The sequence below is a fragment of the Gallinula chloropus genome (genome assembly GCF_964237585.1).
Source record: "Gallinula chloropus genome assembly, chromosome: 5".
Lineage (NCBI taxonomy): Eukaryota > Metazoa > Chordata > Aves > Gruiformes > Rallidae > Gallinula > Gallinula chloropus.
The window spans coordinates 55,657,601-55,800,996 of NC_140090.1; the positions used below are offsets into that span (position 1 = coordinate 55,657,601).

General features: G+C 41.4%; 1 protein-coding gene across 1 annotated transcript; it reads left to right on the forward strand.

The window, feature by feature from the left end:
* The first annotated feature begins 16,936 nt into the window (after positions 1-16,936).
* On the forward strand, positions 16,937-121,689 carry ZCCHC24 (zinc finger CCHC-type containing 24). The gene is made up of 4 exons (XM_084264971.1): positions 16,937-17,470; positions 33,637-33,837; positions 111,842-112,006; positions 121,453-121,689. The coding sequence occupies exons 1-4, from the start codon at positions 17,231-17,233 to the stop codon at positions 121,564-121,566; spliced, it is 720 nt and encodes a 239-aa protein (XP_084121097.1). The 5' UTR covers positions 16,937-17,230; the 3' UTR covers positions 121,567-121,689.
* Positions 121,690-143,396: the final 21,707 nt, after the last annotated feature.

Here is a 143,396-nt window from a genome sequence, read left to right on the forward strand (position 1 = left end):
AGGGACTACAGTAATGGACACAGGAGATGGATCTACATAGAGGTGACTGGATTATCCAGCCAGGCCTTGTGCCAAGCTTGGCAAAACAGAGAACAAGGGATAATGTCTTGGTAAATAGGCCAGACTGTCTAACTAATAAAAAAATGGGCAAAGGAGGGTAAAGAAAGAAGCAAAGGGATTTTCCTGAGGCCATAGAGCAGTTTAGTGGCTGAACAAGCAATAGGAATACAGCTCTTTCCAAGTCCTGTCTATTGCCCTAACCACAAGATGTGCTGCTGCATACCAGCAATTATTCTTCAAGATCAAGACTTTACTGTGTGTTGATTCACTATTTAGAAGCTGAAAACAGACAAACAGTTCAGAAGTGTAATAAGAAATCAATGGATCACTGTTAATTTCCTTCCCAGTATCCATTGTTCGTTATGAGATGCTTCAACACAGCATTTATGGGAGCTCTCTAAGCAACAATGCAACCCTTCTTAATCCAAGCAGTAACATACTTTTCAAAGTTTAACTTCCAAGATGATACTTCAGCAGCTAAAAAGGTTTTAGATTTCTTATTTTATCAAGTTCTTTAGGGTGAAAAAGAAAGGATTGGCAGGAGCAGGAGTGGAAACAAATTCCCCAAAGAAGGTGAGAAGTTTGAACACTGAATATGAAGTGGAAAAGTGGCCAAAACAGGAGTTATGAAAACTCATATAGAGTGAAAAATAGAGAATATTCCTACAAGATCTCATATTTCTTTACAGGCAGTAATACATGTAGAGTTGCAACAATCTTCTGAGGTAGGTAAAGATAGTTCTTTCCCTGCAGATTAGTTATCCAAGGTGCAAATAAGACAAGATTTTCAAAGCCTGACTTTTGCTGCAAAACTAACAGCATAAGGTCAAATATTTTCTGGTGTTGATAGGAAACTCATTCAAAGTAACAGGCTTTACTGACACCAAAGCTTTAAACTTCCTGCAGTGCAGCAAAGGGGTTTATTTTTAAAATGCAGCAGTATAGGATCAGTGTAAATCATTTATCAGAGGCCCATTGTATGTACATAGTATTGACACCAGCGTTCAGTTCTCCACATCATGTAACTACTGATTTATACTCACCATCGTTTTGCTTACAAACATATGTAAATCTCTATTTCCACAGCAAACTAAGAATCAAGAAAGAAATTTCTTCTTTCTTAGAGAAAGAACACATCAGCAAGTCATAATACAATATTAGAAGAGGATCACACTGCATTAACATTGAGTGCATTACATATTTGTATCCAAATAGATGCCATATTTTTAACAAAATTATTTAAATGTAGATATTAGTTAACTATTTGCTACTGTAGCCAAGGTTCAGAATTGGTATTTTAAGAAAAGGAAAGGGCCAGAACTCCAAAACACAAGTGCACATGAAGTCATTTGGTACAGTCATATGGCTGTACAGATGCTGTGTAACATTGATAGAATTACATGGTTTTCTCTTCACACTGGAGAAGTGTGGTTCTATAAGAATAAGACTAAGGTTTGTGGCTTACTGATTGGAAAAATAATGCTGTGTTACTGTCTGTATAAGCTGCATTGTGGCCAATTTTTGGCCAAAGGATAAGTATATATGGTTTACTATTCTATCAACACATAGCCTCTATTGACATGTACAGTCAAGAGGCTAAACTAAACTTAAGAGCTCATCCTAGGAGCTGTGCAATTTAGCAAGGTTTCAAATCCGTAGCTGAAATATCAGGCTTTTGTAGCACAGAGGAGATGTAACCAGTCACTGTTTTCAAGATAGTAGAACAAGACATGAAAAAAAGCCCACAAGAAACAACCACATTATGCACAGTCATCTGAATAACAAATTCCATTACATACCCTAGAGATCCTAAGGTTAACAGCAAGTCCAAGCAGTTTTAGACAAATTCTGCAAGACAATCTATCTTGAGCTAAGTCTCAAAAAATAGATATTGGATCTGACAGTCAAAGTATACTACTATGAAATAAAATTGTCCATCTGTCCATATTATTTTTCTGTTAAGAATTAGAAACTGATTTTTTTTTTCCTGATCATATTTGTACATCACTTTTCCACAGAATCTGACTAAATATAAGTTACGGAAAATAAGAAAAAAATTTCTACAGCCCATTGCACTTCGATTATATTCTGTGGGGAGTAAAAAACTGGGAAGGAATAAGTGTGTCAGCTGCTGACCGGTCACCAAAAGCCTTCTAGGAAACTGACCAGGTAGAACAAGCAGCAGAATCTGCTGGTCTTCAGTAACCAGTCATCAGACCAAAAAAACTGGGAGGCATTATTCCAATAGACACTTTTTAAGCCTGAAAACAAAAAAAAAATTTGCAATTGTTAATTGTAATAATTGCTGCTGAATAAAGTCTGAGTGATTCTCATTTTACCCTTAAGCCAGGTTTAGCCATAAGTAGGCAGCAGTAAAATTCAGGTATTTCAAAATATACCACTTCAAAGCAGAGGAAAAGATGATTTCCTTTCTCTAAAAAAATTACTTTAAAAAGCCAGCAAACTATCCTAACATTGTACATTACAATTTAGCAGCTGTTTTAAATTTTTCATTTGTAAATTGTTTTGTGAAACAAATGCTGGCATCATATACTTTTGGGTTTTATATTTTTAGAATAACTGACATGGGTTTTATCTAACGGTGACTAAAACATTTCTATTCTCTCCACCCCTAGTCTTCTTGCTCAATGTTCCCTATAAGATTTTATTGATTTTTGTTGTCTACTTGGAGAAATTTTGTCAGAGTATATGGCTTCAGTAAATCCAAAGAGTTATAGCATACAATACTTGAAAAATACTAGTTAACTGTAGTCTATAAGAAGTCGCTCCTTTAAAATAATCATAAACAGTTGAGTGGAAAACTAGTGAAAAGTTATTAATGACAACATGGCCTGACATTGAGATAAAAAGCATCAGCTGCTCAAAGCAGTGTGGTTTCTTTAGAGAAAATCTGTTCCCTCCCTCAACAATTTGACTATGCTAATGAGTTAACAATAGAGTTTATGCACTTTTTCACAGGGCTTTGTGGAAAGTTGTCTCACAAACATTAATAGGGAAATAAATAGCTGTGAGAATACACAGATGTAACCAGAGACATACATTCCTATTCCTGCTAGGGGAGAAATAACATAAAATGAAAGTCTTCCACAAATGAAGAAAAATTAATACTGTAAGAACCAAATATCTTTTTATGAATTATATTGTTAATACATTTAATAAAGATTGGAAAGCAGCACTGGAGAGTCAGGAAATGAAGATGTTCTGAAGGAAAGGATTTTCAAAGTAAAACTGGGTCACTTACTCCAATCCTAATTTTGTTCTTTTGTCATAGGGGTTTTTTTATTAATTTTTCAAAAAGCATTTGCCAAGTCTTTCCTACAAATGATTTTTAAACTGTGGATCACAGGGAAGCAGTATATCGTGTACAGCTGGTTTTGTTGACAATGAGAATCATGGGGTGTTTCTCTGAGCACGTAAATGTATGAGTTTTGACGTAGTTATGCAGACTACTGACAAAAAGTGTGTGTCAGTTCCATTCTCTCCCTCCCAAGGCTTCTCAGCAGAAACTATGTGCAAGCAATGACTCACATCCAGCTGACAGAAAACCAGCAGACATCCTGCACGGCCAGTGCAGGCAGACAGGTTCATACTGCAGGAGTGCCTCACACAATCAGGCCTCCACCAGCTACGCCACCAAAAGTCTCCTACAGCAATGAAGATGCTGACAACAACATAGCAAGCAGCAGTTAAATGGAGAAGAAAAAAAAAGCAAATACAAAAAATAAACAACGTTGATTTAGCGAAACAGCATGTAAACAATCACTTACTAAATTTTGGGTTTAATTTTGGTTTCTACAAAACAAAACACAACATCATTTAATGGGACCAATGCCTCTGAACTTGTGAGCCAGGTTATTGGGTCACATCCAGCCTGAAATTGGTGGGAATGACATGTTATGTTCTCTGAGTTACCCATTACCTTTCAGAGAAGGAAATTTCAAGACAAAGTGCCTGAAACAATTTCCCATGCTTGGATATAGAGGGTTATCAGAACACCAGTGAGTTTACTGAAAGTAAGGAAAATAAGCAGAGGTTAGCAGAGACCCCTCAGGACTGGAGCCAGACACTGCTGTACCTTCTTCAGCCACACTGAAGTATGCTGGTTGTGGAGGCAATAAACCTAATACCTTTTGTAACTTAAACATTCACATTTTTCAGACTCCTGGTTTGAGACAAAAGCTGGCAGGTTTTCTCTGCTCTAAAACTGTAACAAGCTTTTCAACTACACAGCACTTTCTGCCTGGGATTTCAAAGTTGCTATTGTTCTGAAAAAAAATAAAAATTGCAAACACAAATCTGGAAATACTTATACCGGATCTGCCAGGGTAAATAAATACACAAAGCAACTCTCATCTAATAGTAAAAGAACAAGGGGAATCAAGAGGAAAAGTACATTCTGTGTCATCTTGTATTGAAATACACTATAATACTAAAAACGCTATTATGCAAAAAGACAGAGCTCAGGGTTATTAAAGAAATTATTGTAAAATATAATTTCTTAATTAAAATGTTAATGGGCATCAAGTGTGAAGTCAAAATCAAGTAACTCTGCTTTATATGCCAGTAAGGACTGTTAAGTCTTCAATTTTTATACAGGTATATTTGAAAAAGTAAATCTTTAGTATTTTTAACAACCAAAGCTATGCACTGTGGTTTGTAGAGCAGACACTGGAATCCTTCCAGGAGATGGAAGCACTCCAGGTAGAGCCAGGATGCTAGGAGCAATTATGGCAGACCCAGAGCCTTCCTCTTGTTAGAAGAAAGGGTGGCTTATTAGTTCTGGGAATCTGTTGTGACCAGCCAGCGGAAAAAAGGGAGCTGGAGATATTCCAGGTAAGATGTAGCAGAAATGGTTTGCCAACAAAGAACTTGCCACAAGCTAGGGGGTTTTTTTTTGTTGGTTTTTGTTTTGTTTTCATTCTAAACAATATCCTCCAGAAATACCAATACCCCAGTTCAGCCTGTACCTACATTGCTCTGTGAGCAGAAGTTGGACAGCAACAGGAGAACTTTCAGTTATAAAAATGTTTAAAGTGCAAAGCTTGTAATAAATTACGAGCTTACGCTTGAAACTTCAGGGCCTGGGCAGACACTTAAAAGCCACAAACACACACATGGCAAGAGAAACCTGGATTACTGCAGAGATCCACAGCCACCGCTGGAAGTTTGGGTTTCCATTGCCTTCACGTGGTGATAAGTTTAGCTTGAAGGCCTGGGAGCGTTAGGTGACATTGTGCAGTGAGGTGACTAACAGACCTGGCCGGGAGTCCCAGGAAGAACAGGAAAAGCATTATTGTTGTTTTCCACAAGAATTCCGCAGGCAGTGAGTGGGTTTAAAGTATTATGCCTCTCCCAGCCTGAGCGCCCAGGTGCCAAAAGGCAGCCACATTCTTTACAGTCACTGCTTTGCAGTGGGGTTGTTCTCACTCCTAACAGCAGTGCAGTTTTACAGCACTGTCTGAGCAGCGCAAGAAGGAAGGAGTAAGTGAAATGAAGGCTTTTACAGTTCCCCAGTAGTGTCTGTCACTCAAAACACAGCCACTCTTAATCCCAGTTCCAATAAACAGTAGAAACCATTCCCCTGAAATTCATGCTGCAAAGCAGAGTAAAGGGAAGGGTTCAGACAACCGCCTTGCTCCCGAGCCCCAGGGGGATGCCAGCAGCTTTAGCAGCCAAGTCAGCTCATTAGAGAAAGGCAGAAAGGAGCTCAAAGGTAAACAAGGCGATGAAGTAAAGGAGAAATACTCTTCATGTGTCCAGAGTTTAGTTAGCCCTTTAAAGAGGACAAAATTCAGTGGGATAAAAAAATTTCAGAAGTGGGCTACCTGGCTAGGATTTTTTTAAAAAGTGAATATTATTCTTGTTTCAGAGGAAAATGCAGGATAGGACTTTGTATCCCAAATGCAGGACATTTTTTCCAGACAGGGGATGCATTTCCAGAGTACCCACTGTTAAAGCACATGCATCAAGTTCCTGCTATGTGGGTTGGAGTAAGAAATTCAAGGTGACAGCTTTGGCTGGCTCTGCCTGCTGTCGATTCACATTTATCTGCAGTCAAATACTTTAGTTGGTTCAAGTTCATATACCTACAGAGTTGGCTTTAATAACACCTATCAAATGGATGCACTCACCCTTATTTAATATCAACAAAGTACTTATTAATTCTAGAACACCATTCAGCTGAGGGTCATTAATGAAAAACATTATTTTCAGAGCCTAAGGAGAATGACATATGGACATTGTCTTCTTCCACTGCTGGCTGACACTTGGCACACACCACTGATAAAATCTTGATTTGATGGCTGTTTGTATGTATCCTGTGTCAAATAATACATAGTTTTGATTCCATTCCGAGCAAACAAGGGATCATCAGAACTACACTGGACCACTATTCATGGCATTGATCCTTCTGGAAGCCTCACAGAAAGGATAAATAGGCTACACAATGGAAGAAACATAAAAGTACAAGTGAAGACAAACTATTCAGGCTATCACAGCATGTAAATGTTTTGCAATTACTGAAATGCCAATATGGCAAGCATTTGTATAATGTTCTGTGCCCTTCAAAAACACAGGAGGGACATCTTACCATTTGGAAAAGTTTGCTAACAACACTGCTCAGTTGAGTGCCTTCTTTCATACCTCTACAGAGGTATGAATAGCATGAAAAGCTATGTAACTGGAAGGAAAAACACCCAAACTCAGAACACACAAGTGGGAGAACTGCTATAAAACACTCTAAATGAATGGGGGGGGGGAAAGGCAGGAATTTGCTTTGAGTCCCAGGAGCAGCATAGAAGAAATAGAAGTTCATCTTGAGAGAGAAAGGAGGAGAACCAAGTTCATGCTTTGCTCTCCAGTAGCCCCACCTTGAGAACATCTATATTGACATTTTAGTCCAGACCAGGAACGTGCTCCTGTCGTAAATCTTGTGGCTGTTCTGCCTCACCCTGGTTTTATTCACATCTCAGAGCACACATAGTGCACTTTCAACACAAATCTGTGCTAAAATATGCTCTGACTGCTGAAGGGACATTTGGTCTAGATAGCAAGCCTAGATCTTACCCTAAGGAGTTAAAACCTGAAATGAGTGTGTATGCCAGGTCCACTGATTCGCCTTAAAAAAAAAAAACCACAAAGAAAATAAAATAGAAAATAAGTTACTGCTACAAGGCCACGGTACTCACTGATGCAGATATACCTCTGTATGCCAACCACCGGTTGGGTTGGATTGTTCTTCCCCAAATAGGATTTGAAAACAACAAACACCCAAACTGTTATAGGCCAAGAAAATGAACAAATGGTTTACTGATAAGGAAAAACTTGGTAAGGGAAAATGGATGATTAGAGAAATGGGTTTGAAAGAATGAGGCTTTTCCCCCAATCTCTGGGAATTACAACAAGCCAAAAATATAAGTTTAGGACACCTAGGCAGGATATATGACTCCTTCAATTGCTACTGAGATATAACTGAATGGTTTTCAAACTTTCAATGGAATATGCAGGTACCATGGAGCCATAATAGTCTGATTAAAAATTCATTATAGATTCCAAGCAAACTAAGCTACAACTATGGGTAACTCAGTGGAATTTATTAGTCCTTCCAGACTGGCTTCCATTATGATCAAAAGCAATTATTCATGTTAAAAGTGTGACTGTCAGTTTAAAAGTGTCCCAATGTAATCCAAGCCCCCTGCCAACATGCAGTCTTCAAGCTATCCAGAAACCAGATCTTTAGAGGGTTTAGCATGAATTATTTGTTGGCTTTCTAGAGCCATTCTTTGTGAAGAAATTATAATCGCATAACGATGATGGTGGAGAGAACAAGAGAATCTTTTTGGTACAGAAACAGTACACTGTTTTAAAATAGAGAATCAAACCAAATCTGAACCCAGTTCAAACTGTCCTACTACAACTGAAAATGAATTATTATTTTGGAAGTGCTTCAGCAAATTGCACCTCCAGTTGACACAGTTGACCACAACTCAAAGCCAAACCACAACAGTTTACTGCGGATATTAGTTGTCACTGTCAGTTCTTCTCAAAAGACTTGTAAAAGAATTGTAATTTTGACAGTATTTGCAGCACAGACATATTTGCAGTTCATCAAGGGGAAGATCTTAAAGGCTATTATTTCTAATATATTGTTATAATCTTTACTACATATAGGCAAGTTTAAGCCAAGTGAAACTTTTATTGTAGTGCTCGGTTTGCCAAGGGATGCCTGATATTTTTCCACTGAGACACAAAACACACAATACAGATAAGTAGGGTTTGGGGTTTTTTTCTAGCTGCACAAATCCTCTTATCTCACCTCAAAACATCTGTTAAGATAGGAAAAGAGATGCGGGACACCGACGTCTTCAGTCAAGTCACTCATGACATGGAAAGAATCTGACTGAAAAGCATGATCCCTTCTTATGCTGTGCCTCAGTGTGGATGTGGCCATTTGTCACCCCCACTTGGCTATATTTTGATATAACCAGTCAAAATACACATGCTTACACCAGAGAGAAACTGATTAGCATGCGTAGCATGACACCAGCAATGAAGCAGAACATAACTGGTTTTCTGAAGAACCTACAGTTGCTCCAGACCGCTCTGGTTCTCAAAAACAAGGGACAACACCTGTACCCCTACTTTACAGGCCAGTAAAAGCAGAATTTGCATCTGACTCTCTGCAAGTAATCTATGCTTGGAAGTGCCTTAAAACAGCATACAGCAAGCCACTGCTAATATTTTAAGCTTTTTTTTAAATTATTTTTGATTTCAATTCTCCTTTTCTCTGAACCCGAGAAAGGGGAGATGAACACAGACCATTTAACAGCAGTTGAACTCCCACTCACCAGCATGTCCTTCATTGAAGATACATTAACAACTATGCAAAAAAAAGCTACAGGTGCAGAGAGAAGGTTCAATAACTTCAGATGTACTGGAAGTGGTAGTAAACAAACTGCATATTCCACACATGTAAAATAAACAAATAAATAAATAAATGCTAACTTTTTTGCTTTGTGGAAAATCTAGCTGTTTGATGGGACCCAGAGACTCGAATTGCTGGATTTTAATTTAGGTTTTTCTGTGCAAATATTGTCAATGAAGATGGAATATTTTGTATGAGAATTTTCACCCATTCAAAAAATAGTTCCATTTTCTCAAGCACTGTTGTATTTCTGCCTGGAATTGATAAATTTCCCTGTAGCATGTGTGTATTAAAATCTTTGTTCAGGGATGTGAAAAATATTTTTGGTGAAGGCAATACCTAGCTGTGCCATTAGGAAGTCAGAATTTGGCAATGTCAGGAACATGCAGTATCTCTGACATCACATCACTGGTATGGCATTTGTGCTGATGAGCTGAAGCCACTTCCTGAGAGATGTTCCACCTGAAGGCATAAAAGGGCAGCCAGTGTACAGGGAAGTGACCACAGAAATATTTCAACTGTTATTTTCTATACTTATCCTTTATATTTTCCCAGTGTGAAAAGGTGCAAGACCTTTTGCTATAGTTAGTAGGGTGAGTCTTAGGGACTTCCACCCATTTCTTGATGTGCTTACTTACATAGCAATTAAATTTTGAAGTACTTTTAAGGAGTAACTCCGATGGTGTTAGGACTGACAGTTTTTCATGCAGAGGTTTTCAGCAACAGGGGTATTGTAGCAGAAACAGCAAGGTGGACACATCACCAGGAGAATGTATTGCTGCAGCTATGCAGTCATGTACATGCTCTGTAGCTGGCCTACAGCTTGGTCTGAGACTGGTGAATGAAAACAAGGTACAGACAATATTAAAAGTGTGGAGATAAACCCCATGCCTTTTTCACTAGGTCGTCAGAAATTATATCATCTATTCATTGGCTCTTCACATTTCCCAGCAAATATGACATTCCATAAGGTAGAAACACTGGAAAGTTAATTTTGGAGCAATTACACCTTTGCAAACTTCCTGAGCTTTCATTTTTACTTTTCATTCAACAAGTTATTAGTGTTAATGATACCTTTGGCTAATCCTATCCTAACAGGACCAGGTGGTACATGTTAACACCTTTAAATTAACAGCTATTTTAAGACAGAGACACTAGTAGGCTTGTTCAGCTCTTTATATGAGAAGAAGCTACATACCTCACTAAATGGGTAAGGGTCAGCTCACTACTTGTGGGCTGGTACCAGGCTTAACTTAGGAGGTTCATTGTAAGGGTCTGCAGTAGCCTCTACACCAACATGGAGAGAAAAAAAATAAAGTTTCAGGTTAGCAGGCAAAAATACCCAACTTCCTCAAGATATCATTCTGGCTCAAAATACGTCAGTTTGACACCAAAGAGTGGGGTATATTTTCCCCTAAAGCATGAGTACCTATACCATTCCAGTTCATTTAGTTACTGTGCTCTCCACTATAACTTCAATTTTCTTATTTAGGGATGCATTGAACATTGAAACAGCAAAGAAAACATGTTTTGCTAGAAGCTCACATTTTGCCTTTGGTTGATTTAAACAGGGCTAACATGAATGTGAATTTGATCAGGGACAAGCAGTTCTAGATGGAGAGCTCTGTTTTTACACAGGTTTTGGAATAGCACTTTCTCCCTCTTGAATCTTTTCTTGGTAAGTGATCTGTCTGTAGCACGCAGATATTGAACTATAGTAGTTTTAATAACAAGACATATATGTAAGAAAGAATGATGTTTTGCAATTGTACTAATTGAGGTGAAAAAAGAGTCTGGAATTAGAAGGAAAAGGACAGATTTTCATGTCATCAGTGGTGTTAACTTATGTAATAACACCATGACTTTCCTCTGCAGTTGATAAGTGTACATATACGGCAAATTGTTTTACTAGAATAGCTTAGTCCCTATTAATGCCTACATCGATATCATTGCTCTCTTAAAACCATACACCAGAAGTGATACAGGAAATCTCATCCAAAACCTATACATCACAAGCCTGTTATCAAAGCTGATGACTTTCAGGCCTTTGATGGGCTGACTCTAGGTGACAGCTTCTTCCTGTCCAGAGCAGTAAATTGATCAGTACTTACTTGTCCCCCCATTGCCTCCATCAGCCAACTCAAAACCAGATGATACCCAAGACAAGTTCTAGATGATCCTGGAGACTTTCACAGGCTGTTGAGGTGTGCTGACTGAGACAAGAATTGTGAGACAGAGGTCCAAGGTTTGGGACACAAAAATAAAATTATCTGGTCTTCAGGCATCTGCAGTTGATTCCTTTCCTTCTCTCCTTGGAGGGTTTCCAATTCTGATATAAATAATGTATCAACTCACTTAACTAGGAAACAAACTTTCCTTCAACAGTTAGTGTTTATTAAGCGAAATGCTTGCTCTAGAATCAACTTGGCCACCCAGAATGGAGAAGATGCATATATACTCACAAACAGATGAAATACCCATTCTGCTATCTAGCCTAATAGAAAGCAGGGTTAAAACAGAAAAAGCCAACTCACAGGTCATCCTGGGTACGTAAAGAAGGCATTAAGAAGAAATCAGTGAGAGTGTAGTGTTGAAGCAGGAGGTAGCAGTATTCTCTGACAGCTGTGGTGCAAGTAGATGCCCAAAGTGTGAATAAAATACTGCTTCCAGACCTGAGCTGACTTAGGAACAATCGGTATTTCCACAAAAAGCAGTCAAACCCCCCCTTAATCAAAAGCTAATTCTAGATACAATCCCAGTTACAATCTGACTGCAGCCACTCTGTTCATAGATCCCCACAACTTCCCTCATCCTCTTCATCTCCTATATATAAACCACTACAGCCTGTGCCATCCAGTAATCACTTATTTGTCTTTATCTCTGTTGTTTGCTTCTGGCCTCCACAATTGCTTTAACTCTTATTTTCTCAGAGCCTTGTTTTATTTCAGCAAGCAAACTCGGAGCATTTATAGTTATTGGAAGAAGCAATCTGATGCAGGTCCCAGAAAGCTTGCTGTACCATGGATTTAATGAGAGATGCAGATAGGCAGAGATACTATACACTATACAGGTACACATAGAAAGGCAGAAATTAAATTCTCCACACAATAAGAAAAAAGTCATCCTTACCCTCCTCAAGCAGTTGTTGGAGTATTTTTATTGCATGCTTTAACACCAAGGTCAATAAGGGTCTCCATAGCCAGCACCAATCTTCAGTTGGTAGGCAGCTGAAATGTACTGTAGACATTTCAGAAATGCCCTCTGTAAAGTGTCTCCTGCACCCTAAGGCAGGTTTAGAGGGATTCCCAGCCTCTAATCCCAGCCCTCCCCACTCACATGACATTCCTCCAGTTGGCAACACCAGCATCAACAGCGGTTTCACTGCAGACACTTCCAGGTAAGACAGACAGGCTGCCCCAGCACCTGCTTCTTCTCTACCTTACTGCTGCTGCCCTGTTCCTCTCTCTGCCTTCTTCCTTCAGCTCCCTTCCTTGGAGACCTGGGAAATGCAAGAAAAGAGAGCTAGGATGGGCTAACAAAGGGGTGAGATGCCTCAGATACTGTTTCAGACAGGGATGCTGAACTTCTAGATCAGAAATAGAGACTAGGAGTTGCTGCCTTTTAAAACCAAAATAACAAAGCACTTCAGAAGCCTGTGCTGCACCTGCAGTCTGTGGGAGGCTTTGCAACACAATGCAAAAACCAAACCAGTATTTCCCATGCAGGTGCTTGTATCCACAACACCTATCATGCAATTACTGAGCGATACACAACCTCTTAGCATACAAGAAGGGAGGAAACCCCACGACCAGAATCTATAAACCGACCAGGCCCAAAATCTTCTCCAAGAGAATGTGTTATACCAACTACCCACTTGGTGGTTTGAGACAGCCTTGCAGGAGTTGTGCTTCACACAGTACCCACAGCAAGTCGTTACTGCACATGGTACGGAGTTACAACAATTCTATATATGAATGAGGTATAAATGCATATTCTTTCATTTCCAGAACTTTCTATGTCAAAGCTATAGGTGGAAGAAAACAGGAATTTTGACTTGTGTACTCAAGCACTAGGCTGCAGCTCAGCCTTTAGATCCGTGCAAAAACACGCGGTGTAGCGTAGCCAAGCACATGTGTTCCCTACACTCGCTTTCACAGCCTTCGGTGTATGTGACGTTTCATTGCTGGCAGCAGAGCTGCTGTACCTACACAGCAAGCACAAGTGGCTGTAACGTCCATAACTCAGAAATGCCACATGCAGATGTGCTTTTACAGTTTACAACTCTGCCGAAATGCCTTCTCGTAACTTGAAGAGTGCTTACACACTGTTTCCACCACACAGCTAAATTATTCCATAATAAGATAAGAATCTCTGCTGTAGCATATGAAAAACATTTGCTGGGAATATTCCAGCTACAAAGCAGCTGAGTGGACTGTTGCTTTATGTATATCCTGATTACAGAAACCGGAGACTGCAGTGGTGGATTCAAGTTGCCTCTTTTCTCTAGTCTTATTGGCAGTTTTGGGTAGTCATTCTATTTTTCTTTTGGTCCCCCATCTAAAAGCAATTCTGACTGAGACACCTGTAAAAGCAGGAGAATCCAGAATATTTCTATTAGGGCACACTCATTTTTAAAATACAGAGTACCATCAAAAAAAAGTAAAAATCACATATGCAGCTTAAAGGCTGACATCATCTAAAGGTATGAACACTGGAAGCAGAAGCATAACTACATTACTTTATGAAACAACAAGTCCTGGCCAGAAGTAGAAAATTATGTTCCATACTCTTGCAAAGATGCTTTGGGATAAGAACAGACACAAGAGGTCTGGCTCACTAAGGGGGCAGGTATAAGGTCATTTGGAATGAATTACATCATCACCCCCTGCTTAGGACTGAAGATCCTGGATCCTATCTCTGTGTTTGCCTTTGACCATTTCAGTGCTTCTGTCACTTAAGTAATTCAGATTATTTAAAGTTTCATGTTACAGGTCCAGCATGAATATATATATGAATATTTATCCCGGAGGATAAATAAATAATTGTTTCAGCACCATAAAGCTGATGCTTAATCTATGTAGTTGATGTCACTTACACTCCACCTCAACATGATCGACAGGAACTGTATGTATGTCCTGAAGACATCTCACAACCATTGGATTTTTTCATTAGACAATTTTGTCTCAAATATTTTTGAGGACAACAGATGCAACTGACAACTTTTTTCCTGCTACTGCCATGTATCTGCTAAATGGATCATTAGTACCAATACTCTCACTAATCTATGACTTCTAGAGGTGAAGAAAGAGGGGATTTACAATTAAAAAATCATTATCTTGAACATAACTGGACTGCAGCAAATACAGTAGCAGCATTTGGCTGTGCTAAGAGCAGTATTAAGTCTGGAAAGGGATGGGAACTGACTAGAAACTGTTTTCCAGAAGAAACTGCAGCAGACCACCAGGGTGACAACTGAATCTTAAACTGTGGGTGCTCTTCAGTTAAGCTATTCATAGCAGAGACATTTGCAACCTTTCCCTTTCTTGATATGCTAAATAAAGCACCTATTCAATTTGCCCTTCCTCTGGGTGGTTCCTAGAAACCACCCGGGCCACTGTCAAGGGGAAGTTACAGCCAAAACCCTTCAGCCTTCAAATGGGTCGGGTGGAACATATGGTATCCCTCAGATCACAGGGGTTTGCTGCACCTCTGAATGTGGCTGCTGCAATAAATGCACTGGACCTCTGCTTTCCCTCCTCCCCCCCCCCCCCCCCCCCCCCCTCAATGCATACCCACTAAAGCAATTAAGGGCTAAATTCAGTTTGGAAAAAAAAAGTACCAAAATATAGCAAAACCCCTTAATCCAAAACATCGTATCACCTCCACCACTCTGTATTTTGACCTCTATTACTACAAGAACCTTGTTACTTTTTCTTTCCTGGTTGTTCAGAAGAAGATGCTTCACAGTACCTTACTAAACAGAGCAGACAGTGGAGCTGTTAAAACGACAGGCATTTTGTTTTAATTTATCAAGTATAAAAGAGGGAAACGATAGGAACAGAAATGGTCTTTAAGGAAGGAATCAGCATGCCTACAAAAAGCTCCACAACAACAAACCAAGCAGCTTCAGCCTAGTTCCCCCTCCTAGACTTTCCAATGTATCCTGACTTTATTAACACCATCTGCCAGAAAGACAAGTTCCTCGCATGTCTTCTGTATTTCTTGTTCTTTATCCTTTTACCAGCAAATCATGAAAATCCTCCTCCACATTTTTTTAAGTCACTAAGCCTCATTCACCTCTTTGCCTCTTTAAAACACTATGTAACTGCTTGAGTTTGAGAAGCAACTTGATTTAATTCCTCTGTTCTTATGATCCATACTGTGGACAGTTACAGAGTTAGAAAGACCCTTTGCTCTGGCATGGTTTGCTCCTTCTCACTCTGGGACACACACATTCTCCAAAGGGCTTGTGAACCAAGACAGCTTACAAATGAGCAAACTGCGTTCATGCTGTAAGGACTTTGTCATTTAAAAGAAATAAATAATAGCGCCGCTAAAGGAGTTCAGTTTGGTTCAGCTGTTCCAAAACTTCACCTCACCTTTCGGCTCTGGAAAGTCTTCACCTTCACTTAAATTCTTGCAAGCAGAAAGCTGTGCTGCCCTAACTACCTGCTCTCCAAAGTTAAACGCATCCATCTTTGGTGTTTGCAGCTGACAACTTAATAGCATCTTCTACTGTGCGTACACTGACCTGAAGTCTCTACTGCTTGTAACCATGCCTTTTCAGAACAGCGATTTTTCTTTTGTCTCAGCAGAGATGCATGGCTCATTACAGCAAACCTAGGTGCCAACTTTGATGTTACAAAGGTCAGATTTTTCTTCTGTTTTCTAAGTAAGGAAGGCATTTTTTTTTCCCAAGACCATACTGGGAAGACACATTAATTTTTGGCCTCTTGTCACTCAGGAAGTAGCACAAGGAGCTTTGGTCGAATTTTTAAATCACCTCCTGGGAGCTCCTTTGGTTGTAGAAAGAAAACTCCTAGTTTGATTGCTAAAGTATTTGTACCAAAGGGACAAATAGCTGCCCTGCTCCACTCAGCTCATCGCAGGGAAGGCAGCAGGGAAGTTTATGAACTGTAATTACCAGCTTATCCACTCAGGCTCTTTCCTAAAAAGAGACTCATTCATCATCCTCTTTTGTGCTACCGACTCCTTAAAAGGCCTACTCAGCTTTAACTCTAGCGTGTCCCACCACAGCCGGGCTCTCTCCATGAGCCTGCGCCCGGGCTACCTAGATGGATTTCAAAGGGAACATCGCGCCGCTTCCCTGCCTTATTTGGGAAGCCCTTGCTGCGAGGCTTGGCACAACTGCAGTGGCCGAGCAAGCCTTCGTAAGCCTGGAGCTCTGGCAGAGACGTAACGAGAAGGAGCCTCGGCTTGCGAGGAGCTCCGAGCCCCAGCGAGAAACAGAATCGAGAGTGAAAAAGGAGGGCGGGCTGACGAGATACCTAGCGAAACTTGCAGAGTTAAAAACAACCTCGAGACGGCCCGGCGAGCAGCCCTCGGAAGGGCTTTGCGCGTCCTCGGCGTAAAAATCTTCAGGAAGGAGGAAAAGGAAGGCCGGGAGGGACACGGCGCAACCAGGCGGGCAAGCCGCCAGCGACCCGGGGGACACCCCCGGCCGGCGGCCCGGGGACCTCCGCACACAGACACACAGCCACGGACACAAACACATAGGCACGGACACACAGAGACACGCAGCCGGGCGGGGGGCGGAGCGGCGCCGGGACGCCCGTGCATCCAGCAGCGCGGCCACCGCCCGCCCCCCGCACCCCCGCGGCGGGCGGGAGGCCTATGGGGGCGCGGCGCCGCTGCCGGAGCGCCGGCAGCCCCTCCCCGCCGCTGCCTGCGGGAGTGGGAATAAAGACAGATAGCGGGGCAGGCACCGGCCGGGCGGGAGAGCGCAGAAAGTTTCCTGCGGAGCCCGCGGGCGGCGGCAGCGATGCCCGTGCTGCGCGGAGCGCTGGGCGGGCGCCGCCGGCCTTAGGGGGGAGCGAGAGCGGCGCGGGGCCCGGCAACGAGCCCCCGTCCCGTCCTGTCCTCTCCTCCGGGCGGCGAGGAGGAAACATCCCGGGCAGGGACGGGAAAGCGGCGCCGGCCGGAGCGCGGGGAGGGGTGCGGCACCGCGGGGATAGCCGCCGCCGCCGGCAGAGCCCGGGGGGAAAAATGAGCTTGTTGTCAGCCATCGACACCAGCGCCGCGTCCGTCTACCAGCCCGCCCAGCTGCTCAACTGGGTCTATCTCTCGCTGCAAGACACGCACCAGGCCAGCGCCTTCGACGCCTTCAGACCCGAGCCCTCCTCGTCCCAGCACCCCGACCTCGGCTACACCAAGAGCACCCCGGAGCTGGGCTCCTCGCTCAGCTCCAGCTATCTCAACAGCTTCTTCCAGCTCCAGCGGAGCGAGGTGAGTCCGCGCCGCCGCCCGGCGCGTAGCCCCCGGCCCGCTGCCCCCGGCTCCCCTTATCCCCAGGCTACAACCGCCATGATGCCTCGGCAGCCTCCTCGCCACAAGCCAGGACCAAGCCTGCCGGCGGGACGGGGAAGCCCCGCTCCTCGCCTCGCACGCCGGCGGGGCCGGCGAGGCTCGGCCGGCCGCGCGGGCTCCTTCCCCGAACCCCTTCCCGCCCCGAACTTTAATGCCCCGCCGCAGCGCGCTACCTCGCTGCCCCCCGCCGCCCGCCCCGGCCCCTCGGCGCTGGAGGCGCCCGTCCCGCTAACGGGCCGGCGGCTGAGCCGGGGCGAGGCGCCGCCGCAGGGGCGGCATTGGCGAAGCCGCCCGCCGCCGCCTCCTCCCGCCGCCCGCGAGCGGCGGTGGGCGCCCGTGTTGACAGTGTGGTAAATGGTTACACCGATTTCCCGTGCGCGGCCGGGACGGTGCCAGGGGTACGGGGGGGAGGGCGGTGTGACACGACGCAGAAAGTGTGCTACAACCGTAACTGCACTCCAGAGCCCACCTCCCCGCTTTTCTTTTTTAAGCGATACCAGAGAAGCTTGGTGTGAAGAGTATCTGTAGTTTAGGAGAGATCAGAGGCCAGCGTTATTAAAGAGGAAGAGATATAAACAGGAACGTGACAAAAACAAAGTGGAAAAAAAAAAAAGCTTTGCGCACATTTCATAACACAAGCTCAAGACTAAATGAAGCCCAAGGGAAGGAAGCTGAAAAACCGGGGTATGCAAAGACAATTCACTGTGGAACTCCCTGTCGCAGGAAGTTGTTGAGGTCAAGCACTTCTGCATTGGAGGGACTTTACATGCGTGGAGATACTGCAAGGTGGCACCTCACACACCACAGCCCCTCCAGAAAAGATCCAACAGTGTCATTACTCCCGGTTGCCCAGATCAAGCCACAGTCATTCCAGTCGCTCTATTTGAGGGTTAGACAGACCAGGCATCCGACCTTCTAGCAGTGCCCATGAATAACGTTTCAGAGTCCTTCCAGTTTCATTTCAGTTAAAGCATAAGTTTTAAAACTACTCTCAGTCAAAACAAACACTTCTGTCAAAGGTATGGAGCTGTTAATTAAAACCAAATCGAATTCCCTAATGGTTACGGTGTGATATCTGTTAACAGCACAACATACCCAGTTTAAAAACACCCAGACTTAACAAGCACATTGATACTGTGAAAAGACTAACAGGCAGGGTTATTTGAGCTTCCAGCTACCTACCTATTAATGACAAACTGTAGATTTTGCTCCTTTCTGCCTGGCTTACAAGCTTGATGCCCAGGTAGTGAAAAGACTCCAGGGGTTTGGCCTACATGGACTCTCTCCAGACTGGGACTCCATTCAGGTCTGTGTTTGTTCAAGTCAGGATACATTCTGCTCACAGCGGGTCCTTTTTCTTCTTGGGAGAAAAAGGAAGAAATAAGTAAATGGAGACTGCATCCAGGAAGCCTTTGAAACAGTCTCTGAGAAACAGTTTTCCTTTCCTTAAAGTTTCCCCTGATTTTATTTTCTGCTCCTGTTAAACTATTTGCGAGTAGAGGCTAACCCTTTTGTCACATACTCTCCCTTTCCACTTCTCTCATATTTCTTTCATTTTTTCCCCCAAAACAACCCTTTTCTCTTTTCTTCTGGAAAACCATTCTCCCAGTATGACCGAGCTTCCCCAGGCTCCTGCTTCAGCCTCAGCTTTGAGCTGTCAGCCCTGTTGCACCGTTCCCTTGGCCTCGCTGGTTTTGATCCCAGCAATCACCATAGCTGCATTTCTGTATGGATTCCTGTCATCCATGAGCTGTATGGATGCAACTTCATTTTGCTCTTTTTAACCTCATTACAGTTTCCTGAAGCACATGAATGACAATGTCTGAGAACACCAGCTCTGTAGAAAAACTAGAGCATTCACCATTCAGAAAATGAGACATTTAATACTATGCAGATACTTTAATAGTTTCTGAAGATCAAACATGCTAGTTCATTCCAGTTAATTTTCCAGCCTGTGACAATAATAGCATTGACTCTGTGGCCGATAGTGACACTTCTAGGGTTCCAATCTTTACCTGAAGTATGCGTTAGCACCTGGTAAGCTGAAAGGAGGGAAAGGGGCACAGCCATCTCATACGGCATGGGAATGAACCCGGCCTTCTGGATACACCCCAATGAAAGCAGGGAACCTTTCAATTCCCCAGACTAACGCTGCCTGCTTACACAGAAGCTTTCATTCAAGGGTTTAGAAGGTGTCAGAGATAATGTTGCTTAAAAAAAGTTCTGTCAATATGTTAGATGCTCCATTCTTTCCAGAAACTGCAAACTAGACTGTGTTTTTGGCAGGAGTCACCCAAGAGTTTCCTACAATGTCATGCTCTTAATTCTTGAGATTCTAACATCTGTTTGTTTGCAGATGCCATTGGGTATACACTACGTATTTTAACTGTGTAAAATTATTTTGGAGAGCATTGGTACTGTATGCTGCTTTTGCATCAAGTGGGCTTATGCTATCTTTGGAACAACACATAACTTTCCACAGTTAAACTGTTGACTGTTTTCTACACAGTGCTTGCTTTGGTTGGCATTTTTTTCCCCTCCCAGTTTTATCCTGGGTTGGCTTAGTCTGAAGCAGAGCTGTGACAATGATTGACACATAGCTGTACACAATATTTGGAAAGTGACCTAATGGGCCAAAATAGCAACAGATTGAGAAACGATAGGATCATAGGGTGCAAAATAGCCGCGCGCCCTGTATGTCGCCTTGCAATTGAAAATTTCTGGAGGAGAACGCTCAGAATAAGAGACAGCACTTGTGAAGAGTTGCTATTATACAGGGCTTGCAAGTCTGCATGGCAGTGCCTGTGTATGTGACTTGCATGCTGACCAAAGGAACGGGACAGAAAAAAAATAAAAGTGCCAGCACCCACAGAGTAGTCTTGCACTTCACCAAGATTTCTGTCCTCCAGACTTTTTCCACTACAATGGGCGCCTTCTAAATAAACATGATGAACACAGCTGTTTGGTGCATAAAAGCCCATTGTACCAAGAAAAAAAAAGCAATAATAAAGGTTTAAACAGTAAAGCGACAATGAGTGTTTTGTTCCATATGCAAGACTCATTTTGCAAAACAGACCTGCTTTAAATAAAACTTTACTGCAGCGTTTATTGTCCTAGATATGAAACGAAAGCATGTTAGAACATTAAGATGTATTAAATTGGCTATTGAACTGAGCTCCACCCTCATTAGAACACCATCCATCAGAGCCAAGTATTTGAGGTTTTGTTGTGGGGCTGGTAACGTGGGATTTAATGCATTTGAGACACAGCCAGGTAACTGTGGCTTTGTGTCATTGAGTGACATAACTGAGAAACCTAGAATAAGGATGTAAGGGAGTTGTATGGTATTTTTCTATACTCACAGTAGGCATCTTGCCAGATCACTGCTGACTTCAGTGAAGAAGCATAGGCAACTAGTAACTAGGAATTACCACGTTATAATCATCAAACTTGTTTCTTTGAAAGTAGAGTGCTAATTCCAGCACAAGCCAATGTTTACACATGAGAAGGAGCCTGTGTCCTAATGAATTCTTTGCCCATGTGCAATGCTCTGCATGTCTTTCCAAGAGGGGAATTCCTTCCAGAAACTTCTACGGCAGCCACTTTCTGGACTTAAAAGAGATCTTATTTAAGGACAGCTAACTGCATATACCCGATGAGAAAATAATTACTTTTAAAAAAATGGTTCATGTTTCTGACTTACACATCCAATCCTTATTGTCAAGAGATGAACTAACTGGGCATGAGAGAACATGAGCTAGTTGAGCTTCCTACAGTAAGATGTAGATCAGTCACTCGGAAAGGAAAATTTGTGGAATTAAAAAAAACCAAAAGGTTAGAGAACATACTGTGGGAAATAACATTCAACCCCCTGTGAAACAGATGCAGGTCTGCAGCACTGGGATAGATACTGCTTATCAGACAGCTTCCCAAAGAAGAAAAAATGGTATAACAATGGCATTTGTATGTGAACAACACCCCATGAAACACTGTAAGGAAGAAGAATGTTGGCATGTCTACAGAAAATACATTTTTATATCAGACAAACTTGCTTTCAGTCTGTCTCTTGTAGAATTAGAAGAATACAGATTAGTCTGATACCTGATGAAGAAAGATCTGTGATTCAGACTAGATGAAGTAACTTGGAGGATGATTGTAAGATTAAAAATAAAATGTTTCACTATTCTCCTAGTATCAGAAGAACATAGCGTTTGCCATACAAGATCAGGCCATTGCACCCACTAACTTCTCATATCTCTAAGAGCAGCCATGATTAAAAAGACTTAAAGGAGAGACCAACACACCTTGTAAGAGGCTGTTCACAATCAGTATGGTCTTATTATGTCCTCTTATTTAAGTGTAGTTATTAACAGAGTGATGCAGTGCAGAGGTTGCCTGCAGAAAGTATATGAAACTATCCTTTAATAATAGTGATTATTATTTAATTGATTTCCTCATCTTCATTATCCTCACTATTCTTCACCTAAGAACTCACATTTCAACACCCTTATACTGCAAATTTTACTGAAAAGGCAATAGCTCCCCAGTTCCTGTGATGGAGGAACTTGTGCTCTCTGCCTCAGAGCAATTGTACATTACAGGTATTTTGTGGCTACTGAAGGTGTAGAGTCAACTGCTTGCAAACTGTTTTTTAGAAGTCAAATGTCAATTCTTGCACTGGTCCTTGTAAGAGATTACAGGGAGCTGGCACTCTGTCAGTCAGGAGGCAACAGGCATTTGGGGATCTCAGCAGCATCAGCCTCCTCCATCCTCCCACACAGCCTGCTCTAGAGCCCTTTTGATATTGCCTCAGCACATCAAGGACAGCTTTCACAGCCTGCTCTCTATTCTGGACTCAGAGTCTCAGATCCTATTACAGGTAGTTGAGCTAACTACTAATCTAGTTTTAATTCCAGTTGCATGTGTGCTTTCAAATGCAAAAAATCAGTTTTTTAAGTCTAGAAACTTTCTTTTTTTGCTCCCTGTTCTTATTTCTGCAGCAGGGGCCACTTGCTCTGCTGCTTCTGTCTTTGGAAAACACGCTCTTTTGCCAGGGAAGGAAAAAACAAACCACACCAAACCATACATCTATGTATGATAGGAAGTAAGAGTCTGAAAATAATACCTTTTTTTGCAAGAAGTAGGAGATTCAAATTATCATACAAATGTCAATCTTCTATTTGTATCCCTAGGTATGCCTTTAGACTTCTCTACTCCTCAGGATTAAAAAATAAATAAATAAAACTTAAGACCACTGTGCTGCATATGGTAGATACCTTTCTTGTCCTTCACATTGAGGCTAAATTACATAATAGCAAGTTGATTGGAGAAGGGAATGCACAAGAGCCAAATTTGGTTCTCTTAAGCAAGTACTTTTACTTACCTGAATAAGAATAGGAGAAAGCTCCCAGAAATAAGAACTGAAGATGTGTTGAAGTTACTCCAACAGCTAGAGCCTCTTTTGTTGCTTCCTTACCTCCCCACACCTGAAGTAAATGCTGCTGCAGCTTTGCAGTGCACCAGCACTACCTCTAGCTTTAACTAGTTCAAACACGATTTACAGATGGGCTTTAGTTCAAAGCAGCAAAAGTATTGTCCACCATAGTCTTCTGTAGCTAATTAGTATCACATCAAAGGCTTGACCCATGTTTGGAAAGTTGGCAAGAGCCAAAATATTAATTGCTGAACTTAAATCAAGTCTTCCAGAAGAGAGATACGGACTTTCTGCTTTACTGTTGATTTCTTTTTGATAGGTTAAAAAAAAAAAAAGAGAAAAAAAGCTAGTAATAGAAGATAAACCAATTATAACTATTCTTCCTGATCAGTTGAAAATTACTGCCAACTCTTTTAGATCACTTGTGAATTTGTATTTATGCAAGCTCCTCATTGCTAGGAGCACTGGCATTCACTTTCCATCCCACAAATACATCAGTGTCTTGAAAAACTTTCCAGGCAATACATTGAAAAAGACAACCCACCCAACCCGTAATTGGAGGCAATAGCATGTATAATTCTTGTCACCATTCTATTCTATACACACAACTTTCAGTTACAGTCATTTTATGCATTTACAGTGTCTTCCATCCCAAGGCACCCAAACAAAGGGGTGATGTAACTGTGTGTTGGGTAATGATTTTTCATCCCTTCGTCTTTTACTCTGCAGACACAGACTCAGTTATTCAGAATAGAAGAGTAAGACCCTTCTCCACTGAACTACACAAATGATAATACAATCAAGTCTGACTTGAACCAATATATTAATTTACAAAATGTCTGGGATGAACGTACAGCCAAAAAGTCGACCAAACTGCTTTTATCCAAGAACCAATCCCCCTCTCCTTTTTTTCCCCCCTCCCAGCTCCCTTCTGTTGTGGTCTGCTTGGGGGATTTTGTGGAGTTGTATGACATAGATAGCAAACAACATTTATCAGTAGTCCTGTTTAAAAGCAAGCAATCAGAAGCAAAGATCACATTTTTCACAGTCACTAGGTGAGAAATAATATGGGGAAAACATCTAGTTCAGAGTTTAAGTGCGCCATAGAAGGACTGACACCTGATTTAAGCAATGTTTCAGTCCAAGTCCAGAGAATCTTCTCCATGCTATTTTAAGCAGCACAAAAAAAAGGGAGACAATGCAGTTGCAGAAAGGTGCAGGCACAGGTGTTACAAAGCTAAACCATACAATAATAATAATATGTATTTGCATAGAAACAAAAGCAAATGTGTTCTGTTATATAAACTAGATACATACAAATACTACATAAAATGTAAGACTGGGTATCACCTTAAAGTTTCTGAATGGTTTTGTGAAATGTAACAGTTAATATTTGTACCTCTCCTCAGTTTCTTTTTCCCAGGAACCCTGCCAGCAGCCTGATGCCCATTTTGCCACTCTCCTGAATTGCCCTCCTTCCTCTTTTAAAAGCCACAATGAAATGATTAAATGGGAAGAATACAAGTCTTTCTTCATGGCAGTTTACTTAGGTTCTGTCTGGGTTCCAGAGAAGTTATAATGGATCAAAGGAACCAATTAAGTTTTTCAAAGCTATTCAGATCTTACAGTAATGCTGACATAATTCAGATGGACAGCATTTCATAAGTGTCACAACTTAGGTCACTTCTTTTTTCCTGTGGGTCAGTTTTTAATTCTCAAATACGTTACAAACAATCTGTGATCTACTAAAAGTAGAACCTAAAATTATAGACAGATTCACTTGAGGAAAGCAGAATAAATGCAGGGTTATGAGGCCTGGGCTTTGTCCCGGTCCCTCACTGGCGGTCAGGCCAGCACAGCTGTTGGGAGTTTTGGTGATTTTAAAAGATTTAACATATCACAAGCCTGGCCCACTCCTCTCTCTTGTTTGTTTTGGTGTAAGTAGATATTAAACATGTCCAATACTTTGACTAGGAGGAATTTTAAGGAGCCTCTTCTAGTCCCTTTTCTTAGCTATTTCAACTGCTGCTGATAGGAGAGCAGCTATGTGGTCTTTCAGACCTGTATCTTTGGAAATACATTTTGTGTTTCTACAGATTTAGTTTGAAGATAAGCAAATGTCCTCATGGTCCAGTACTCTTGCTCTCATATCCGAAGTATAAATACATTCCTGCTGTATTAAACGACCACCCACACCTACTCCCTGCACATGGCAGGATTTGGTGTCGCTTTTGAATGAACTCAAGTGCGGCACCATAGAAGTATCACAGGAATCTGGAAATCTATTTTTACATCAGATCCAGCTAACTGTCAACCAAGCAAACATTTGAAAGGGATCATCTTGCTCCCCTAGGTTCCTCTTGCCAATCTAGAGATTCCAGGTTTCTAAATTTGGTAGCAATTGTAAGGGAGTTGGAGCCTACATTTCATCACACTAAGCCAGCCTGCTAAGCAACTATCTGGCTGTAGTCATTTGGGTTGTGGATACCTGTAGTTGAACGGAAAGCAAAGGAACAATTCTACAGACACTGCATCCTGAAAATGAGGGATTAGCACAGAGCTCTTAAGAGGATCTGAGCATCAGTGGTCCTTGAAATACAGAAGCATTCTTATAACCATCTTTCTCCATCATACCTTGTAACTGAAATTAATAGAGCAATGGATTCATTCCTCTAATGGACTCAACGTGGGGAAAAAAAATCCTTATGTCTCTTGGAAACCAGATTACTCCATTGTTATTTTATAATTTATCTGAGGCAGATTGCGAAGTTTTAAATTTAGTTGCTCAGATCACAGTTCAAGCTGTGGTGTATCACAACTGAGTAAGAGAGTGGCTTTAAACGTAGATAAAACAATCCAAAACCTGGAGTCACAAAATGAAATTCCAGCCTGTCATTTAGTACATGGAAATAATTTATTTTCCTCACTATATGCAATTTAATAAAAGTTTTTGTCTTCCCATGAGTGCAGGAACTGAGGCCCTAAGCGCATTGCGAGGGGCCCGTTCTGGGCAGATGATGTATTGTTTCTACCTCTGACAGTGACCTTAGCTTTGCCTCTTTTAAACTTTGGCAGCCATCGCAGAGGTTTCTGTGCCAAGAAGGCATTACTGAATGTAAATGATATAAACAACACTGTCTCAGACTTAAAGTTCTATTTAACCCGAAATGGACATTTTTTGGCAAAACCTTTCATCGTGCAAGAGCCACATAGGAGGTAAATGCTTTCCTAAGTGCGTCTTGAACAGGCACCTATCTATTTCCGGGTGTTATTTTTCTTATGTTCGGAGTGTCAAAAGACCCACCAAATGAGAGGAAACCTGACTCTTGTTTTTCAAACTGCAGGTCAGATTGAAACAAGATTTCCTGCAGGAAACAGAGAAGTTAACAGAAAGCGCAAGGGTCAAAACATGTCCATCCGTTTCTCCCCTCCTTTATGCTATACAACCTTCATCATAACCCCCTCCTCATCTGAGAACCCTGTTTTGACAAAATTGGCTTGTTTCTCAACAACACGAGGAGGCAGTGGGATGGAGGTATCTGGCAGAGGCCCTCCCTGCAGGCCCTCTCTTAGAAAGGTCAGGGAGGTTGGCGGTCTGCAGCCGGGGGGAGACTCAGCTGCAGGCAGCGGGGGACAGGCCGAGGAATGAAAGCTCCTGTGGGGATGTGTTAAAGTAATTTACAACGTGAATAGTCTCCCTTGTCCCTAATATAGTGCTCATGTGTTAGAGCTTCTCTTTAACATAAGTGGGCAGTTGTTTAGTGTTCAGCGGATGAAAAGGATCCCTGCAGAGCTCAAGGCAAGATTTAGAAAGTTCCTCCAAGACTGCACACCTCTGACCAGAGGAAACCTCTATCCTCTTCTTTACCTTCTTTTCATATCTACCATTAAAGGCTTTTTATGAGACCTTTATATGTTGTGCAAAACAAGCATCCCCCCCACTGACGTCCACAGTAAACCTTTCCCCGAGACTGAAATGAGGAGCATCACACTACTGGCAGATAGCTAAGACGTCTACCTGAGCTTCAGTATTCCTGATGACTGGCTGAGAAATTACTTAACCGTCAAGTGTTGTGTTACTTCTATACCACTGTATAGTAGCAGTGGTGGGAAGCAGCATTTTTTAAGATCTAAAGATCTATGAAACAGTTTGAAAGCTTAAGATCAAAACGTTAAAGGTCAGCAGATTTAAAACAAGGTGAGGTGGTGGCATGCATTGCTTTTCAACCCTGCCGTGAATTGAAGGTACACTAGTCATGCACAGAGGAGGACCCACTTGCTGTTCTGCAGAGTCTCACCAGTGATGAGCAATTATGGCCTAAGAAACCACAGCCACCCAAGCCATCAGGTCTGGAATAACTATATTCGATAGATCTACCCACTGGATTAAAGATTCATTGCTCTACTATTGAATTACTTCACAGATACTGACAAGTCATACCACATTCATAGCTGTCTCCTGCAGATGCTGGTTCTGCAAGAGAAAAGTCCTCGTGCCATCAACCTGAAAATATTTGAAAGTAGGGTTTAGTATTAGCAATTCAATGTCAGCATGTATTTATCTAAAACCCCCTACAGAAGAGGGATGAATTAAGGTATACAAACTAGCCAGGAATCTATTAATTAAGGTTTACTTGGCTAATCTACATTTATTTGCATTTTCAGATGAGGGACTTGTGCAATTCACATTTAACTAAAGTCAACCTAAAGACCATGTTTTTTGACAGCTAACAAACATTGACTTCAGAAGGAAACAGAAGTCCAAGTCTTTTTTTTCTTCCTCCAGACAAACATTTTCTTCACTGAGTGATGAGCTTTGCTTGCAGTTGTCCAGGGATAAAATGGTACTGGGTAAACTCTCAAACTATTCTCTGTAAAAGTATCTATAATTTATCAGCGAAGCTAAAGCAGACATAGGCCATACAGGAGCAGTTTTTGAGGCTTTCCTGTTCAGCCCTGGTAATTAAACTTCTCCATTTCTTCTGGCTCAAATTAATACAAGTTCATTTATGACAGTATTTTCATTTAATCCCTCTGTTTTCAGAAGGCTTTGGGTTTGGCCAGAAATATTAATTCTGCATTAGATATTTTCTTTGGGGACAAAATCTGGGAACTATTTTTACTAGTTATGAAGAGCTGAAGCACAGAAGGGTTACAGATTTGAAAAGTTCTTCGCACATGGCTATCTTCAGATGCAACTACTGTGCTGTCACACATGTCCCCATAGATAAATCCCATGTCTGAAGTAAGCCTTGGGGCACTAGCAGAGAAGACAGATATAGGCCCTCAGGTTAAGTTTTGTATATTAACACGTACAAGCCTCAATTACTGTTTGGATAGCTTCAGATTTCCCCTTCCTCTGACATGAAAATAGCAACTGAGGGATAGCAGTGACTTGTCTATCCTACTGTTTTACTTAGGACACAGCATGGGATCAGTTCTTATCTTCAAGAAAATCCAAGCTGATAAACAACCTCAGCACCTTTTGACATTTCAGTGCAGGACTAATAATTAGCATGGCTAGTCTGGTTACCATCATACCCACTTCAGAGACTGAAGAATGTTTATAATTTATAGTATATGAAAACCTTACTTTTTCCACACTGATAATAGGCAACACAACCCCTTTTTCTAACAAACTTCAAACAGCCATGGCGCCTGCTGACTTAAACTCAACTCTGGAAGTTAAGTCTGCTTTATTTTTGTTTGCTTTATTAGGTTGGCAACATACTAAAGCAAAAATAAGCTATCAAAAATTCTTTGCTCATTGCTTTTCAATTACAGACTATTTCATGTAGTGGAAGAATCAATGACTGGACTATATTATAAGAATATTGAAATGCCACATGACCTCACTTCAGTATGTGTAATTAAAACAAACATGGAGATAACCACTAGGAGAGATCAATTTCTTAACCATTTATTTTCTCTGTTTTAACTAGTGATATATTGTGTGCAGGTACCAGTGTAGTTGTCAGGAAAGGACTTGTTCAAAGGTGCAGGTAAAGCTGTTTTAAAAATATAATTCTAAACAAAAATCAAACCAAACAACCCCAAGAGCTCCAAACAAATGTACTGACCAAGCACAGCCCATCAACCACTTCAACCAACACAGTTCATGCTAATGGCAGGTAACTGGTCGATTTGTACCCCTTGATCACTGCCTGAAGGGCTCAGCAGTTATAGACAGAGTTTAAGGAAGAAACTGAATTTTCCAGATATGCCTCTATGTTTCCAGCTTTGCTTAACTCCTTCCCATTAGTCCTAAATCCAAAGTGCCATTTCCACATTCCGCTCTCACTCATTGATAATAGCGCTTCTGGGAAATAGGTAATCTCATCACCTCTGGACAGAAGTCAGTGTGGTCACAGTTGAGATGGTATCATGCAATCCGTGCTTTCTACTCCCACTTAAAAAGAAAATAGCGGCACAGCTAAAGCAATAGCCACACCAACAGGGAATTCGGAAAGTACAACTTACCACCTTTTTGCTCCAATGTTTTATCGTGTAGTTCTAACAATACTATTGCCTATTTTCAACATGATACCATCACTAAAAAAGAAGCTGAAGAAATAAATTGTTTCAGTATTTCCTTGCCCAGCTCTTGGCACATCAATCCCAAAAGCTGTCTCCGAAAGGCAGGGACCAGCCAAGGGAATCAAGAGCGTATGCCAGATCATTCACGTAACTAGGAATTTCTTAGAGGTGATTTAGATGCTGGAACTTTTGAGTCACTCACGTATGTTACCCAACTGGAAATTAGACTAACACAGCTATAGAAGACAATAGCTACCTCTTTCACACTGTAACCTTACAGATTACACGTCCTTTAACTGGAAACACTTAGCAAACAAAGGACAAAGGAAACCTTACTTCCCAACACCACCAACAGATTGTGGTTTAAAGATCTACTGAGCAGAGAGGTTACCTTAGGAAAGTACACCATCAAATTTTCAGTTTAGTTCACATTCACCTAAGTCAACAAGTTCCATAGGAAGAAAACAAAAACAAACTGACATTATCAGCTCAAACTTCCCACCAAAGTAGTTTCAGTTTTACCACCAGCTCTCCCATTCTCCCAGTACAGCAAGATAAGGAAATCCTGAATTCACTGCAGCTGGCCTGATGAGCCTAGTAATTAGGACATGCAGTGTGGTCTTTCAGCTCCTTGAGAGCACTAACCCTTTCACTGCCAAAATATTTTCTAGCCTGACATAGTTTGAAATGAGAATCCTCTCTATTTTCCTTTCTGTTGTCATCTGTATGAGACCATCAGCATTCTCCCTGTCACTCTGCTCATCCCCTGGACTTCCCTTCTGAGTGTGAAACTAATTCAAAGGTTTCCTTCAAAACCCTTTTTAAAACTCCCATTTGCAGCAGTGCAGTTACTAAGGGCTGAATTGCTAATTTGATCAGTTAAGTGCTCCAGACAAAAAACCCCACCCCTGTTCTATGTATCTCAGCAATATTCATTCACCCCTTATGTTCTGCAAAGACAAAGTGGACTAAATCACCATTTGATTCCATCATATTCATTACAAGTTCCTGAGCTTTCGCTATTTGATTCCAGAGACCTGGATGAACTTTCCCATCATCACCCTTATTATATAACTTGGCTTTTTGGAAATGGCTTTTTTCCTCATCTCCTTCTGAGGAACTGGAGATTTCCACAGCTAGCGACAGGATGTAGCACAGTTTGCACTGGTGCTCTTTATAGCATCTTTCAAGTGCCAGATTGATGTGTTTTTCATATTGACTCAGAATTAAGACTGTTTTCCAGGTCAGATTGGCAGGAACTGTTGAAGCAGTTTGCCTGACTCTATACCAAGAGGGACAGGCTGCATCTTGGTATAATCTAGGAATTTTCCTTTATGAATCTGATGTTCTTTGAAGTACTAGTGATGTCAGTAATGTCATCTTCTCCTCTACATGTCATCTTCTGGGATGTTATATGTGTGTCTTTTCCATTTTTAACACTGGGCCTCAAGATGATTATAGGGCAGCATTTCATGGTGGTGTATGTAGACTGGATGTTTTGGCATGTCTAGCTTTGGCATGTATCACACAAACACTCTGTCAGATGAACCAGGTGGTCACTTTCAGAACCATGGATCATGCTTCAGCCACAGAGCTATTGGTGGCTGCTAGGGTTATGATTTAGTGTTAGTACAGCCTATAGTCTGATGGGATCCTGGCCTTTGACGAGGCTTCTGCCTGTCATGGTTCAAACAAAAGTTTGAGGAAGGTTTGCTGACAGAGTGGCAAAACCATGGTCATTGCAACACTTACGTTTCTGTATTGACCTGAAAAAGGGTTGGTGAAGAAGTGAATTGTGCAATATCCAGTCACAGTGCCAAATTGCTCCCTTATAACGGGGGTAATAGCTCAGTGTAAAGCATATGGAGGAAATAAAATAGTCACCACTGTGAGCTGTATGTCCAATTCAAAGCCCACCAAAGGCAGCAGATATGTATGTTTTGTTTGGTCACTGGGCTGGCCCTAGTAGCAGAATAGCAGCTTCCTGATGGGCAGGAGTTATATATTATACAACCCCAGGGGATGTTCCAGATTTTGACAGTGGTAAAGAATCTGGGAATTCACACATTCTGTATGTTCATACACCCACCCTTCTATAAAAAATAGATAATAGGGAATTTGCAAAGTTACCAATGGGTGTAATGCATGTGAAGTACTTTAAAAATTTCTTGGCAAGAGGGGCTCTTAAAAAAGAAAAAATTTGCATTATTCCAAGAGTATGTAAGAGAAAGTGGCTCCTAGGGAAACAAAAACTTCTTGAAGACCCTTAATTAATACTATTTTGGCATTCATAACACTTCCCTTTCCTTTTAACAATTTGATGCCAAGAATTTCTCATTCCCACAGTGTCCAATAAATCCTAGAAAATAAATTCCAGTGACCACTGGAGGTATCTTTTGTTGCTTGATGACTAAAACAGCTAAAACCTTTTTGTTAGGATTTGAAATATCTTTTCTTTTTAAAATCTATGGGTTTAACCCCTAAAAAAAACAGTGGCCAATTCTCCTCTCAGCAGCCATAACATCTTGCACCAGCACACAACTATGAGAAGTCCTCCATGAGATCTGACTCTACTCTGGGGCCCTCTGAATTGATCCTGCTGCCCTGCACCAGATTCAGCTTTGTAAGAGTGGTCAGTGGAGCTCAGTGCATTGTGTTTGATTATAGCAAGGGTGGGTGAAGCAGATTATCTGTACGGTGGCCACATAAGATGAGTTTTTATTTATGGAATACACTGCCTGCAGTGGGGTAGGATTCAGTGGTAGTTGGGACTCATCCAGGTAATTGTGCCTAGAGCTTCAGTGGTAGTTGGGACTCATCCAGGTAATTGTGCCTAGAGCGTCTATATGATTCTTTTGGTATGTGACTGTTACCCAGAAAACACTCATTGTGCAGACTTCCTAAACGTTTCAGATCTGAAATAAATGTCAATCCATTTCAGATTTATCTCACAGACTCTCTAAATAAATTTTAATGCATGTCTTCAATATGTATGTAACATATATGATATATGTAATCACACGACTTACACAGAGACTCCACTGAAATTTTTGGGTTTAATAGTACTGAAAAACAAGGTCTCCACAGAGGCCAAGACTGGACCTCTTGTTACCTCGCTTTCCTGTAAGCCAGCAGTAATTTTCTGATGCCAGGAAAATGACATGACCTTTGCATTATTGTGAGGTCTGTCAGACCATATATGGAAACGCCCTGTGAAATGTGTCCCATCATTTCAAGGTGGAGGAACCTGTCAATAATTGGTACTGTTTCTTTAGTGATTCATTACCACATTTGGGTTGGGTTTTTTTTTTTTTTTTTTTGAGTTATTATTTACTTTTAAGACTCCTCCTACTGCACAGTTTCTTTTGAGCCTTAACATACTAAAGTGAGTTAATCCTCGCTACCTCCAGTAGGGAGATTAGCTATTTAGGTGATTATGGGTTTCCTGGTGTTCTAAATCTACTGAATAGCAAATTAGGAGCTCCTGATCTTGATTTGCAGATTGAGTGAAGATCCTATTGAGGTGAAGTACAAACACTAGGTATTTAATGTTTATCAGGAAATGTTTAAATCACAGCAGGTTTCCCCTTAGAAAATCCAAGGCAGAATGTTTCTTGTTACTGTTTGAACATGGGGCTCTATGCTGACTGTCTCATTAACCAGATGGGAAATTAAAAATTACTTTACATTTTACTGGGAGTTTCTTTCCCTGACTTCAGTATTGTGTAAGTAGTTTTGGACACAAACACAATCCCTTCTGTGAGTTGTTCTTTCAGCATTTTGCCTACTTACTGTAACTGTACCATGCATGTAGTATGATTAAACACAAAAAACAATTGTTGGTTAGTGGAAAAGTTGAACTGAGTGAACCGTGGCAAGCTCAGTAGTTTCCTCAGCAGTGGGATGACCAGCTCCACTGCATTGCCTTCATGAAACCTCTTTATTAGTGGCTGTGTATTTCTCTCATCAAATATCCAGCCATGTTCTTAATTAAAAAAACAAAATAAAAAAGCCCCACATTCTTTTCTCCTGTCTTTACCCTACTCAGATCAGCCTCAGAACAACCCTTAATTCAGTACTATATTTCATGGGACATTATTCTTTTCTTTGGCAGGCTCTGAGCAGCAGTCTGTACAAGAGTGCATCACCTTATGGCTCTCTCAATAACATTGTGGATGGGCTAAGCTCCCTCACAGAGCATTTCTCTGACCTATCCCTTTCTTCAGAAGCCAGAAAACCCAGCAAGAGGCCACCTCCTAACTACCTGTGCCACCTCTGCTTTAACAAGGGACACTACATCAAAGACTGCCCACAGGTAAGGAATATATAACATTATGGAAAAATCTTCATCAGAATTTTCACCATTCCTTGATTTAATAACACAGAATTTGACTGAAACAGATCTTTAGTGTAGCACTGAAGAAATACCTTGACCAAGTGCCAAGATAGCCATGTGTTCTTTTAATCTATTCTTTATCAGAATGCTGATGGAAAAAATATGCTATTTCATTTGCCTAATAAGAATTACAAAAGATATTCATCTGGGCACATAAGCAGATTTTGGAAATGTTAAAAATGTCTACTATACAGCCACAGAGGTTACATAAAATACGTTTTCAAGCAGCACACTATAGTCAGTTTGGCAATGAAACTTAATAAAAATATAACAAATTATATATGCGAAAGGAGAAGAAATCATTACGCTGGATGAGGACTTTGAATCAGCATTGCAGTAAAACAAGCTCCAAGCATATCTGGTGCAAAATGTCTTCCGTCTCATAGAAGAGTTTTGCTGTACTTGGCCAGTGTAGTGCACTTGGACTCCCAGAAGTTTTTTGTAGCAGCAAAACCTGGCAATATTTATTTCCTTAGAAAAGAGATATAAACCAGTGTACACTAAAAACCACTCACCAATCTGCAGTTTTCTTTTCTGAGGCTCTAAGCCACAGTGCACGAGGTTTCTCCATCCTCTCAAGTTTCACCTGGATACAGGCGTGTTGCTGGCTTAAACTTTCACAACTCCAACAGTATTCTATTGTAGAGTCTCAAGGAAATTAAAGTGCTGCCAATACCCTAGAAATACAAATGTGGACATTACTGGCATCCGCTTCACTGTGTCTTTAACCTCCTACCCTCTTAATGTGTGATTTTCAGCAGAATTAATCTACATAGAATTAACTACAGTTAATTCACAGTTGAGTATGTCAGACATTATATACAAGCCAAAACAGAGGCAGAAAAGCATCTGCCAGCTGAGCAGGGTCAGCATGAAATCAAGCCTAATGTCAAAAGAGCTTTAGCCGAGTGTATTCCTCCTGCTGTTATGCATAAACTAAACTGTTTTCTTCATGAACTTTAGCTGCATATCTTTTATTAAATCTAACAAAAACTGTGGGATTGAAGTATGTGTGCAGTCTTGGGTGGTGCACTTAAAGTATTTTTACATAATACTATTCCAATATACTTTGAGTAAGACAGTTTTCCTTAGGAAAAAAAAATATTAATTTTTCCTTGCTAGGTGATCAAAAATACTCCTGCATGGTATATTGTATGTTTCTGTGTTTAGTGTACTTAGTTTAGCATGTTATAGCAAAATACAGGGATAGGACCACGCAATAGCATACCTTAATTAACAAGGGGATTAGAACTATGACTACTAAATATGTGGCAGAGAGAAACAGAGTGAACTGTGGGAGATGGCTGTGCCATGCTGCCTAAGAAACCACATGGATACAACGGGTACCTTGACAATTGGTATGTGCAAGCTGCAGCTCATACAGACAGTCCCAAGTGAATGTGTCACAGTGGGAACAGAAATGCATTGTTTATTTCATAGGTATTTTGCAAGTTTAAGGCATTGGAGATTAAAGAACAGTTGATGAAAATTGATGACATACCCTCAGAAATTCAGGAGATGCAAAAAAAAGTAACGTTCCAGCAGAAAGGTTAATTTACTTAAATTACACATCCTATATAATTTTTTTAAGATTTCACTACTAATTTCTTTGTGAACCAGGAAAAAGACTTCCTACAGAATATATATTCTGTGGCTGGCTTATAAACTAGTAAGAAATGAGTGAAGGAACACAGGACTGGGAGCCATCTGCCTGCTCACTGCACGCAGTCTTCTACAGTTACAGGCCGCCATATCATACAGCCTCTTTCATGAACTCATCAAGTTCTGAAACTGGGAAATATTTCAGTGTTTTGCCCTCACTACTGCTGCTGTGGGAAACTGCTCCAGAACCTCAGTCTCCTAATCAGAAATCTTCCAGTTTCAAGGAGAAGTGTAACTCATAGCCACTTGATAGTCATTTGTTCTCCTGCCAACATTGTCCTCCACTGAAATAGCTCTTCTCCCTCCCTGGTGCTTATCTCAGGATGTATTAATAGACTGCAATCATATTCTCTCTCTGCATTCGCTCTGTAGGATGAACCAAGCTAGGTTTTCTCCATCTCCTCACAAAAAAATAGACTCTCTGTTACCCAAGTGTTCTTACGGCTGTCCTCTGTGCTTTTCCATCTCCTTTCATGTGCATGGCTATATGTATATGTATGGCATCCCAGAACAGATTTTTTGAGTTATCAGTGCCTTTTGCTGTGTCTGCACCTGTCTGTTTCTATAGATCCAAGTTTATATCACTTAAGGAACAGGTAATAGGAAATTAGTTCTGCTTTACTGGAGATATCTAACACAAGAAAGTGTTTTGTGGTCTAGTCAGCTAGCACTTTCTTGAAAAAAATAGATTTAACCATTCACAGAAACTTAAGCATGTCCCTTATTTTATCTAAATTTGAGGACTGATCTACAGCGGGTGGCCCTGTATGCAGGAGTTGTGCTCAGAACATTGACAATATTGGGCCTAAGAAGGGAGCACCAAGGGCAGGGTCAGGCCTTTGTTAGCAGGGCCCCGCTGGCTCTCACGGCTTTTGACGGTATTTGATATCTTACGTTGAACATTATACACACTACTTAGTAGCTTGGGTTTTGATGCTTAGCTTTTCTAGTGCTGTCAAAAATGAAAGTTCTTTTGCAAATCCTGCCAAAAAAGGGCTGTAGCTATGCATTTTTAAAGTACTTAAAGTTAGATAGATAAAAGAGGTAAACTAATGTGATTTGGACAAAATGTGTATCAGTAAATCATATATTATTTTTCATTTTCTTTTTCTGTAACTGCCTAATAAGAAACAGATTCTGAAATGGGGTGTTTATGGAGTTTTTCCTGTATAACAAAGAAATTGTGTAACAGCTTCAAGGCTTTATATCCTCCCTTAATTCTGCTTGTAATAAACACTGTAAAACTTGTGTGCTTTTTCTGCTGTTATGAAAGTTGCTGGCATACCATACTGATGAAAATACACGTATTGGTGCAGATTTATATCTTAAGTGATGATGATACTGTAAGGAGATTAAATAATGGTAAACAAAATGGCCAGCTTTAGCACTTGAGTAGCTCAGGTATGTGCAGAGTGTCCAATAACATGTCCAAAATTATCTGTTTGGAAATTGAATAGCAAACATATTATTTTAGCATGTAGTTTGTATGATCTGTAGTAATAGAAAGTGTGTTTTCTGTTTTAGAAACTACCAGAAATGAGAGCCATGTTATGACTGCAATTAATCATTTCCAGTTTGCTACATTTGCAGAAACTGTTTGTTGCAATTATTATGTCTATAAAAAACACAGCACTTTTTATTTTTAGTGCCATCTTTATAGCATACCTGCTTTTTCTCTGAACTAATTTTTTTGCATTTCAGTGGCTTAGATAACATCTTACTCCTCTGATTCTTTTACATAGAGAACTCTCATTAAGTTGAATGAATTGAAAAAAGTCTGGTGAATAAAGGATAAAAGCAGTGCTCTTAAACTTAACATAGTGGTGCTCTTAAATTATCATTGACAATATACAAGATATTACTCTTTAAATAGCAAGGAAGGTGAGGTATGAGAGTACTTTTCTATTGCATTTACTAGTGGTTAGTTGCATGATATATAAATATATATGTATATAGATTTGTCAAAACTTTCTGTACTCCAAAGTACTGTGCCAGTGTACATATTGCATAGGCATGATAACCATGGATATTCTTTCCCTTGCCAGGACAAATAATGATGAACTCTGGGCCAGTAAGAGTTAACATATATGATTCTTTATGACATTTATTTATCTAGCAGATGTAGAAACTCAAAGACCACCTTAAGAAAAATAAATACACCCCTTATCAATGTAGTCTAGATTTTTAAATCCTACAAAATATAAACAATGGGATCATTTGTACTGTGCATGGCCTGTACAAAAGGAATCTTGCTCCTTTATGGTATAGGGATACTATTGACATTACCACCCTTACATGATGTCATCACCCTAAAACTCAGACCTATCCTATAGGTTTAATATGCAGAAAGTACAGGATAATGGGGTATGGTGTTAGTCACAGCATCTGTGGACTCTTGTGAATAAAACATTCACTTCAAGTTCTTAGACATTGCTGAGTGATTGAGACCTTGCCATAGTTCAAAATCTTCGAGAAGGAAACATGTGGGACAGATCCTCAACCTCATTTATTGTGTACCATTCCTCTTGTTAATTTGGGCAGTAGTGGATTAACAGCAAAGCAGCAACAAAGTGTGTACTTTTAGAAGTCCAAGCTCAGAGCTCCAGCAAAGTATCTCTGTATCTAAACTGCTCTACCTTGTGTTTCTGCCAAACACTACTTCCATCTACTGCTGCTTCTGTCCTAACTTCATTCGAGCGCTGTCAAATCCTCCTGTGGAAATCCGTGCAGCCCTAGTCATTCAAAAAAAATACATGGCTCCAACCATGTTTTTCAGAATGCTGAACAAGGAGACTGCTCTGATCCCTGTGCCAGTGCCAAAATCTTTGAAAAAAGTTTTTCTGACAATTCCTGTAAATTTCTGCAGAGTCAAGGAACTCACACATTATGGAGACTTTGGAGGGGAGTGGGGAAGGGGATGGGGATGGGGGAAGGAGTAACATCACCATTCTTCAGTCAAAGCCCTGGTGTACTGTAGCTATTTAGTCTGGTCCTGGGCGATACAGAACTGTTACATACTGAATTTCCCCATTTTATGCTATAGTCCTAGTGGAAAACACATGCATTTGCTCATAGAAGTACAGCCATGCTAACACAGATGTATACGTGATGGGAAGCAATATCAGACTCATTTTGCACTGTATTTTTAAATCTGTGAATGAAACGTATGGCATGATCCACATTAATGAGGCCATCAGTGGGAGTCTTTCCCTTGCCAACAGTGATCTTTGAAGCAGATCCTGGAAAACTAAAGTACCTTGAGAACGCATATTCAGGTCAATGGGAGCAGTAGGCAATTACTGTGGCTGCTTAAGTTTGCATAGATTTGCTTTTGTGGTTTCATACAGGATGTGGAAGAAATCAGTGTCAAGCTGAGTTTAGTCCTTTCTTCTTAGGCCATGGCTTGGTGCGCCAGATCATGCTGCCCTGAAGCTGTCCCTCCCTGTGGTCAGATACAGTGGATCTTTGGCAGGAGAGTTGGCTCAGCAGGCAGCTATTTGGCTTCAAGATTGCAGTGATTCTCATGCCTGAAGCATTAATCTGATTTGTCTTGTGCTTTATGGTTGTGCAAGGATCTCAAGTGCCTGCAAAATACAGGGAGTCCACAGCTGTGCTCCCTCCAGGTACCAAAGGCTGACTAAGATGGTAATGATGAACAAACTGCTATCTTTACACAGACAGATTTTTACCTTTCTGGGTTTTGGCTTAGAGATCTTAATTTTAAAAACCCAAACAAACCCCAAAAAGGCAAATCAAACCTCTTGAAATTTATTTTTCTTTTAAAGTGGAAGATGATGCTTCAGAGAGCTCTAGAATGAAAGGAGATCATAGACTTTGAAAAAACCTTAAAATCCACTCTGAAAACAATAATTTTTAGACAGCTGCTCCATTTTACAGTAGTCTTTTGGATATTGGGCAATGGCTTTTAAATAAACATGCCTTTTCTCCACTGAATGGAGTGAAATTTCAGTATTCTTCTCAGTTATAGGTTGAGGGGACAAGCTTTCCAGTCTCTCAGGAATCTGAAAGCCTTTATGACTCAATTTTGTGGGTTCCACCATAGTTTTTGATTGAAGTATACTTGCTGGCATTTGTTACATGGTGCTGTACAGGAAAAAGCTACTATATGTTTTCGAATTGCATGTGGCACTCCAGAAAACAAATCTATATATAACTAGCCCCTCCATTCTCTATCTTTGAAATACATTTTGATACATTAACCTGTTCTGTTTACTTAAATATATGTCTATAAAAATTGTAATTCTTATGTATTCATTCTGTAAACAACTACACACCTTATTAAACTTCCACCTTACAACATACTGGAACAATTTGAACCTCTCAAAATTCATGTTTACATGCAACATACTACTGTAATTTATTCATATTTTTCCACTTGGAATGTGCATAAAATTATTTTAGATGATTTGGACTTGGCTACAATTTTTTTTAATTACTTTTTACCACATGCAGCCACTTTGACAACTCCATGATATCAAATATACTACAAAATTTATTGCAGGGTTGTGGTTTTTTCTTAACTCATATTCTCAAACTTAGCCCTGCCAAGTTTTTTCAGAGTTTCTGAGTTTAGCTGGATATATCTGCTCAGATAATTGCCACTTTTATTAGGAAGACTTGCAGAAACTTTTGTAACAAAGGTATGGTGAGCTGCAATTTGTCACATCTATTTAACCTCTGGAAACGTAAGCTGTTTAAGAGTCTGAAATATCTGAAAATAGTCATTGCCCTCTGTTTTGGAAATTCTGAATAAGCTGTGCATGTCATGGCTTTAAACCATTTATTGAAGAGGCAAGTAACTCAGCTGTGTGTGAGTAGAAGGGATCCAAACAGCCTTACTTTGACAGAATGTTCCCAAAGTACTAGTTTTTAAAACTGTGGCTATAACATGTGGCATTTATGTCCAGTTGTTTGATAAACTGAGTGCTTGGAAAGATAGTACTGAACCCTATCAAGCCAGGATAAGAGCAGTTAGATAGTGAAAAGAAACCCCAGAAATATCTAGTGACCTGTGTCGGTGCCCCTTTCCTGTCTAGGACACTACTCACTATTGCATTCCCAAAAGTCTGGAAAACCAGCCAGAACCAAACTCCTCCTTCAGCACCGTTACTAAGCCATTGTTACTGTGGTTCTGTCTTTATTACTGATACCAGTTTAAACTTTCTTTTTTTTTTTTTTTTTTGCTGTGGGAAGTGCAATGTAAAGAGATATGAAGAAGGCAAATCCTGTAAGAGGGCATGTTTCTTGGCTCTTTGGGGCGGCCTCAGGGTGCAATGCGCGAGGGTCACCAATGGACTGTGTGACAGGTTTTGGAGTAGCACCTGCTACAGAATTTGAGGCTTCACTGAGGTTTTCCAATTTCTTTTTTTTTTTTAACCTTTAAATCTATGTAAATTTATGTATTTCATTCTCTAAATAAATTCAAGTTCACCCACTGACAGCAAGCATGATATCAGGAAAAGAACACTGTTTAAATGACAACCCTTATGGATACCTGGCATTTCAACTGAAAAAGGTTTCGGTATTGGCAAAGCCTCAGCTGGGTCCAGGTTGAACACAATAATTCAGGGAAGACTGGAGAGGAGGTGAATTAATTTAGGATCTCTGAAACATGACTTCTGTTGAAAGACTGAAGAACTAGTGTTGTTTGTTCCCACAAAAAGACATACTAATGTAAGTTGCAAATATGTAGAAAACCTTGCATGAAGGGTCCAGTTTGTTTTCCAGATCCACAGCTAATGAGTCCAGATTACGGTACTTCAACTAGGCTGCTCCTTCTAACAGTGAGGCATTGAAATAGAATGCCTGGGAAGGCTCTTGTTTATTGGAAGAATTTCAGAACAGTCTAGATAAACATACATCATGGTTTTCACAAGTGATCCTGTCCAGGGACAAGCAAGAGAACATCCCAAAGCATCTCCCAGCCTTTTATTTCTACTGTTGTATATCTGCGTACTAATAATACAACTCATTATCTTAAATGTGGACAATTTATATTCTCAAGCCACGCACAACAGATCAGATCCAAATAAACTCCTTTGAAGCAGACTCAACACTACAGTGGTCTAAAACTGAACTCTGTTTACCAACAATTTGGTATTTGCTTAGTTTGCAGTAAAACTCCTGATAAAACATAATTAAGTCCTTAGCTTGGAAATTAATACTGCAAACATTCCTTGAGTTTCCAATCCTCCACAAGATAAGGTGGAGAGAGAACTACCAGGTCAAAACCACACTAGTTTATCAATTCCTCATTTGCGCTGATAAGAAAGGAGTAATAGAGGATTAAGTCAACTAAGTTTTATCAGTTCGTAAGAATGTTTTGGTTTAGTGTGAAATACAGGTTGTGGAATTTTCATCCATACTTTGAAACATTCAAGATCTGACTGACAAAGCCCTAGGAAACCTGATCTGAATTCAGTGTTGGTCCTGCTTTGTGCAGGAGGTTGGACTTGGTGATCTCTTCAGGTGCCTTCCCAACATTACTGATGCCGTCATTCTAGCCTATGATGATGAAATGAATTTTTATGCTTTGCAACAAGAGATCACTGATTGTTCTTCAAGATCTATCTCCAGCTCTAATGGTACCACAGTCTTTCCTCGCTGTGCTTTTAAATTAAATACTCTTGCAAAATACAGTACTGCTAAAAGTTGAAGCAAAAAGGCATTTATTACAACAAATATAGAAAACAAGAGTCCCTAACCTTTGTAGGGGAGGGCTGGAGCACCTCCTCTACGAAGAGAGGCTGAGGGAACTGGGCTTGTTCAGCCTGGGGAAGAGAAGGCTGCGGGGGCACCTCATTGCAGCCTTCCAGTACCTGAAGGGATAAGCAGGAGGGGAATCAACTTTTTAAAAGGGTAGACAATGGCAAGACAAGAGGGAATGGATTAAAGCTAAAAGAAGGAAGGTTTAAATTAGATATTAGGGGGAAGCTTTTTACAGAGAGAGTGGTAAGGTGCTGGAACGGGCTGCCCAGAGAAGTGATGGATGCCCCATCCTTGGAAATGTTCAAGGCCAGGTTGGATGGGGCCCTGGACAGCCTTGTGTAGATCCAGGCCTGGAGGTTGGTGGCCCTGCCTGTGGCAGGGGGGTTGGAACTGTATGTTCCTTGGGGTCCCTTCCAACCCATGCCATTCTATGATTCTATACCTTGGAAATAACACCTGTCAAAATGTCTGCACACACCTTAGAAAAGAGGAATAGTCAGATTTGCCAATAAGTTCACGTAAACTTAGTTCCTGAACATTTTGTATTTTACACTAGAATTTATCTGTGGGAAATGTCTCCATAAATACCAGTCTTCTATCAGTGATGTAAGGAGACATTTCCCAGGTTTGTGGAAGGTTGGGGTTATCCTTATAAATTTCCTTCATGAGGATGTTTGCACAGTAATTAGAGAAAACAAAGAATAAGCCTTTCATTTCAGAGCATGGTCAGTGCCAAATTATTGGCTAAGGCAATAAAGCCCATAGCCAGGCACTTAAACTGAGACATTTGGGAATTTTATCAGTAACAGCACACATCTTGGAAATTACATAATCTTGATTACTAGTTCATCTTCAGATTTGTGTCTGATTTTCCACAAGACACTTGCTACTCTTTTTCTAATTCATTTTCTGACTGTGCAGAAATATGCATAGGAGTACAGCAGGACCTTTTGAGATCTTCAGTGTTACTGAGCTCTGTAAACAACTTCTTTTTCATGGTGCAAAGAAAAAAGTATGTTTCAACCACACTCAGACGTGGTCTCAAGCTGTAATTTTGGACATGAATTCAGCTTAATTCTGAACATTTCCCAGGTTCAAGAGTTTCATATACAAAATACTGGTTTCAAGCCCATTCCTAATTTTAGCCCACATTACAGGTGTGCAACTATAGATAAAACTGCACATCAGCACAGACAAGTCAATACTTCCACCTGAGCCTGTGTACCCACGCCACCTGGCATCCACCAACACCCAGTCCTTACAAACACTCCCCCATGGGTCTGCGTCTTACGTGGGGGAGGAAGAGAGACCCTCAGGAGACTTCAGGAGAGCAGAGACAACCTCTGAGATGGTTTTCTATAACAATCATGTTACTTGTACTCCCACACGCCCGATTACACCACTCAGGAGATTAGAAGAGCAAAAAGTAGGGGAGAGAAAGGATCCTTTCAAAGAAACAGCAAACAAGAAAGCTTTCCCAGAAGATTGAAGGCAACTGCTTGTTAAGGTAGAAAGGCAGCTTTGGTTTAAATAGTTTGAAAACCAGAACTTCATAGTAGTCAGTCCAGACCTGCACTTTGTATTTCACTGTGCAAGTTAGAGCTCTGCTATTTAAAACAGATTTCTGTACGTCCTGATGAAGAAGTTTAACAGATTAGGGATAAATAACAAAATTGCTCTGTTGTCCTCATATTTTTTGCCAAGAAGCATAAAAAATTCCACCTGTAATGTCAGGTACCCCCGGGCGTAACTGACTACCCTTTATGTGAGGACAACCCTCTACCAAAATGGCCATGCTGGCTTTTGCACTGCACTTGTGGAAGTGTTTACACAAAACATGGAAAAGTACAGAATCCAGCCCAGCAGTTCTCAGTTTTCCTTGAAAATGGTTACTCATGTAGATTTAGAGGTTCGATCCAGAGATCATTACATGGCTGAGAGAGGTGAAATGCACATCCACCTGCATTTCACCTGTGACAGGCATAGAACTTTCTCAGGACAGGTGATACTCATATCTTGTGAGATACCAAAGAGTGCTGTTACACATATAAAACTAACCGTACTTCATGCTAGTCATTTTTGCATTAGTGACCAGAAGTTTCTATCAGTTTTTTGTTTGACTCCTTATCCTAGACCTCTCTGATCTAAAACATGACCAAAAGATTCTTGTCAATCCCTCGTCCTCTGCACAACCCATACCCAAATGATACTTTGAGTCTCCTCATCTCTGTTTTGTGCCCTTAGAAGACAGGGTGCTCTGATGAGATGGCATGGCGCTTGTGGGCTGAGTGCCAGGCATCCTTGGTGCTGGGGAGGGGCAGGAAGGATAAGGTGGGCTCTAAAGATAGATGCTCTATACCTGAAACCATCAGCCATAGCAAATGAGATGAGACCTAACAGCACTGTGTACAGGACAGACAGACTGTTACTGCTTGCTGTACAGTAATGAAAGCTGTGGTAATTAATGGCACTCTGACTCTTAGGCCACTGCTAACACTCCTGTTAGACTTTAAAAAGAATGGTTTCTCTTGCTAGTATTATTTACAGCAGTATCCTGAGCAGCAAGTCCTAACTTTAATTTTTTGGTTGGTTTATGATAAATTGTTTCCTTACATACTACACCGAAGCTATTTAAACAGAAGATATTTAAATAGAAGGAGACCTTTACTAATGTTGGTATATATAAGTACATTCTCCTCTGTAGCTGCTTGAGGCACAATATATCCAATATTCCTGTAAACGGGTACAGCTAATAAGGGCTGCACTGTTTTTGCTGAGGTCACAATGTGACTCACATTTTGTGTTTGTTTGCAAAGTTGGAGAAGAGAACAGGGGGCTTTTTTTTTTTTTTCAGAATTAACATAATTTTAACTCTCATCTGCTTTCTTCTGAGCTCCCATTCCTGATTCAGCACGCATGAGTCTGCTAATGAAATCCAGATGTCAGACAAAAAAACAATAACCTCTCCCACCCATCTGGTGGATCAGGTTTCTCAGAGATTGGGAAAAAAAAAAGAATCAAGACAGATTCCTAGAATGTCTGAAACTTTAGGTTTCAGTGTGTTTTCAGAGAGCAGAGGGCAGCAAGGGGGGGATGGTCTGGAGCTAAAGTTGATAGGAAGTCAAGATTTTTGGTGGAAAAGTGAGAAGAAATTGAGTGGTTATGTTATCAGTCTCTGAGTCCTAAACAGACCCTATATATCCCAAATTCAGTGCTGCTACTAAAAAAGAATAGCAGTTCCGAGACAGAAATAAAAAAGTAACCTGACATAAATTATTAAATTATTCCTTGGCTTTGCTGTTTCAGGGTCCCAATCTCTCCAGAGACTCAGTAAACCTGGAAGGAGAAGTTATAACATCAGTTCCTCGTTTACTTTGGAGGATTATTTGAAAAATCTGACAGCTGTGACTCCAGGTTTCCTCTCTGTCACTGCTCACCTTAAGCCTAGCCCAAGTCCTAAGGTTGAGCTGTACACAAGGTGCCCAAACCCTTTCCAAGACCAAGACTTGTCCTCAGGAGAGTTTTTCATTCTTTGGCAGCCTCTTTCTAGCCTAAATGCAACTGTAGCTTTAGGCTTTCTCCTGCTCTCTAATCTAACCCTGACTATAAACCTAAGTTTTAGACAGAACAGTCCAGTCCCTCCTATGACTGAAGCTTTGCATTTTTTCTCTCTACAGTTGTTCGTTTCTGGAATGTATCATAATCCTTGAAATTAATTATACCTTAGGCCTGAGAAGAAGAGGTCAGAAATTTCTGTACCAAAAGACTTGGGCTGAGTAGCCAACTGGGAGAAGAAATTTGCTTCTCTTTTGGAGGAAATACGTAGCAACAATCGATTTTACTCAAGCTTTTTATGTGACTAATTGAAAGGAATGTTCCCAGTAATTCTCAGACAAGTGAACAGTTGAAATAGAAGTGCTGTCTTCTGTACTTTCAACAACATAAGGTTGCATCAGGGTTTGCTTTGACTGAGAGGTATGTTTCCATAGGCACAGATTGTGAGGCATTGCAAGCTTCCCTCATTTCAACTGTATTTGGCTTAATACACACCATAGTTGTTTTTATGCTACTTTTGCACCTACGTTTCCACAGCCATGCTCCTCGAGATTGGCAAGATAGAAAAGTTTTATAGGTTGCTTTGCCAACTCTGCTGCAACAGCAGACTTATCTTCTACACAGGCACTTCCCTAACAACGTTGATGGCCTCACTATGAAGGTAAGGTCCCTCTCAGTCACTCTGGTCTGTTCTGTTAACTTCTGTACCCCTTTGATATAGTTTAGCATCCAAGATTTCCCAAGAGGTACACTTGTGGTTTGTTCTCTCAGGCTCTTCCCAGGGTGTGTCTTATGTGTGTAATGGAATGTGTCTGTTTAGTAACTGTTTTCTTCAAGCACCAGAAAAGTGAGGTCAGATATATGTACCTTGCACTTGGAATGGGAAAAGACTCCTGGGAAGCTATAGTTCCTGTGAGAGCCTGTGGCCTTTTCCTAACTCAGCTTGCAACGCAGGAAAGCTCCCCTTTGCCTAACTAATGAGGGCTGCCCTGCTAGAAGAGGTTTCCATTGTGCCAGAAAGCAGAGCAGTCAACAGAAGTGGCCTTTTCTCAGCAGCTGCACCTCTCCCAGATGTGTCTGACCAAGGTGCTTGCAGACGTGGGCAAGTTCTGCTTCCACAGGCTGCTTCTGATTCAAAACTCCTGCAACCATACCTTTTAAGTTGTAATACAGCCTTCTTGTGGATTTGGGTTTTTCAAATGCCACAGCTTCACATCTCAACATTGCACTATTTTCCATGGAAGGCTGTTTTATGCCTATTAAGGAAGAGATAAACCTTCTGACCACCTGGAAATAGTAGAATTACTTGTGGGTGCTCCTTAGTGGTAGTTCAATCTCAGCACAGACTCCAGAAGCTCTCTGCCATCAGACTGAACAGAGCTATTGAACATTTCTGCCTCCTATGAAGGAAAACACTCTGTGGCTACAGCATTTCAAAAACCAATTGTTCACTACTATGTATTTATCCCAGGTTACTGAGCTGTTCATTATTCATGAGCTGGTCTTATCTGAACCCTGGTTCACATTGGTGATTACTTGTGATGATGGATAATTAGAGCTGGGTGCAGTAGGCAGACTTTGCATTGGAACCTGTGTTGTTTTGACCAGTTCATCTGGTGGTGGTACACAAAGATTCAACAGCATTAATGTGCGCAGAAACCACAGCAGGGACCAGTGGCAAAGCCATAATCAGTCACTGCTTTCAGGGAGGGGAGACCGATCCTTCTCATGAAGGATGTAAAACACCTTAGTGCAATCCCTTGGACATTGCCCATCTTTCTAGGGGGAAGAGCAGTATCTTATGAAAGCATCGCTCTTCATAAACATTTCTTATCATGTCTTTTCTCTTTACTCCATAGTCTTCTCTCTTACAAGGCCCTAATACATTTGATAGTTGATAAGGGCCAAAAGCAGAAGCTAGTAGAGATAAGAGCCAGGGAAGTGTGGGAAGTAAAAAGACAGCTGTTGCCTGAAGACTGCAAGCTGTTGAAAATAATCAGAGGGGACAGTGCACAGCATCACCTTAAGATTAGTTAACTAAGAACTTGGTCTAACTCCCATCTATGTCTGTGGAAAAGACCTACTTATTTTGGAAGTAGCTGGAGACAGATATAAGCGGCTTTGGATGGTCAGCCTTCAGAGTCAGGTTGTTGTCTTGCTCCAGCAGAATTACTGGAGCATGTACAGAGGAGCTGACCCTGCTGACCGCACGTTCTGTGTTCTGCCATACCTTCTCTTTATCTTACCTCCATTCTTGAGATTCTTTGCCAATCAATTCCCCTCCTTATCCAGCTGCTATAGTTAAAACCTTCATTCCTTTTCTAGAGTATCTAACATCAATATTTTGAGCCATTCAACCTCCTTTCCAAGGGGTTTTCAATTGGTGTAGGAGAATTAAGGCTGACAAAAGGATATCTGGCACACTGAAACAGATGTAATGGGAAACGGAAAGTATAGTTTTTGTATTCCTTGTAATCAGTTCACAGAGACACAAGCCTTATCTAGCTTTTCCAAACTCAACCTTTTTGGCTTTCTCTTTTAAGCTCCAGTGACCATCATTTCATTCATCACTGTCATTTCGTTAATCACTCCAGAAAATATGTTGTTTATCTGCTTAGCACATCTTGCAAGTTAAGACACAATAGTTTCATCTCTAGATATTTTTTGCATACTTGTGTGGTTATGTTATAACAAAGAACTTTGTGCAGTGAGCCCCAGAAGTTAAATCCATAGGTTTAGATCTTATGGAAAGCTACTTGAAGTTCTTGAGAAAGCTCATAGTAGGTTTTAGTAGGATTCCACAAGTCAGATTGTCAGCCAGCAGTTGAGTATCCAGCAGTAAATACTCATTGTCTCCTTATAAAATTGAACTATTCCACACTGCTACTTTAAAAACCTAATTTCTGATCCCTTCCCACAGCAGTTCTAGCTGGAATGCATAACTGAATTTAGACACTAAGAAATGCCATATTGTACATGTTCAGAAGACAAAGCTTCTTGGAGCCGATCTTTCCTTTAAGTCTTCCCTAACCTTCCTGTTGGAGCAAGGTCCATGGACTGATCAATAAACATCCCACAAAATACAGAACTGGTGTTCCACAATATGTAGCTGAGCCTTTTCTGCTCATGTAGCCTTGTTTTATACAGGTAGAACTAGACAACTATCCTACAGAACACAATATAGGACATGAGTCTATCTTCATACCATTTATGATCAATTAAGGGGAAAGAAGTTAGGTTTTCACTGAATCTGAAGTCTAGCATACTTTAAACTGTATTCTAACTTTCAGGTTTGATGCTTAACTGTGGCTGGTAACTAAACTCACATGATAACATTCCTGACAACAAAAACAGTAATATTGGTTTTCCAGAGATATTGTGGAAATGTGTTTGCTCCAATTTTTGTGATAAGTGAAGATGGTTGAAGACAGTTCACTGTCTAGAGAAAATGACACAACAAGGATATTCAGTCTTTATTCCCTCCTCTCTGTCATTGTTGGGTTTTACCTCAGAACTTCTCCTAAGTTTCTAGTAGTGTTTTGTGCATTTGGCCTTAAGGCAGGCAAGCCTAACCGGGTCAGTACTCAAGGACAAGCGAGTGTGATTCTGTTCAAGTCAGTGGGGATGCATCTGTTTGTAATACTGGATGATCTGGGCCACATTAACAAACAGGAAGAGTCAGGTAATAATGTTACCGAGAATTTCAGCTGGCGTGGCACTCTGACTTTATTTAGCTGCCATGTTTATGTGATGGAAAGAACTCAAATTGCACAATGGGTATGTGAATCTTGAGTCAGAAGTGGCAAGGCAACTCCCTTGACCATTTATTGTACTTGGTACTTTTCTATGTGTTTCCCTCCAAACCACACATTTCTCATTCTGTACAATGCTCCTCATTAGAAAGCAGTCTGCTTCTTTCTGATCCCAGGCTGGAGATACAAGCTTTCAATCCCTGCATCTCAGCTGACATTGAGGCGCTTGGGTCAGACATGCCTGCAGACCTGGCCTGTGCTGAATGCAGACTCTATTCCCAGAATTTTACTGTTCATCTAGGTCCTTGGATATATTAAACTTTCTTCTCATTTCTGCACAGCTGAACAAATTCCTCAGGGAATTGGAGTACTTATTTTTAGTGACTAGTCTTGATTAAAAACCAAACCAAAAAACATTGTTGTAGCACAAGATCATCAGTGATGAAAAAAAGTTTCATTTTTTTGTAGCATCACACTGGAAGCTCAAGTTTAGCTGACTGACAGCAGTGGTCTGAGGTCACTCTCAGAATCACTCTTATGAGAGGAAACCTGTACTTACGGTAACAAGTTGTAACCTTCTAATTTTCCTTTTGGCCATGCTAAAATACAGTTGCATGCAACTTCTCAATGATCAAGATCACTGAGTCAGTTTCCTGACACTTTTTACTAGACCCCAAACACTGTCCTCTGTAGATCTTATTAGTCCTTATTTTACCTTTCTTGTTCTTTTTGCTACAACTCAGTATAATGTTATCAAACTGAAACAAAAGAAAGGTGTAGCTTCAACATCCATGGAGTAAAAATTACGAATTTTTATTTTCAGATTCAGCTTATCCATAAACTACTTTTGACAGTGTGAAAAACACCATGTTACTATCAGTTCAACTATGGGGATGATTCAGGGAACAGTGAATTTGTGAGCCTGAATTACTAGTCACCACTATGAGTAAGAGTTACAAAGTTAGAATCATAGAATATCCTGAGTTGGAAGGGACCCCATAAGGATCATCAAGTTCAACTCCTGGCCCCACACAGGGACAGCCAAGTCAGAGCATGGGACTGAGTGCATCATCCAGGCTTTTCTTGAACTCAGTCAAGCTCAGTGCTGTGACCACTTCCCTGGGTAGCCTATTGCAGTGCCTGATCATCCTCTCAGTAAAGAACCTTTTCTCAATATCCAACCTAACCCTCCCCTGTCTCAGCTTCATGCCGTTCCCTCAGGTTCTATCACTGGTCACCAAAGACAGACCAGCACCTGTCCCTTCGCTCCCCCTAGTCAGGAAGCCATAGACAGTGATGACGTCTCCCCTCAGCCTCTTCCAGGCTGAACAAACTGAGGGACTTCAGCCTCTCCTCACAAGACTTCCCCTCCAGACCCATCCCCATTGACCTCCTCTGGACACTGCAGTATTTCTCTGACCCTCTTGTACTGGGGCACCCAAAACTGCACACAGTACTCAAGGGGAGGCCACACCTGTGCAGCATAGAGCGGGACAATCACCTCCCTGGACCAGCTGGCAGTGCTTTGCTTGATGCACCCCAGGATATGGTTGGCCCTCCTGGCTGCCTGGGCACACTGCTAGCTCATGTCTAACTTGCTGTTGACCAAGACATCCGAATCCCTCTCAGCATGTCCGGCCTCCAGCATCTGATCCCCCAGTCTGGATGTGCAGCCTGAGTTGCCCCTTCCCAGGTGAAAAATCTGGCACTTGCCCTTGTTGAACTTCATGCAGTTGGTGACTGCCCAGCTCTCTATCTGTCCAGGTGTCCCTGCAGGGCTTCTTCACCCTCAATGGAGTCAAAGGCTTCACCCAATTTGGTGTCGCCTGCAAACTTAAGACACCCTCCAGTCTTGTGTCCAGGTCATTTATGAAAACATTAAAAAGAACTGGACCTAAAACAGACCCCGGGAAAACTACACTAGTTTTTCTAAAATGTAAAAACCTTTCTAATTTTGAGTGTTTGACTACTATCTATACAATCTTTTGTATTGGTATAGTTAAAGTCCTGCTTATGGTCTCTTGTCCAGAGTTGCATTTGACGAAAAATTCCTGGGTCTTTATGCTTTGATGAAAATGGCAAAAAAAAAAAAAAAGGAGTTGAAACAACGAAGTTTCTGTTTTATCAAACTAATGGAACATTTAAAAATGAAGTAGAAAAATATTTTTGAACAGTTATTTTTATTCAGATAATTTTGGATAAAAGTTATTTCATTGGCTTTTATTATCACCCAATGATATTTGAATTTGTGGTGCTGGTTGTTTTGCCATTCTGGTACAAATGGTTCTCAGAAATCTTTTTTCTCCCTCATTTATTTTTCATATTTTCAATCAAACTTTGTGGGCTTACGCTAAGTCCAAGAGCTCATTTTTAAGTTGTACAAATTGATCATGAACATCTTCTACACCCCTAAATATTCAAACTAATCATTTCTAAATACCAACAAAAATTCTTGGTGCTGTTCTAATTTCTTTCTCACTACTAAGCTAACCCAAATGTGATTTACCTTTGAACTATGTAATTTCAAGACCTGTGGGTTAAGCTAGTCAAGGCATACAGGAACTAAGGACCAGGAATGAATAAGAAATAGTTACCCTAAACATCTGTATTTTCAACACTTATTTTGGTGAGTTGTATCAAGGTGGTCATTTGGTTTAGCGCCATTTATGAGAATAGTTTTGTCTTTATCTTATCTTCACATTTAACCAAACTCCTCCACTCTGGAGAAGGTTACCTCAGAAAGAGAAGTTAAGCACATAGCAAGTACACCAGCGTTCTGCCAAAGCTCGAGGGAAAAGCAAGTAACTTGTTGGATTATAGGGCTGGTACAACTCTATTACAGGCTACAGATGCAGGTGCATTTGAACTGCAGTCTGAATAGATGCTGCTTTCTTGTGCCCTTTTGGTCCTGGAACTTTGACTTCTTAGTCAAGTCAACTTCATAACCTTGTATTAGTCTCTGTCTCTTCTCCTGAGACCAAACTGATGAGGGCCTAGATGCTCTGTTTTATCAGAGCACTGATTACAGCATGACCTCATGCAAACAAGAGCAACTAACAGATCTTAGGCTTCCTGTAAGGAGGAGCCAAGATAGTGCTTCTCAATAAACAAGAAGATGGAGGACGAAAGACAACAGCAAGAAAATAAAAATGTACCTTGCCTGCATGGAGAAAATAACTGTATCTCTAGCAAAATGTGGTCTGAAATCCCGCAATAGCTTGCTGTAGAGAAGGAGGTGGAAGCAGGTTCAATTGTGCTCCCCTGCTAGGGACACACTGAAAAGCTGCACTGACAGCTTTCACTTTTGGTGCTAAATGGCTCTATCAGCCATCTTTCCAAAGCACCATCCCTGTGTTCCTCCTGGCAAACAATCCTGTGTATGTATGCCTAGCTTCTTATTTTGATTTGATGTTAGAAGTAGTAAAACATATTTAGTTATCAGTGATCTGGTGGAGTTTTAAAATAGCTACTATCTTTCTTACCCTGCATGCCCTATTCTCCAACTTCCCACTTGTGATTTCCCCCATAACTCATGCATGAACAAGGAGCTATGGTTCTAGAGACAAGGATTAGTTTAACTGCATTAGTGATGTTCTTTTCCTGTTAATTTTTGCTAGTCTGCATAATGTAGCAGTTCACAGTATTTGGCAAAGCTAGAGCTCACATCCGAGAAATTGCTATTTAACCAACATTGTGCTTATATTGTTTTCTTGTAACAATATAAGAAGGAAGAGCATACCCAGACTACCTGCCTCAAATTACGTGTATTATGCTTTTTGTTACTTAGAAACAGTAAAACACTTGCTCTTCCCTTAAGGTACATAATCCCCAGGAAACGTATCATTGTCTCTTTAGCACAAATCACCATAAATCTTGTATGATTCTGACCAGTACAATCCAAAGCTGTCATGATTCAAGTAGACACAAACTTTAGTGGCTACGTGACCTCCAACTTCAGCCTCTAAATGCACTGCCCTACAGCCCGGCTCTCTTCATAATTCCATTGACAGGCCAAAGTGGTTAAAATCTAAATTAGGAAAACAGGCGACACCCAAAGAAAGCCTGTGTGCGTACGTGTATGCACGCATATGTGTGTGGCTGGCTGCAAGGGGACAGGGAGTGCTGAGGGAAGGCGGGCTTGGAGGGAGAGCACGCTCACTCACATTCCCGGAGAGGGAAATCAGACGTAAAGAGCAGGAGAGAGGCTTCCTGCCAGCTGCGCAGAGGGATGCAGTCTTCCTTCTCGTTTGCTGACCTAACAGAGAACTTCCCTTCACTGTCAATTGCCAGCCAAACATGAATTCCTATGAATGCCTCACTTACCAGAAAATACTAGCACACAACTTTTAAATATCTTAGAAAGAGCTGTAGTATGTCACTTGTCACGGGTTCACTCTGCTAGGCATTGTTCTTCTATAGCCATAAAGGTCTCTAGTCCCACAGGTGTCCTGGTTTTGGGCAGGATGGAGTTAACTTCTTTTGTAGCAGTGGATAGAATGCTGTGTTTGAGAGTTAAAATGAAAGCAGTGCTGATAACACCCTGATGTTTTTAGTTGCTGTCAGACAGTCAAGGACTTTTTCAGTTCTTCATATTTCTCTATTCATGAGAAAGGAGGGGACAAAGCCAGGACAAGTGACCCAAACTGGCCAAAGAGAGTATTCCATGCCAATTACATCCTGCTCAGTTCAACGGGGGGCTGATGGGAGGAGGGGCAGGGGCGCCTCCAGGACGCGCGGTTTTTGGGGGTCAGTCGTGTTCCGGGACGGCTCTGGGTGGCACGGCCTGGTGGAGAAGGCGGGCAACGATCCCACTACCTCTCGTGGTAAAACCACAACAACAGGGATGGAAAATATCAACAGTGGAAGAGGCAACTACTTCATACAAGAGAAGTACAGAAAATAAGTTAGAAAGATTCCTAAAATATATCAGATTTTCTTATGAAGGACACCAGTATTTCTCACAGCATCCCGCATACAAAATTCACTAGTAATACTTTGCCTTTACACTGCATCAGTGTCAAGCACTGCATTATGTCATCTTTAGGCCAGACTGTGGACTAATTTTAAATATATTTGGTCCAGATACTGCTCTTTGAACTGCCCCACCTATTAGCACCTAGACAGTTCAGTTCTGCTTGTAAATTATGAAAATATGCTAAGCCTAAAGATAATCCCCTTCACAGGACTGTCCCATCTGCTATTGTCTTTGCAGTACCACATATTCACCACTGAAATACAACAGAGAGATTGTGCATGGACCTCCCCAGTTTAGTTGCAGTGTGCAGTATGCTAAGGAATTTCAGTCACAAAGAAGATCCTTTTTTACAAGAAGGCAGTAATGTGCCCTTAGAATCCATTCGCATCAAGTAAAACAGAGCTGTGTTTGTTCTGCCTAATGGACTTTGCATGGAGCATCTTTCTAGCACAGTCAGAAATATATTCCTTGGCTCTACCAGTTTGCCCCAAGGCACTGCAGTACCCCACACATTCTCCCCAGGGAATTTGTGCTTTTCAAAATCACAGCCAGGTCCTCCTCAGTAAATATGTGTGACCCAGGAGCTTCCATCTAGCATGTAGCTGCTGGCTACATGTCCTAACCATAGAATGTAACTTGCAAACAGCATGGGGTGGGGGGGCTGCATTATTTAATATAAAGAGTGACTGGACTGTGTGGCTGTAGTTTTAACTAAGTCAATAATTATTCAGAAAAATTATTGTTTAATGGGAATCACGTTACTACTTCAACTGCATTACAGCAACTAAAATAACAAGCTCTGAAGCAAGCCAAATGCCGTGGCTGACACTGAAGCAGTGGAGAAATTCCTGGAGAACTTGACTTCCACAGAGGTTCCTGAATCAGCAAGCTCTTCCAGCTTTTTTCCCTTTCTTTGGTAGTTGCAGCACTCAACTTCACAGGCATGTACTCTCAAAAATATAAATCTTTTTCTTCTGCAGGTCATCATTGATTTTACTAGTTGCAGAACCTGGGAATTAATTTTTGACTTTCAATAATCACAGACATTGTGTGCTTTAAAATCAGTTCTGCTTAACATCTACCACAGGCACAACAATAGAACATACAAATTTACGTGGTTGGAGGGAATTAGGCAGACTGCGAACTCACTGAGGCAACAGACTGAATCCCGGCCAGTTTCCTGCACAACAGGCTTTTCAGATATTTTTGTTTGCATTTAGACTTCTTGCAATGCGTAGCACATTAATTTGGATGTGAGAGAATGGTTTTGTGGTTTAAACTCTGGACTGAGATTAAAAAAAAAAAACAACTATGTTGAACACTGATAGGGTGTGTGACCTTGGGTTAGTGATACTGTCTGTCCATGTTTTATAGATTAGGAACTACAGCAAAATCCCATTTTACCAATTACATTCTAAACTCTTGTGGGCAAAGTATTTTTCTATCATTCTGTATAACTCCTACTGCAGTAGACTCAGGATCTCCGCTTAGCAGTAAACAATAGTTTTTAGACAAGGGCTGAAAAACACTTCATCACAGCTGGTCTAAACAGGTCTGGGGATAAGTGTATCAAGTTAGCACAGCTGACATACCACAGGTTTACAGAGCACAATCTACAAAAGGCATAGGAAACCAAAGAAGAATTCAAATATGGCTCATAACTTCCAAGTGGAACCTGGTTTAGCCTCCTGGATGTGCCCAGCGGGGCTGGAAAGCAGGCAAGAACAGTTTCATGAGATTTTCCTACTTCTGGTCAGGCCAGAAATTTTGCAAGAGCAGCCTTTCTCATGATACTTGGCACTTTTGTTTCTGGTCTTCCGTGAAGCCTGGAGGCAGAGCCATGTGAAAACACTAATGGAAAAAGCAACTCTCTCAATGCATTTGATCTTGAGCTACAGCCTGAAAGATTCATGTTCTGTCTCATACTTTATCTATGCCCAGCTGTTATTTGCAGGTCTAAACATTTTTAACTCATCCCTCCTTCCTTTGCTCCTGTAAACATGCAGCCTCACATAGAACTTAATCCTTCTTCATCAAAATCTTAGAAAGAAACTGAAAGTATAAAATGAAGTCTTAAGAGAGACTGATTTGAATTACTGAGAAAGTTGTGCTGTCCTTAAAGCCAACCCTGAAACTACTGTAACACCACCATGTACTTTGGCCCAGAACTTCTTCACTTGATGGCAGAACAGTGTGGCTGACTTGAGTGTAGACTTCATGTAGCCACTGTAGTCAGTTAGATGACTACTAGAACCGGTATTATGTACTTCACATCCCCTCAAGACAAGAGTAATCCTGCATAGTTTTCCAATTCTCAACCTGTCATCATCTAGAGGACAAATTCACTGGGGCAGGGACTGCTTCTATCTCTAAGTTTCTACCAGACCTACCAGAACATCTCTCAAATAGCAAACAATCATGCTAATATCAGATCTTTCTCCTCTGGAGCTTTTACCTTCCCTGTATCATAGAGAATCTCAGAATAAACAAAGGTTACCAGAAAACCATCTCTGGCCCTCTTAGCAGCAAGCTTTGCTTCTACCCAAATGATCAGAGAGCCTCTACGTTTTCCCTTTGACAAAGGATATGATCTTGACTACATGACTACATCTAACTATCAGAAAAAAAAATTAAGGTCGCCCTTCCCCCCGAGTTTTCTGATGACACTGTTCCCATGAACTTCTTATCTAACCTGCTTATGGCTGTTTGCAGCATTACTCTTAAATGCAGTGACAGTTGTGCCAGCATGCCTGCCTGATTTCTTTCTCACCCTGTTTATCTGCAAACACTTGTTCAGCACAGTCATCTGCCAAAACCAAAAGTTGAAGTTTGGGCAATTTATAGTAAGAATTTTTTTTTTTTCCTGGAGTGGGGAGTAGGAGAGAACAGATGAATGGACTGAGCCTTTCAGTCTTTCTTCCGAGTAGCACAGACCAGTGTCCTCACCTAATCATTCTCACCCCACAACACATGTATGCATATTAGGATCTATCACATATGTTCTCAGACTGTGTTCTGGGGACAGGTGATAACCATACTCTGGACCACTGAAATTTCATTTAGTTTGCAATTTATTTCTTGCCTTAACTACAGCTGTTTCTCAGATGATAAAAATAGGTTCCTGTTCTGGTGCTATCTCTGCCTATTTTGATTAAAACAAGATGCATGTCTAGATGCTGTTCTGATCCATATGATGCAGAATAAGGGAAGGGTAAAACAAAGGGGTTATTTCTAGCAAAACTATGGGGAAATGAACATGCAAGAATCAGGCAGTTATGTCCCAAACCTTCAAGCCGCCTTTTTAGAGCCTTTCCTAGAGTTTTCAAATCACAAACTTCACTGCACTGCAGTTGTCTCAGTACCTCAATTTGTTAAGTATGTATTAATATAATGTAGTGTTTTAACTCTGGCTGGAGGTCAGATGCCCAAAGTGTCTCTTTCCCTCCCTTTTTTAGCTGGATGGGGAGCAAATATATATTGAGGGGCTTAAGAGCCAAGATAAGAACAGGGAGAGATCATTCCACAGTCAACGTCATGGGCAGAACAGACTCAACACAGACTAAAAAGAAAAAAAAGAAAAGCATTTATTACATACCACACAGAGTGAAACCAGTCAGATAGTGAGATGTAAAACCTCCCCCTACCCCTTCCTTCTTTGAAGACTTCATCATTTTTCTCCCTTCTTCTCACCCCCCCATGCCACCTGGCGGGGGGAGGGGACAGGGGACGGATGGACCACAACAAAGGGGGTGTGTGGAGGTGGGGAGACACAGATATGACATGAGGAATGGGGGTTTCAGTCAGTTCTTTATGAGTTGTTTTCCTTCTTAGCATCTTAGCAGGGTGCGAACATTCCTCACACTCTTCCCCTGCTGCACCGTGGGGTCCCACCCACGGGAGACAGTCCTCCATGAACTTCTCCAATGTGAGTTCTTCCCCACAGGGCTTCAGCTCTTCACCAACTGCTCCAGCATGGATCCCTTCCATGGGGTGCTGACTTCAGTCTCAGATTGCTCAGCCTGGTCCCCTATGGAGTCACAAATTCCCCCAAGAAAGCTTGCTCCAACCTGGGTCTCTCCACAGGCTGCAAGTCCTGCCAGGAACTCGCTCCAACATGGGCTTCCCATGGGGTCACAGTGTCCTTCACGTGTTTCCACCAACTCCGGCACTGCATCCTCCACAGGCATAGGATCTCTGCTCCCCATCATCCGTGGGTTACACAGGGACAGCCTGCTCCACTGTGGTCTTCTCCACAGGCTGCAAGGGAATCTTTCTCTCCAGGACACAGAGTGACTCCTCCCCCCCCCACCCCTGCTTCTTCACTGACCTTGGTGGCTGCAGAGTTTCTTACATCTTCTCACTCCCTTCTCTGGTGGCAAAAAGTGCTTGCATTTGCTTTTTTCCTCCTAAGTGTGATTCCCAGAGGTGCTATGACCATTGCTGATTGGCTCGGCCTTGGTCAGCGGCAGGTCCAGACTTGAGCCCAGCTGTTACTTACTTGCTTGGGCCTAAGGGAAGCTTCTAGCTGCTTCTTTCAGAAGCCACCTCTGCAGCTCCCCCTACTCCACCAGAACCCTGCCATGCAAAACCACAACACAGAAGAAAGGTACATGCCATGACAAAACCATTAGCCCAAAGGGAAGTCAACAGTTGATATTTGCTTGTCTCTGTGACAAGCACAAATCAGCACTGCATAGTTCTTTCTCACTGTCAACATGCCAAAGGAGGACTTAAGGACTGGAATTAGGTCTGGCATCAGTGTGGGCAGCAGTTACCACAAAATAGTGACCACTGTGTCAAGGCTTCAGATGGACTCACCTGAGAGAGAGACACTTTCACTGCTCTATTCTGTTCTCCACAGGTATTCTCAGGGTCTGTGTTTCTCTCATGTTATTGTTCCAAGCCAGAGCTGAAGAACTTCCACATATTCAGAGCCAAGTTCATAATGGGCAGAACTGGGAAGGAGTAGGGTGGAGAGAACTTCATAGTTTGGTACCGGCAAAATTTGTACTGTAACAAGAATAGGAAGCATGGCCAGAGGGTGGTGAACCTAGCCTGAAAAATGCAGATGTCATCTACCCTTGGAGCAGACAGAGGGAAATAGTCCACACAGTGCCATGCTAGTTCCAGTACTGATGAATTTCCTGTCTACAGAAATCTTCCTTATGAGGCTTTCTGTAGTTTCAGAACCCTTGCAGCAATACCATCAGAAGAAGATGACAAAACTAAGATTTCAGGTGATTTATTTTCAGGGACAATACTGTTCTTGGTCTCAAATACCTCTAAGTAGTATAGGTGTTACTCTCAAGATCATTGGAGTGCTGCAGTACAACAGTAGCAAATGGAATTCAGGAAAGAACATAAGGCTAGCTACAGAGGCTCAAGTACTCTTGCAGTTACATGCCTCAAACTTGACTAGTGACCTAATCAACAGCTTGTGCAGTTTTCATGCACTGTTAGGTGCTGACTGGGGAAGCAGAACAGGAGTTGACTGTCCTCAGTCTCAGGAGTAAGGATACTAATCAAGAAATAGAAACAGTTGATTTCATTCAAACAGATAAAATGTGTCGAACAAGATCCCAGTGAGCCTTGCATGGAGCTCTGAAAGACCATAGATACTTGTCTTGGCCTCATCCTGTTGTGTGTTTGTAGACCTTTGCTAAGCTGAAGGGCAGAGGGACAGAAAACAGATGAGTTACACAGGAAAAGCTATTGATTTATTTCATACAGGCATGGTACAGGTGATACTAGATAGATCCTATTAACTTCATCAGGCTAGAAAGTTTTTGGTAGGAATCTAACCCTGGGAATGTATAGCTGAACCTTTGTGGATTCTGCCATTATCAGATCAGATCAGAAAAGATAACTGATCAAAGCGAACAACAGCAGATTAACTACTAACACTGAATGGCCTAAACAAAGTTTACTGAATCCTTGCTCTAGAAAAGCAAATGACTTGGATTGTGTGGAAAGGAGTTACACTGAATGCCCAGAGCTTACTGATAGGATACACAAGAAAAAAAACCCAAAAAACCAAGGGGAAAATCCCCCTACAACCCTCACATACCCCCTTATCCCCCCACCCCTGGACAGTTGCTTCTATATCCTACACATCTTTGTAACTGGATATCTTTGATCATGAAGCACCTGTCATCCTTCAGTACTGAACATGTAATATTAAAAAGAACAAAAAACTTTTATTAAATTATTTACTTATGGCCTTTGTGAAAGCATTTAATAGTTTGGCTGCCTGGCTTGCTTTCTGCTTCATCTGGCTCAGCTTCCTCTCACAGCAAAAGGTGCCAAATCATCGAGTGCGTTCAGGCACATCCGTGATGTTGTACCATATACAGAAATGATCTATTTATTATGTGATGTGGGTGTGTATCTGTCCTAGTCGGTCATTCCTATCACTGACTTCATCTATGACAGGTTGTGTTTTGGGTTTTTTTTTTTTTAAACAAATACAATGTTTTGGCAAGCTTTGGCAAGGACTCAGCTGTAAAAGTTACAGTGGCATGGACCTAAGTGGACAAGTGAGCTGATCAAGAGGTAATAGTGTACATTTGTAGGGAGATATGTTTATGGAAACCTATAGAAAAGGCTAGCAACTTCTCAGAAGATACAGAGGTTGAACACACTCATTACAGCTTTGGAAAGTTTTATGATTTTTCTTTATATTCTTAGTGAAAGGTAATTGCAAATAAATTCCTGTTACTCTTGTCAGCTCTAATGCTCTATTAGGCTTCATTTTAATATTTCATTTCTGTTCCAAAGTCTTCAGGACAAAATCTCTCCTGGCTTAACTCCACCAACTGCAACACAGCTACTTTAGAATGGATTTGGCCCTACAATTTATCTTTTTTTTTTTTCCAGTGCTGCTGTTGTGCTTGGCTCTATACGTGACCAGAATATAAAGACGGCAAGCTTACATTAGAAACAAGTCACTAGAGAAACTGAGAAACCTTTCTAAGCTATCAAATGTCTTCTCATGGGGTGTATAAGACAGCACAGTTCATTTCCTTTCTTTTTAGTATCTTCTGGCAGGAGGACAGTGCTAACTGTCATGTAAACCCCAAGTTTTACATAAGATTTTTCAAAACTAAGTAAAATACTACTTTCTGTTGCTTACTTCACATCGCCCCATTGTTTATACACAAACCTGAAATTCCCATTACAGAATTAAAAATACAAACAATTACAACACCCAAAAAGGCTCTTTTCAGAGGACATCATCTGTTTCAACATATTCCTGGTCTGCACTAGTGCTTCAGCTGGTGCAACAGCCTTCTGGGTTTATTGCTGATTTGTGCAGTAGACCCCTCAAATTCCTGCCTGGGAATGCCTGCTCAGTCATCTAGATTAGCGCGGCCTTCCCCTCATGCAGGGTTCTCCCCCTTGCTGTCCCATTTTAAATCACTCAGCGATGAAGCTTCCCTGTTTCACACAAGTCTATTCCATATTCTAATTCATGGGTTGCTTTTTTATTATTATTTCTTTTCAGGGTTAGAGAGAACTGCTTCTGTAGCCTTAAGGCACGTGGCAGGAAGAGATGGAAACATTTCTTTCTAAACCTCTTTCTGATTATAGGGCCCTTTGATCCTAGTAGATTTACATTCAAGTGTGGGGAAAAAATGAAAAAAGAAACAAAACAATCAGTGGAGGCAGTTGAATCAGGCACAGTAGTAGCAAATGTATCAGGCAGGCTAGTAACAAACCGGCATGATCTCAGAGACACATATGCAAATCTACCAAATTATTTTTAAAAAACCCCCAAAAAACACAGTGGAGGAGCGGAAATGTACAGAAGATTTTGGGTTTGGCTGCACTGTGAAATTGAAAGAGTGTTACCCTGCTAGCACAGAAGAACATGGAGATGAGTGAAGTTGGAGTATCAGGAGAGCTGCGCTCTTCTGACATGGTGTGCACACCAGCAAGCTCTTTGTCACTGTGTCAGCTAAAGCAAAGTAGTGGCTTGAAGTTAGACATTTGCTAAATGTCTTTGCCCCACTAAGGGCAAGAAGGATTAGCCTCTCAACTCTGGCAAGTCTTCGTCTTCTGACTAGAAAGTGAGGGAATTGGAAAGGGGGAAACAATAGACACACTCATGAAATTTCACACTATTTCACACTAGTATGTATTTGCACAGTTCCACCTGCAGGTGTAAGTCCAAGCAGGATGGAGGGGAACGATGCTGCTGATGTCTTGGAGGAAGTGACTGTGAAACCAAAATGCATGGGCCCCTTGAGTTAGCTTTGCCCATTCTGCTGTGTGTCGAGCAGTATATTCTGAACAGCTTTACACAGCCCGACTTCAAATAGCCAAAAGAGTGACACTGCTGCCATGTCCATTGCCATACCCTGACAGCTATACCTTACTGTTACGAATTTTCTTCTTAGATATTGAAACTGAAATAACAGCAACAAAAACAACACTTACCAGCACCACCACTTACTTGATAGTAGCCCAATACTCTCTACTTCCAATGCCTGCAATAATTCTTCACTCCCTTAGAGTCTGTGTTTGGCATATCTACAGAATATCATTCTACTCCTGAAAGCTGCAGAATACATATTGGCAAAACATCATCTAGATTGGGATTTTGCCACCAAATCCTACTGCAGTTCCATGCAGTTAAGTACTTGATACATTAAGACCTTCTTAGAAAAACCTGGTGATCATTGTGGGTTTTTTTATCTTATGGATCATTTTTCCAAGTTTTACTCACTACTTTAAAAAAAGCTTCTTTGCTTATATCTTAATCTACACTAACACAGGAAGAACAGAAATTGAGTGCCAAGAGATCTGGCCATAGGTTGCCTCCTCAAACTGGGATTTGTGTGGTCTGAAATCCCAATCAACAGCTTTTTGGAACCTCAGTTGCAGCATTCTAAAGCCACCTCATCCAGCAAGGCATACTGCTTTGATGAACTTTGGGGAGCTACTGCTTGTTTAAATGGCAGCTACCAAATTCCCAGATCAATCACCAATAAGTGATTTTTCCTAGCTGCAAAACCACCTTTTTTCCCACAATACTTGGTTGCCAAAGCACATTTTTTTATCATTTGCTAGATTAACTTGGAAGAAGAAAACAAAACCTAATATTGTACTGACACTTGTGGAGCCTTCTCACCCTGCTGGGGAAGCCTAAATACAAGCAGACTGGAGCAGAACAGGAACAAAGAAGCCGTGCTGGAGGAACTTGCTCTAAAAACACAGCTGAGCATGCCGAGTTCCCAGCGCACCGGAGATGCAGACAATAATATAAAGTGAGGATGGAAGCTCTTGCTGTGAAACCCCTTGTCCCTGTGCATCTCTAAGAATATCTTCAGACCAGAAGTATTTACGCCAAGGCCAGTGCGCGGCTGCACGACTCAGCCAGAGCATGCAACTCTGCATAAAGCCTTTTGTGTTTACAAGGGGCCAGTCTTTTGCTCAGGGAGCCATGTCTTATTGTTTACCCACTGGGGTGCTGCCTGCTGCTCCTTATTAGGGCCTCTGTCTTTACAGGCATTTCTTGGTACAGTCAGCACAAGCATTTTTTAACTATTACTTACAAAATGGCAGTGGCTTCCCCAAGGCCATATCTTTGTTTCTTTGTACAATGCTGTGATTGTGTAAATTGTCTTGCGTAAGCACATCAGCCCACTCTGGAATTCATTTTTTCCCCCCTTACGGCCTTTCATTGTTGTTCTCTTACGGTGGGATTTGCTCTTGTGCCATCTTGTCACAAATCCATTCCTGTGGCTATGTCACTTTTAAGGAGCAGCATGGCTAAGTCCAGCCTTTCGAGTTGTGAGAGGTCTAGGGAGCGGCTACTTCTGCTGAGCATGCTGTTGCCACCAAACTGGATGGGCTCTTCTGCACTGTGACACAAAACTGCAAAGCTCCCAAAACAATGAAGCCCAAAAAAGTCCTTGCAGTTCTTATATCATAGTCCTTTCCTGCATATAGCTCAACTGTCTTCTAAATCTAGTGATTTAGTGCCTTGTGACAACAGAAAGTTGGGAACAGAAAGCATCTCCTAGCATGATCAGGCAAAGCAAGCCCTTGAATCACAAATGCAGATGCTGCAAGCCTCAGCACCACATACGAGTACTTTTTTTTTTTTCTTTTCTTTGTATAAAGAACAAACCACAAGTGAAAAAACAGTCTGTGAGGAACTTGGAATTTCAATTTTTTGTGAGTAGACAGCGGCACAGTTCTCTGGACTGTCTCATCTCCCTTCCATCTCCACCTTAGCTGTAATTCCACTGCAAAGACAGTGGTAGCAGTGAAGGAGATTTGTCTCTGGGTCATAGATCCAAGTCATATTTCCTCAGCTGCTGATACTGTGATGTGGCAAGCTGTAAAAGGGCAACCTGAAAGCACATGTAGAGGCTCGCCCATTTTCTTTTGCTACAAACAGAAAGTGGTTGGCTGGCCTCTGCACTACTTTGGCTCAGCACGTGAGAGTGCTCATCATGAGGTACAGGCGAAGGCTACTACAAGACAGAGCCTTAGTGTTTGTTACAGGCTATGTCTGCAGAAACCATCATCTCGGTTGATGCTGACAGCACTGCACAGGCTGCCAGATACACCTGCAGTAGCCCCACATAGGCCTCAGGAATACAGTAGTACACAACCAAGGCTGGACAGAAAAGAATTAGCCATCAGGCTCTCTTAGAAGAAAGGGAAATTAATTACCATGTACCACCTAGAAGCATTGAGTCTAATTATGGTTTTAACCACAGACCTACTGCAAGGGAAAACAAAGCTGGGTAGGTGTTGCAAGAATGTAATTCCATATCCCTTTGTCCTAAATACGCTGGTTCATCATTAAAAAACAAGACCCGCGGAGGTCCCTTCTTACTACTCACACAAATGTAGCCATATACTCCACTGAATGACCAGTTAGGAATAATCTAAAGCCTGACTGAAGCAATGTAAAATCCACTGGCTTTCAGCAAGCTTTGAAAGGAGCCTGGGTAGATGAGGCATACTCAATACATAGAATTTTTAGATAGATGTTCCTCTTAATACATGTTCCTCCATTAATACTTTAATGGATAGTCTTTCAAGAATAAAAATATGTGTAAATACTCTAAAGTATGTACATAAAATAAACATCTTCTATTAATCATGTTTGTTCTTGCACATTAAAAAAGAATCAATATCCTTAATGCTTGATTGCTATAAATGTTCAGATCAGATATCACAAACCATGACGCTTACTAAAATATGGGACAAATGCCTCTCCTATAAATACAGTCATCATCTTCAACACTTAATAATTTAGAAAGCGTTTATCTCTCCATGTGAGGTTAAATAATATTACATAACAACTATACTGGCTGGATGAATATAGGATTATGCTGGAGCCAAATACATTGCTACAGGATTATGCTGCCCTGGTCAAGAGAAATTAAAAGACCTTGATGTATGTTGGAAGTATTACCCTTTTCTTTGAACAGTGTGGCCTTGATATCATCTCTGAATCTAACATTATTTTTTATTCAAATAAAATCAATTAGCATAAGGCATAAATGCTGCAGATAAAGTGAAAGCTGTCTTTGTGACAGTGACTCTCCAGGTCTGCCTTGCTCCCTGTTTCTCCCCCTAAATCTACGCAAAACTACTTGTGTGTATTTCTGATAAGCTGAAAGAGCCACCATCCACATTTCCTCAAAACACTTAGTGGAAGGCTGCACATCTTGGTGGTCCAGAATGAAATATTCTTTTGTCAGCACAGTGAAGAACAACTGTATCAACCCTTTCTCTTGACATGTGTCCACCTCATTGCTTGTGTATAAATATCAGAGCTAAATGTTTTCGACTCAGAATTGGACCTGAAGCTTCAGCTGAGCGAGGACATGTTTTACAGGCTAAGCCTTCATTACTGAACCTTGGCTCATGCTTCTGAGGCAAGCACTGCCATAAGTGAGACTTGAGTTCATTCCTCAGCTAAAAATTCTTTATGTTGTTTACTGCTACTAATGTTATTCATGTTGTTCATGTGTCCCTACACACCCGGTCATGGAATTTCAAAGGAAACTTAAAGGAGCACTATGGTGCTAGTTGCTGGCTAAAGCTGATGAGTGCCTGCCTCTATACTCTGCTTGTGGTCCCACTCCTCACCCCAGCACACATGCTTTTCATCTGCACTTGTCTGAAAGTTGGCCTAGCAAACAAGCAAGCTTTTTGTTGTGTTAGGAAAGGAGGATACTGAAAACCAATAAAAATGGAAATTAACCCATTTGGAAATGACCTGATTGACCACATTGCTTACACCATAACCTTAGGAATCACAGAATCACTGAAGCCTGGAAATACTCACTCGGCCTGTACTTTGGCTTTAGCTGTAGCAAAAAGTATTGGCTGTGCTGTTCATCTTGGTTTAAGCAAGTGATGGGGGGGAACAAGTTTAACTGCAGGACTAAAATTACATAGAAGAAGCAGGACACAGTCCCTACTTTTTGCCTTTTTCTTCAGAAAATCCTGAAACACACTTTGTTAGCATGGAGAGCTGTGAAAAGACAACCTGCAGATGATCTGACTGCAGAGATCACTTATATGTCTAAGAGACAGAAAGATCACTGGAGTGATATACATTCACTATTATTCGCAGGTCACGGCAGAAGGGAGAATTAGAACCTTACTAATCCTAACTTTCAACAGTGTACTAAAAAAAAAAATTGAAAGAGACATACAGCTTTATCCTCCAGTAATAGTTTCCTCCCTCCTTGCCCAGGTTGATGCTTCACTGAACTGACACAGACAGAAAGAAACCAATGGTGCTCTACACCTTGTGATGTATTTTATTGATCAAAAGAGTTCAAGAGTGTCTGTGTTACATGGAAGGAAACAAATAGTAAAGCATTTTCTGGAAAGATGAGGAACTAGACTTCTGTTTTATCCCTGGTAAACAGGCAAAACATATTTTCATGTTGCTTGCCACAGAAACTAAAAGGGAATGAAGCCAGAAAGCAAGTCCTCCTTTTCCAGGGTGCACAGGGACAATATTATGCATTTTTAGAAATGGGCATCAAACACAGGATAAGAAAGACCCAAGTATGTAAAGCCTTTAGATATTTGCAACTCTCCTATTTCTTTATTTTTCTGGTTTAGATGAGGCTGTCCTATTAAAAAAAACCCTGCACATTTCTGTCATCTTCAAACTGAATGCTAAGGATTCCAAAGTTAGGATGAAAAGATAATCACCATACAGACCTGCATAACAAAAACTGCTGTTAAGGGTCATTGAACTAGATCAAGAACAATTTCAGCAGCCAGGCTTATGTGCTGTTGAGCCTATTTAGAAATAGCATCTCAAAACTGTGTACACCCTACAGCTTCAAGTTTCCATAGCTAGTTAGGTGCTTTGCTCACAGAAATAACTACTAAGTGACTGTTGATATATATCCCTTTCCCAAAATACATGACCTAGACATCAATATTCTACTAGGAATCCAGATGCATTCAACTGATTCAAAAAAACATCACATAGAAGATTCCCACAAAGAATTTCTGCCATTTATTGTGGAATTGCCTGACTTTGGAAGGATGGCAAAAGACAAGAAGTCATGATGCGTATGTATGTAAACACAGACCTAAACTTCCCAAATTAGTTTCTTATTGTGGAAGGCAGAGCCCAGACATACCCCCTCTGCATTTTCTTAGGCACTAGGTTAATTGAGGTGTCGCCCAGAAGAGGCAAGAGCCCAGTGCACTAGTACAAAACGAGCTGAAGACCCTATCCTTTAGGTTGCAAGTTTTCAAAATATGATACAATGCAGAAGTGAGCTATCTGGAGGCAGAGGGATGGTTTTCCTGCTCCCCACATCCCATTTATTTCCCCATCTGAATGAGGAAACACATAGACAGGGGTATGTAGATGTCTGCAGACAACTCCAGGGCCACGCACAGCTTTGCAGACTGCTAAAAAACATCCCAACCCTTTTACTGGAGAGTGGGGTGCCAGCAGGGAGTGACAGAACAGAATAACACGTACAGATGGCAAAGTCTTTTCAAAACTCTGTTAACAGCTCTTAAACACCAGTAGGGACCAGCACCAGGTATGCATCACTCCCAAGAAAAAAGGAATTTCAGTTCTTTAAAGTGTTTGAGTAAAATCAATCTACCTATGCATACAGGTGAGGAAAATGAATACACAAAGCTCACAGTTTTGTCTATGTCCTCAGCATAAACACAGACAAGAGCTACAAGTTCTGTTCAGATATGGATGAAGATTGCTCTGTGTCCCCTGCTCCTTCCACAAGTTTCATTCAGTAACCCTCACACCAGCTTTGCTCCAGCATCTGCGTCAGCAAAACTAGCAGACCAAAGAGGAACCTCAGAGCTGAATTAAAGGGGACTCCAATTGTCTTGAGAACTTTTCCCTAATACAAATCATGTCCTGGCCAGAGAGCAAAGAAGGCTATGGGAAGCATATACAGCACACAGAAGGCCAGGAAGGCCTGACATGTAGCCATGCCCTACATTCTATCACTGTCACAACTTGGAGAGCTACTCGCTTAGAGGGGCTAATAAGGTCACTTTGAAATTGGGGTCTAAAAGCCTCTTTTCCCTTCTTTATTCTCTTTTTCTCTTCTGAGCCCAGACTTCCTTCCAATAACATTTCATCTTCCAAAAGAAACAGTCAAAACTTCCAGATTTAAAGAAATAGAACATATGAAAGTCCACAGCTCAACTAGAAAATTAATAATGTGGGGGTTTGGGGTATTTGGGGTTTTTTTAAAATATATGAACTTGATACCTACAAATCTATATGCCTAGGGTCACAAAGCATGAAGTGCACGCCAGGGACCCACTTACTTAACCGAACTGAGACAAAGGGCTTGCCATCTGCATTAATCTTCATCACAGCCCTGGGTAGTGCATCATCCCTGCAAGAGACTTAAGTGGCACATGGAAGAGTAAGGCATGAACTGAGAAGCCAGGTTCAGCCCAGGCATCACCCAGGAAGGCAGCCTGTCCAAACCCAGCCCTCAGCCCCAAAGCTTTTGCTGCAGAAGGATCTCCCCCACGCTCACACTTCAGCATAAAAACAGTGCTTGAAGTGAACATCACAGAAGCTTATGTTCTTTGAAAATTACATCCGATATCAGCCTACTGGCAAAGCACATCAAGCACAGTCTGGGGAGAGGGGGAATACAAAGCGGAGGATGTGAACTTCTGCAGTGCTCAATAGGAGAGCTGTTGTTATCATTGGCCTGGGTATTGTGGCTCTAAACCAAAAATTACTTGAAATTGTAAAAACATCGATAGCAAGCCCAGGAGAAGAATCCCCAGAATGGCAGTAAATAAAGAGCATCCTGTCCCTCTTTATGCCACAGTTCATGTGGGAGGTGACATAAAATCCGAGCTGGGCAAGTGCTGCATGTCAGTGTTGATGAGTTGAAAAGATGTGCATGAACACATACCCAAACAAAGAACTTCTAGCACACAGAAAAATTACTGCAGTAATTACCTTAGATGCTAAGCAGCACAGTAACATTTGCTCTTATATTTTGGACTAGTTCTCTTGCATTTTTACAGAGGCTCCTATTACCCTGGAAGTGGCAGGTGGCTTTGCAGGGATCCTTGGGGCTGGCGTCATGGGGGAAAGTTAAGCTCACAAAGTACTTCCTTGTCAGACCCCTTACCACCCTGGAAAGAGGACAGATTCGTCTTTTTGTTTTGTCCGGAGTCTGGAGTCCTTGCCTGGGAGTCCCACCTGCTCCTGCAGCTCACATCCCCTGAAACCAGACCCCATCCAGCAGCTGCATAAATCATTACGAACAGGGCTGCAGCAGGGTGTCGAGCAGTTGGCAGCACATGGTGGAGTGACTCCCTTCTCCCTTGTACGCCTCCATCTTCTCCTGAAGTAAACAACAGCAGTCCCCACTGTGACCCCGGTTGCGAAACCGCACGGCGCTGAACTTTATCTCTGCGAACGGGCCTCGCAGGGGCCGCTGGGCCGAGAGCGGCTCTGCTCTGTGTTTTCCTGCCGCCTTCCAGGCTGCTGCCAGCCAGGGAATTCTTTCCATAGCTCGTGCAGCCTCCCTGGGAAAGGAAGCCTGTTTGCAAACATACAGATGAACGTAGTGGTGCCTCTTTTTCACAGACAAGTCAGGTCTGAATTTATAGAAATTGCTAATATCCATTTACATGCAGTTAGCTCCATCCAAGTTTATCCCATGTCAAGGAGCTTTTCTTTTTACCCTGGAAGCTTTTAGGATGAAAAAAAAATTGCTGAAAAGCAGGCCAGTCAAGTTGCAAAGTTCAGTCACAGATCAGAGTAGGAACCTCCCTCTGAGTAGATAGTGCAAATGATTTTTGGTTCCAACATAATTATAAAAACATGTTGTAGATGCTGATGCATGTATTTTCCTTTTTTTTTTTTTTTCAAACTGGAATTTCCAAAACTGGCAAAAGCTACCACATCACAAGTGAGGAAATCACTTGCTTGGTGAAGAGAGGATGGTACAACATTAAATCAGGGGAAAAGAAAACCCTCAAAACCCCAATATATTCATTGAAGCTATCTGTACATAGAAGTGGCAGTCGAGGGATCTGAGCAGTAATGCTCTGCAGATGCCTTCCAACCCAAGTAATGTTTAAAGGAATTCTTAAAGTCTCACCCACACAAGAGATTCTGGTTTAAAGCCAGCTCCAGGAAACAGCACTCTGCAATGTTTCTTTCATATAACAAGGACTTTTTTGGGTTCTCTCATTATGATTATTCTAGCAGTCAAAAAGAATGAGGACCCAGCTCTGCATGCTGAGAGCAAGTTTATCCCTCCTCCTCTAAAAGATTGCTCTCTTACCAATATTTCCACTAGACTCATCAACCTTTGTGCCATGACCTGAAGGAAGGGTACTGCCTCTAATTTTTTAAAAGCTATCTGCAAGCATGGAAACTCCACTCAAGTTATTTATATGACTTCTTACAAAACAGGAACAATGGCTTTCATCATGGTTTAAATTTTCTAACTTAATGGTCTCATTATAAAAAGCTAAGCCACTGTTTTGGTTGAAGTTGAGCTTTCAGGATGGGTTTGGGCTTTATCATTTGGGTCCTTCCTATCTGTCTAGATGTATAGACATGCCTGTGTGTATTCCCAGGCTTTAAGAAACAAAAGTAATCTGTGTGTGTCAAGGGGAAGAACCTGACACGAAGAAAGGGGGCTCTCATTGTGGTTAGAACCAGGAATCTATTAAAACCAGGAGAGAAAAAAAATCAGTTTCAGAGAGGCCTGTCGTTCTACCAGAGCTAAGCAGTGTTCAACACACAGGCTCTCAAGTTTCAGGGCCCTGGAAGATTAGCAGGCTAAGGAGTGGTGAGATTTACTGTTCACAGTGTGTTTATCGGGCTTTAGGGAAAGAAATTGTAGTTTAATTTTCCTGTTATAGTAGAATTTTAGCCATCACTTTAGATGTGAAAGTATGTAAATTTATTACTAAGGTAAATTGAACTGGGCTCTGATGCTGTAGCAGAGGAGCAAAATGGAGACAGCAAGCAACATCCCACAGGTGGTCACGCACAAACACGCACAAAACGTCCAAGTTTGAGATGACTTGGTATTTTAGTGTGTTTTGTGGGTCATGTTCCAGAATTCCAGCTGTTATAGTGTGTTCAAGCTGCCTGGAACCACAATCAAGCCAGATGCTCCTCACTATTTGAAATTACTATCACTGCCATCAAGCCGGTGTTGTTCATCGAGTATCTACCAGCAATCCTCAACCTTTCATTTCCTCTTCTATTGGCCACTTCACTAAGTAGGGATGGGGAGGCATTAGAAGTTGGAGGCCTTTCCACTTCCCTAAAATCCAGGAACTTCCCAAGACCATCTGCACTTGTGTGTGCTTTTCTACCAGTTCCAGGGAGAAACACCCCATCTAGAGAGAGAAGGGAAAAAGGAAAAGGTATTTCCTCTCTCTCTCTTCCTTTGTATAGCATTTAGATAAATCTTAACTTTTCAGGTCTCCGTTATGCAAAGATACCTAAGCAAACCATCCTAAGCAGCTTTATGTCAGGGGGTGGTGCATCACAGGGTTTTTTTATGCCTCCATTAATGGATCTTCTTCCAGTTAGATCTACTGCAACCGAGTATGGATACAAGAACAGTTTCCTCCTGCAGTACAACTGAAGATGTGGTTAGCATGGGACTACGCTTTCAGTGCATGGCTTTCCCCAACTTCTAGTGTGTCATTTAAAAAAAAAAAAATCAGCTCTTTTTGGAACACAATCTGGTGCCAGAGGTTATAGCAAATTCTAGCAAGTAGACAGAAATTTTCCTCCTTAATTTTGTTTTCCTCAGGGAGTTGTGGTTTCCACGTAAACACTTTGAAGAGCGAGCCCTTTGAGACATGCCTGGAAGAATATATATTCTGCCTAACACGTATCCACCATATCTTAGCAGCTAAGAAAAATAATTCTGCGGTCTCACTACACTTCACCACTATCACCTCAGCCTAGCCGAGCTAAAAATTGAAATAAAGAACAAAGGAGCGTAGGTATGTTGAGAGAAAGCCATGGCTGATAACTTGATTGTTGTTTCTGGATTCTGTCCTGTCTTTTATGCTGGATTTCTAGCTTCAGGGAATAGTGTTTGAAACCCATGAAATATGGTAAATAAGGTTAGGGATAATATAACCCAATTTTCATTTACTTCTCACTGCAGCATAGATCAGCAAGTAGCACCAGCCTGTGGCATCCAGAGAATTCACTCTAAAATTTAGATCATCATTTCAAAGCATAGAAAGGACTTTTTTCTTCTCTTTGTGTAGGGTCTGATACACATTGTCTTACTATAGAAAATCCCCTTTGATGTCCATGCACAATCCATAAGCCAAGAGTAATAGTTAGGCCCTTGGAGAACAAGAGGAAAAAAGTAAACTTATTCTTGGAAATAATTTGGATCCCCAGCTCCAGACCAGAGAATCTTTGAACCTGCCCGAGCAAACTGTTCAGTGCCTGAGCCCAGCCCAATTTTGGGTTTGCAGTTATAGACAGGACAGAATCCAAACCATGGACCTGGATGGCTCATAAGTTCCTGGGGATTCGATATTTCTGGATTGAATTATTTTTATCCTGAGCCTACTCCTAATTATTTGTACAGGGCATCTTTGAATCTTTTGGTTTGGGTTTTTCCTCACGCATGCTCACTTACAATGTTGAGGTGCCATTAAGTATTTGTAATGCTTACTAAGCCTTACTCACTGTGGATCAGAGCACCCAGAAATTTCTTCCACAAATTCTAAGCACAAGCTCAAGAAAAAAAAGGCAGTTCTGGGATTTACAATTACAGTATCTTTATCTTTAAGGTGTGCACATCCAGTAAGCAGGTTCTGAATCCATCTTGCTCATAATAACTGACATTCTTCAAAGTCAGCAAATTAACATTATTTATCCCAGTGGAACAAAGGAGGAGAGGAACAGAGCAGAAGAGTATATGAGAGTCTATGTGGAAGAGCTTGCAGTCTGGTCACTTGGTGACTTCAAGGACTGCACAACAGAAACTGAAGCTTAGCATGACAGGATGCGAACAGAAGAGCTTAACATGACATTCCAAATGAGTGTTGGTTATTTTTTTTTCCTCCCCTTCAAAGCATTTCTCTGGGCAATCCCCCATCCCATGTGGAAACCCAAGCCCTAAAGTAGCTAAGAGCCTTTTCTCTCTCCTGTTGGTCCCTCTTTCCCTCTTCGCAGCTTCTTAGAAAGAAGGATTTTTGAGCAGGATGTTATGTTGGTTAATGGCACAGGGCACAGCTTCCATAGGAAAATTCATCTACAGCCATTTTTAAGGTTGGTAAGGAGGTGGTTTGTGCTCCTTTTTTCCCTAGAGAAAACTGAAAACCAAATCTTGTAGCTCTTAGTTTTTAGGCAGCCGAGCACCCCTTATTCCCCACGAAGTCTCCAAGAGATGCCAGGTTGCAGAACAGTGCTACATGCTTCCCAGACATTGCTAAAATTTCTGAAGGAAGCTTAGGCAACTGGAGACTTGAGTCCCACTGTCTCTCACCACTGTTGTCCTGCCTTCAGCTTTGCAATTCTTTTGGTTTATAGGCATGCCACATCTGTCTCTTATTCTTCGTGTTCAAGCAATCTGCATTTTCTTGTACTGCCCTTACAAGCAAGCAAAGTGGTACGTCTGTTTTTGCAGTTAGTGCTGGTTTTATAACTGAACCTTGTGGTTCAGAAGAGTATTACAGTAGTCCATAGAGCTTTAAAGTAGTAAGGTAGATTGGGATGTTAACACACCAACTGGCCCCTTATCTATAATCTAGCTCTTTTCTCTAGATGCGTATCACTAAAGAGCCATAAACTTCAGCTTTCAAGCAGTGCATGTATCCTGCTGTGTAACAACCCTGTTGATACTAAAGATATTTCCTGCCATGTTTTCTCCACTGCCAAGCATTGATTGTTGACATAAGTGTTTCATTTAATAAATATTACCAGTGTGTATGAGTGTGAGGGGATGATTCAGCACTGTCAGGGGCCATGTGGCAGCGGTCCTAACAAGATGACAAAAGTGATTGCTTCATAGCAAATAAATCAGACCCCAAGTCTAGATGGCTTAGAGAAATCTCATTTTTGCACTAAATTGTCCTGCCTTTGGGTCGAATCAATAATGACAACACATGCATAAGCAGTAATTTGTCAAGGCAGGCATTTGCCTGTCTTTTAAAAGGAAATAGACAATACCCAAAATCAGGAACTGAGCTGAGCCAGCACACCTGTGTTCAGCCTGCCCTATACATCTTTTCCATCCATCTCTGCCTCAGTTCCTCCTCTGTAAAATGGGAATCATGACATTCACCTCTGTAAAGCAGCCTCTGGGTCTGTTCACTCATTATGATTAGGCTAATGAAAAACTTTTTCCACACACCATATTAGCCATACTTTTTTAAAGCCTTTCTTTAGAATCAAAATAACTGAGATCTACCATCTGTGCCATCCATCTACAGCTGACTTTCCTTGGCAACCAGTTAAGCACATCATATGTGGCTATGACACCCGTAGCCAGCCTTGTGGAACTGTCAGGGTTTAACCCTGCTGGCAGCTAAAACAACCGCACAACCATTTCCTCCTTCCCCTCCATGGGACAGGGGAAGAGAATTGAAAGGCGGCAAAAGTTAAACTTGTGGGTTGAGAAAAAGGCAGAAAAGGACAATGATAATAATAATGATAATAATAACCATTATTATTATTATTTCTAAAGTTATTAAAAGAAACAAACAAGTGACACAAAGCACAACTGCTCACCAACTGAAGCCAATGAACTTGTAGTTTTCAAGCCGAACTGCCTCTCAGCCCACATCCAGTCATACACTGAGCACAGAATATCCCTTTGGGCAGTTGGGGTCACCTGCCCTGGCTGTGCCCCCTCCCAACCTCTTGGATGCCCCCCTGCCTTCTTGCTGGCAGGGCAGTGTGGGAAGCTGCAAAGTACTTGACTACATGGCAACAACTAAAACATCCCTGTATTATCAGCATTATTGTCATCCTAAATCCAAGCCACAACACTATTACCCACTGCTAGAGAGAAAAATAACTATTTCTCAGTTTAAACCATGACAGGAAACTTACTGCAATCCTATTCCTGCCTTTTTTTATGTAGAAAATGGATAACAAATTTCCACAGTTAAATTCATAATCTGCAGTGAAATTCATAAAGTCTGCTCATCCTTGAACTGCTATACCAAAAAGGATTGTTTTTTTTAATAGGAAAAATGCTGCATGTGTAAGTACCAAATTACACAAATAGAAGTACGCTACCATTCCTTACTTTGGTACCCAGGGACTTCAATGGAACTTTTCAGCTGTCATAGCATTTTATCCATCACAGCTTCTGTGAGATATTAAAATAGACACCACAGTTTTATAGGTGTCCACAGGTGAATATGAACAATGACCACTAAGACATTTATTCATTCAGGAGGACCATGTGCTCAATAAATAATTACATTTACATCCTTGTAGTTATTGGTAAATGAAGACACATTCACACAAATTCCCTGAAGGAATCCAAATGTTTAAGAAATTTTTTTGTCAGTGAGTGATTTGTGATGACAGTTTCTTTCAAATTCATGAAAGGCAAGTTTGCCACATTACTACTGGATGAATTCCAGGGAATCTGAATTTGGGCCGGTTGAAGAATTAAATTATATTTTAATTATTAAGCATCTGTGTAAATCTAGTGTAAATCATAAATCCTTTCTGTTCTGTGTAATTTTTCTAATAGGTTAGGGTAATAGTCACTATTAGTTTCCATAATGTATGCTGAATAGGTGTCTTACTGTTAAGTACTGTGAAAAGTGCCCTTTGTGTTACCTGACGCAGACAGGATTGACCCCACTGCAGACCCCAAGTTTTTGAACATTAAAGGCTGCCTGGGATGGGAATGCGGTATGAGCAAAGAGCAGAGCCAACTTAGACCTGCAGGATTACTGTGTGCTCTTGCTGGATGAAAATTCTGGGTTTAAATTGACTTCGAAATAAATATTTAGCTATAGACCTTTGAGAGTCCTGGTTTGTTTGGGTTTATGTTCTACACCAGCGCGTCACAGTATTTGGCAATTCACATCCCTTGGGGTGGCTTCCTACTTGGAGCATTACACAAAGAATGCATTTTCAGGCTAGATTTCCAGTAAATAACCCTGCAGTTCCAGGAGATGGACGAAAATAGCAGCACGCCTGCAGCTCAATGCCACTTTAGTTAAGTTCAGATCTCTCTCTATTATTCTGATTACATCCTCTTCTGTATCTCCCCCAACACTAGCATCTTTGTCAGTGTTCTCTTTGAGCATCTTGGTTTTCACTAAGTTCCCCACAAGCCCGATTCTTTGCTTGCAACCATACCCTCATGGCAGCCTGAACTCTGCGTTGGGTGATTCACGCTTCCAACCCTTTTCAGAGTCATCTTCCGCCCTCAGATTGACAAGTGGTGTGTAAATTCTGCCAGTGCTGCTAAAAGCATGGAGATACCCAGCACCTTTCCTCAGACTATTAGACAGGAACTGCCTCAAGAGAGATGACTCTTAGTAAAGAAGAGTGACTGAACAGACGCTTCAAAAAGTTTTGCAAAATCCTGTAGTGGATGTAAAACTCAAAACAATGTGACAAAGATACTTTATGAGTTTACTAGCTACAAAAGGGTTTTTACCATGCCTAACTCATTGTTCTCACTCTTTATACATCACTGATTCTGGTTTCAAAACCACTTTCAGTCCCTGTGTGTGTCAAAGACTGGAACTATGCATTGTATAATGCATATTGCCTTTATTTTCTATTTCAGTTTAACATCTTCCTCTGCAAAAGAGCAAGGAGAACTTCCAGTTTACCCACTCTGCGCTTGTATCATGTACTAGTTCACTTACTGTGTCTAAACAGTCCCAGTGTTTACGTGGCCTTTGTAAGTCTTCTGCATCTCTTCACCTACCTACAGATTGCTTCAAGTCAAGTTATTGACATCCCCTCATCCACAAATCCAGTGTATTGGTTTTCTTGCCTTCTATTTTGTCATGGAAGGCAATCGAGTATGAATTACTCTTGATAAATCCATGCTGACTGCTAGAAATATGTTGCCAAATCAGAGGGAAATCTGTGCTGCAAAGCTCACACAGTCATAAGACTAAATAAATTTTTGTTACATTTGTTTAACTTGTAGACTAAATGAGCACTTTGGACACGCCCTTACTGTTTTGCATACGGCTACCATGCTTGGTTCAGCCATTCCTAAAACACCTTGTTCTCCTCTTTATCAACTAGCTTACTCCAGGACAGGGTGCTAACTGGCTGGCTGACATATCAGGGTGAGTTGGCAATGTGTTGTAAGTGAGAAATGTAAGGAAAAAACCCTGAATCCTGAAGAAACATTACTTTTGGTCTTGTTTTCATGGTGTTTTCTGAGGTCCCTCACTTACCACTTGATTCTCTCCTCCTTATTCTCCTTTCATCCCTGAGTGATGAGGTTTTTTTTCCTCTCTCCACTCTTCCACTGGCCTACATTGGCAGGCGGTATCACTGAGCAGAAGAGAAACCTCTCTCATACATCTGTGTAGCTTTACTACTACTACTCTCTTTTCCAGGGCAGTACTTTCACTTAGCCCGTATTTCACTCTGCAGAGACAGCTTGGCCAGAATATAGCACATTTTCCAGTCACAGATGTCTCTATCGGATTCATGCCTAGTTCTTGGAGTCATGGTAGAAGGGATTTTTTTGTTGTTGTAATTAAACTAATACAAATGATCCCAAGCCAATTTAAAGCAAAGATCTTTATCCTCTTTGCCTCATACGAGAAGATCAGGTCTTTTTGACCACATGTGCTTGCCTCAGTACTCACATGAGGAAAGGTTGATATTCAATTCTAAATAAATAACTATTAGTTATTTCATTAAAGGAAAACAGCTGATTTTTAAAAATACTTTCCAAATATGAAGACATGTGGCTACAACTTTGGTCTTACAGTAAGTAAGGTCGTGAATTTACAGTCAGATCCTTGTGTTTATGAAGCTATTCCCTAGACTTCAGGGAATTTCCAACTTTACTACAGACCATCCTGCATGAACCCAACTGCAAGATTGGAACCTAAGATTTTTATTTTTTCCCCACAAAATCTCTAGCTGACTGCTTTAAACTGCTGAAAGAGTGTGCAGTTGCATTGTACAATCTGAGAACCCTTTAACAAAAGTATATATGGTCACCAAAATCAGAACACTGCAGATCTTTTGCCAAGAAAAGAGAAAAGAAAAAAAACACTATGAAGACAACGACAAGATATTAATAAGGTGCTATTTAAAACACTTTTTTCTCTGATCAGAACTGGTTGCTGAACAAGTGCCTGCTAGTGATTCTAATGTAGAAATACCAGCATTAGGTCACAACAGGGTGGCTCAGTTTACATCAAGGCAGCCAGTACACTTTCAAATTTTTCTAATGCATGGATTCTAAATACAATGGGAAAAAGCAGTCACTTTGATCACATCAGTTTCCATGATCTTGATTTTTATTCCTTTCTCTCACTTTCCTTCTTTCCACTGTCACCATACAGTGGAAAAAGGTGGAGGGGGAGAAGGGAGAAAAAGGAAGAGAAAGGACAATTTCCTTGGCTAGTCCAGTTCAGGCACAAAGAGCTCTTCTGGTCAACCTTGCATTTAAGGTTTTACCTCTAGTCAGGACCCAGAGAGCAGTGCCTAGAGCTCCGCAGTAAAAGGGGAAATGTCGCTTTTAAGCAGGCTTTCTGTACTTGTCGTTATCTTTTCCTTAGCTCTTAAGCTGAGAAAAGTGGAAAAGTAAATTGGTCACAGGCAGCACTTCTGCAGAGCGACGCTTCCAAGGAGATGCAGCGGCTGCAGCAAAGGACCATGGTCAGCATCAGGGTGCTGTGCAGGCAAGAACTGGGATGCCTGCCAGTTTTCAAACTGAACGTGAGAGCAAACCCATAGGTATACAGTCTCAAGCTTCCACAGCTGCCTGGAAAGTCTGTGTTTCGTCAGTGACATTGTAGGTCTCCTATGACTGCTCATCTCAGTTAGTATCACGGCTCTGATTTTAATTGCATCTGAAGTCAGCAAAAAACATCTTTGTCCTGAGTGATAGACAGCTGTTTACTTCCAGTTTTAAATAGCTCTGCATGCACATCACAAGAACAAGACAACGCCAACCCCCACCTGTCAGTCATTTCTCACAGTGTTTCTGGTGCACACAAGCAAGCAGTATAAAGCACTACAGCAAAAACTGTCACAAAAGCCCTGACCCAATGAAACAGTTCCAAAGCCTAGGAATTAGCTATTATCATGTTTGTTTATCCTAGCATCCATTTGACTTTAATGGATAACCTAACAGGGAATTTTTTTAAAACATATTTTTACTTGTAAATAAAAGACAGGATTATCCATTCCTATCACAGTTGAAGAAACAATTACGGACTCTGTAGCATCTTGCAATCTTGGCAGCTGTACTGTCGTCATATATGGGAATATAGATGCATGTTTGTCTTGAGAGCTCCCAAATCCCAGCATTCTCCATAGGAAAGAATGGGACAGGAAATTTCTGGGTTACTGGGCTCTTTGGTGCAGCTGTCTCTCTTGCTTTCACACGTATTTCTACAGCAAGATGAGAGCCATCTTAAGCAATGGAAACAGAGTCTCATTCAGCAATGGCTCTTTTCTCTTTTGTCTGCTCTAAAATAGTCTGAGTGTTAGGAAGAGTAACAAGCACTGAACTTTTCCCCACATACACAACTCACACAGAGGAATGAAACTGGGTTGAGATAAGACTTCCCACCCCCCCCAAAAAAAAACCCACACAGTTCAAGTTCCTTCAAATTAAGTTTCTTATTGGAGTCACAAGACCACTATGCCACAAAATTTACCTGATCTCAATATAATTTTTCATGTGCTTTTCAAATTAAATATGTATTTAAGAACTTGTGATTAGTCTTGTGACAGAAGATACATGCAAAGACATAGATCTCAACTCACATGCCTACAGCTTTAGGTATCAGGTATCCAAGATACATCCTTTATTTACATTCTCAAATATTTTTCCATAAATCCTTAAGGATTAAGTCCATAAAGGACTTGCCCTTGTTCAGTATCAGAACTTAATCCATTTTCCCTCTTATTTGTTCTTACACTCTTTTTATGCCATTTTACACACATTACTGTACAGAGAAGAGTCTCAAGTTACTAACTTTGCCTTACCACACTGCTATTAAGCTCTAAGTAACTAGCAATCCATAGGGAAGCCTAAAGAATAAGAAAGGTGACGATGTGTCCTAGATGCCATAGTGTAGTTCAACTGTGTCACTTCTCAAGTCTTACTCTACCTCTGAAAAGTCTTTTTTCCCTTTAATGCAGGTTCTCCTTCAGCCATATTTTGTGCTTTACATCCAAAAAATACAGGTAGGCAGAGGTCAGCTGCAAGAAGCAGAGGTTTATTTTGCTCAGTATTTTGCACAACTAACTCCTGAGTAGAAGTTTCATTTTGTAATATAACCTGGGAAACAATAGTAGCTTGCTAGAAAAGATAAGGATTACATACAAAGAACAAAAGGCAACCAAAGTACTAAAGATGTAACAAGATCACAGGCATGACTTTTCTGGAAGGGCTACAAGGCTTGAACCTCTTCTCTGCACTAGTACCACTCATACAGCTACAGTGCAGCTTCATGCGATGAAGAAGCTGCATCCTTTCCCTCCTGGCAGCAGCTGCTGTCTTAAAAATGTACAGTGACCAAGATTTCCCAGTGATAATCATTCCTCTCTGAAATAATGTGTTTTAGATGTATTTAAGATAGCCTAGGAGAGGATGCTCAGTGGCTTCAAAAAATATCAGGCTTTTTGGAGGGGCTGACAACTCATTGCCTAGAAGATAAGGTGCTGCCCTGCAGACTTAGTCCAGAATGCACAGGGAATTCAAAGTGTTATTTTCCCAGTGCTTCAAGGAAAGCACAACAGCAAACGCAAAATATTACTGATAATTCTAAATTCTTCATCAGTTATGAGGCTCTCACTAGGACAAGTTTTAAAACTCCTATCTACTTGCACATTATATTCAATTCTTCTCAAACCAAATACTGTTTGCAAGTAAGAAACTGTTACACGCTTATGGGAGCTGCATCCTATTCCCTCTGGTTTCTACAACACGTTGTCTGCTGCCATCAGTGAAGCCCGATTTGAAACCACATAGGTCGTTTGGTGGTCTGCTATCTGATTTCCACATGGATTAGCAGCAACATATATTGCCTGTACCCAAATTCGTTTGCACAGTCTGGCAAGAAAATGCACAGCTCAAAAAAGACATAACACTATTTTAGGCTTGAACCACCAACAAAAAAGGCATTAAACAATTGCAGCAGATAGCCAACATCGGTATTTTAGAAGGGAACAAGATAGCATCTTGTTGTAGGATATTTTAGAGCAATATAACTAGCTTAAAACTGCTCGTATTTTAACTGATAACATTTTGACCGCAGTATACAATCCTCGGACATGCAATTTACTGAGTATAAACAAGACAAAAGAAAAGGGGAGAAAACTCCTTAGAGCCTGCCACACGTGACAGACACAAGCACTGCAGAAATCTGCTGATAATCCCCTTTTCAGCTTGTGTTCACAACTAAATCTACTTTACTTCCTACGATACTGAACATTATGCAGTCCTTTGAGGTCTACCACTAGCCATAAATCCCAGGCAGGAAACAGTTTTCAAGCCTAGGAGGAAAGACAGCATTTCATTTTCTAAAGCCAGCCCAGAGTAACCGGGTCAAACAAAGTTTGGAATTGAAGCTCTTGAAATCCAGGATATAATTGTGTATGTTTTTCTGTTTGTTTTGTTACCGGTTAACCGGATGCAACAAATAAAACCATTTTCCTTTCTTATTTTCTCTCTCTGTCTCTTTGGGACCTCCTCTTTGGGAGCCAACCTTTCCATAAGCCAGTGCTTGAGGTCATAGCTCCCTAACTTTAGGACATCTGCTCTGTCAGATGTACTTGAAGAGAATCAGCTGCTTGCAGCAAGCACATTTATTAGCACACTGGAGTCACACACAAACATTGAAGGTGTCTCTCTCTTTTTGTGTCTCTGATGACTACATATACCCCATTAACAATTTCATGTCCTGATCAGAGCTCTATCTCCAATAGCAATGCAGAGCATTAGATTAAGTGTTCAAGTTCTTAAGGGTCTGAATGATAAGAGAACACCCAAAAGGTTACCTGCACTGTTTGCACTAGTTACTGAATTTGCTCTGTACTGTATTCTGTCCAATTTTTGAAAAAATGAAAATACTAATTTAGTGTTGGACACCTGAAAAATAAGTTGATGAGCTGTACTTTGCAAAAAGAAATCTGTTCTTGATGTCTGAAACTTAAAATCCAAATCCAGACATTCTCCAAACCACTAGCAACTTATGAAGCAACTTGGTGTCCATTCTTATGTTCATTATTTAAAACATTTCTGTTGTTTCAGTAGAACATGTAAGACAAAGATGACAGATATCCAAGATTCATGCTCATCTCTGCAATAACAAAACTGTGTATACAGACAAAGAGGAAAAATGCATTTAGTAAGGAAGTAGTTGTTCTTTTTACACCTCCAGAGGCTAGAGCTCCTTCAAGCCACCTTTTACATACCATAAGCAAAATGTTATTCTAAAATAGAGCAGTTGGTTTTTACAGTAAGGAAAAAATCTGCCTGGAAAATAATACACCAGGCTCGATTCAACACTTGCGTGGTGGAGTGCCAGATTGGCAGTGGTTGAAAGCGCAATGGAATTGAGAGGTTTCCATCTTGCCCGTAAGCTTTAACACAGGGAGTTAGATACACCGCCTTGGCAAAGACCTGTGGCCCCAAGCACACTGATTTCTGTCAAGCTTTAGAGACTCTGACTTGGGTGCCTGAAGAAGCAGAAGGTACGAGGGAATTATTAACATACCCTACAGGGAATGCCTAAAAGCCAGTCAAAATTGCAATAGCTGTATTTAGGAATCACAGTAAATATCCTTCCATACAGTTCATGTCTATCATGGAGTTTAAGAGGGAAGTGCTAGGAGCTAGACTCACTGCCACTATGAAGCCATCAGGCCACATTTAGCCATTTGTATCCATTCAGGCTAGCTCAGAAGCTGTTCTAATCCACCTTCTACCAGACCTAGCATTATGACAATGAATGGGAAAATTCATCACATATTAAATGCCCTTTTAAACTCTGTCCACTTCATCCTCTGTCATCCAATACACTTTATTCTTTCCCTATACACTAGGGGCTAATTTGAATTATGCCTCTATTAATTTCAATTCTGCTAAGACCGAAAACATTTAAGAAGCCAGGAACACTCAGAAACTCGTGCAGTCTCCTACAGAACTATGTCTGTCTCTGTGCTTTTGCAGTAAACAGTCATAAAAGTAAGAATCACAGAATAAAGAAATAAACAAATTTAATTTAGGCAAGAGTTTTCTACCTCAAAGCGTTTTCCCTATATTTTGTTATGTTTCCATCATAGTAACAAGACAAAAAAATTGGTCGAGGTTTGTATTTTAAGTTTTCATTTGACAGCCACTTAGGAAAAGCTCTTCTTGTCTGCAGAGACCATACAATCTCTGGCAGTGTCACAATTGCACTTCTTCCCCATGGCTGAGCCCAGGTCTGGGGTGAGCTGGTGCAAGCTGCCAGCCCTGCCTGCACCCCACTCTCTGCCCTTGCAAGATCAGCCCGCAGGAAGAAAGCAAGCTCTGGTAGTGGCTTTTGTCAGCAGGAGTTTGTCTTTCAGGAATTGCACTTAAAAGCATGTCTTGATAAGTCACTGACACGAGCAACATGTTTAAACCGACATCTCAACAGAGAAAATGGAGCCTTTTCTAAAAACATTCTTTCTAATCTACTTGATACCATTGCAGCCTCCAGAAAATGCACGTCTGAAAAACAAAAAAAAGTCCTTTTCACTGCTGACTGTAAGCCATTTTGATTCTGTCTGCATTGTTAGACAGCAAAGCACAGGGAGAATAAGGATTTATATGTAGCATTTGACAGTCATGCTGTTTATTGTCACCATCCAAAATAAGAAATACAGAGCATTTAGTCACTTGTGATTTTTCTCACTGGAAGTAAATTATGACCTCACACACTGCCCCTTGATTAGCATGCTCACAACACCGTTAGTCCTTCACTCTTTGCCAGCTGTGTTCTTATCAGATACAGAACTTTCAAATTAGATTTCTGAGAAGCAAAGTCAGAACCAAGTTTGGAAGATGACACCACCTCTAGCTCAGGGGCACCCCTGAACCACAAATCGGTGGAGGCGCGGAGGGCACACTGGGGTAAATACTGTCTTGTACTTGGTGTGGTTTGTTCTCTCCTCTGACATACACTGCTGGCCCTGCCAGGGACTGGACTAGCACCCCTGCCTGGCCCAGTACAGTGATGCCAACGTGTATGTGTCTGTACAAAATGAAACTCGTTAATGAAGAATAACTGCCTTTAGTTACAGTAAAAATAAAAAGGTCCAACTCCAGAGAAGGTGATACAATCACTGTACCTACCATTAAATCTACATTAACAAAGAATTACTATATTAGACACACTATGCTGTAAACCAGAATCTTGACACAGAAACCTGACAGGTTGCCAACAGCAGGCACATTCGAGATGTGGTTTAAATACTAGGGAATAGCCACCTTAAATTCTTTCAGTGTGTTGAGAAGGAACTCAGCTTGCAGATCATTTATTACATATTATTTGGGAACAAGGCAAGAGGTTAATTAGAAAGTCACAGGGAACCTTTTATTTTCAAATACAGTTTAGATTTTTTTAAGAAAGGGGAAACCAAGGTTGAGACTTGTACTTCATCGCACTGGGGGTGATAAAAGCTGGCATTGTTTTAACATTCAGCATGGGCTGATCTGGCTTTAGAGTTGGAAAGGAACACAATTCTTTGACAAAATAAGACAGCTAATGTTTTTAGCATACTGTCAAGATATGTAAACTTATTCATCATGTGCCCCTCAATGTTTCAGAATGGATTTACCAAGTGTGTGCATTGAGATGTATGTTAGCATGGTCTTTCATTCACTTGTCTGATACACACAATGAATGGGCAGGAACAGATCAATGTGCAAGTATACCCTGCTCACACAGTCTTGTTTACTCAGCATCTGCTGAGAAGTCACCTTCTTAAACCCTCTGATTTCAGTGCTGTCAGGACTCAGCTCTTCCATGTTAATGTTAACACACAGAGTAGAAAGGAGTACATTTAACATTAGAAATCTGTGAAATGTACACTAGAAACAACCCAAAAACTCCTCTCTGGATGATGCACCTTTGTCAGCCCCTACGTACAAGGACTACCAAAGCACAATGAGAAGAGATAGAAGGGCCCTTTCAGCCTGCCCTGGAAACAGGAGGAAAAGAGGAGGCGTTTCTACCCTTTTGTCATACCTTTGGCCCAGAACATCAGGTTTCAGCATCTCTGGGGTTTGAAGGGCTTCTTTGGAAGAGACTGAATAAGCAGAGGATCTGAACTCTGGCCAGCAGCTTGCCTAAAGTTTTGAGTATAGCTGGTGTTTGAACAATGATATAAGTGGATTTTTACATGTACTAGTAGATCTAAAATCAAGCTTGTAAGTTGTTTGAAAATCAGGAATCCTTTCATGGATTTCTACATACATAGGTGCAGTGTAGAAACTTGCTATGACTCAAAGCATTGGCAGCCAAACTTGACTTGAAAACACATCTCCAATCACTAAGTCCTGCTCATAGATTGTATCCTTTAGGAAACTGAGAATTAATTACCAGGAGGGATCTGGGGGGGAAGTGTGGGGGTGTGGAGTGGTAGGGGTATGTGTTGGGTGTCACCATATCCCCCACCCCCCAGTTTTACATTCCTTTCCTCTTCTCTGCTTTCTGACTTCCCCCCTGAAAGTGCCTACTGCTCTCCCATTCTTGCTCCCCTTCCCTGATTTCTGTGGTTCACATGTTTGGAAATGTTTTTTAGAATCCTGCAAACTCCTTCCAGCAGTGCCAAAGCAAACTTGAACTCACAGCCTTCTGAGGCTTTCCCATCACTGCTGACACTCTCTTGGTGATCTGCCTGCTATGAAGTTTTTGCTGGGGTTTTCTGACCATTTTTGCACATCCATGGTGTTTCAACTGAATGAGCTATGGATGCCAAAGGGAAAAAAAAACCCAACGCGAAAACAACAAAACAGAACCCTGAATTGCTTTCCCTTGGTTGGTTGCATTAGAGCTGTTTAACACAAAAAGCCTAAAAGAGAAACAGAGGGGAAGAGAGGGCAGAAAGAGAAAGAAGCAGCGTGCGCCTGTGTACTTGAGAGCACAGCAGAGCTGCAAATGAAGATGATCGTAGTGCAAAGCAGTACTGGCCCTTTAAAAATAAAATGAAAAAATATCCTCAGTGTTTTCTTTAGTCTTTTTCATTCTTTGGCAGCATCCCAAAGATTTCACTGTCCTTGTCTCCAGCATCTGGAAACCATCAGGGTAAACAATAGAGTGCTAGGAACTGGAACCCCTGCCTCAGCTCCCGTGGGACCTCGCTCTGGAGAACATGAGAACACAAACCATTGGACACCATGTGGTCAATTACTTCAAACTAACAAATCTGTGTGCCTTCCTATTTTCTGTTTTCCTTGGCACCACATGACCCTTTCACAATGGAACCCAGCTGTTGAAAAAGCCAGACATTTTCTTTTTTAACCTCTTGCTTACTTTCCATAGCAAGTCTCGGGTTGGCATGTGCCCTAGGTAGAAGCGTCCCGCTTATTAAAATCCTGGCTGGCTGTAATGTTTGCCTGCATTAGTCAGCGGAGAGGCTCGGGAGTATTAACTGAACAGGATCATACCGCAATGAGGACTCCACAGGTGGTCCTGTGTTTTCTGGGTTTCCTGACATTGCGTGCCAGCACTTAAAGCAGATACACCAGGACACTTTTATAGCCTGCCTGTTTTGTGCAATCAATAATTGCATGTGCAGTTGTGACCTAGTTTTTAAAATTTGTTCCTAGTGCAGGTGCTGTATTGGCAATGGCAAAGAGCTAAAGTCATCTTAAAGCCACAGGCTGGGGAGGGGGGCCGCCCCTTTCAGTGCTGTGAAACAAACTTCACTCTGGAGTAACCGTTACGCTAGCTCTGGGACTGATGTTGGTGGGCATGGGGGGGCTGACAGGTCCTTGCTGTTTCCAGACTTCTGTTTCAAAAGGCTATCTTTGAACTGGGTGAAAATATCCCATGTTACCACACACAAGCCAAAACTTCTATACCTAGTTCAGAAGCATCAGCTTACTCTCTGTTTTGCTTTCAATAACTTCCTCCAAAGAATGGACACAGAATGTCTGAGAAATGTAGAGCTTCATCTTTAAGTCACATTTAAAGTTGCTGAGCAGTCCTAGCACTCACTAAAGAAAAGCAAGTGACATTTCATGTAAAAATAATCACACATGCTCTCAGATTTTATTTCTGGGAGAAAGATAGGTACTTATGTAACACTGCAGCTAGAATACAGGAAGAAAGCAAGGGACACTCCATGCAGTTGGATCCATACAGCCAGCAGTGCACCCAGAGATGCAGCACTACTTGTTTTTTGGCACTCAGCTTCACCAGCTTTGACCTTAAACATGTGACTGCTTATCTGCTGAGCAAAGGCAGCCAGTTACATCAGCTTGTAAAGGTTAGGGAGTTGGCACTAATACGATCAGGAGACCTGTTCAAGGCAACCAGATCCATAGTAGTGTTTTGTTCAGAGTTGTATCTTGGTCTGAAAGGGCTATTGCACTGAATTGACCCAACTCACCTCCACAGATTGATTGGCAAGACTGGCCTTGCCTCTGACTATGGGAGGGGTTTTCTAGGGGTTAGCTGTTCAAGCCTTGACATCTTCAATAAGTACTGAACGATAAGCACACTTCATTCATTTCCAGGGCACTATATTGAACTATATCATGTTATTTCTATTAAGATTACAGAAATTAATAGAAACTTAGGACTCTGACAATTTCTTTCCACTTCCAATGAGTAATGGAGATGTCTTTCTCCCATCCTTTCTTCCTCTTTAGATGTACACATAAAACCTTTTCACTCTAAGGACCTCACATCAAAGTACAACTCAACTAATGCCAACAAAATAATAATCTGCACCTATCTGCTGTGAGCTGCAGATACCAACCTTAATCACAAAAGTCGACAGGTTTACAGTTACAAGGCAAACAAACCAGGAGACTGCTTGGATAGGCTGAATAAGCAGGAATATTTTAAAATGTTACCTGCAAGCTTGTTAAAGACATGCTGCTGAGTTTAAAACTAACACAATAGGTTAGTGGAATTAGTAGAATCTTGTTCCTTTCAGGAAGTGCAATGTGTATTTTGTGTACAATCTTACAGTTATATTTCTTTTAAGACAGATGAAGATGAATCATTAAATGGGTTTGCCAGAGGAACTCCTACTGCAAGATCTGGGCATTGAGCTGTTTTGTGGCCAGTACTATAAAAGTATTTTTAAAAAAATCCCAAACAGTTCCAGCCTATAGCTCAGCAGTAATACTAGGGAAGCTTTTCCCCTTTTCTACCGGGGGTTTTTGATCCCAAATATCTGTGGAATTGATTAGCGCTATACTGGAAAGGCAGAAAGGAGGAGGAAGGGGAGGGTTAAGACCATGCAGAAGCAACTTAAATAACACAGTGCATATTTCATCTTTTCATATTTATGAAAGGGTTGGTTAATTCTATGGCATAAGTTCAAATCAATCTTCTACTTCCCTGTGTGAACATCTTGGACAGCTTCTTGTCTGTCTGACAGATTTTCACAAAAGTATAGATAAAAATACAGTTCTTTGAAGGAATGCTTTGCCTGTGGCAAGAAATATATGTCTTACAGGAGTTAAGGGAGTCTGCCTTAGCTAACTGAAGCAGTCCCAGCGCAGCTTGGATGCAAGCCAGGACACAAATGAAACCAATATAATGGCACTGATGGATGACCTCGTTCTGGCAATGAGGAGAGAACACATCCATTCTCTTCATCCTGCACATCTTTAGCATTTGACACTACTGGCCATGAGATACAGCTGTTGCACCAAGAAGAGGTGGCAGACAACCAGAGCTATGTGTTAAGATTGCTTCAGGTTTTTTTCAGCAGTAACAGCACTTCCAATAGCTGTCCCCCTTCTTTGGCTGGGTTCTGTGGCATTCCACTAGAATCAGCTTTCCCTCTGGTCTCTTACAGTATCTGCATGGTTTCATTTACTACATAGGATAGTTGCACGTAAATGCCAGCAACACTTATTATATATATATTTGAGACATACATAGCACTAGCTAGTTTTCACTGCCTGCAACCATGCTACTTCTACATTGGGAGCCCACGTTCCATAGGGTGGATTGAATTAATGGATGAAAAACATCTGTTTAAAGCTGAACAAGAACCAGGGGTGACTGGCAGCCATTGGAAAGAGCTTTTAGATATGTTTTAGGACTAGAGCAATCTCAAGATCAAATTTAGTTACCTTTTCAAGACTATTATTGTATTACTCCCTAAGTAATACCATACTTGTCATAATCAATGCTTTTCTTCCCCTCTCCAAACACTGCAGTTTAGCTCCTCTCTGCAGAAAATTACCTGGCCTGTTTTAGTCTCATCTTCCTCACCCCTCTGTGCAAGTGTGAACCATGTACCTGAATATGATGCCAACACCTTTTACAAGGCCAAGGGTATTAAAGAATAGTGCAACACATACCCCTAGCAATTTAAGGGGCAACTTGTCTTCTACAGATTTCTTTAGAACAGAAGTACAGCTGGATCCCACGCTGAGAACCTGCAGACAGTTTCATTTAGTTCATGGAATATTCTATATGTCTTTGTGGTACATAAAATAGATATCTTCAAGGTGTTTCATGACTGAGCCGTATTATCTGATATGGGTACTGTAGGTACCCTTAAGATCACCAATAGTTTCGCTAGCATTTATCCCTGAGGGCAGGTACCTTTTTCATGGAATTAAAAGGAATTCCTTAACTTCAGGAATAAGGGTGCTCAGGAATTAAGGATTACCACAAGCCTCCCCAAGTACAATGCATGCACATTTTGAGCCTGTCTTCAAACAAATGTCTTGAAGTATGTATGTTTACAACATATTTAAGTGAAAAGTCCTGTCTAGAACAAGACTTCCACTCCCCTGAAGAAGGGCAGGAGAGATTGCCAAATTATGTTATGACATGACATACTGTGCGGAAGTGCTTTGGTCTTGATATTGATTATCTTGGGTTAACAAAGTCCCTTAGATATTTTCTTCCATAATTCTATGCATCTAAGGGATGCAACTGTCTTCCTACTGGTTTATTAATCAGCATGGCATGCAGAACACTTCAGCTCTTGCAGTCTCTTTACATGTATTAGTAATATGTTTAATGTGAGGTAATGTTTGTCTGTGATTGCTTCCTTTTTGAGAGAACTTCTCCATCTGGGAAGTGTCTGGCAAAGTGATTGCAATTACTGATGCTATAAAACTAGTAAAAAAAAAAGGCCAGTTTTTGAGTTCCCAGCAAGTTGTTAGCATTACAAATAAAACCATCATCTACACTCAGTTTTTGTTTGAAATTCCAAAGAATCCAAAGCCAATGTGCAGTATTTTCCCATCTACTATGGTTCCTACACTCAGCTGGGATCTCCTACTCAATTTTCAAGGGAACTGGTAAATCATTAATTGAAAACAGTTAACTGGTACAATTTTGTGTTTCAGAATAATTTGCAAGTTATATACAGGCAGATTTCTGTGTCTTTTTCATTAGTTGCTACCGTTTGTGTGTCAGTACAATAGATTCTAATAAATGGGCCCATAAGCTGCATTTCCTGCAACTACTTACAGTACAGTACTACACATCACCACTTCTGATAGATCACAACAACTATAAAGTTATACTCCTGCCTCATGGGGCAGAGTTATTGCTAACCACCGAGCCCCACAGAGAGAAGTCTGTTTATCATAATGTGATTAAAAGGAACAAGTAGTCAGCGTGGAGGACAATGCTGAGGGAGGAGAGGTGTAACTGGATAGAAAGCTTCATTTGCCAATGACAGAGCACAGCTTTTGCGCAGAGAAGAATGATTTAGAGGAGATTTTGCACCTAATTTTTCTCACCACTGTTTTCTTTTGAAGTTTAAGTATTAAAAACGCTGATCCTGAAGAGAGGCAAAGAAGAAAGTAAAGGAACAACATGAAAGTCATAGCAGGAAAGAAAAAAACCCTCAAAAACACACAAGAACTCTTAATTAACTACTAATAAACACAGACTATAAGATGGTCATTTCACCTCTATCTCTTTGTTTTGTTCTGTAAGAGAACTGATTTCAGGCAGTTGATCATCAAGAAGGATGCACACATATGTGAGACTAAAAGAACAAACTGTATGGCTTGTAATGTTTCTGGGGAGGGGAGACAGGGGCAGTCATACCTGCCTACAACACTACTCAGCATTTTGGACAACTCTTTCTCCCTCAGGTGTAATACCATTTAATTTACCAGATCTCCCATCTCTACAGCAAATGTAGATTTTCTACTTTGTGACATTTGGTCTGCAACGCAAGGTTGCAGAATATTCCCTTCAAAATCCAATACTGCACACTGCAGTTCCTACTAAGTACAAGGAAACAATGCTTTGTATGGTCTATGGGAGAAGACAGTATTCAGGTTGCTGCTTCTGTTGTCAGGTACCAGAACATACTGGGATTTAGGTCTTTGGCTTAGTGTCACCTGAACATCTATCATTTAACTCCAGTTCAGCTAGCATCTAGGCTTGTTTGTTTTCAGAAAAACGTGTTTATGTGACTAAGCACTTGGCTTATGGAAGGCAAATGTGCAAACAGTGCAGATGCTGCAAAGGGAAGTTCACCTCCATGCTGGCCAAGAAGGTCACAGACCCTTTCCTCCCATTGTACACCTTGCCATGGCAGTACATCATCAGTCCAGGACTTTGAACGCACCCATAGGAAGCCAGTGTGCCCTGAGTGCTTAATTCCTCCTGCAGATTCTCTCTTGCCTTCAGTGTAATGGGCTCTTCAACTCTCTCTAAGGCAATGACTATAGCCTTTGCTTGTGGAGATATTAATCTCTGTATGGCCTAAAGATAAGTACCGTATTCAAATGAGTGAAAGCTCTAAGGCTTCTGTTTATTTATTGCAGTAAACAGGTTTGTGAATAGTTAGTCTCTATTTCCTGGACAAAAGAAGAGTTATTCATCCTTTATTTATATGCCCTTTTACTGCAAGGTCCAGCTCTTTCCTTTTGTCCTTCCTATTCACCAGTACAAATACCAAAATGACCTACTCCCAGCTGCTGGAAGCCCTGCACTGTCCCAGTCTCCCTGCCAGTCCTGGTCTCAGCCAGGAACCAGCAGCTGTTACTGTGCACAACACAGGCTCTGCAGGCTCAAATCCAGGCAGTCTCCATCACTGCTGTTCTAGGGAGAAGTTTCAAACTGTAGCTTGAAAAGCTCTCACTACCAGGCAGGAGCTTCATGTGCAATTTTACTTCTGTTCTTTGTTAATCCATAATTCTGGCTGGCATGAGACAGATGACTTCCCCCACCTCCACCCCCCTTAGTAGTGTAGCCCACTGAGTTCAGCTAATCGTTTGAGGGGGGAATGCAAATCCCAGATTGGTCCCACACACTTCAACAGACTGTTATTAGGATGTGCTTGAAAGCAGTTTCTGCTGCAAGTTTACAAACACTGTTTGCTGTAACAGGGCTGCCTCAAATTTTCAGCACAGATCTCCTTATACAGTGTTGAACGTATCCTTCCACAACATCCCAAAACTGTTTCCAGTGAATACAGAGAATGTTTGCTCAAGAAGCACCCTGTGCAAAAAGCTGCAAAGTTGTTTACATTAGTTGGGACAGTCCATCCAACTTTTATGAGGGCACTCAAGAGCTGCTATGATCCATCCCAGCCACCTGAGCAGAATCTCCACACGTATGCACCACAAGAAGACTCTGTGAATGTCTGGTCTGGCTGCAGGACAACAGCATCAAAGCAGCAGGGGTGTCTGCTTGCTCATTCATGATGGGTGCTTATCCAAGGATGTGACAGGACCTGCAGTCTGGGCAGACAAGTTACACCAGTGGCAGATGAATGTCTAACAGCGTCAGCATCCTTCATTTTGTGCCCTTCACTCTCAAGAGATTGACAACATCCAGCCCTGGTGAGCCTTTCTGCACCCCTCCCACAGAATGAGTCTACCCAGAGATGGTGGCTGAGCAGTCTGCAGAGGTCATGATGTAAAATCTGAACTAATTTTAGATACTTCTCCTCCTGCGTTAGATCCACCTACACAGCAAGATGGCTGCATGTAGCACCAACCTTTCTACATGCAGGAATGAACAGTGGCAGCAGAAGTGCTTCAGGTGTTTGCAGGCATTGTGAAACAATGCAGCTCAGTTTAAAACTGGAGATCAAAAAAAGGCAGAAGAGATTTTTGCAGTTGTTCGCCTGCCTTGGAATTTATTATGCTTAACTCCTTTTTTTGGAGCACTTCTTTGTTTCACACTATCTTCAAAAATATTCTGTCATCGCAACCTTCTTGCCAAGTACCACTCCAAGGTGGTTATTCACTGCTACCCCTTTCCCAAGTCAAGCCATGCATGCATTTCTAAAACATTTCTCCCAGTCGTCAAGACTCTTTCAGGCCAACCTGCAAAGTAATCATCTGATCTCCATTTCCTCTCTATGAGGCAATGAAACATCTGTTTCATAAGAGAACTGAAAGATAGTCCTTGTGTGGTTACAGTCTTTTGGCATCAAAAGCCTTCTCTTTTTTCTGAACACCTCTAGTTTGACAACTTCAGTCATAATAGATCACTCAACTGGTACTAACCGCAGGGTGTCACAGATATAAACTAATGGAGGGACAATCCCAACTTAATTAGAGATTCAAATTTTTATTAAAAAGTCAGTGTACAGGGGAGTTTTGTGTTTCCCTACCTACCCCTACTTACAGAAAAGTGTTACATGTTTTAAGCTTTACAAGCTTTAGATAAGAGAACACTGTGACAAATAACCTGGACAAAGCCTGAGAAAAACACGAAGATAGACATCAAACAAAATGAGCTCCACCCCATCCCAGTTCACACACATCTTTCCTGATGTGCTGAATAAGCTATTAGATCACAAACCTAAATAGAGCAACAAAGATTTGCTTTGTTTAATGGCCCTGGGCAGTTATCAAACACCTACAGGAAGGAAAAACTAATTGCTGTATTATCAATGATGGCAAAAGTACTAAATTCTGGAGGCTATTATTAAAGCTTTTCAGAAGTGTTAATAAATTTAAGATTGGTAATGTGTGATATAGAACAGTGTCTTTTTTGCCATTTCACAAATGTAACTGAAGCACAGAAAAACGAAGAAATTAAAACTACATACATTAGACATTGCAACCATTTTCACTTCAAAGCATGGGACAGGCATCATATCACCCTCCTAGAGAAAAGTGCTATTTTAATATGAAATATTTTAAGAATGTAAGAGTCCACTGGGAAATAATTACCAGTGAAAGAGCAGGAAAAAATGCTGACTGTTTCAAAAGCTGCTGAGAGACCCTGGTTATGCACTTCTGACCAATGGCACATCTATCTCTGCAGGTTTCTCTGGTATTAACACCATTTCCTATGCTGTAAATTTCAATTAATATGTGATTGGACACTTTTTCCTTACATATCTTTTCTTCATAACACATTGCTACATTGCTGTTTTAATCCACTCTTTCTATTGACTGTACTATAGATTATGTTTAAAGTCCTTAAATTCCCTATCCACACACTCCAAAGAGTTCTCCTTAATCATTCTTGACATATTTTAAGCAGAAAAAGAAAATACCTAATCCCATTTTATATCCAGTGGGGAATACAAGACAGGCAAGGGAAGGGATTGTCAAGTACCACTTAGCCTGGTGTTGAGGACATGACTTCAGTTCATGCTCTTTAAACCCAAGTCATAAGTGATGGTTCAGGAATAAGGCACTTAATTGTGGATGCTTTAGAAAAGTGAAGGCACTGTGGATTTCCCTTCTATTGCATATGCAAATAAGTGGGTTAAGGAGAAAGCCTTTCCTGTTTATATCCTGATTTGATGTTCAGAACCATGTCCTTATAAAGAATTGGGTGATGGACAGTCTATAAAATGATTTATTTCTTGCTCATGTTTCCCTGAATGGAGCCTGGCAATACATTGTGTGCTGCCCACAGGCCAGTCTGACAGCTATACTGTCTTCTTGTACAACCAAAGCACTTCATACAACCATCAGAAGATATTAACTGTGACACACTTGACTCATTTCTAACTTTTATCTTCAAGGAGTTTGAATAGCTTAGACAACAATTCCTCCTCCCTAGCTGGCTGGGCTACAGCAGCAGTTAGGAAGGTGTCACCTGAGGCATCATCCCAGATTCTTCTCTGTCCAGATCCACCAGCTCCCCAAATTAAGGAGCAGCATAGCTACAGCTCCACTAACGATCCATCTAGCAATAACCTTTTATGAAATTGAACTGTGACATTGACCATTTTAAGGAAAACTCCCTGCATTTGCTGAGTGAATTGTATACTTCACGCTAAAGGTACATACACTTCTTGTGTTTCCATTTATACATGGAAGTTAAATCCCTAATAAATACATGCTTATCTTTGCCTTTTCCTATTGCTGCTGTTATTAATCTTACATTTAGAGTGATTAAGTATTGTGATAAAATTGTTTCAGCTACTCAAATCTGGTTCAAATCCCATTGTCATTTTCACAGCCTTGCATTTGGTAACTATTACAAAAAGCTTCTCTTCCCAAAGACTGAGACTGTAGTGTTTGGCAAAAGATATATTACTGTGAAGAGTCAGCAAAATGCAAAGCACAGACTGGTACTGTTCTCTACCCTAAAGGTAGCTGCATTTCCATACTAGCAGATACTCTCTGATTTGGTGAGTGCTCTGAAACAGGAGCAAGTAGGAAGTAGCCCAGGATATGTAATTAATGGCTCACAAAATAAATTTAACTTCTCACTAAAACACAGCAACCTCTGCAGTGAGGTATGATAGTGTTTTAACACAGCCTCATTAGAGGAAAGCTTCAAAGAGAAAGATGGACTGAAATTATTAAACCTTCCTAGATCTCCATTGTAGCATAACAGGTTTTCATAACACAGATACCCCAGCATTAAGCACCTCTGCACATCGGTCCAAGTAGAGAGATTTCAAAGTAAGCTCAGTGCTTGTGCTCTGCTAGTAGGTAATGCAATATTTGGAAAACCACTGGATCACTTTTCAATAAACTGGAACAGTCTTGGTTACATGGTGCTATCCCAAGACATCTACTTTAGTTCAAAAGTGCTGAAGTCGTCAATCCTGTTTGTGACTCTGCTGACTTGTTGAACAAATTGTTGAGTCAAAAGGGCTCAGTCTCTTCCTCAGATTATTGACATATTTGTCTCCAGTGAAAATGTCTGTTGTCCCTCAGCAGAAGGGCTTAATAGGATGTCCAAGGAAGAGGAGACTTCACCTGGTTCATCTTGCTGCCTCATTGGTGCCTCTGATAGAACACAAACTGTCCCTGCTGCTGGCAAGGGCCTTGTATTGCTAGGTGCTTGAACAGGATATACAAGCCTCTGATATTAGAATAACTGTGTCTGTATATAAAGTAAGTGTGAAGATAAATCCATTTCTTATACGTTTAATTCAGCCAATCGGCACAAACCCAGCTTAGCAGTAGAGCTCTACGACAGTGCTGTCCCAGAAGAAAGGCCATTTGTTGCTAGTCAGCTGTCCTGAAAAACAAACTTGAATTTTCCCTGTGACCCCAGCTGAAGATGTGGTCAACGCAAGGCAGCCCTCTGTCTCCAGTCCAGTCAGACCTGAAGACAAACAGCAGCTCCGGTGAAGTTCAAAGTTTGACAGAAGAACGATTTTTGTCCCCTCAGAGGGCCTGTCCCGAGGCCCTCTGCTTGTCTCCCGCTCAATGAATGCTTTCTTTGTTCCCACCAAGTTGACAAATGCCAACATTACAGAATAAAGATGACATTTCTACTGTGGTATTAGGGCTGAGAAAGGGGATTATTCTGGCCAGTGCTGACCGGGAGGCAGCACACAAGGGAAGCTGCGCAACGCCGTTGTTTGTGCTGTGACAAGGAGGCTCTTGAAGGCCATGGCCAAGACCAAACACAAGACCCGTGTGTGGGGAGACGTGCGTGCGCACGCACTCGAGGCAGTGTCCCCAGCCAAGTCCCTGGCCCCCTGGCACACCTGTGTCAGCTTCCTCCCAAGCTCCCCTCATTATGCCCAAGCGCACAAAGAGGCAGCTGGGCCGGGGACGAGAAGCTCGCCATGCTGGCTCGGCCAGGGAGACCGGAAACCGGGACCGGCCACCTCTTTTGTTGCCTTTTAAAAATCAAGGGTTTGTGTTGAGCCTGCGGAGGATAATGAGCCTCTCACCAGGCACACACTGAACTGCACATCCGCCTGGAATGCAGAGCGGATAAAGTTAACTGGCTCTTCCTTGGAAAAACTGAAAAAAAAATAAATCAAGGGGCTAGAAGATGTTTGCTGCTGTGCCAGCCTCCACACAAGAGTCTGAATCCATGGCTTACCAGTACAGCACAGCCTTGACAGTACTCATTGATTTGAGAAAATAACACCCTAGACTCAGAGACCTTGTAGTAAGTCACATGGGATAAGCTTATTTCTCTTTTTCTTCCATTTTATCATTCCATATTGATTTTTTTTTCCTTAAATCAGTAACACTCCTGAAATACTCCCATGCAACAGAGAGAAGTACCTTTACATGAAAATCAGGAACTCCTGGTAAGGTTCTTAGTGGCTTGAATTTTTATTTCTTTCCCTCCAGGATCAAGGCAAATTCACTCCTACTGCACCTCCGCAAGCGGAGCAGGCGTCAATCTACCCTTAGACTAGCATCTCTTGATGGAGAGAGCATCAAGGTAAAACAAGGAAGTAGAAACCCAAAAGGGATAAAGAACTGCACAGCTCTCCTCCCTAAGTCTTCTTCCCACCTCTGAATCTTCTGCAGCAAATATTACAGCAAGTATTTTATACCAGAGGCTTCTCACACAATACCCTTTCAAAAATGAATGGCTTATTAGCCTTGAGCAAACAGAGAGCATCTAGTAAAGACATTTTGCAGTGGCGTGTTCACTGTCTGTGTTCACTGTCTGTGTTAAGAAGACTGTCTTAGACTTCAGAGAAGTCAAAGATGGCCTTGGTCACAAACATGTTCCCATGAAAAGTACTGAACATAACACAAAGCCTTGCCTTCTGTGCCCTACAGCCCCTTGGTGGATCCTCTGCTCTCATGAGGTTTCTATTACAGCATGTATTCATCCTTTCTGTTGTTTGATAATGAGCTTTTCACTTTACTTGCCTGTGGACATTAAAACCGTCTGCTAGGACAAAAGTGGAATCAGATTTTCTGAAAAGGGTTAAGTGGATAATCTCTAAAATAGAACTACCATTTTATGGAAAAAAGTGATGCTGGACATGTGCAGCAGCCGAACACCACAACTGTCCTTCACACGTGCTTTCCAATGCAGTATATTCTTCAGAGTACGAGATTCCTAGTTTGGTGGTGGTTTTTCATCTTGGTTTGGTTTTTTCTTGGAAAAAAAATTTCCCTTTGGAGAGAAAGATTATTTACTCTGTAAGGCCCATTTGTCTCCCAGTCCATCTCCCATCAAAGAATATAGAACTACCAGCTAGCCTCCGGCTAGTCCCTCATTTTGCGTCAGCCACTAGCAACAGTTCTGGGGTACTGCCAAGATCATGTGTTCTAAGTAGTCCAGTGTGAGACTCGTTTGGTGACAGCTACTTCTCTGTACACAGGCAGGAAAAGTGGTGACTTTCAGGAAGTGAGATTTTAGGTATCCATGATAAGAAATACTGTGTTTGAGTGTCTTTGACAACAAAATGCCTAAATATACGAAATGCTGTCTGGGGCCACTGTGCAAACAAATTGTGAAGGCTGAAAATAGTTGAATAGTTTTGCTTTTTAAAGAAGGAATTGGCAAAGTAGTAATGAAAAAATCTGGATTAGAAACGTCATTTATTTGCACCAAAGAAAACTGTGATAACTCACTTGTTTAGACAGTTCCATTTTGTTTCACCTTTCTGACTATGTACTGGCCAAAACAGAGTTTCCTTTTTTTTTTCTTAACAGCAATGACAATCTTAATCTCAATCTCAAAGTTCCTGCTACACAGCTGTACAGAACAAGCCTAAGACATAGGTGTCCAAAAGACTTAATTTCTTACAGTACAGCCAGGCAGCCTGATGAGTCAGACCTAAATTTCCTATTTCAACACATAAGAGATTTTATTTTTCTCAAAAGCCACAGTTATGGACCAAGACATACAACATCCATGGTCTGATTCAACCTACAACCTTTCTGTTTCCTACAAAGTTTCAGATAACAATCCTCCTGGGTTATTTTCCGACAGATTAGAACAAAATAATCAATAGGGAAGAGGTGAAGGCAGTTAACTAACTTTTTGGCAGAATATGAATCACTGAGGACTAAATTTTATTCTGTATCTTTTCTGTGCAGTCACCTCCCAGATGCCACTTCTTTCCCTTCAGTCTCAGCAGAACTCTAATGTGAGAAGTCCTCTTCACCCAACGCTTTGACTGTGTTATGCTCTCACCCTTCAAACACCTATTAGCATTCTGTACATATTGACTGTAGTCCATCCTTCCTTACCTTCAAGGCACTGAGTATTTCTGCATAAGATCAAGGTATTATTGAGGGAACCAGTTCCCCTCAGTTCCTTTTTGTAAGAATAAAACTTTCTTGTAACACTACAGACATCAACCACGAATGCCACAGAATGGTTAAAGCTTGGCAGTTTCTGTGCAGTTTTAGTAGTATGACACAAGTTATTCTCTAGATGATTCAAGCTAGCTTTGCAAATAGTGGAAAAAAACAGTGAAAGAACACAGTGGAAAATGTAAATTACAGCTGCAGGAAAAGGATGGACTGGGAAGGAAGGGAAGGATAGACTAAAGTAGGGGTGCAGATTCATACTGTATTATCAAAAACCTCACACCAAAGGGCGTCTGTCTTCAGGTCATCTCAAGTGTAGGTGTATATGCCTCAGCTTTCACTGTAAACTGTGTTTAAAACATTGAGGCTTTTCTCAATTAAGATGTTAAAAACCTGGTCTTTCATAACAGAAAGACCAAGCCTACAATACAAGAAAACTCATAACAGGGGGTTCCTTCCAGACACCCACCTACACACAGGGATCCAAAGCAAGTGGGCAAGGGAGGAGCTCAAGTGATGCCAGGCATGCAAACTAAATCCTGTAGTTGGGATATTGGGACTCTTGAGGTTGGCAGACTTAGACATGGCTGCTGTGGACAGAAAGGGCAAATTTCTAAGACTTTCTTCACACATCACATTCACATGTAATTTGGCAGAAGTAATTCTAGAGGAAAGAGTACTGGGACCAGAAAAAAAAAAAAACCTCTCTCACATTATTAAACATAATAAACATTTATCCAGTTTAGATATCGGCAGCTGAAGTCATGTTTCATTTTGGGGCTATGCATAGCATCTCTTTTTCCATGCTCAGAAAGAATGCTGTAATTTAATGCAGGCTGACTGACTCAATCAGTGTTTTTTGCATGTCATCTTGGAGACAACATGGTCGGGGGAAGGTGGAGGGAAGGAGGCTGAGCTGGAGAAAGGGAGGGTGGTTGCTCATCTGGTCTTTATTTCCTTTCCCTGTTTCTTAATAGTTCAAGCAAAGGGCCCGTTCCAGCTAGAAGCAATGACAGTCTTGCTGTGGTATTTCATCTTGGAGGAGGATAGGCCAGAGCCTGCTCTGTGTGCTAGCATCCTGGGATCCTCCACCACAACACTGCTTTGGGTTGGGGAGGTTAGAGGGACTGTGGGCAGTCCTTGTATTATTTTTATTACAGTGGGAAGTTTTCTAAAGAGGGCCCTTTTTCTTTCACACAAAAAAAGTCCTAGCTAGTAGTTCTTGTAGCAACTGTATATGTACTTGCAGTACCTTCTGCCATGTGGGTTTTGTTTACTTTTTTTAATGATGTATCAGTGGTTATGTCACAAGCAGTGAATGGAAAATGACATTTTTGATTAACCAACCACACTGTGGAGAGAAAAATGTATGAAAAAGAAAACATCTGTTAAGCAGAGCATTTTCAAAAATCAGCTTAAGAGGCAAGGTCAGGTTCACTAATGACATACCTATAAGCAGTCCTTGTTCAAAACCTTATCTGGGACTCATATAACTCAAGATTCATGTGCACTGCTCACTTTTGGAGTAACAAAGATTAATTACACATCCAGAAAGTGAAATACGCTAGTACTGCCCAGACTCCTCACAGAAAAATTGAGGCACGGAAAGATCAAGCAACTTGTCCACAAAGCCACATAAAGAGGTTGTAGTCAAACCGAAAATGAAGCCAGAGCTTGCAGAGGCCCAGTCCAGTGGCATAACCACAAGACCATGCTGTTCTCATGACATGTACTCTCCCGTTGGATCTTTCTTACTCTAGTCATACCTGCAGTGTATGCACTGCACAGGATAAGCCATGAGCCAGGTTTTGAATCCTTAAGGTTTTAGTGGGTACTTGAAAGGGATTCTGTCCCTTACTGAGCAGAAGGAAGACAACAGTTCTTCTAGAAACATCCTTTCTCCTGAAATTTGCCCTTATCATTTTAACAATATTTCCTTTGCTTTCCAAGAGTTGTTTTCAAGAGATAAAAACTTCACAAGAGCCAAAGCAGTTCTGAGCCAGCCTAAGAGAAATCCAAATTCACACGCATTTGAAGGGAACAAGAAAAAGAGTGCAACAAGCAGTGTAACGCCAAATCAGAGCAAAGCAAGCAGTTTCCTGAGCAGTAACACTGCCTAAGTCACATTTCATACTGCACTGAATGAAGACATTATCTGCTTTGCTTCCTCCTCCTCCCTACTGCATGTACTCTCAGCAGCACAGTGCAGGACCTTCCCCTGCATACTCCCATGCCCAGACTGCAGAGAACATAGTGCTCATCTTTTGGCCACTATCAGAGCCCAGAACAGAGACTATTCAGGAAACCACATAGGTATTTGATATATTTCTTAAAAATTAATGATATTAAAATATTATTTATATCAGGTTGACCTTGCTGTGAGCTGCAAATTGTTAAGACAGAAGAAAAACAGATAATACTTTGGGATGATGCAATTTCATTTGGAAACAGGGAAAAATATTTTTAGATATATGATTTATGTCAAAGCTTCTAATTGAAGTAAAAACATTATTTATTCTAATTCCCTCAATGTCATCCAAGCCCTCCAAACTCCTCTGCCTCAGCAGAAAAAGGACCTTAGCATAAAGCAGTGGTCTCCCCTGACATCAATAGATTAATAGATCAATAGATTTTTTTTTCTAATGAACATGAAGAAGTAGTGGACTCCCAAGTTGAGTTTTCTTCTTAAGATGATTGTGGTATTAGTAATAGGATTTATTGGAGTTCTGCAGCTGCATCTCAACACCGTAATTCCAACTATTCATTTGGAAAATTTGCATAAGCACATACCAGAGCAGTACTGAAACAGAAGGCAACATTCTATATTTTGAGTGGATCTTCAAAAGCACATGCCACTGACATTTAGAATAAAATGACATCCAGTGAGATCTGTCTGCCTTCCTATCCATTTTGCCTCCGGAAGCATCCCATGACCTGTGGGGAGGCAAGGGGGCTAGACAAGGGGGCTACCCACAGCTACTCTGTTGCTTTTTCAAGGATAGATCATCATAATTGGACTTCTCAGCTCATCCCTAGAACACCACACCAGCTGTGCCACATTAGCCATGGGAGAAATCTGAAACCCGCATGAAGCTATCTAAGGTAGACAATTAAACAGGCCCAAAAATATGAGCCTTGACCTCAGCTTGGAAGAAGTAACACCTGATTATAGTAAGGGTGTGACCCTCACTCATCAAAAACTCTGATTCCAACTACTGAAAAAAAAAAGAGCCAACATATTGAATATGGTGTGCTACCAGAGGGGAAGGGGGAGGGAAAAAGGAGGAGGCTATTGCCATTATGTGTTTTCAAGCAACGGATGAAAAGGGACAAAAGACTGCACACATCAGGAAACTATTAAAATGAATACATTCCTAGTTTCTTCATAATTAATTCAGCATGGCCAATTTTGTATCAGAGAAGGGAAAAGAAAGATTTCAACCACTTCCTTTTATCTCAAGCTGTTTGGAAGAATATGATCTGGTAACACTGTAAAGAAGCGCCTCACTGCATCCCAGCAGGCGAGTGTAACTAACTCTTCCACATGCCTAATTTGATATGCAAATCCCTATTTTCCATATGATACACAATACTTAAATTATACAGCAAAGACCTGTTATTTTTAACAGTGCTTACATGGAATAGATGAAGTTCAAGGTTCCATTACGTTACACGAGCTATGTCACCATACATAGCCCCAAGAAATTATACAATGCCATGAGAACCACTGAAGTGGTGGGGAACAGCAGAGGGACCACCAGATGAAGAGTTGAGATACAATCTGATTACGTGACCTTACCAAGATCAGACAGGAAATCTGGATATTCAATCCAGGTGTTCGTGTCCAGCACCAGTCCTGTCACCACATTACCATTCTTCCTAAATATTTTTGTTTATTTTTGTATATATAGATACTTGCTTGCATCTATACATCCAAATCTTTTTTTATTAAGACAGAGTCCTGTGAAAACAGCATACTAATTAATCAGCAGAGTTTTCTTCTCAGACCGTATGGTATTGAGCATTTACATGTTTTCTATTTCTATACTAGCTTTGAAGTGATGACTAGGATTTGCAAAGAAGGAAACCCACACTGTCAACTTCTCACACCATTTGTGTTTAGTAATCAGTGCATCAGATAGCAACCAATATTTAGAAATGTAGATATTATGCAAACTGATTTCACTCAGAAATTACCCTTACATATCTTTGAACCAAGAATAGTTCTAATGATCAGTTCAACTGGGCATTTTGTAGCAGAAAAGCATTTGTTCCAAAAAGCATGGCTAGGATCCTGAAAAATCTGCAAAACAAGATTTTGATGTGTTTGCCAAGCTGCACGTTTCTTGGATTTCTAGACTTTGATCAGCATGTCCATGACAACCATGCCTACTGCTTTAATCATCTTGAGAAACCACGTGTATGTTACTAGAAACAAATATTGCCAAATTTTATTCTTGGTTTACCATGGTGGAAAACAACATCACAGTTAGCATACGACATGACAACAACACCAATTTCTCAAAGCAACCGAGAGATACGTACTCATATATTGAAAGAGCAAGCATAAAAAATTGGTCTTCCACCACTCCAAAGTTTACCTATAAAAGTACATTGAAATAGCTTAAATGATGTACTTTTAAATGTTTCCCAAAGAGTAAGACTTGGGGAATGAAAGTGCTTGTAACAGCAGAAATAGGGTCTTTGTTCAAGCAAAATAAAATGACCAATGTTATTTTGGTTTGCTCACTACACACACTTGCATCTTTTATTCAATGCTCTGCACCTGGAGAATGGCATTCCCTTCTGAACACCACCCTGCTGAAAAGATGCTTCAGGGCCAAGGAAGTAGAAAACTATATGCTCAGTGGAAGAAGAAAAAGAAATACAGGAGAAATTTGTGTAGGAGAACACTTCTGTACACACTGGACTATGAAGTTGCATAAGGGGACAGAATACACTACTAGAAAGAGCATAGTATATGGTGATTCCAGCAAGCAGACACAGAGTATCTAAGCAGTCTCACAGCTTCTAATTTTACTTTTTTTTTGGGGGGGGGGGGGGAGGCCAGGCAACTCATTGTCTCCTTTCCCCATCCCAACACACTGGTGGTAAACAGAAAGTTTTCAAGTTTTCTTTATTTTTCAACCATGTCTTGCTCAGATAAAATTTTGTAATAAAACCTTAGTCTGGAATATGTAATAAATCTAGAAATTCCATAGCATCTGTTAAATAAATCAAACAGAGGTTTTTTATTTAAATAATAATGCTGTAATGAAGAGTCTGCTTTCTGACAGTAATCCCCCTTTTCCTTTAATTGATCCATATCAAGTAAGAGTTTGCATCATATCACACAAATTAAACTAGAAACAAATTACAACAAAGCATTAATTGGTTTCTGTATCCCCTAGATTTTGTCCCTATTTTGCATGTAGCAATGGTTCATTTAGATACCTCAAAAGTCTCCAGTGTCACATACCAGCAGATGCACACATCAACAACATGGACTATATATATATATAGCAATAAAAAATAGACCAGCTACATGCTAATTCATTTTTAAGATATATAACCTCTATATCTGTCTATGAATTCTGTTGATACTCAAATTTAAATGAATACACAAGTCAGGAAGGACAAAGGAAAAAAGGTGACCAATATAAGAATTCCTTTTTATGGGCCATTTTGGCATAAACATACAAGTGTGTCCTCATTCACTACACAGTCCTTACAGAGCTGAGAAGGGTCAGAGGACTTAGGTGTATTTCCCACCACTCTACAACTTGCTGTAGTCAGGACTAGAATGCCAGGACACCTGGTACTCCAAATTAGTCCCAAAGCATTATTTTTCCTTTTATAATTGAACATTTTTGGGTATGCTTTATCATCATCATTTCATCTTTCTCAAAACTATGCACAGAGAGTAGCACAAACTAAGAGTACTAGGTTTTTTTATCACTGTCTCCTAGTTGTGTTGTCTTACAATTAAGTGTAGAGGGCCCTATTTATTTAAAAATGAAACACCTTCATCCCTCCCACTCCTGCAAACTGCATGGGAGCCAGTCAGTGCATCCAGCTAGGGTTTGCTATTATTGCATTTCTGCTTTAGTTGATGAAGCATCCTTATAAGCAGCCCCTTAGAGAGTTCTTCTAGAAATGGGAACCCACGTAGCAGTGTCACGCTGCCTTCATCTTCCCCCTGTGCTGTATGCCTTTCAGCTATGTAACACAAACTTGGGGGAAGATGAGCGGAAGAAGAGCATTAAATACATTGTTCCTTTGCATTTCACTTTGAGGGAACTCTGCCTGTTGTTGTTTATAATTAATCCAGTTTTAAGCAGGGTGAGGGGGAAGTGTGTTTGATTTTTGCTGACTCTGCAAACTGATACTTTGAGAGAATTGTCTGGGGAAAGCAAAGAATCCTTTATTATGCGTCTGTCACTGCCAAGTGATTTGGCAGATTCCTCCATGAGATGCACAATCCAATAGGTTGAGAGAGAGCTTGTCTGGCCAGTTACCAGCAGAAAAGCTCAACTTAAACACTTCTAAAATCTTATTATGGCCAATTTGTGGTTTTGGCTGAAGAAAGGGAGAGGATGAAAAATAGAGGCAGCTGGGTGTCAGTTAAGGATGGAATAGCCATGTCATTTTTGCTGCTGTGCCACACTAAAAAGACTGACTTTGTACGTATGTTGGATGTAAGGCAAACACATATGCTGGCTAGGTAAACCCAGGAAGGCAGTATCATTTGTCTCAGCATTTGTCTGGGAGGCCAAGGTGGTGTATTGCTTTCTCATTAATCAGAGGGCAAGGAGTCTCTTTCAGCTCAGCACTAACAGCACCAGTCCAAGACTGGCTTCAATTTGTTCCACAAGGAAGGAAGGGGCTCTGTGCCACCACAGCTCCCACCCCAAAGGTCCCTTGAGGAAGGAAAATCTGCAAATCCCCTGCTGAATTCCAAAACCAAAGCAGCACAAGGAGTCTGTTATGTAGGCCTAGACATTGAATCATACTTGAAGTAGTAGCTAGTTTCTGGTCCTTCTCAATAGATCTTCTTGCTTTTGATCATCCCCAAAGGCCTAACTGTCCTGGCCAGATTAAATAATCTTTTAAATGTCTTGGTGAAGATACATATAGCTAGTGGAGAGTCAGGTAGCAGGAGAAATGCTGGGCACTCTGGGTTTACAGCATAAGCATATCAAAACATTTTTTAAAGCGTAAGATTGTCAACTGTCCAGACAAGAAGAATGCTGCAAACAAAATCACAGACTGGTTTGGGTTAGAAGGGACCTCAAAGACCATTTAGTCTTAGCTCCCCTGCCATGGACAGGGACACCCTCCACTAGCCCAGGTTGCCCAAAGGCCCATCCAATCTGGCCTTGAACACTGCCAGGGAGGGGGCAGCCAAGGGTAGAAACCAAAGGCTACCTTGGCCTAAAGGCAACAGGATAACATATGTTCACATGGTAACAACAAAATATTTTGCCTTTATGAATAGGGGCATAACTTTGCCAGTTTAACACAGAACATAAATCCCAATCTCCAGAAAGGGTAAGAATAGATAATGATCAGTGAGGGAATTACAGGACCTTAACTCCAACCAAGGGTTACTATTAAGCACCGTTCAAATCAAGCTCAGGTGGAGAGGGAATAGGTTGTTAATGGTTTAGACAAGATAAATCCCACATTTTGAAAAATAAAAGCCTTTAAGGTTAATAGAAGCAGACAAAGTGTGTCATCTTGCTCTTGCCTGGCACTTGGATCGTCACACACCTCTGCTGCAGAGCGAGCGGGTGGGTACTGGAGCACCCTGCCAGGCAGGGCTGGCTGCGCCGTGCCACAGAGCAGGCCGTTTCTTGGAAATGTTTATGCAATTCAGCTGTGCTGCTGCTGCTGAAGCCACAGACATGGACAAGAGAAAGAAAACACCCAGAACACCCAGCCTCAGACCTCTCAGGCCATTAGTGTATCTCACTCAGGTTTTGCCTTCCACTAAATACTGTCAAGTTTCTGTTTTGTTTGGACCTGAGGGGTGGAGGCAGTTGGAGAGTTGCCTTCACTGCTGTCAGTGCTTCCTAATGATGTTTCTCACTAGAGAAAATGAGCTTGCATATTTGAGAATCCAAAGTCCCTGCGGGGCACAGCTTGGGAAACTGAAGATATGGGAAAGAAAATAATATCTGTTAGGAAAAAGTATAAACATCCATAAAGAGAATAGCAAAACACCTACCGAGAATGTTGTAGCTTTGGCAGCAAACTAATTAAAGTCACTGACTGAAGAGGGAGCTATGACAACTGAAAAGTTAAAATAAAAATAAATCAGAAGTTTAGTCTAGCAATTATAACAGGAAATTATTGCTGGAGTCAGGGCTCCTAAGTTCTCTTCCTTGTTCTGCTTCCGATTTACTGAGCAAGTTGGAGAAGCCAAATTTTAAAAGTAACTTCTAATTTGCAAAGCCTCAATTTCTGACGCCCAGCTGCACACACAGAAAATTTCAGTGACTAGCATCTTGAGTGCCCTTCTGCACATTTGAGAGCAGAGCATTTCAGGTCATTGATATCTCTGAAGTCAGCTACCTGGCCTGGAGAAACCTACAGTTACGGTTCCACTCAAAGCAGCCATCTCCATACGTTTCCCATCTGTGAATTGTGGCTAGCGCAGCATATTGCTGTGGGAGTCTGTTTAAATGCTCTTTATGGTTGGCATAACATCTTGCAGTAGGAGTGTTACGTTTAAATACTGTTGGTAAACGTTTACAAGGCTTCTCAGGCATGCTCTGTCTCCAAAGTCAGTGCTATTACCCTTGGCAATAATGTGCTTGGTGACCTGTATGTTTTCTGAAAGGTCTGCTTCTTACTAGGGGTGATGAAGCTGCATTTGCAGGTCTGAATACAGGAGAAGCTTTAGTGTGCCACTGAAATGGAAAATCAGAAATAATTCTTGTCCTCTGTTCAATAACATAGCCCAAATTGAAACTGCAAATAAAGCAATCCTTTACACCCCAGGAGGAAGGGAACATCTTGTAATCATCGGAGCCCTCCATACACAGGGTTCCTATTCAATTCCAGGAGAATTTCAAAATGAAGAAAGCATGTGCCTCCTTCTTACACTGACTTGAGTTGTACTACAGATTCCTCAGAGGCAGAGCCAAATTAAGTGCCCAGAATGAGGATGTCTCCATAAATTGACATCTTCCTGCCCTACATTCAATTATATGCTCCCATCCTTATCAAGGGACACCATGGATCAGAAGATTACACTCTGGGTCCCTGCCAGCACTCGTTTAGTCATGAAAGTCCAAATGTTTCCCATTATACCAACAAACACTTTTCCCCTTCTGTACAGTACTTCTGTAAATATGTGTGTGTCCTAGAGTCAGCTTCACTCTTGCTCTGATCCAGAATACTGACAGTGGCTTGTCAGATTGAGTGAAGCAAGTTATTATATGTTTGTGACAGAGGTTGCTGCTGCACCTGATCTCTTAAAGAATACTGCTATGCTGAGGAATATGCATGAAAAATAAACCATGTAGTTTACTGACTTTACAAGAGGCAGGGAGGAAGTGGCCAAAGTAGTTTTGAGGTCCTCCTGCTCCTTTTCCACCTGCCAGCACGTGGGGTGCAGTGCACTCAATGTTCCGTTCCCACATGCAACCCTGGAAGTAGCACAGCATATGCCATCGCCATCAGCCACGGGAGCTCTAGTGTCAGAGCTCCTGCCAAGCTCAGGTCTTCTGCCAACCACCTGCTTTTTCGACCCATGTAGTCACAGGGAAAGCCATTTGGACCTACACTCTGAAAAAGCATACAAGCTCCCAAAACAAAAACAAGCCCTTTCCCAGCAGGATGGGTCATTCAACTCCTGTAAACTTCATCGGGGAACCTTAAAAAAAATAAAGCCCCAGAGGCATGGCATATGAATAAGTGACAAAGAATCCTTTGTCATACCATTCTGCCACCATACAGGGGAAGGATCCCCCTCTAGGCAGCAACAAACAAAATGCAATGAACACATGGGCTCTATTTCTACACCTGCTAAAAGCTCTGGGAAAATACCTTCATTTTTACAGCTATCTGCAGGACAGCTGTATGCAACACTCATCTTCACCTTAACGTATTACATGCCTTTCTATACTTCTGTTAGTACATCACACAGTTTAACACATGTATTCAGAAAAAAAGTGCAAAACATAAGGTCTCTGTCTGCTCTGTATGCTTCCCTAGATAAAAATGCTTTCCTCGGGGGACATTTAACATTTCGACATCACAACAGCCCATTAGAAAATCCCTTCCCTGTTTCCTTCAAAAAGTAGAAATCAATGAAACTGTTTACCAAGAGCAAGAAACCAAAATAAATTAATGAAATGTATAACTTCCACTACTGAAAAATATGCCTTTGCTTCATACTCAATTCCTATTTCTGCACACTCATACAATAATGTATATCTACATACTAATGAGTTGTATATGTATATGAGTTGTATATGTATATAATGTATATCTACATACTAATGAGTTATTGTTTATAGGCTGTGCAAAGCTGAATCATAACATGTTTTCTTAATGATAGGTTCCAGTGGGGCATAGACTAGGATCTAGTTAAGAAATAGTCTCCTTTACTCGTGAGCTACTTCTCCAGATGCTATATATAATACTAGCAATATGCACTCAATACAGATTATCTTATATTGATATGCATATTAAAACCATTAATTGCAAAAAGCATGGGCATTTTTCTAAATACTATATTGTGTCACAAGTGTTACATATCTCTCAGAACTGTTAAACTCAAGCTTCAGCATGGAAACTCTTCATTACAGGGATATGACCTTCACATCTGTCCCTACTATCTTTCACCCAAAGTTTACTAATTAAAAACCCCTTCCTCCTCTAGTGCTTCCCCAACACCCCTTTTTGCTCATTCATTGCTACGTTCATTTGTTTTGTAGGCTCGTCCAAAAGGAGAAGGCCTGACTCCATACCAGGGCAAGAAACGCTGTTTTGGTGAATATAAGTGCCCCAAATGCAAGAGAAAATGGATGAGTGGAAACTCCTGGGCTAACATGGGACAAGAATGTATCAAGTGCCACATTAATGTTTATCCTCACAAACAGGTAGGAGAAAAACAGACTTGCTGGCATACAGGCTTGGAACTAGGAATGATCTTGACTTTGTAACATGTGGGTAAGGCTTAAACAGGACTTGATGGGGACTACAACATGCCACAAAAAATTGTACCCAGATGAGCTGCTGTTGTCAGTCCAGTCCTGGAAGTCTGGACTGGTATCATAACAGTTGCAAAATCAAGTGTCCTATCTTTCAGTAAAAATGCCTCCAGAACAAAATCATTACCTGTCTTCATTATAGAAACAGACTGGGCACCCGTGGAGTAAAACAGATTCAGCAGTAGCAGTGGGCCTCCGAGTTCTTCTGACTCTACATATTTACACCAGTTTAACGATTCATTACACTGTTGTCAGTGGAGTTATTTCTCACATGTACTCCTTTTATCACCTGCTGAAATAAGATGGGGATTGGTCAAGGGGCAACGTCTGATTTATAAGATTTAGTGATAAAAGTTGACAAGACTAAGATGACCCCTGCCCACAGAATTCCTTGGTTAATGACAGTGAAGCAAGACACCCTCATTAAAGGGATCTTTCTCAGTTTCTGTAATGCAAAGTGCCCAAGGTAAGAACTTCAAGAGAAAGCATTTTATTGAGCTGAACATTTCAAGCCTGAACAGCAGCTCTGCTAGAAAAGCTCTATCTACAATCCTGTCAGTCACAGCTCACATTGTACACACAGCCTTCCTTCCTACTCCCTGCAGACTGCAACTGCATCTATCCCTTCAGGTAATTTCCCTGCATTTGTAGCTTGTGATGGGAAAACTGTTAGCTCCTGCTTGTTGTACACCACCAGAACTGTTCACAAGCCATCAGTCAATTCAGCCATCTTTAGTGGGAGACAGACAGACCTACTGCATGAGTGCAGACCCATTGTTTCCCTGACAGGTCAGGCTACAGACTGGCTCAAAGCATGAGTTTTCATGCAGAAAGCCACTTTTGATAAACCCATGAAAAAATTTGACCATCATGGAAAAATCTGAAGGGAATTTGCAATATTGCAGAAAATTGTGGGTGGAAAAGCTGAGAATTATTTTCAAATACTTTGAAAGGTGTGATTTGCCATGGGTATAATTCATCCTAGACAAATCTTAGTAATAGAGAGCTCTGCGTGGGCAGGTTACCCACTGCCCACTGGAGAGACTGCTTAAACCACAGACAGATTATTTGCATGTAGTTGCAATAGCTGCAAAGGAAACTCCATCAGGAGCCTTAGGTGTCTCATTAGCTACCTAAAGTGCTTGCAAAATTCCTATAAAAAGTGACACAGCCTCATAAGGAACACTTCATACCATTTCATGAGATTTTGGAGGGGTGGCTGTCAGGAGAGTCCTAAAGGAGAATACTGTGGCCTTATTATGATGTAAAGACAGAAGAATATTGAAATTCACTGCAACAAGCAGGAAGAGGAGATATAAAAGTTTAAGTTTTATCCCACCCAGGAGTATAAAATCAACTGTATTTCCTCCTCCTGTATACATGCATATTCATCTAATTCTAAGGGAAAGATTGGTCCCAGTCTCTACAGCAACTTTTCATTCCAATATGCAGCCAAAATATTTATTTAGATTTTTTAATACCTTGAAGAAGTATGAATTGCAGTGAAAACATAGGGTTTGAAGCCTGCCAAGCTGATGGCAGAAACCTTAGTATAAACTTGATATACTTACTACAAGTTGATCTTCCCTTCTTTCTGTCATAGGAGTTTTTCTGCTTTGCAATGAACTTGTACAATTCCCTGGCTGAGCCAGTGAATACCTTTATTTTTGTCGGCCACTTGAAATGATGCATTCAATTCCCCTTCCTCTAGACTAATGCCATTCTGACTCCTGTAAACAAAGTATCATCTTTAGAAACTGTAATCCAAGTGGAATATATAAGGGTGGGAAGCTAAGCAATTTTCTTTCACATTTCATGAGACAGTCTCAAAGGTCTCTGGTTCCTTGCCTGTTTAGACAGCTTTTGTAGACAACTGCACCAAAAGCCAGGCTGGGCAATGAAGTAATTTATCACATGCATGGAAGTAGTCTTGAGAGTGAGAGAAGTTACAAGACCACTGATATATAACAGAAGTTTATAAATATTTACCTTATTCTTCTAAATTCTTTCCATTGCTTATGTTACCAAAGAGTCACCAAAAACTGCTAATGCACACTATGAGGGGTATTATAGATTTGGGAATACATATACTTTCTAGTAAAAAAGATCTACAAGTAGTCCCTTGGGCAGAGTTGCCCCTTGTTGCAGGGCTAGAGGAGTCTAATCTGCACAAAAGTGCTAAAGTTGAAGACATAACGTGGAATGATTGCAATTCTCAGTGCTCCTATAAGCTGTGCTTCATTGGCATTATCCAGGGAATTATCACAGCTTGTACAGCACAGGCTTCCATAGCTGACACCCATCACTGTTTCCACATTGTTCTCTAAGAATACCTTAACTGAGGACACGGAAGAGCTTTGCTCTTATCTATCCCCGTGTTCATACCCCACCACTAAGTATTACAGCAGTGTGAGATCTCCAAGATGAGCACAACTGGGCTTCCAGGTATAATAACTAACTTGCAGCCAGTCTCCAGTATCCTCTCCTAACAACTTTCAAGTTCAAAAGATTTTACATGCTGTTGTCTCAGCCACTCCTCCATCAGCTTCTGTTTCTCAGTGTTACTATCACCATTCTTTCTATTCTTTTTTGTTCTTCCAGAAGCTCTCTTCAGAAGTGCTACTTCTGATTAAACATACCAGCAATAGCCAGACAGTAAAGAAAACAGCATCAGTTCACGCACAGAGTCAGCAGCAAAGGAGAGTTAGCTTAGCCTTCAACCCCCCCAAAATAACACTGTTACACTACCTTAACATTTTGTGTGTATACTTGCTATTTATTCTTTAGATTTGAGTCACTTTGTTGGCACCTACATTACGAGAGTCATCATTGATGTTCCAGTTCTTGTGCACTTCTGGAAGTTTTTAGCAGCCACTTGCTTTCCCTCACAGTGGATGTACTCAGCTAATTACATGCTCTTATTGCCTCCACTATGTGGGAACAGAGAATTTTCACTCACATCTGAATCTTTAGCTAGAGGCAGTTTTTCCAGCTTAAATCTAAGAAAAGAGGCTGCCTTATCTTGACACCCCCTTTGGTCAAATTACAAGGGACTCAAACTACAAAAATTATTTAACTGCAAACAACTCAGACTGTGTCAAAAAACAGTCAGGTGCTGCATTTCCCAAACCAGGACATAGTGTAGAAGTCTACACTTTTGAGATGTAGTGTAGAATACAGATACAGAGTTGAAAACTCACACCAGATCCCATCAAACACCCTATTCTACATGTGAACCTGGGCAGTAGAGGACACTTACATGGAGGTGTGGATGTAGGACAAGACACAGCAACTGTCTCTGAGGATCCTTTTCCATCCTTTCATATTGCCAAGTTAATATCTCTGCATTCCCCCTAGTTCCTTATCAAATACATCAACTTCTATCAAGTCTATTCAATAGCTGCAATATAACACCACCAAGATCTGCTGAATATCAGAGATCTGCATCATCCTGAATATCAGAGATTAGGATGCCTTTGTCCAATTCTGGAGAAAAAAATCAAATCCTTATATTCAGGATTGCTTGACATTAATTGCAGTGAATTAGGAGCTTATTCATAAACCCCAGGCTCACACTTATCTCCATCTCTCACCTTCCCTGGTTCTTTTCCACAACCTATGGACTTTTCAGTCCTGCAGGGCTTGTCCGCGTTGTCTCACGGGAGGTGGTTTGTGCCTGAGTATTCCCGTGTAACTGACTCAGGCAACAGTGTCAGAGCACTGAAGATGGTAATCTCCACTCCAGAGAGCCATTCAAGCACATATGCAGGGGTCTGTGAATGGCTTGTGCAGCTATGCTCAGATCTTGATTTCCTATGCATACCTTTCATTAGAGGGTCCCTGGAGAGGAGAGCAGCCACACTTCCCTGCCACCTGCTCTTTGTTCCTGGAGACTCGTTTCGCTCCAGGAAGTGATCCCGTGCCAATTCCCAATGTCTCAATTCAGCCCTGCGCTCTTACTCCACATACCCCATCTGTGAGAATGAGCTTTTAATCTCTCAGAGGCAGGAAAAGTCTTCTCAGCAAGTTTACAGCTGTGTATATACTTCAGAGTGCTCTATAAATACAGCTCTAAATCTCTGCATTTAAAAGAGATGGTAGAGCATGCATTACAAGAAGTAACACAAGAGCCTGATAGCAGGGCTGCTGCCATTCATCCTGCAACATGTGCACGGAGTGGGGAATCAGGTGGCTCTTACACCCAAGCTGCAGAACACCTTCTTGTCCCAAGGAAGCTTTGTATGCCCTTTTGGGTTTGTGACTAAATTGTGCCACTGTTCTTCCTTTTACATTTCCACCACACCCCTCAAGCAGTAAACAGCCCTGTGGGAGTGCTTTCAGGAATTCACAGGACATGGGGCAAAATAGGAAGTCAGCTGAGCTCAAGCCTTATGGAGGAATAGGAGACCAAAGAACTACCCTGGACAAGCTGCTCTACAGATACTCCAAAAGCCATTTCCTGGGTAGTTATTTTAGCTACCATAAACATAAACAGAAGTCTCATATGAGACTTAAATCCAGCTCTTATTCTTCCAAGAAATGTGAATTTTTAGAGTTGTTTACGCTCCTAACTCTGCTTCAACAATGGAGCTAGTCCTTATAGCCGTTCTCCATCACTCCTGGTGCTGTAACAGCCCAGATACCAAGCTTTGAATTCTCATTTTCTTCCCCTGCCCACTACAGAGGCAACATCTGTGCCTGTGGTTGCTTCCTGGCTGGCCTCTTATCGAGGCTTCTTCTCTGACTTTGTGGCTAACTCCAGTGCTGTTTGTGATGACAGCTGTTGCACTGGTGCAGAAACAGCCATCTGGTGACCGACTTGTCCTCTTGGACACTATTTGCTTCCAGCTGTCAGGAATTTGCTGTTGGACTGGAAATAATTTGGTATGTAAATACATTCTTCACAATATCCAAGCTATTACTTTCATGGGCAACACTGTGGTCCCATCACAATTTCCACACTCGGGTGCATCCACAGCCCCCTCTAGTCTCTCTATAGGAAGGGAGGAGTACAATCATGTAAGCCCAAATTTTTCAAAACTTTCAGGCCTACAACCTTATTATTTTGACTCTTAGGTTTAATAAACCCTGCCCAGTATGCCCATACTTGTGTGCTCCAGTAGTGGGAATATAGATAAGTCCAGACTGCTCCTTCTCTGAATTCTAAAAAGGTACTTTTGCCATTTAGCTCATGTGGTTATCATTTATTCCTAGCTGGCCTGTCCCAGAGGCATGCTGCTGACAGAGGCTGTTTGCATCATACCTTTGTTCTGCAGCCTTCTTATCACAGCCTTTCGGATCCACAGCACCATCAGAGAGCCTTGCTAATGTCTCTGCTTCCCCCAGGCAGACAGAAAAGCAGAGGGCCTGCTGCTCAAGAATATACACTGCATTTCATCCTTTTTCCCCAGTACATAATTTATTATTGGACTAAAAATTTATAAATTCGTCATTGGATGTGTGTCTTGAGGGAAGCATAGCTAGCTATGGCTCCTTATGACTGTAAACCTAATAATCATCCTACCAGCTGTAGTTGTAAAATCCATTTCTATTCACATATCTAATCTGTCATTTAATCATCTAATATGGTCCATTAAGACTTTCTGGACTCAAAACCTGAAATTATTTGTGTTTTCTTACATTTGAATTGTGATGTGATCCTTTATCCATCAGTGGTGCAATCATCTTGTTCCATTCGAAGGAAAAAAATTAATCTTCAAACAGAAGCAGCCACATTATTCCATTCTGGTTCTTAATGGAAGCAATTTTCCTCAAGGATGTCCTAGTGATGTTTTCTCCGACACCTAATACTTCATAAGGATGAGCTTTTGGGTTTAACTGACACCTGAGGAACGCAGAGTTCATTCACTGCATGTAGACTGGGACAGCAGGAGTTCACAACCAAGAGTTCACTATTTGCAGGACAGGAATGGGTAAATAAATTTAAATTTATTTCCTCTTCATTCCCCTGAGGTAAAAGTTTTAGTCACTACCACCAAGTGCTTTCCTGGTAGAGCTACACAAGATGATTTCCACCAGGAAACTACCAGGAGAAAATTAAAGAAAGGTGCACAAAAATTAAGAATATAAGAGTACCCATCCCTGTAGTTCAGACTGAAATGATGGAGTGCTGAGTCCTGGATGCTCACTTTTAAAAAACAATGAAAATTTAAGTATTGAATTTAAACTCCTCATTTAATGGAAATAAGCATACCTTTCCCAGAGAAACATAGCAGGATTTTTCTGTTGGTTTACAAGCTCCATTTCACCTCTTCCTAAGGAAAGGAATTGTTTTTTTCAGCCAAATAGCCTGTCCCATTCTCAACACCCTCTCTAAACACCTGGATGCATTTTCATCCTACCAGCTTCTCAGCAGCAGCACAGAATTCTTGCTGCCTCCTCAGCAACTTGGATCTTCCACATAATTCAGGCAAGGCCCAAAAGTCTACACAGCATGAGCAACCCAGCCCAGCTCTGCCCCACCCCTCTCATGCCAGCATCTCCTCCTTTCCCTCTGTTTCCACCACGTCAAAGCTAGTGAGACTTGTCCAAGGCATGCCAAGGAAGTCCAACCTTGATGGACACACAGCTCTCTGCCTATCTAACACTCCTACCGTTTTAGCATGGTGTAAGGTTAAAGTAATAACCTGACACCCTTGAAGTCCTCCACAATTAGCAACAGACAGCAGCAGGACAAGAACAGTTGCTTCTCAGGGCATTAGAAGGCATTTTTTTTTTTGCCTTATAAGAAATCCACAAAGAGAAAACAGCTAACAGAGATAAGCTGGGACTAGATTTTATGCAGAAGTTGGATTGAAGTGTTTTTGGGACACAAACCATACAAGCACATTACCATTTTTGAAGCTTCAGCCTGCCACCACCTCACCAGAACCATAGCTCATGCTCTGCTCAGCTCCACCTCTTCCAGCTGGCCCTTGGCAACCTGCTTTCCTGCATTTGTAACCCCTCTCTCCCCAGCCTCTGTGTCGTAACACGCTGGTAACAATAACATTTCTGAAATCAAAATCCTTTGCAGGCCAAAAAGCTGAGCTCAATCAACGCAGGGGGAAAGCAAACCACGGAGAGCTATTGTTTCTGAAAACCGTCCAAAAACTCTTGGCGCTTCAAGGCATTCCCAATGTCCTTTGCACTATTTCCAGGAAAAATTATTCCCAAGGCCTTGTGTATTAAAAAAAAAATCTGGCTTATATCAATAAACATGATAACTGCTGTATTTTTTCTCTTTAATCAGAGCACTGCTAGCATGTAGAAGCAATCACAGCAGAGTCAAATTGCCTGTTTTAAGTGTAGCATTTCAAAACTCTCAAATTCTCCATTGAGGAGCATAAATTAACTCCTGGGACTCCTGAACATATGCATCATCTTTGGCCACATTTATCAGATTCATACTGGTAGGGGTTGGAAGGGACCTCAAAAGATCATCTAAGTCCAACCCCCCTTACGGAGTGGGATCACCTAGACTAAATCACACAGGAACACATCCAGGTGGGTTTTGAACGTCTGCAGAGAAGGAGACTCCACGACTTCTTTGTGCAGTCTGTTCCAGTGCTCCATCACCCTCACAGTAAAAAGAGTTTCTCCTTATGTTCACATGGAACCTCCTACACTCCAGCTCACACCTGTTGCCCCTTGACCTATCATTGGACATCACTGAGAAGAGCCTGGCTCCATCCTCCTGACACACACCCTTTACATATTTGTACACATTAATGAGGTCATCCCTCAGTCTTCTCCAAGCTAAAGAGGCCCAGCTCCCTTAGTCTTTCCTCACAAGGAAGATGTTCCACTCCCTTAATCATCTCAGTGGCCCTGTGCTGGACTCTTTCAAGGAGTTCCCTGCCCTTCTTGACAGGGATCTGACCTCCAACAAGTCATTCAAAGCTCCGTGGGGCTGCAGGGAGGTGTAAAAGATTTAGATGAGATGTGAGGTCCATCACTTTCCTTATCTCCTACCTGATACAGGAAATCTAATTTGCAATTATACTGTAAATGAACTTCAAGACATATAATATGTGGCCCAGGACGCAAACTTCAGGAAATACAACAGGGTAGAACATTGAGTCAGTAATAAACAATTGGCAATCACCACTGAACTACTCCCAAATATTGTTTTTATTAGCTGTGCAGTATAGTAAGCATTGCACTTACAATACAACCAAGCAAGAATTTGCAAACATCCCTTGTTCAGGATAACATAATATATTTGGTCTAATTTTAGCTATTCAGAAAGCTGAGAAACCTGTTTCCTGAACCATGGACTGTTCTTGCAGTGTTACATAGCCAAAAAAAATTATCTTTTGAATGCCCCTTCTTCCTATCCACAGGGTCTCAGGTGGGTGGCTTTAGAATGAACAATTTATAAATTGCAAAATTATGATAATTTTTCTTTTCACATCTTGCTCAAACCCTAAGACTTTCTTTTAACTGTAAAATTTTAAAGCACACCTGGTCATCTAATTTGTTCCCCCCAAACAAATAGTGCACTTTACCATGTCCTACCTCACATCTCTATCACCTCCCCCCCAGATAACTTCCCAAACACTTAAACTTACTGCAATATTTAACACGGGTATTTTCGTTTCAGAATGACTGAAACCCTTCACACGCTATAGAAAATTAAAAAAACAAAGATCTACTAAGACAAAAGCAGTTTCATCCCCTCATGCAGCCAAAGATACCTACAACCCTGTGATTTCACAAATATTATTAGAAAAACCTATTCAATTTATTACTCGGGTTCGGGGCAAAGGGCTGTGTTATGAGTTTGGAGGTTTTTTTTGTTTGGGTTGTTTATTATTAATAGCTTCACAGCTGCTCTCAAAAGTTTCAGCCTTAGAAACATGGGGTTGAGCGATGGGAAACCTTCATTTACCTCAGTAACATCTGTGGGTGGTTAAGAGAGTTTTCTTGTAGCAGCTAGTCCTAATGTGGGTAACCCATGCTTGGCATTGCAGGGTAATGGGATTCCCATGCCTGATGTGCTAATGCCTTTGGGACGTCTCAGTTACCAGAGACAAGAAAATAAACTCCTCTTTGTTCTGCTTCATATAACTGTAGTCCCCAATTCAGGCTTTTAGCAATTTGTGTACAACAAAGTTGTAAAGAAGAACTAGATTAAGGTGTGAGACTGCTCTGAAACAATGAGATACTGGACAGCTTCAAAAAATATTTCATCCCTCCACGAAAGAAACACAGCACCTTTATAGTTACTAGGATGAAGCTCAGATCAGCAGGAAAGGCAGCTTCACATCCATCGTAAAGAGTAACAGTGACTAAACTTTGGATCTAACCAGATTTCCTTCCCTTCACTGCAGAGACCCCTGGAAAAGCCGGACGGCCTGGATGTTTCAGATCAGAGCAAAGAACATCCCCAGCATCTGTGTGAAAAGTGCAAAGTTTTGGGCTACTACTGCCGCCGTGTGCAATAAACCTGCGAAGTGGCCTCTTCCCATCCCCGTCATCCTTAAAGATCCTCTGGCAGCACACGAACAACAGCAACACAACAATTCAAGATAAAAGCTAAAATAATTGCCAATATTGCCTATCTAATAATATGCCTTATCATTAATAGAATGTAACATTTTTTTTCCTGTGCATGCACACACATGCCACAGGTATTTACAGGACTGATTTTTATACATACATATATGTGTAAATTCATATATATATGTACACACACATATATAAAGTGTTACTGATAGTGTTCACAACAGAACCATGGCTGCAGGTTCTGATGATTGTTTACACAGACCCTATATCCTGGCCAGGTGAAATGAAGTACTATTCAACAGGCAAGTTATGATAGTCACAAGGAATATATGTTACATGTATGGCTTTTGCAGAGGTTAAATAACTGTGGGGCCACTAATTGCAAGCACTCACCCACAACATGAACGTTATTCCTATTATATGACAAGACAAAGGAAGATGAAACAAGCCACAGCATAAAAGAAGGAAAATTATCGTTTTCCTAGTTTTAGAAAGTCTGAGAGTTTTGTGCTGCTGCTTTCTTGGACTTTTCCTATTTGTTACCATGGCTTGGGCAGGGCTTAGGCAAAATCATTTTCACAGGTTGCAGCAAAAAAGTGAATAATTGTTTGAGGGTGTGGGTTGGGTAGAAAGGGAATGCCGTAATGGGACCTGGAGCATCAGGAAGGATTCCAAGAGGTTATTGAAGGAGACAAAATTGGCTCGCTTGTGCTACTAACAGGTCCTTCTCTTGTCATATAATCCCGCTGAAACGGTCCCTGTATGTGTATGGGCTGCTCATTAGGCCACAAGCACACTAAATTTACTGTGAATGAAGGGGGATAAGAATACTTAAAACTGTCCCCGCAACCCTTAATTGAAAGATTAGCCAAACTCACTATTTATAGTAGTTTTTAAAGCCACTTTCTGGAAATATTTTCATGTCCTATTTTCTACTGTACAAATTTGTTATACAACTTGTTAGCCATAGGGGTGTTTTGAGGCATGGAGAACACTCTATATAACCTTAACTCTTTATGTCTTCCTGAAACACCTACATACCTGAAGAGAAATATTGGAGTTATATCTCGTCCCATTTCAGGTAACACTTTGTGCAGGGGTATCCTGCTGCAAAGAAATATCAGGGCTTGGGAAATAGCATGAACTGAAAGTACCTCGAGACAGTATCCTGTTTGCATGTCTACATAAGAGTACATTAGTGAAAGGACACAATGAACAATTCACTCGCATTATTCACTAAAAAAGGGATAATGTTTGTTTGGGGTTGGGGTTTTTTTTTTAAAATCAACATTTTCTATTTTTATGACGTTTCCTTTAGAGAGATTGATTTGTGTGAATGATACTTAGTGGAAATACTTTAAATCCTAAATAACTTGATATGAATTAAATTTGTTTTGAGGATTAATTCCGTAACGCTAAGACAGAAGGATTTTAATGCTAAGTTACAGCAGGATGTTACCAGTATGTACAGTCAAGCTCTTGTAAAGCAAATTGAACACTTTCAGCGAGCATTTGTATAGGAAATGTGAAACTCTCTATGTATTTGCTCTAGGGTGAAGCTTTTGCCATTTTTCTGCTTTGCTAAAAGCAGGTCAAAATTGTTTCTGCTTATCCTGAAGGTAGTGTCATGTACATATCTTGCAAACGTCATTTATGGGTAGCCCAAGTGACCTAGCCTACTGGTTGGAGCGATGGATAAACATTGGGACTCCTGGCTTCCAACCACAGTTCTTCCATTAGCTCCGTGATTTGGGGCAAGTCACAAGATCCTTCTGGACCTCAGTTTCCCCAGCTGCAAAACGGGGATAATAATACTTTAGCATACCTACCTCACAGGAGAGTTGTGAGGCTTACTTAATATCTGTAACTGTTTTGACATTACTGGATGAAAAGTGCTATGTAATTCTAAAATAGTATTAACTAAATCACTTCAAAACTAGTTTTGCCCACTTGGCAATTACATCAACTAAAATAGCTGAAATAATAATACTGAAAGCTAACACTAACAGCAATTCAGTTGCCTCAATGAAGATACTCAGTTTTAACATTTTTAAATGGAAACACATTCTTTTGCACAGACTCACAAATTACCTTAGAGATGAATTCTCTAAAAGAAGATACTAACCTGCCCCTATAAATAAGAATACACACAGGTAAATCTAAGGGTAGATTTTCAAAGTTGGATCTCTAGTATGAATCTTGGTATTTGGTTTCAAGCACAATACTGAAAGAGCCATGTACTAAGCCAGATCTGTTTTCTCCTCAAGCACTTAATAGTACATGAACAAAAATATTGCCTTGATGTTTCACATCCAGCTAAAGGACATGTAGAGATGCCCCTTAGATGAAGATAAAGGAAGACATTATTTTAATTTCTCTCTGAAGTTAAAATGTTGCTATCAACCATTTTTTTCTGCGTTGAAGTAGTTTCCATCTTATGATAACCACTAGATCAGTAAAACAATACATCCCTTGATATCACTACACCAATATAGAATACATCACCAAGTTCTGAACAAACACCAACTAAAAGATACCATTATATGCAACTTCATGACAGTGCCCTGCTAAAAATTATTTATCCCAATTCAACACTGCATGGCAACACCTTTAGCTTATGGATTTTTAGGTTGTACTAAGAAAACACACAACGAACTTGAACACAATTAACGTCTATAGGTGTAGAAAAATAAATCTTAGAGTTCAAAATTTACATCAATTTCCTAGGCAGGAGACATATAAAGTATATTTAAATAATATTTAGCATATTTGAGATGAGATAAGAACAGATTTTCCCCCTGGGGAAAAGCAGATGAAGAACAAGCTGCACAGAAAAGTTCAAGGAGCCACACTGCCATAGTTTATACTGACTAACTCAGAGACCACAAACCTGTCCCAGCATGGAATCTGGATGCAGCCAGACCTTGGGCACTCCTGAGCTGGAAACAGCCTGCTTGCTTTGCCATCCCTGCCAAGAGTGGGGCGGAGAGGGACAATGACCAGGGGTCCCTGTGTAGCATCCTCAATGATCCCTCTTCACAGCTGTGGGGCTTAACTCCAGGATTCCCCCAGCCAAGTGGGGACACGTCCTTCTCTTCTGTCCCTGCTGCACAGGCTGAAACCTCATCTCCCTAGCAAGGTGGTGTCTGGTGATGGCTGCAGTACCAAGCTCTGTGGTGGCAGCATTCCTCTAACCAGCCTAAGAGGGCTGCTTGCTCACAGCATTGTAGCATCCAGCCCTGGGCATTTGCTCCATATAGTTTGCGGGTTGTCAGAAAAACATGTCCACATAGGTAGCATACAACAGGTTATGACCATCAGCTTTTAGTTCATGGCACAGAAGGGAAATTTCTGGATTCTGATATCAAAAAAGACTGACTACAAAATGTAAATTTATTCTCCCCCACAAGGTAATTCACCTATTGACCTAACTCTTTCCAAATCAGGAAAAACACTCTTAAAAATTCAGATTTTTGACAGGAAAGAAGATGAGTTGATTTACCTCTTCAGTTTTTCTGAATGCTGTCTGATGTCCTCTTTAACCAGTTCTGCATTTAGAACTTCAGCTGGTAACCCCTGAATACATTTTTAGACAGCCTCACCAGAAGCAAAGCAGGCATCAGTAAAAAGAGTTTTAAAATCAATACAGGCCTCCCTAAATTGAGTATTCTTTAGGAGTGTACCTGAGAGAAATTTGACTCTGTGCATTTGTTTGGCAAACTTGATTTTTAACCTCAGATGCTTATTGTTATCTGCCTAGCAATCCCTCCAGCATACTCCCCCCTCAGAGATTTTTTTAAAACTTTCATTTATTTATTTAAAAAAAAAAAGTAAACACAATTTGTTTTCTCAGTTGGTCACATCATTTCACCCAGAATTTGCCCTTGGCACTGCTCTGGAGAAAAGTACCAGTGATTTGAAATGCATGATGTAGGTTTTGGGCTGCTTTAACTTGATGCAGCTCTAGTGAAGTTATTACAAACACTTCATTCAACGGTAATGAAGAAAAATCCCTGTAGCTTAAAGGATGGCCCCATGTTAGCCAGTTTCTACTGCTGCTACCACAGACATAAAACGATGCCACAGAAGCAGTTTGAGGCCTTATTTGTCTCAGTTGCTTTTTAATTTCAGATAAATACACAAGAGTATATATTATTTCTGAAAATAGGTGTATTTTGAAGTTCCCCATTATATGGGACTTAGTTTGTAAACTAAAAATGTGAAGTTACATATGTCTGAAAGAAGCCTTATACCAAGAAGTATTCACTATATTTTACCTTTTTGTATAATGTTAAATTTAGATTATACATGGGTTGCATACCTGTGACTCTCTAGCAGTTATTCAAAAAAACAAAACTACTTTAAAACACTACATTAAAGCTTTTGGAAAGATCAGACTTCATAGATGAGTTCCTTGTCACATAGAATTTTTTTTTCCTAGTATGGATCCTAAGAGTGGTCCACTGAACAGCATGCAATATATCATCAACACATGCTTTTCAAGTTGAGTGAATTAACATACACTTTCCACCTGCCTTTGCCAACATATTTTTAAATGTGACAGAATGATCCCCACACAAAAATAATTCTTTAAGCTATCACTCCACTCCCAATCGGGCTTCAACCCATATCTCTTTCCTATCTGCAAAACCACTGCTGACCATTCAGTTTGCTATATTGCTGAAGTGCTCAGAGGGCTGTTTGAGATCTTAGATACAGGGATGATGGTTTGTGTTTCTAGGATGAATTTCAAAGGGACAATCGTGTGCAGTTACTAGCTATAGATGACTGATATAAATGTTTACCCCTGTATGAAGTATTTTACCGTTTTACTTGCAGATGTGTATTTATCTTGAGTTATACTTGACATAGAGTTTCTTTCAATTTTTTTTAATACTATGTGTGTATTTTGGAAACCTTTTTAGATGTTAAAATTTTTGAATGGTTACAAATATTTCTTGTAATACTGAATTGTTATCTTATCTGGAAACTCTTTGCAGTAACTTTTTTGTATATATTTGAGGGCCTTTTAAAAAAGTATTGTTTGTTTTCTGGGGAAAAGTTTTTACAATTTGGAAGCTTTCAGAAGGGCCTTCCTCTCAACTAGGATACTAACAGAGGTAAGAGTTTTCTTAAGTATTTTGCAGAACTAAGGATGTATCCTCAAGAAAATATTTATGGAAGTAATTTACTTTTTTTTTTTACAATGCTTTTGTCTGTATAAAGTATGCAACAGAACTACATTAAGAAGGAAATATTGTCTACATAAAATATTATATGAAAGTTGGTACATAATTCTGACAAAAAACCTTGCAATTCTTTAAGCCATATTGTTTTTGTTATCCTTGGATGAAAATATCAGTATTAAGTAACCAATGTATTATTCAAGTGCTTAGACTTATATGGAAATGCTTATACAGTTTATTTATGTGTTTTTGGGGAAAGGATCGCTAGAAAAAGCTATCACTAGACATATAGGAAGTGAGGAGCAAATAACAGTATACTGTCACTTTATGGCCTTGTGAGAGACCCAGAAGATGCTGAAAGCACCGTCAAGGCTCAGCTTTCAGAAACTCCGAAGCACAAGCGTTGGGTTTCAAATGGTGGCTCTTTCCTTTCCCATAACCAGAGGGGAAGAGAGTTGGTGGGGACACTGTTTGACAGCTTGACTTTCACAACTCTTTGCAGACTGTGAGCTCAGCTATGCAGTATCGGCTACAGCAATAATATCAATCAAAGGATGTAGGAGAAAAGGATTGAAGTAGAGTATTGTAGGGGTTTACGTTTATTTTACATAGAACTCATAGCAATATAGAATATGCATGTGCATGTATTTGAAGCATTTTTACACTTTACATTTCATGTAGTTTGATTATGTTATGAAGGACTGGGTTTTTAGTTTGATATTTTACCATGCTAAAATGGGAGGTCTGCCCAACCCTGTACTGGATCCTTGTTTCCTTTAAAAGGTTATTAGTACAGCACTCACTGCGTTGTGTACTAGTTCTAAAACTAACACTGTATCGTATTAATTTCTTCAGCTTTACAAAAATTAACCTAATTATAATTACATTTCTTTAGCTGTACCCACTGACCTTGTCAGATTCAGTTGACTATTTGTATAATTTCTTTTTCTGTAATTGTTAATAAACTTGTACAGCTAAAACAAACAAAACCTATGGACAAAGGCCTCAGAGGTACCAGTTCTGCTTCAGCATTCAAGATGACAACTTGCTCATCTGGTGGCTGTGTTGCTAAAGAGACTGTGAAACCTCTGCTGTGGATTGTCCATAAAATGGCATTCCGACATGTGCCTTATTTGCTGGATAGTATACAGCTTTCCTCTAGTACTCTAGCATTTTAATGCTGTATTAAAATACTGCAAAAAACCAGCAAGAGAGTGATATCGTTTTCTTTAGAGTTCCTTCCTCCTGAGTTTTACTGTCAGCTGTGTCGGCTTCCCTGGTAGGACTGTTCAGCCACAGGCTGGTGTTTGTGGTGCAAACCTGCCCGGCACAACTATGACCCAGACAACACAAAGAAACATTTCTCCAGTGCAGCTTGATCTGATCTACAACGAGCCTGGCCACATCCTGGGTGAGAACACTCCTCCCACATCTGGTGGTGGTACAGGCTCTATGGTTTCTAACAGCCTGGTACAGTCCAGCATTTTTTCTTAAGAAAAAACCTCCCATCATCAAAGTACAATTTATTCTTAATAGTCAGATAGGAAAACTTAGGCACTTGAAAGGTGTTACAATGAAAAATAACATTCATAACTTTTAAAAGCGATTCAGCTATATCACCGCTTCAGAATGATTTTGATCCCATCCCTAAATTTTAAAATCACTAGAACTTGGCAAGAACTAGACCTACTAAATGCTTGTTGCTCATCAGCAGTGATCTTGTTACATCCCCAAAGTTCTATGGCAAGCAATTTTTCAACTGAAACTGCCACAAGTGTTGTGATTGGAAGTTCAAATAAGGTTGTCATAAAATTAACTTTTGACTTCAGGTATCCTGCTTCTAACAGGAGAGATCCCTTTCACTTCAAGGGCTTTTAACAGACACTCCAGTACATAGTTCTTCTAGGCCTGCACTTCCCCACAAACATAGTGCATATTTGATATCTACATCGTAGTGACACCATTTATATCACATAGCAAATAACAAAGATGTAACTATTGCATCAAACGATAAAGACATCCTCCCAGCTGAGGCCCATAGAAAAGAAAAGCACTTCTTCAGAAGCAGTTGGTAAATTACTGTTTGAAAACCAAAACATACTACTCTTCATTGTAAAGCTTGCCAATAGCACTGTTCCCAGAGCAAACAACAGCCACAAAGCTAAGCTGAGAACTGAAATACATCTTTCCACCAGAAATGGAGGCTTCCCAAATGCTGACACCTCAGATTTAGCACTCCACTGAGACCAGAAGAAAACGCTGAGCAGACCAACTTCAAAGTCCAAGTTGTTTATTGTCACATTTTCTGGCATTCCTCAAAGAAAAAAAATTCTTCATATTTAAAGCATAAGCAGGTTAACACAAACAATGTCATCAAAAATGATCAAACTGCATTTCCCTGATTTTTCATTGCCGAGCGCTTTGGCTTCTTGCTTTATGGGAATGAGGTCAAGAGACAATGCAACACCCTGCTTTTATCAGCAGAGCTACATAATTCCCACCTTAAGAAAAATAATAGGGATTTTCTATAACATCCATACCTTGAAATAAAAAGCTGTTTCAAAACTCATCATGGAAAACCAATTTAAACAGTTCACCAGGGTCACTATCTTCAGCATTACTCACACCAAAAGCCCCATCTCAGATCCTCACAGTATTTTAGCAGGCACGCAAACTAGACCTTAAATCTCGACTAGGAAGAGCAAATAGTCTGCATGCTACACTTGTACAGTCTTCTTTGTGGATTCCCCACATGTCAAGTAACTTAGAAAACTCCTCCTCTCTCCATATCCCTCTGAGGAAGGATATGCACAAGAGATACTGCAAAGAGAGGAACCTGAAACACCAAGGGCTGAACGCTGATGGGTTTTTCTACTAAAAAATTAAAAAATAATCAAGAACTAAAGAAAGCTCCTAACTGGAAGACTATACAACACCCTTACCCCAGAGGGGCACAGAGTGCATAATTAGCTTGTGATCCTGAAAAAAATAAAATACAACAACATTCAGCTTCACTTTTCTAGCATTCACCTCCCAAACTTCAAGAAAAGAGTCATTTACAAACTCCTGTCTCAGTAAGACCAGCTGCTGGGCCCACACCTCTGCACCAAGCACTTCTGTCTTACCAGCATTAATGTACTTTTCCTCACCGTCCTTATCTCAAAAACACCTCAGACAATAACAAAACTCAGGAAACTGTTCTTGATACAACTTAACCAAAACCACTAAACCTCATTCAAATGACACAGATAAAACCTCTCACAATCCTTTTATGAATTTCAGAAGGCATTTTTAATAACATAGTGAGAAACATGGTGAGAAACACCTACCTCAGTCAGAGGCCTTCTTCCAAAGGGCCCATGCTGAAGTGGAGACAATTGCATTCACGAGGAGATAGGGCATCTCTGGTTTGCAGCCCAGCTGAGCAAAGTAAGTCCACATTGCCCTGCAAGAGAATACCACCATCAGGCCTCCACTGAGGAGGCTGCAGAGGCAGCAGCAAGCCCAGGCAGTCTTTGGAGACTTTGCTTCTTTGGCATGAAATCAGCCAACTAAAAACACAGTAGCCATTGACTTTTCCCCCCAACCTTCCCACCTTTCTTTTTTTGACGTAAAAGGTAAAAGCAGAGTTTGCATACCCAGCTACAGGGAAAACAAGTCACAGTCAAAAGCTTTACAGGTGTTTTAAATGCAATATGGTGCAAGACAAAGACTTTATTTTATACTCTAGCCTCCTTTACACCAGCTGAGAGCAGAAATCAGAATGCCCACACACCATAAGAAAGCTTTTTCTTACACACTTTCTAAACACATCTAAGCAGCAGGTAGGAGAAACCTAACTCCAGCATGCTTTTCAAAAGCTTCCTTACTGTTTTGCAACAAAACACAACTCAATGGACTTCCCAAGGAGTCAGACATTTGATTTCAGCCAGCAAAACTTAGAAAAGTAATAACATAGGAAAACACTGCAGAAATAATAGGAATTAAGCTCTCAAAATCCACTCTTCTGAAATAAAAAGCCAACAAACAAATACCCCTAGCTGAAGAATAAAGCCCACATTTATTCACTACCTTCAAGGAGAAATTCAGAGACCCTCCATCCACGGCCCTGGAAAGGGCCTCATTGCCCTTCTCTCTTTTATCAGCTGCTGGTGCTGATTGCCAGAGCTGTGGCCGTGCTGCCCAGCTGCTGGGGCTCCAGCTCCTGCCCAAGTGCAGGCACTTCCAGCCTGGCTGTGCCTACTGCAGTCAAAACCAACCAGCCCTCTCCTAGTGTGGTGCCCAAGGAGCCTAGAGGTATCTGTGCCACCAACAGGGATCCTCCTGGGTAGCTGGGACAGCCCAATTCACATCTAGGAAAGATAAATAATCTCATCTTAATGTTCACGGTAATTGAAATCTCAACACAGTTCAGATTTAGGCAGCTGTAGAAATTTCATCAAGGAAATGTGCAAAAGTAAGCTTTGGTAGACAGAAACTTAAATAATATATGTTGCAATGACCTAATTCACACTGCTTTCCAACATGCCCTGCTGAAGTTTCTAAATGTCTTGGACAGTTTTTGGAGCCACAGTGATTGTCTGTATCAAGTAATACCTTGTAATACCTTGTCCTGCTACTTGGTCTAAATTGTGGTCACTTCTGTGGCTGTTTAGCTGCCCTGTGTGCTCTCACTGCTATAATAAACAGAGGTAAAAGTGACCAAGTACAAACAACCAGTACTCACTTGCACCAGTATCTTTCAGGATTTGAAGGAACTGAACCAACTACATTAAGCTACTGTCTGGTAGGGAGGTGAACAGTAGTTGACTGATTCAGAGAAACAAAAGGAAAGCCAAATATGAGGACTGGCTCACAGAATCCCTGATGCACACCCAAAGACACCCCAAATGGTACTCATTCAGTAATGGGTTCTAATTTAGCTAGTTAGCAGACAGGACTAAGGGCATGGTGTTACTCTGGATAATTCAACCTGATCAACATAATGGTTGGTTAAATAATAATAATAAAAAAAGGCAAATACAGGATTTGGAAGTAGGGTCAGGAAACCAAAGAGAAAACATCATTACATGGTCCTTATCACTCTAAAAGGATAAAACAGAAGTCAAAAATATCAGGAATGCTTAAAGGAAAGAAATAGTTTCCCTGTGAAAAGAGACTTCGTGCCCTGGGCCTCTGTATCCTGGAAGAGATCAGAGAGGGTGGGTGTGACAGTGGCCTGTAACATAATAAATGACACAAATGAAGGAGGAAATACTCACTGCTTCTACAATGCTTTCCTTCTAGAAGCAAGAAAATTTGGATAAAGATATCTGGAGGAAACATAATTAAACCAAAAATTTCACACAGCTGACAAATTCATATTTATCAAAAGACTAAATTAGGTCAGAACCAATTACAAAACCACATTTAAAAAAAAAAAAATAATCCTGTTAGGGCTATTAACCATGAAGGTGCAGCCCTGGCTCAGGAAGTCCCAAAGCATGGAAGTAGCCAGACTCAAGAGACAACGCCAACAGATGGATGATCACCTATATTTACTGTCCTTTCCCTCAGTAAGCTGTTGTAGAAAGAGACACCAGAATGGGTGCTGGTCTGACTGTTGGGCTCGTCTGGGGGCACTACTTTTTGTGTGACAGTCAGAACCGCAATATATCGATGTAAACATACTTGTAGCTCTGTCTGCAAGGAAACATTTGCATGGCACCGTTCGGGCACCTGACAGCAGTCGGGACAGACGTGCCCAAGGACGTACCCATCAGCAACCCAGCATTCATGCTTTGGAAGAAAACCACGCGATTCACCTATGCTTACACTTGGCTGGGCTAATTGGCAGGAAACTGATTGAAACACTACCATAATTTCTAGCCTACAACTGAATATTGCACTACTATAGCTAGTTTAGTATCTTCTATTTTTTTTTAAATTCATTGCAGACACGTTTGTTTGGAAAGCTGGTCCTAATTAGCTGTGTTTAAAGTTATTTTAAATGCATCCACACACTGCATTCCTGCTTGCTGGGCAACACCACCAGCTCTTGCTCTCCAAGAGGCAGGATAGGGTTTAGCCCCTGATTAGCCTCAACACATGGGTTTCTGGGGTCAAACAGGAATTTACTGAGTCAAGTAAAATTTCTAAGAGGTGTTTAAGCACCTCCTAGCATCCTAAGGTCCAGTAAATGGAGCTCATAAGGATAAGGTTGTAAGCTCTGGCTGAGCCACGCTTCATGCTGCAAAGGGGATGGAAGGCAGCCAAGGCGTGTTTGGCTTCCATGATGGGTTTCAGCCATGTTACACTATGACCTTCCGCCCAGCACCGAGCCACAGCCAAGGACATCCCAAATAATGTGGAGGTTGGTTAGCCTGTGTCCATGTCTCCCCATCTACTGATCTTAAATGATGCCTTTAACTCCAGGGGTCCAGCTTCCCACCCAGACAGCCCCTCATGCTGTTCAGACTCCTGAGGTGCTCTTGTATGAGTGAAAACACACAGGAGCTCTGGGGAGAGCATGAGACATACAGAGCTGGATTGAAGAACACCTCATGATTTATCTTTTCTGCCATAAATATTTCTGCCCATCTCTCTATGAGGGGAGGAAATGTCAGTCTGAGGCAGACAGAAATATTCAGACCAAAGGAGTTACATCTGGCAGCTTTTGTGTGATGAATGTATCCAAGAGAAGAAAGTGAACTTTTTCTCCCCCGGTTTCCTTCCTACACTGAGCCCTGTGCACCTCCTCACAAGAATTTAGCACAACAGGAGAAGTACAGGCTAAAATAAGGCTTTACAGCCCCAGGAAAGGTGAAGTTCCATCTCAGGTATGTGTGATTTATTCCCTCAAGGACTGCACATGTGAAATACAGCTTAGATTATTTTTTTTAAAATGAGAATTTAATACACTTCATAAACTCAATCTTCTCTTCAACACCTTACCAGCAAACTGGGCAGATTTCAAACAGCTTTCTAAATATGAAAAGCAGGGGAAATGTGTCACCTGAGTAAAGGTAGACAATACAGCTGGTAGTGTTTAACTTACAGTAATGGGCATATAAACCTCATTTTCACTACTGGCAGGTATTCTTGTTTTCTTGAGAGTTAAAAACTGGTTTTGTTTTAACCCATGTAACTGCCTGGTCTCTAGCATCTCACCAATGCCTTTCAGCCATACCTAAGGGAAAAAAAAAGAGAAAAAAGTCTGTTGTTAATTCACTACAAAAAAAAGAAATAAACACACAAAACCCCCACCAAACCCAACCAAAACCAAAACAACCTGATAATAAAACTTCTTAAAAAAAAGGCTAAAACTTTTCAGTGACTGGAACGACATGCATGTTCCAATTATAAAGCTGATCAACTTCAACACAGGCTCCTTCAGAGGCTCCAATCACTTGTGACTGTGCATGAAATAACTGGAACTGTAAACTTCATATCCCTAGGTGCCTCCTGCCTCCTTGGTTTCTCTTGCCTGTTTCAACTCCCCCCTAATGCCTGTGTTCCACAGTTGTTGGTCTTCTGTGGCCTCTTTATTTCAAGCCTGAACTTATATTACGTGCTTTGCACCACTCCTCATTTTTCAAAAGCAATATTTTGTATTATAACAACATGCTATCCCCTCCCCATGTCCTTAATAGCATTCTCACACACATCTCTACAAGGCCTTGTCCCACGCCACATGCAGTGTAGGCAAATGCCCTGGTGCTCTCCACTCAATTACTGGTGCTCAATTACTTAAGAAAGTTATTTGTCCTACAGTGTTGAGTAATTTAATTTTTTTTAATGAGAAGAGTTTATTTATGAAGCACTGAAAGGGCCTTATGTTTACTAGAAGAACATGGAGAAACAGCTAATCCAATGACTGATGCTTTGACCATGGCTGAAGCCTGGCCACCTCTAGATCAGAAGGAAGCAGGTGGGTGACCATGGGTATTTCACTACCATTGCAGGTCATAGTCATGGGTTCTGGTCTTTGTCACAAGGGTCCAATCACTGGCTCATCAGAGAACCAAACAAGCCATGTATGAGGCGAACATCTCTACTTTGTGAGGGGTGGAAGCCAGGTTTTTGACTGCCTAGTCTCTAGGTGTGGCTACATGCAGCTGGGTCGCAGCCAAATAGTCTTGACCTTTTCTTCTTCCCAGAGCTCCTCCTGTCACTCCTCAGACAGCCCAATAGCTCTGTGATCAGGGAATCTGATGTTTCTACCACAGGAATGGCATGTTTGAAGGCTTCTTCATTAGGTTGGCCAGGTGGAGTCACTGAATAGCTCTTCAGAGAGGAAAGGCATTGCATAGGGGAGCACTTTGCTCCCCTGAATGTTAGGGGAGACAAGTGACACAATGCAATGGTTTTACAGTGCAGGGGAAAGAAAATATCCCCAATGCAGTAAGCTGGTGTGAAAATGATCTTACTGATTTCTCCTTTTAGCACATTTGGTTGCCTAGTGAGAAGGAGCCTGAGAAGGAGTTAGCAGACGGGTCTGCAGGATCGGTGCTGGCAAATGTGGAAACTTTTGCAGCCTCTGGCTCGGGCCCCAGCTCGTCCCCACTTTCCATGAATGCCTAATTGAGACTGCCTGGCTTTTTCCGCAGAGGTGGGAGCCAGTTTCCAGGCAGGGCATATGGGTGTATTCTGTAAGTCCTTGCCTTGTAAAGTTTTAGCACCCAAAAAACCCTCCCATCCCCAGTATGATTCAGTTGGCTGGCGAGGGAGTGGCTGACAGGCAGGGGTGATGGTTATTGCTGTTGGCAGCAGAAACCAGAGGGTAGGAGTAGGGACGGAGCAACTCTTTTAAAGAAGTGATGCTGACAGCAATCATCTCATTTTTTTATAGGCCATGAAACCCTCTCAGGGAACTATATTGAACTACCTGCAAAACATAAAACTCGTGTCCAGATTCAGCATAGGTACAACAGGCAGCAGGGTGAGGGCAAGGGTGTAGCCACTGTGGCTGTTCATCACTTGATGACGCATGCGGCATTTGTCCTGGTGAGCTCTGTGAGCAGACCACCACCAGCTATGGTCTGTGGCCTTCCCTTTGCCTTCCCTTCTGCCACCAAGCAGGCAGCTTGGGTACCCGTGATTTTGTATTAATCACATGGAAATAATTTTTGACAATTAATCCTCCAGATGAAAGGCCAACTGGCTGCACATGTTGTGTGGGGCATGACCTAAAAGCAGTCCCAGTGACTGAGATGATGTAGTGTGAAAGCTGGATTAAACAGGTCAAGTAAATTTGGAACAGCTAAAATAAACTGTACTCTCTTCCAAAACATATGTTGTGCTTGCCACATAATATTGCTATACTGTGGTAGCATGGCCCAAGCATGCCAAAACTGTGATATGCTTGTTCCAGGGTCACAGCACCAGAGGAAGAGATCAGGGATGGTTACTTTGGAAAAAAGCTGGTCAGAAAGTAGTTCTGAGAAAGTCACAAACACTCCTGAATGAGCTGTCCGACAAGGCTTTGTGCGTCTTTCCTGCAGCCAATCTTTCCAAATACACTGAGCCCTAGGAAGGGATCCAGGCTCACACTGAGCAATCAAATGTGAATGAATGTTCTGGGCTTTTGCTCCCCTCTATAAACATTTTCCAGCTAGTGGTAAGCTGTTTTGAAAGCCCCCAGCAGCTTGGCTGGGAGCTGGAGACCTTTTATAATATCTGGGAATGATTCCCAAATCATTTCCATGCATACACCTGTACTGACCTCCCTGTGCAGCCAGTTTGCTGTGGAAAGCCAGCCTGCATTGCCCATCAGGGGCTGGAAGAGCATCCCCACCAGCCAGTTCCAGCCCGAGCATGGCTCATGGGGGTCTGTGGTGTGGAAATCAGGGGAGGTAAATGGTGTGAAATGCTCACCATTCCTCTGTGCTGACCTCGCTTTGAGCCATCACCAGTAACAAGCACGGTGCAAAATGCTTTATTGGAGCAATACGGCGATGTACAAAAATGCAACAGCACTCAGACACTTGTGGGCTGATTACCCTGGCTGTGCATTAATCATACTGGGAATACAGGGAGTCCAGGGGGAGTTGCAAAAGGGCTCAGGTAACTGCAGCCCTTTCCCATCATGTGGTCCTTTGAGGCCACTCCTGCCCAGGTCAGGGCTGCTCAGTCTTCCATAGTGCTCTTATTTTATTTTCTTAATATTTAATTGACATATGCTTTGTATTATCTTTGTTTTTACTTAGTCTTGGTCATCCCAATCCTTCTGCTACACCAGATAATCAAGAGTTGTCAGCAGTAAGCCATTAGATAGTAAAACACAGCACTTGAAAGATAGGAAGCATTAGGGGTCGATGCTTCAAATTCATCCTTGTATGGAGCTCTGCAACATGTGAAGGGTTTTATCCATCTTGAACTCATCAGCGGAAAAGTGATTTAGCTTGTATGTGTAGTTTCAGTGCTGTTCTTTTCAATGGCTGTATTTCAGTATCATTATTAATTGCCAAAGCCCTGCCTCATTTGCAGGGGCCATTGCACGTGGCATGAAGCTCCTGGAGTGAGAGAAGGCAGTAAGGGCACACTGCCCAAAAGACACTGCACAGCACACTCTTCTTTTAATTTTGCCATGAGAATTTGCAAATGTACCAAAATTCATGAGTTTGCAATTAATGTTCTATATATGAAGCACATAAATCCATGGACAGCTTTGTGCATGAAGGGCAAACTAACTGGAGTAGGTAGAAAAGCTAACATAGAAACTTGGTGGTTCTCAGCTAGCCATACGTGGGCTGAGGGAAGGAGAGAGCACGGTACAGCGTGCTGCCGCTGCCGGCATTTACGTGGGCTGTGCTGGGTGTGTGGGAAACTCCCAGGCTGCCTAATTGGAGGCAGAGGGGAGGCCAAAGGAAAGGGCAACAGACAGAGAAGTTCTGCACCCCAAATTAGTGTGATTGTTACTGGAGTTCACAAATTTCCTCTGGAAATAGGGAAGAGAGAGCCTTTGAACGATGGAGCCCTGGAATGCTGAGCTGGAGAACCTGTACTTAGAAGGGAAGGAAATTTATCGTTGCTAATCAAAGTTTTTGGTTCTGTGCTTTATTTTCTATACCTGTCTTCTTCTATACCAATTTCCTAGAAAACCTTTACCTGCAGACTTACTATATAACCACTTGACTTTTTTATAGTGCCAGCTCTATTTACCTGGCAGCATAATACAGAGAAAGACAAGACTTGCCAGCAGCCTGGTGATTGCAGGGGTATTTTGGCAGTGCCTTGGAACCTCCCCTGACCATCTGCAGATCAGAGGAGAGTTTTTGCTGGCCTTTGGAGGAGTGTGCCTTAGCTAAAACAGGCTTGATGGCCTTAAGGAGTGGTGATAGTAAAATGCAACAGAGAAAACCCAAAGCCTTGCAGAGCATGTCATACATTTATTAATGATTTATAAAGCAAGTGGGGGCCTGACTGCAGCATAACAAACAACCCACCACCTTTCTAAAGTTACATGTGTATTTGAGACCATTCCTTAAAAATAAATGAGATCGTCAGCTTCAGTGCAGCCAAAACCTCAGCATCAAACCTTGTTGGTCATCAGCTGGTTTTTCTGGGTGAAGGGCAGGTACAGCCCCTATTTCTGAGCCTTACAGACTGGTCCTGTGCAGGAAATCACCCACGTCTGTGTGAGCATAGCCAGGCTGATTGCCCCTTGGGTATGCCATCATGCTCTCAGGATGACATGGACAGGATGCAGTGAAATGGTCATGGCTTCCAAGAAACCGCATGCCGCCTCCACGGACAGCCCAAGGATTCGCCTTCTGGCTTAGGTGCAACTTGCTGGCATGCACCCAGAGCAATTCCTACAGGACCCAAATCTACCCCGAACCCCAGGGCTGTACCAGCAGCTTGTACTGGTGCTGGGGACCTGCCATGCTCCCCAGCCAGCTGCCTTGCCAGCCTGCTGCCAGCTGCTGGTGCTGTGGGATGCCCCATACCACCAACCACAGTGTTCATTCACTGCGGCACGCGTTACGCTGCAGCACTGACAGCAAGCCCTGCTGCGTGCGTATGCGCTCACCCAGGCCGGCGTTATTTATGTTCAGAAGTATCTTATAAAATCAAACATCTGAACAATGTCCGTGCTGCGTGGTTATTTGCTGAAGGCTGCGGCAGACTGTTACTGTGCTGTCATGTTTCGCGAGGAGACTTTTGCCAGATGGCTATACATGGCTGTGGAGTTACTGAGAGCACTAAATGGAGACCTGATGCAGACATCCCCTTAAAAATGTTTGTGTACTTACTTTGCCAGAAACACAGTGATTTTCAAGCTGAACCAGAGTTTTAAAGACAAATCTGAACTTTGCTGAACATGTTAGAGCTTTCCCTGTCTGAAAACCAAACACGGGCGGGTGGTTGAGTACTGCAGTTACACGGACAGGCTGCCAGGCCTGCACCAGGACACCAGCTATCCTCTCGGTACGGCCCACACAACCAGAGACATGACGCTGCAGCACAAGGTCAGGCCAAGGCTGAGCATGCCAGTTTCTCCTGGCCACAGAAAGAAGTCCAGCGTGGCAGCCAGAGGATATGTTGAAGCTCTCCTGTGCTGTGGAGAGGACAGGGAAACCTGTATGCTGGAGACTGGCAGAGCGCTGCGAATTACCTTTCATCTGGTCACCTTCCTGGTGGCTGAGGCAGTAGCGAGGGTGGCTGGAAGCCCAGCATCCCAAGCAGCAGGCAAGGGTTCCCAAGCACTCCTGGGGTTCTCTGGGGTCCATGCAGCCCAGGTCCCTGTGAAGCAGGGGGTCAGGTCCCCAGGGTGGTCCCTTCTTGCCAGCACTAATGTGAGGCTAGTGAGGGGGGACCCTGCTCTGGGCAGTCAACCGAGACAAAATCCTCCCCAGCCCTGCTTCTGCTTCTCACTACCTTTAGTATATAATTCCCACCTCCTCCCCTCAACAGGTCTTATGGTATAAATAAGGGACCACTGCTGTGTGGTTGGGCACCTACAGCACTGACAAAGACCAGATTGCTACCACAGTTATTTCCTCCTGTGAGTAAAAGTGGAAACTGTGGTATCTCACACACCTCTGGGCATAAATAGCTGACAAATACCGACTTCTTCATGGCAAAGACTGCTGCTAATAGCATCTGGGCCCACACTTTGAGATGTTAGACTACTATTTTAAAGTGCTGCCCTGTGATGTGAAACATATTTATAGTTGGAGCAGTCAGGGTGTTTTGGGAAGACTTGCCTGCATAAATAACCCCCAGCTTAGATGTTGACATCAGTTTTAGAGCTGCCACCCAGCTCCCAGAGCTCAGAGATGAGACCAAACCACGGCCCTGGCCCTACTCACTGACCAGCTACTTGTGCAACACAAACACGCACAAATTAAGATCTCTGAACATCTCCAGGAGCAGTGGAAACTAATAATTCTTTTGGACAGGATGGATTTCCTGCTGAATTTAATAACAACAGTTGGAGACAACCGTCTGGATACTTGCTGCTTTGAGATAACCAGCCAGTAAAATAACTGTGGTGATTTTCCTTGCAGAAAAATCGTATATGACAGCCAAACATGTACTCTCTTATTTCTAGTCATCATTGTGCATATTTATAGAAACTTCATCAGAAAAATTCTTAAGATGAAGGAATAAAGCTCAAGACAGCCCATTATCAGCATGCTTACTTTCTATTAGATTTTCAAAGCTACAACAAATTTCAGAGCTCTGGGTTGAGGCTTTCACAACATCTGCATTTGGCACCCAGTTCCCTTTGAATTCAGATGAAGCTGGGAGTATAACTCCCTTCAGGACCTTCAAAAATACCAGGTTTTGTCTGCAGTGGCATAATAAAAGCTGAGAGAGAGATGAAAATCGTCCAAAACCAGACTGAGAATAAGAGTAGAAAGAAATGATAGTGAGTGCTGGAAAACCAAGATTCACGTAAGGAAAGAGGGGTTCAAATGCATTTGCAGACCAAAAGGGAACATTATAGCATCTATTCTGACAGCCCATATGCTGCAAGTCATTAAATCTCAGCCAGTTACTCTCATATTTAGCCTAATCACTCTTCTGGCACATCTTTGAGGAGAGGTGTTTTGTCTTGACTAGAAGACACACATCAGTTTTTGGCTTGGTCCAAAGCTAATCATCCTCACTGGTCAGACACTGATCCTCACTTCCTATATTAATCTGCACGCCTCAGATTCCAGGTGTTGTGTCTTTTTGTGGTTTACTTCTATTCTTCCCAATATTCCACCTGTATAGTGCAATTAAGTCACTCTCAGACCTTTCCTTCCCCTGCTCCCATTCTGTTTTCTTCAAGCTAAGAAGTCTCTTTTCATAAGCGAGTTTCTTCTAGTTTAAGTAGTTTCTGTGGCTCTTCTTGTTGACTTGCCTAATTTTTCAACATCTTTTGAAAAGGGTCCCTGAATCACAGAGAGTGTGCCTCTGTCTCTCCTTTGAAGAAAGAGAGCTTCCTCCTCTTTCTGCTTCCCACCCCGGCAGTCGCAGTCACCCTTTGGCCACAGCACAGTAACGGAAGCTTGGGGTGAGTTTTGCACCCGCTGCAGCCCCTAATTCCTTCAAACACACAGGTTTTAGGACACACCACACAACCTTTCCGTACATGCTGCTTCCCTGTTCTCAGACATATAGCTTTAAAGTTCACTACGTTAAAGACACTCTTGTAGATAGGACCCCATCACATCGCTCTCATTATCATGCCTGATTTTCCTGGTATTATCATTACCCGTTTATCATTGGTTTATTCTTAAGTTTCACCAGTAGTGATTTTATATTGGTATTGATGAAAATAATTGATGGGGAATCTCTTTACCAGTCCCAATACTTGCAAAACACCACTGAGTACACAGCCCCACCCCCCGCCCCAGTTTGGTGATTAGGTCAGAAGAGCTATCAAGTATCCAATTCCAATTCACCTACCAGGTGCTTTATTGACACTAAAATATTCATTTTTTTCTTAAATCAGAAAGCCATGATGTCCCAAGTCATGTGTGGTACAGAAGGTAACACACATCATGTCATTCTCTTGGTTTTATCTGTCAAATCTATAATCTCTTCCAAGAAGGCAGCCTTGGTTCCCCAGGTTTCAGGTGCTGCAGTGGCAGTGTGGACAGGGGAGCTCAGGGAAGAGGTCAGGAGCCATGCTGGGCTGTGCAGCCTGAGCTGTTGCTTTTGCCACTTCTGACACAATGCTTCTGTGCACACCAGGGCTGGCTAGACATGGAGATACTGGGATGTGGAGGTACATCACAGACCCCACTCCTCCCGTGCAGCCCTGCCAGCCCAAGCAGGCTGTGGCCAGAGGTACCGACATGTCAGGCAACCAAATCAAGCCCCAAGGTTCAGTTTTGCCAATGATATGATACTTCTGCCATTAATGACCATCTCTAATTCATCTCACTTGCTATTAGCATGGGTATGTCAGCTACTGGGAAAAAAAAATATTAAAATCCTGTCTTTGAGATCCTACCAGAAGCTTGTGCCCCTCCCTGCTGCCTGCTCCACCTGGGGAGGGACAGGCAGCTGCCTCCAGTAGCACACTCCCTATACATTGCAGCCACAGCCTCTGTACTCCTTTGGGACTGTAGGATAGGAAAGCTGAGCTGTTTCTGGCCTGTGTATCTTTCCAGCAGTGGTACCAGAGCCATCTGTCCTGGCAGTGTCTGGACTGGGATGCATCAGCCTGTCCCTACCCCAGCATCGCCTAGTCCTTGTGGGGCCCTGGGTGGAGGTCATCTTCCTGGGACACAGCTATATTTTGGGTGGGTGTGAGGGGCAGACAAGCCCGTCTAGTCCTGGATGTGTGACAAGTATGAGTTCATGAGGAGAGACTGCAGTTACAGCCCAGCCTTCCTCCTCCACCGAGACAAAGTCCAGCAGCACGATGTGCTGCAAGACAAATGAACTGGCTTCTCCTAGGAAAGCTTCTAAAAACTAATGGTGTTTGAAGCAAAAGCATAGCTTGAAGGAATTAAGCTTGATTCCAACCTGACTGCAATTCCAACAGAAAATTAATTCCATTTAAAATACTGGAGGGGTTTTTTGTTTTGGTTGTTTTTTGTTACTGAAGCAGGCTCTATACTGCATCATCAACTCTCTTCCCAGACCCTTACCTACTGGCATCAGACAGATTGTTTTTACAACTATTTGGGGTTTTTTTTACTGACAAGGATTACTTCCTCCCCCCACCCCCAGCTATCCCATGCTGAACTGCTGGAGCAGACTATGGGGAACGAAAGACAAAAAAAGAAGAAATCCCCAGTGCAGGCTGGCAGGGAACCCCAGCAACAGACCAACACTTCTTCCTCAAAACCAAGCACTTCTGCCAGGCCATTTAGAGACATGTTTGCCAAACTAAAAACACTTTGGGAAACCTCTGGGTCCATGAATGCTCTTAGTATATCTTGGGTACAAAAGGCTCTTGCTAAGCGAAGTAAAGAGAAAACATCGTTATTGCAAAACAAGGTTTATAGGTGTCACTATAATCACTGCAGACCTGTCCCTTCACTTCACAAAATACATACCTGTCAGTAGCTGCTTTTAGTTGAAGTGGTGCTCTCCCTCCCCAAACTACAGCCCTATCAGTAGCCTGCCAAGCAATGAAGCCAGCGCTGGCT

Excerpts from the sequence above, each read along its gene's own strand:
- ZCCHC24 (XM_084264971.1), top strand. The coding sequence starts at position 17,231 with ATGAGCTTGTTGTCAGCCATCGACACCAGCGCCGCGTCCGTCTACCAG. Across the intron at positions 17,471-33,636 it reads TCCAGCTCCAGCGGAGCGAG|GCTCTGAGCAGCAGTCTGTA; the intron begins GTGAGTCCGCGC and ends TTTCTTTGGCAG. Across the intron at positions 112,007-121,452 it reads ATGTTTATCCTCACAAACAG|AGACCCCTGGAAAAGCCGGA; the intron begins GTAGGAGAAAAA and ends CCTTCACTGCAG.